Raw genomic sequence first — 128,792 nt, 5'->3', positions numbered from 1 at the left:
GTCACAATGTCAATACCATGATGTAAGTATTTTTAAAATGGTGGAGAGGACAGCTATAGTGTAAAAAGAAGAGAGGAAGTAATGACATCCAGCACATGGTCAAGACTGAAAGGTGAACTACACCCCTGAAGAGGCAGCAACCACAAACAACTGAAATCAGAAGTTTGCATACACTATATGAAAAGACACATATACTTTTTTCTCATCGACTGACATGAAATCAGACTTTTCCCGTTTTAGGTCAATTAGGATTAAGATTTATTTATTTTTTGCTGAATTCCAGACAATTTTTACTTTCTTCAAAGTCCGACATTTACACAGATTTCATTAGTATTTGATACCATTGCTTTTAAACTGTATGACTTGGGTTGTTGTGTATGTCCTTCCACAAGTTTCTCACAATAGCTGGCAAGAATTTTGGCCCATTCCTCCTGACAGAACTTGTGTAACTGATCCAAGATTGTAGGTTGCCTTGGTCGCACATGCCTTTTCAGATCTGCCCATACATCCTCAGTCCTTAAGCACTTTGTAACCGGTTTGGCAAATCACTGTCCATCTGGAAGACCCATTTGTGCCCAAGCTTTAACTTCCTGGCTGATGTCTTGAGATGTTGCTTCAGTATTTTCACATAATGTTCTTTTGTCATGATGCATCTATTTTGTGAAGTGCACCGTCCCTCCTGCAGCAAACAACCCCACAACAGTTGGGATGGCGTCCTCAGACTTACAAGATTCCACTTTTTTCCTCCAAATGTAACAATGCCAAACAGTTCAGTTTTTGTTGTCCGTGTGTGCATTTTCAAACTGTAATCTGGCTTTTGGAGTAATAGCTTCTTCCTGGCAGAGTGACCTTTCGACCCATGTCCAGGCTCGTAATGGTTCTATTTAACTGTGCATATGACTGAAAGTTGTTGTTTTTTTCTGCACTCTTCTCTTTTAATGTTAATTGCATGATTATTTGTGATTATTTATGTTTTGATTTGTTGTATTGTGATTTTAATTTCTTTCTAATTCTAATTTCTTTCTTTCAATTTCAAAGTGTAAAACACTTGAACTGACTTGAATTACTTTGCGTATGAATTTTGCTATACAAATAAACCTGCCTTGCCATGTCGGTACAGTCCTCGTTTCACTGTGGATAATGACACACTCTGACCAGCTTCAGCAGAATCTTCACAAGGACTTTTACTTTTGTTCTTGGGTTGATCTGCACATTTCAGACCAAAGCACGTTCATCTGTGGGACACAGATCACGTCTCCTTCCTGAGCAGTGTGATGGCTGGACATTCCCATGGTCTTTATATTTGTGTATAATTGTTTGAACAGATGAATGTGGCACCTTTAGGGGCCCAGACATTGCACCCAAGGATGAAACAGACTTGTGCACTGTTCATAATGCTCTTCCTGATATTTTGGCTAATTTCTTTTGACTTTCCCATGACATTACATAAAGAAGCAGTGTGTTTCAGGTGTGCCTTCAAATACATCCACAGGTGTGTCTGTAATTAACTCAAATGCTGTCAGTAAACCCGTCTGACGTCTGTATTTTCCAAAATTGGATGTTAACTGCTAACTCTGACGGAAGTAATGACAAATTGTCTAAAAATTGTCCTTCTCTCATTATTCTGGCATTTAGCAAATATAAATAATTTTGGTAACCTTAATTGACCTAAAACTGAAAAGTTTAGTCTGATTTCATGTCAGACAGTGAGAAAAAAGTGTATGTGTCATTTTATGGAGTGTATGTGAACTTCTGGTTTCAACTGTATGTGCACCATTGGTGAGCACACTCTGAGCAACTCCAAGCAAGACATGTTAGTGCCATGAACCATCTCACACTCTGAGGACTTCAGGGACCGGCCTCCTGCTGGTCCCAGAGTCAGGACTAAACATGGAGAATCAGAGTTTCAGTTTTATGCAGATAAAAACTGGAACAGTCCCCTGAAGATGTGAGACAGACCTCTACTTTGACAATGTTTAAACCCAGGCTTTAAACAGTTAATTTGTTCATTTTATGGTGATTATTTATGTTTTGATTTGTGTGGTTTGTGTTTCTCATTCTGTAAAACATGCTGAACTACATTGTGTAACAGTGCTCTTCAAATAAACTTGCCTCGCCTTGTTAAGTCTTGGCTTAGGGGAAAGCCATTTGACAACATGTGTACCATGTCCCAAACCTGCTATTAGTGACACTCAGAGCCAAATCTAACCTTTAGAAGCCCTAAGCAAAATCTGTCATCGAGGACTTTGCTACTTCAGTACTTGAAAAGTTTCAGTTCAAACTGCACAGTATTAGAGAGAAAAAATAGAAAAGACCGCTCTTGAGGTGAGTGATTTGTCCATCTCTGATTACAGATAAGAAACACATAAAAAACAAACAAACTGTGCAACAAACATACAGCTGGTTTTAATCCTATGTCCAGTTTTTACACTGTAATTTAATTGTCACTCGATGTATTTGGAATGCAGTATTCTGATAGGACTGTGTATTGGAATATGTTACAACAAAATACATTTTATTGCAAGTATTCAGTATTCTGTAACTAAATACATTTTCAAAGTATTCTTCCCATCATTGGTCATAAAGTGGACAATTAATCAGATTATTTTTTACAGAAATGGTTGACTTTAATGGCCAATGCTAAGACAAAAATCTGCAAAGTAACCCAAAAGTACAAATGTGAGTAGGGCGTGTGTGTTCACCGTGGCGAACGTGCAAGAATGTAACACAACTATTTGTTTGTTTTGTTACGGTCATCTAAACTTTTATGTAGCCTACTTTCTCTTTTGACATACTCACTCAACAGGACTTGGCTTCACAAACCATCTAATTTGTTTGAGCTAATAATAAGGTTGCCATAGAGATGCTGCTGTACACACTCAACAGTACAGTACGATGCAGCCAATGTGTAAGTGGCACTAACATTTAGCTAATGTCCCGTACCCACTTAAAAATGTATCTAGTTTTTTGTGTAGTTATTGTAATTTTGATCTTTAAAAACTGAACTTTGAAAGACTTTTAATTTCAACATGTACATCAAAGTTAATGCACCTGTCCAATGTTGTTCTTACATCCCAGATTCTATCAAACTACATAACTACATGTAAAATGACAGACAGACATGAATCAGGAACTATTGGGACTCAGGAGGCAGGGCCCTTTGCAGCTTGTGCAGTTTGTGCACAGGACGATGCGGCTCTGCTGACACTGAGCTCAGGAGAGCAGATAACTCCTCTTCTTAAAGATCAGAGCTGTTAGGTGCCAATGACTGTTTGTGTCAAAGTCATCCAACTCAATCAAAATCAAAACAAATCCTTCCCCTTATTGTTTGAACAAGTACTGCCACATTGCAACAAACCCCTTCTGTTGTAGAAAGGATGGTGCAAACTAATTAATTACACAAATTAATGAGTAGAGATGAGTAAAATCTGATAAAATCACATTAATTTACTGTCCTTATGGGTAAAATGTTATTTAGCAGGCCTTGTTAATATCTATGAGCTATGAAAAGCGCTGTAATACATTTTAATAATAATAATAATAATACATTTTATTTATAGGGCGCCTTTCTGGGCACTCAAGGTCACCTTACAATACAATATAATATACAATTTACAGACAGACAGATTTTGTATTGTAAGTGTTTTATGGAGAAAAAAGACATAAGAATTGGTTTTATGAAGGACCCTGCCAAAAAAGGCTCATAATGTTCTGGTCAGTGGGGATTTCCCTTGTTCAGTCACAGCTGACTAACTAAAGTCAAGTTAGTTTAACCTTACAGCAGGGACAGAGGGTGGAGATGTTTATATGTATGAAGGATTAGACTGATTGGAAATGGGACTCTAAACACTTCATGAGCAGTGTTGGGAAATAACTAAATACATGTACAGAAAATATGTATTCAGAGTATCAGAATATGCATTTTGAATAACTGATACGATTGATCATATTGATTTTTACAAAAATTGTTTACATTAATTTCAATGTTAAGACAAACACCTGATTATTAACCCTACAGTAGGAATGTGTGTGGATGACAGTGTGGTGAATGTGCAAGAATGTAACAATTATGTATTTATTTTGGTCATCTAAACTCGTACGACCTTTCATTTTTGACTTACTCACTAAACAGGAGTTGCCGGTCGATAACCATCTAATCTGTTGGAGCAGACAGTATGAGTGAAGTGTCTTGCCAAAGGACACAACACCACTATGAGACAGCATACTGTGATATACACTCAACAGTACAGTATAATGACACAGCCAAAAGTGATGCATTAAAGTGTAAACTCTTTGATGCATCAGTCCAATGTTTTCATGGCTATGACAGAGTATAGGGGTCACTAAACGTGTATTATGTGGGTGCTCCAAGAATAAAGTTGTAATATTTCGACAATAAAGTTATCATTTAATGAGAATAAAGTTGAAGTGAAAAAGTCATAATTTTACCAAAAATAAAGTTGACATTTAATGATTTAGGGCTCAATGGTGACCATTTAAAGCTATAGCTTATGTTAAAACAATATTATACATTTTTTTTCAAATTTACTGTATATGGTTCGACCGTGAATGAAAAATCTAAAAGATCAAAGAGTCTTTTTGCCTGACCACAGCCTGATAAAGTTTATAGGGTCTATAAATCATTTCATACTGTTAATGTCTACAGTTGAATACATAATAATTTGTGATAATTTGCTTTTACAGAGAAACCATAGTTGAATAATTAACTTCTTATAGTTACCCAATCTCCTATTTTATGGTTAGGTTCGGTCAGGAAATATATCATGTTTTAGTGTGAAGGAAGCTGCCACTGCTCTGTGGCACGTTTTATTACTCACACCTGAAAGCCGTAACAACATGGTTGTATAATAGGTAGAGCTAATGAAGCCACATGTATAACTCACTGGGTATTTATATCTTTGAACACCAGAAAAAAGTTGTGTAAAAACATGTGTCCTTACTCTCCTGCTTGTTTCCACAGAAATGTTGCCCATTTAGTGGAATGGTTGCAAGTTTCTTGTGATTCCCTTTACTTAATCCCTCATCCCATGTATATGAGCAAAATTTATCTTGTCAGGGAGCAGATATATTGCATAAGCAGCTCTTGAGCTCAAACCAGGTTTATAACTATTTGGATATAATTATAGTCTCATATTGTTTGAGGATCAGGGAGTGTACAGATAGCATTCATGTTTTTCTTAACTGGGAATTTTAATGTTAAGCAACTTTCACATTTTATAAACCATCTGATATGAAAAGCTTCCTCCATTTATTTTTAGACTTTTTGCCGTGCAAGTCTCATTTAACTAATTCAATTAAGTTCCGGATTGAATATTTCGTAACTTGCTTCCCAAATGTTGAAACGAGAGACTATAACTGGAAGGAACAGTGCTCTTAATGACAGACAGGTACAGTACAACAATAGGCTCTCTAGCGCTGCCCATGACTCATGCATCATTGTTGACATGTACAGTAGATACATTTCATTTAGTTTTTAAATAGTCCTGCACTGGTGTTTCATTCCCAAAATGAAATATTACACTATTTTCTGATATAACTTTTCGTCATTAAAAACATACCTGGAGTTGTGTTTTGTTTCTTTCACACATTTTTATCATTATCAAATTTATCATTTTCTTGTTTTTCTTTCAAACTGAAAACACTCCTTGTGTGTAATACAGAAAGTGCTCCACCTTCACTAGAATCATTTGGGTAATTTCAGCCCTGGATTTTCCAATCTCTACTGAATAAAAGGTAAAATGTTATATGACATCACAAGAAATGAAGCATTTTGAGCTTTGGAGCCAACAACAACTAGCATGATAATGTACACTTCCTGATTATCAGACAATTAAATGCTTTCTCATTAGGTCCAGCCAACATGCAGAGGGTGTATCTTGACCTCAAGAGCTACTTATACAGTATATTTGTGCTGGGGCAAGGCACATTTTGTTCAAATACAAGGGAATAAATTGGGCACAGGTCCTTTAATTGTCACATTATATTCTTGGCAAAGCATTATCTCATAGTGAAGTATCACACATGTTTGGTCACGTAACCAGCTGCTGCGGTTTGAGTAACTACCAGATATAGAGTACTTCCTTGTTAGTCAGTGTTCTTTGTCCAAACTATTATTAAAAGAGTGAGTCAAATTGAAAGGCACCACTTTTGATAAATATGACTGTTTCTTTAAAAACATGATGTAATGTAATGCAAAACTACCACAGCATTTCAAGCCTCTACACACTTATCCTGTTATTTTTAAGGCTACCATGAGATTTTTCCATGAGTGTCATTTAAATTACAGTATACAGTGTTTCGCTTTAGTTATTACTTTAAACAAATCTGCAATTAATTTTATGTGTTCTTAATATAACAAGTGTGTTATTATGTGCTTACAGTTAACTACATGCCACATGACTGTAACTTGATCAACCGCTGCAGCTGCCAAAACTTGGACACAATTAAGTCATGATGGTTTCATTTACCAGAAAGGGTCAAAAGAACAAAGAAATAGAAACAGGCTAAAGATCAGTCACCTGCTGCCTGGTTATATGGCTTTGTTCTTTATGTCATGTCTCGTCTACGGCTATGTCCTAAATAACAATGAACTAACACTTACAAGCACTTTGCCCAAGTTATGATCAATGTAGTGGTTTGAATAGAATGCATTTTTTTACAATGCCTTAGACTTTTTTTTCCTGTAATAACTTAAAACAACAGAAAATACTTTAGCTGGCAACAGAACCTGAAACGCAGCGAAATAGAAATCAGTTTGTAACCAGCTAAAAAACTATCTGCTAACGGTCACTCACTGAGCTGTATGAGCACTGAATTGATCACGTTTACATATCAAATTTGCATAATATATAGGCTCTTTAAAGGTACACTGCGTAACTTTTCTGGTGGAGGCTCTACCATGATCTTCAGGGAAATGTTACTGCTTAGACTAATGTTCCACACTATAGCATTAAAGTGGAACTAAACACTAAATAAACTTCATTTTGATACTAAACTCTACGTGCTGTTTAAAAAGCATTGTCTACTGTTCCTATTCCTTTTTAGGATTAGAGAAGCTGAGAGTCTGATTCTGACGTGTTAAAGATATAAAAAGATGAATACTGGGTAAATGAAATGGTCCAATGTAAATAAAGCTGACGCCATCTGATGTGTGAAGGCGGCGCGGTTTACTTACTGTTTAAATAGCATTGTCTACTGTTCCTAGTCATTTTTAGTCATTTTTGTGCTTTTTTTTTTTTAGTTTTTGTTCAAAAAACTGTCAATAACTGAGTAAGGGCTGCCTCCAGGAGCCATTGGAATTTGAAGTGCTACATGACATCACACAGAACTCCCTTGATTATAGCCAAGAGCTGGAGGACTGGAGAGACTGGAGGACTAAAACTCCCACTTTAGTCCTCCAGGTACTGCCCAAGTGTGCAGCTTTATTTGAAATGCATATTGTTGTTTGCAGAATTTAGGAGCTTAGTCCCAGTTTCAACACATCTATCTCAATAAAGACAATCAGGGACAGCATCAGACTAACTTACAGGTCAGATCTGTGGGGACTCGAGAGGTGCGCCTACTCCCAGTAAAAATGCATATATTTTGAGCATTAAAAAGACATGTATTTGAATGAATGCAAGATAGATGTTTGATACCATACTGTGGAACAATCAAAACAATAACACCTCCAAGGAGACAAGCATGTGGTGGACCTCCCACCAGAAAAGTTGCATAGTGCAGCTTTAATGCCAGATGCCCTCTGTTTTATGCAGACACATTTAAGATATGAAAAACATTGTAATGCTATAAAATAATTTCAATTGAAGTTTAATATTTTTTGTTCACATAAAATTACACTGACTTATATGTAAACATTAGCACCCATCTATGCACATAATCTCTTTTCTCTCTTGTAAACATTAGAAAAGATATCATTTAGTATAATTAGAGTGTAAGAAAACTGCCAGCTAAAAGGCTACAGCGTGTAATGTCCAGACTGCTGGTTCAGACATTGACAGAAGAATAGATTTTCTGCTCATTTCCAGTTGATATGTACTGGCTGCATACACTGGGGTTATCTTGACTGTTTGGGATTGTTTTAAAACTGTGATTGCATTGATAATTAACACAGAGGCACTAGTGGGACTGGTCTCCGCCCATGGGGGTCTTCTGGATGGGCTCTGTGGAGGAGCTGTGAGGCTGCTGCAGGCCACAGTGCATCAGGGGCACACAGATGTCATCCATGTTGGGGAAAACAAACACCTTCTGGAAAATAAAATGAAAGAAATGTTTAAAGTGACAGATAAACCTGGTTATTTCCCACACTTCAAAAAGTTGTGGTCGTTAGATTCAGTGTTCATGTGAGAATATTTTACAGGTTACAAGAAACTGAAATAATAAAATAAATTTGCCAGTTGGGTAAGTAAATAAAACCTAACCTCATTTGAAATATAAAGATGTGTATTGAAACCCGTCAGAAAACATTTTGAAAGAAGTGAATTTATTTTTGGTTCTTCTAGTAAATAAATCTTAAAGGTGGACTATGTAACCTTTCTCATGGTGAATGCAGCAACGGGTTGTCTTCTTCAAGGTATTTTTAGCAATAAAATACCTGTAATTGAATAAATGCAAGATAAAACATTCCAGGCAAAGTAATAACATCTCCTTAGACGCAAGCAGGTGGCATATCCCCCACCACAAAAGTTAATCTAAAATTAAGCATAATTGTGGATAAGTGGATTCAAGTACCGGTAATTGTAGCTGCCTCACACCTCCTATGCAATGAACCTCACATGATGAAAATGGTCTGTTTTGTATTCACCTGAAACTCTTCTTGTAGTTTCTTTTCGATCCACTCTGTCACATGGCAGAAAGTCACCTCACGCTCCCCAAGTTTAGGACGCACATGAAGATCCAACTTGGGCGGAGAGCAGAAGCTGTACCTAAATGACATTCATGAACTCAGTCTGTGTAATATACTCCATGGATACAACATGTTCTTTTGGCAAGTCATTTACCATATCCGGTCAGTAGGGGGCGGCGGTACGTTGACGACTAGTGCCCCCGACAGCTCCTGGACCTCCACAGTGAGCAGCAGAGGCGTGTTGGACATCTCCTCAAACTTCTTCTTAATAAACTCATTTTCCGCCGCCTTCTGGAAATACTTGGACTTGGCGATTTTGTCTACAAATCTCAAAATCTTCCTCCCGGTCTTACCGCCCCCCACACTGTGAAAAAAGATTAGAGAAGCTGAGAGTCTGATTCTGATGTACTAAAGATATAAAAAGATGAATATGGGTATCCAATGTAAATAAAGCTGGCGCCATCTGGAGTGTGAAGGCGGCACTGTTTACTTGTTCTGCTTTGGGAAATGGGTATTGCAGCAGGAGGGAGAAGTCACATTTCTATAATAATGTTAAGCTGATGATGATGACTCAATGTCTGAAATTAACCAAGCAACAAAGTAAGCAGCCCAATCCAAAGAATACACAAGTGCTCCAAACAGCTGATGAGTAACTTTTTTTTTTTAATGATCTTTTCAACAAGTTTCTTTTATACAGCTAGGGAAGCCATAGGAACCAGTATTTTATTTTTTTTTGCCTTTTACTCCTCCTGTCACAATCACCCAAATTTGCATGGTGTATATTATTAGGTCTACTGTAGAGAACAATGTGGGTAAAGTGTCGAACAATGTGGGTAAAGTGTCTTGCTCAAGGACATATTTACAGTACACATACAGGAAAGATGTCAATCTGGGAATGTTCACCCTTTGCTCAATAAAAACTGTTTACAATATTATCTGAAATAGTAACATATACACAGTGCCTTTTAAGTGTATTTTAGCATTTGTTCAGGGACAAATGGATAAATAATAGGTGTTTTGACTAATTCTGGTAGATTTTCAATAATGTTAATGTACCCTGTTAAATAGATAGACAGATAGACATTTATACTTCAAAACTATTACTAGAAACATGATTCAAATATGGATCACTTGTGCCACCACAGCTGCAGTATTCACATGTATATTCATTAATAAATACTTTTAACTCCTAACAAATATACTACTGCTACTTGCAGCGCTATGAATATACTTTATAAACTAAATACAAAATCATACAGAAAGTTGTCCTTAACGTGAGACAGCTTTGGTGCTTACCCTTCGTTGGTTGCTGTGGAAGGTCCCTTGTCTCCCACAGGCCCCTGAGGCTCAGACAGTAGTAGCTCTTCTTCATCAGACGATCCAGCACTGGAGGACTCCTCATCACTGTCTGCTAACACACTGAGGACTGGTCTACACCTGGACACAACAACATTACAGTATAAAATAAACACACAAATGTACACAGCATAAGCCCAAATCCTCTCAAAGCCTGTAGAGATAGTTATGGCATCTTCTTAATGTTTTATAATCAGGGTTTATGCTGGTTTCAACAAACCAAATTTAATGCCTTCCATGAACTTTTTAATTCAGTATTTTAATGCTATTAACAGATGCAGAAAGAAAGACATTTAAACTTTATCTTATCAAAGTTACTGTTTTGTAACCACTCTGTTAAACAGCAGAATGAGAACCCATAGATATGTATTAATGCAAAACATTTATAAAGCTTATTTATTGCAATGCAATGTAATTGAACCTAACGCCACTAAATATAATTTGCATTAGGGATCAATGCATTTGTTGAAAATGTTTCCACCTAAAATGACAGACATCTAATGAAAAGGGAAAATGAAACGCCAAAGCTCTCTGGATAACTCCTTCATTAACAGTTCACATGATCAGAGCCTGATCCAGTGAACTTGGTTTCCGTGATGTGAGAGAGCCAAAGAGGGTTGTGGCTTGCCGGACACGCATCACATCGGAGTGGCAGCTTTTCTGCTCTGAGTCCAAGGTTTCACAAGTGTGTCTCCACATCGGATCTCAAGGCACCAGTTCATCTCGTGCGCTCTGCCTCTCTGGCTCGGAGTGTGCCTCTCCAGCTCGAAGTTAAACCTCTCTAATCCTACTCTCGAATCATGACAGCAAGAACCCCAGGGATAACTTCCCGCCAGTGGGAAATAAACATCTTGGCACAACTGTCTATGTTTTAATGCCACTTGTAATTATATTTAATTGTTTGTAATGGTTTTTAATGTTTTTTTTTATATTGACAAAATCCATTTAATTACTTTTAACTTTTTTAATGCCCCACGGAAACCCAGAAAATAGGGATGTGACAATACCCATGACCCTCTATGATGGACTGCAAATAATATATCAAATTGCAAGGTCCTATTTGCTCTGCTTCAGTACCATCAACATGAACAGAACATCCCAATTTTAGTATATGCTGTGGCATCTTGTGACTCTAGGAAGAGCAAATTCTTCCTTACATTGTCAAATAATTGTAAATTTGAAGTCCTTGCTGTTCCCTAAATCTGAATAACAATGAAGATTTTTACTAGTAAAGGTGCTCTCCTTATTAGATTTGAGTTTTTGGGTTTACAGTCAGAACATGGCTGCTGAAACTGGATGTCTGTAAGTGTAAGTTACCATAGAGATGTTTCCTCTAGTTTTATTTATAGCCTACTGCATCTTTGTTTTCAGTGAGTAGTTTACAATCCATAATATCTTTTACAAAATGACATTACAGTAAGTACGGTACGGTTAGCTGGCAGTTTTCTTACGGTACGGTACGGTAGTTTTGAAAAAGTGTTGATTTGTAGTTATTTTAAATACTAACCGTGAAGTTTTTGTATGCGGTGTGAATTCTGCTTCTTGACTTCCTTCTTTTCCCAGTTTGAAAAGGTTAAACTTGGTCTGAAGGGTCATCTGTAACCCACCATTGTAGACAAGCTGCAACTCCAACCACAGCCCTGCAAATATAAGGCAACACATTACATCAATTTATATAAAAGAAATTACCATTTGACACACAGGCTGATTAAAAACATACTGTGATTAATGCATGTTAAAATGCTGCACGTATGATCAGACCTACACCAAGCACTGAAATGTGGAACAGGATAATCGCTGGAGGAGAGTTGTATAACAGTAAACTAGACGCACATGGAGAGGGATCTACAAAAACAACTGTACAACCATGAGATCAGCCACATGCTAACACGTTAAATCCCCTGGTCATTTGGAGCAGCGGTCAGATCCTGATTTTTAACACTCAGGCCAATATGCTGTGGATATGAGAGGCCAGGGTTAAATAACAGTGTGATGTAGATTACAGCTCTTTAACAGTGTCTGGCCCAGCCTTGGATGTGCATTGCTGTAATAATCACAACAGCAACATGTCTGCACATGGCTGTCTATAAATGTGCAGGGGATTTAGCTGCTTTTCATGTCCTATTTTTAAATGACATGTAATAGGGTTTATTGTTTTTTGCATTAACAACTTTGCACATTGGCACTAGGGCACAAACAATTCTTTGTCTCTAGGCTTTCAACAATATACCAATTCAACTGCTGAATTAGACAACGCTCTTGATTTCCAGCTGTTGGGTTAGGACCGAAAAGACTGAAGGTTCAATATTATTTGTGTCAAATGAAAACGTCTGCTTATTATGGCGAGTTTCCAGAGTGATTTGAATTAATGTGTGCTCTCACATTAGCCTTGAAGCACTGGGTCTGAGGGTCTGCAGAAAGAATTCTCAAGAAGTCTACTTCCTGGACACATGCGTGAAATATGTTCCCTCATTCAGTTGTTGTTGTTGTCATGTGAAAATATTTCAGATTGAATTGGCTTATTTTATATGAAATTACACACTTGTAAGAATGAGTCTTTCCCAGCAGCCAAGAACAGTATGAGCTAAGACAAGATTTCAGGCACCCTCTGGGTGATGGTTACACCCTCAATCTACTTAATGTTTATTGATATTTAGGTAATTGTTGCCAAATTATTACTGTACAAAATACATTAAACAGACCTCGAGGGTTGATCTCAGGTTTAGAAGTTGCTGTGATAAGAGGCATAGACGTGCCCAGATCCATCTCTGTGACAGTCAGTTCATTCATGAAGTAAGGCAACTGTAAAACAGATGTTACACACACAATGTAATGCACAATGTTAAAATGCCATTGTTCATAAGATTCCAGATAATGTACAAAGCTTATATACACACTCTGATAGTGCTGAGCTTCTTCTGGATCTTGGTGGAAACCATGTCAGCGTAGTACTTCTCTCGCAGAAAGTCCCAAAAGATTCGACCAATCAGACCATTTATCCATGCAGTTTGGCCTTTCTCAGGGCGCTCTGCTACATCACAGGTACACTGCACAATGGACAGAGGACAGTCAAATACACTTCATAAATATTGCACTGTGATATTTACAGACAAAATGTATTCATGTGCTCAATTACTTTTTAGCAGAAGTGGGTATAGTAGCCAATTTTTTTTACGAAAGTAAAAGATATTTGATAATTATTACTCTTGTGAAATTAGTGACCAAATAAAAGTAAAAACATATTTTTATAACAGAAAGTCTTTTTTAAGGCATAACATTTCACTATAAAGTAACATGGGGAACACTCCATACTAAATGTATTACGTAAAATTTTTGCAGCTCTCAAAGTGGCACTTGTCATCCTACCATAAGCCCTGGCCTTTAGGTTAAGAAGCGGTACGTTACAAGACCTTAAGGAATATATTAAAACATAAAAATCTGTTGTATTTATTATGTACTTCTGCAGTGCTGCTAGCTCCAGGGCTCCAGAGTGGCGTTAGCTCAGCCGCACACAGGAGCTGGCTCATGTAGCTGTGGTAGTTGAGGGCTGGCTGGGCCCTGATGCTGCTGTGGCTGCTCTGTGGCATCGGTGTTGGGACAGGGACTGGGGGGGTGGAGGGGTCCTCTTCACTGCCGACTCTGCTGGAGCCTCTACTGCTCACAACTGTATGTAGGGGTGCACGGACATCACCTGGACAGATAAATGCAATGTAATTAGGGAAGCTCAGAGACAAGTGACCAATGACAGAAGTTAGAAATGAGTTGTTCTATAGAGGCAACAGTTTGTCAGTTTACATATTAATCACTGCATATACTATACATATTATAACTGAATGCTTACCGTTGGCTACTATTTAACATTGACCTAATACTTTTCCACTGAATTAGTTCCAAAGAATTGACTGATCCAAAGCAAATAATTTAAATAAAGACTACTGACAGAGGCCTCGAGTACTGAAAAATTGTACTTAAGAGTAAAGTTACTTCAAAATAATATTGCTGAAGTAGAAGTACAAGGTAGTGGTGGTAGTGGTGTATTTGGTTCTGTGTAGATACAAGTGTTTGGAGATGACGAGAGCCAAGGTGACGTTTTTCTCAGAACTCACCCACTACTCAGACCAGTGTTTCCACTCAAAAGAGATTGAAATGCCAAGAACTGGAGCATATAATCCATAATCCACACATAAGTATCATGTGTAGGGCGCCTCCTCTAGTAGCCTTCTCTTGACTAACGCATTCACTTGCCACATACCCGATCTGCCCACGCATCTGTCGGCCTCCCTCTCCCCGTGCGCTTCTTCTGACGCCAGCAGAAAATGACGGTACCACTCCTCCTTCTCTCTCCCCGTGCGTCCGAACAGGTACAGAGTGAAGGGATTTGGAGTAAGTGGTTGTTCAATGGTGTCCTCCTCTGACCAGGCCTCGGTCTGTAGGGAGCTGCCGCCCTCGCTCAGCTGCAGACACAGGGGATACTTTGGGTTCCACTGCCTCTTCTGGGCCAGCACAGAAGGCAGCAGGAAAACCTTTAGGGAAGAAAAGCACGGTTTGTATCGCCAAAACTAACAGATGGTATGGCCCATTTGAGAATCATCAAAACAATAATGCTGAAGTTATAATTACCAAATGGGCTATTTATCTGAAAAATATAACGGCATCACCTGCACTGTTTAAAATAACAAACAAAGAGCATCATTTTGTGTTCACGCTTTAACCTAAAATATAAGTCATAACTACTATTTATTTTTATTTGGCCAATATTGAAGAACAACAATTGTCAGAGCTTACAGGCTGTATAAGTGATCAAGACAAAACTCCATGACCTTTTTGTAGCACAGGAATGAACGTTGTGTGATGTGAGTGAAATATTCAAAATAATAATAATAATAAAATAGATCTAATAAATAATAACACTCATGTCTTGATTGAGGTCTGTGCTCTGTGGATAGTTCATTTACATGCATATTTTTTTATTTTCTCACGGGGGGTCCGCCATCTGCTTGTCTCTATGTACTGTAGATGTCATTTCGTTGCTTGGAACGTTCCACAGAATGGGATTAAACTTCTCCACCTCCATTAACACAAGCAAGTGGTTCCACTAGGCTCAGTTACAGATCAGATCTATGGAGAGGCAACCCTGCTCACAGTGAGAATGCATGTATTTCAAGGTACTTTTGACCTTTGAATAAGATAAATTATGTTTAATGCTATACAGTGGAACATTCTAGAAAAAGCAACAACATTTCCATGAAGACAAGAAAGTGGCAGTCCCCCTGCGAGAAAGTTACACAATGCACATTTAAGATATAAATAAACTCTGTGGTGTATAGTGGTTCTTTTTCAGCTTACTCTGACTGTTCCTGTTTGCCTTGGTCAGCTGTGAGACTGGCTGTAGATTGTTTGTTTTGTTCTTACCTTGCTGTTTGTGAGGTGAAAGCAGCGTGTTTTCATAAAGGCTGCGTCAGGCAGCCTCTCTCCGTACGTGGCTCGCCGGCTGATGTTGTTTCGTGGGGAGTGCAGGCACAGACAGGAGCCCTCCAGAGTGGCAAACACAGAGTGAGACTGAGAGGGGTGGTAGGTCTCTGGGTCGTATTCATACACCTCATTCATCCAGCCCTGTAGAGAAACAAGACAGTATGAATTTACACTAGACTGGGAATTCACATGCAAAGACATGTGTCTGATACAGTGCTGGAAATGAGGGACTACGCTACATGCAATCAAGTAATCAGACATTATTTTGTCAGAAAATAGACTTCCATAAAATCATAAAATACCATGATAACTATACTGTACTTAGTCAATACATAGAGGCTAATGGGTTATGGCTATTGGTAGGTTTCCGGTGACATCACAACATTTTACAGGCCAATAATAATTAATACAGATAGGAGACAGGTAAAATGTAAGGTCTTGTACCTAGTCACTAATAGAAATGATCAAAAATTGGTCAAAATTTGTGAATTTACATTTTGGATATTTCATGGCAAAGTACAATGTAATGAATAGGGAAAAAATGTCTCTCACCCTCTGGGAATATGACATCATCACATTTTAAAATCTTAAAACCACATTTTCTTTTGGCTAATTCCTTTATTCAGTTCATGGTTTGGCAATTTATGGGTTCTAAAGCCAGATGCCCTCCCTGGCTACTGTAAACATGGCAGGATAAGGTGGGTGTCTTACCCAGGGATACTGCTATTGCTACACTATTACTGCCATCAGTCAGCCCAGTATAAATTATATATGAAAAATATATCTTGAAGAAATTACCGATGCAAGGATAGCACACCACTTACCATGAGTAAGGCTAATTTCTGAGTTTGAAATGACATAACAGCATTCTACACTATAGGTATATAATATGTAATACAGATAAGGGCAGCTAGATATTGATAAAATGCAAGTGTTCAATGTAATAGACACTAGTCACTAATAGAAATGATCAGGTTCAACATTTGTGCATTTACCCTTTAGATGTTATGAGAAAACCATGTAAACAATAAGAACACCTGTCTCTTGGTCTCATCTGGGACTATACCATCATCACATTCTAAAACCTGAAAAACACCAATAATTAATCTCTGCTATTCTGAGCCTGATGTGAGGTACACGATCTATGCTCTGTGCCATCCAAACTTATTATTATTATTACCTTTTCTGACTTTGTCCAACTCACTTCCAATGAGGAGAGCTGGGACATAAATCCACTCAACCATAAACATATCATAAAAAAGCAATCTACTGAATAAACAAGCCCAATGAATACTGTCTAAAAGCTGTTATTCTTCCATACACACACAGACAGAAACATTCAAAGGAAGATTCCAGGCAAAGCAATAACAGCGTAGCGTTTCTACAATATTATTAGCAGACACTAGAAGGTTAGACGACTGAGGCTACTGGCCAATTACACATTTGCAAACCAACACCAAAAATCCTCACGGCCAAATTAAGATATATCAAATTACAGTATTATATGCAGAATTGTAATAGTTATCCCCAGAATTTCTTTTCACACATTCTGAAAGGTTGTTTATTAGTTATGTATGGAGACAAGGTGATAAATAAAAGGTGACAATTTATTCCCTCTAAGTGTACTTATTTTTACCTTCAGGGTGTCAGACTCAGTCCTTACAGTGGCACCTGTTAGAATAGCCTCTCCGAGCAGGTTGTGTGTTTTCCGACGTTTACGGTCCACACAATTTGACCTGCTTGTACTCAATCTGATTAGCAAGAGTCCAATCAAGAAGCCCAAAGCTACGCCGAATGCCATGCCAGAGAAGTACGGACCCAGCGGCAATATGAAGTATCCATACGAGAGAACGCCAATGCAAAACAAACTCATGTGTGGGAGGGGGGTACTCATAATTGGGGGTTCGTCCGGGATAGGATAAGAATCTGAAACTGATATTTGCACCACATCATCATCAGTAAAGACTTCTAGCTCTTCGTCTTTTTGGTGATCCCGATTGTGGTGAAAGGGACATGTCTTGTGATGTTGCCTAAAAGGTGGCCATTCAAAAACATGTGGAATATCGTCCGATCTTTTTGCACTCTTTCCCGGTGACTCGACAAAACTTGAATCCGTGCTACCGTCCTGTGCCATGCTTCTAGAGAGAACCGGTTGTTTTTTCTGGTTGTGCTTAGGACTACCTCCGCTCTCCTCCCGCATGATCTTCTGAAACATGCTACTGAGGGAATGTTCATGAACTGCTTCCGAAAACTTCCTTTTGGTGTCTTCAAGCTCCATTTTGAAGAAGCTGCCTTTCCCGCCCTCACCACTAGGGGACAGCGCACATGGGGACGGCGGCGCGGTGCGGGAGTCACCATTGCTCCGTTTTTTTGGTTGAGTCAGCTGTTTCCAGAGGTGCAGGTTGAGTCGGGAGTCCGATTTTGATTGCGATATCTCGGGTTCTGATCTGGAGATTTCCGTTGAGATTGATTTGACAAGATTTAGCAGGGGTTTCGGTCGAAGTGTTGCACCTTCTTTTATTTCAAGCTCAGAGGAAAGAGACTTGACCAGGCTGGTCAATGGGCGGTGCGTTGGGGATGAGGGCCCTGGGGACAGAAAGCTAGTACCGGAGCAGTTTCCCAAAGAGCTAGGGGTTGAAGAAGATTGTGGGACGTGGCAAGGTGGAGCGTGGAGCAATAGATCGTCATTTACGGAAAGCTGGCGTTCTTTGGTGAGAGAAATAGTTGGGTAATCCTCATCCAGGGAAAAGATTAGCTCGCTCGAGTCCAAGCTGTCCCACTCCCCTTCTGTCCCCGTCAGCTGGATGACAATGCCCCGAGGGACGTGTCTCTTGGTCCCATTGGTGCTGGCACTCTTGGGAGACAGGGTGGGGGGTATGGCGTGGGACTCCCGGACCTCCCTTTCTCCGGGCCTGTTTGGTCCACTGGCCGCCATTTGGACTTTACATCACAGGCTCAAGCCATTGAAGAAATACTGAAAAGAAAAAAAGACACATAGGTCAGTTACTGTACAAAAAGGCAAACTTACAATTATGTTTTTATCTGTGAGCAACCGTGAACAAACAAATAACACATTCAAAGTGGTTGTACCCATTATTGTCATGCCATAAAAGCAGAAATTGTTTTGACCTAGTACAGAGATATTGGCGCTGATACTGAAAAATTATCTGGGTCGGGTATTGGTATCATGATTGGGGCTTTAATTGGATGCAATAAGACATTTATAAGAGCCTTAAGACAGCTGCAGTACATCCAGAACGCTGCTGCTCGGGTCCTGACTAGAACCAGGAAGTACGAGCACATAAGTGCTGTGCTCAGGTCTCTGCACTGGCTTCCTGGAGCTCAAAGAATAGACTTTAAAGCAGCTCTGCTTGTGTATAAGTCTCTCCATGGCCTGGGTCCAAAGTACATCTCCGACATGTTAGAGCCATATGAACCATCTCACACTTCAGGGACCGGCCTCCTGCTGGTGCCCAGAGTCCGGACTAAACATGGGGAATCAGTGTTTAAGTTTTATGCAGCTAAAACCTGGAACAGTCTCCTGAAGATGTGAGACAGGCCTCTACTTTGACAATGTTTAAATCCAGGCTCAAAACTGTTCTGTTTAGCTGTGCATACGACTGAAAGGTTTTTATTCTGCACTCTTCTCTTTTAATGGTAATTTTATGATGATTATTTGTGATTATTTATGTTTTCATTTGCGTGATTTTAATGTCTTTCTTATTCTGTAAATCACTTTGAATTACCTTGTGTACGAATTGTGCTATACAAATAAACTTGCCTTGCTTTGCCATTTTAAAGACTGGAACGTCTAATAATGTTTCAACTTTTAATCATACAAAGCTGTTCAATTGTTATTTGAAGGATAAATAACAGTCACTTTGATAACTGTGTGTTTTTAGGTGAAAAAAGGATATTCTGGGTCCCTAGATTGGTATTAATATCAGACACTTATAAAAGTATTGATATCGGAACTGAAAAAGCTGGATCAGTGCAGTCCTTATCTAAATGTAGGGATGCTAGTTGTTGTTAGTATAAAAAAAATTTGGATGCTACAATTGAGATAAAAACATGACTGACAATTTTGTATAGTAAAAATCATGTAGAGGAGCTTAAATTTTCAACTGCTTTTTGGGTCAAATAAATTGTTATTTATAAAAGTTATTTATAAGCAGCAATTATGTCACATTTTTGGTCTATCCTATTCAGCTGCATGGCATTCTAACAAACTTTTTGATTATGTTGTATCCGTCAGTGAGCTACATACATTTACATTTAAAAGACTGGAGATCTGAGCCAGTCTCATTACCACCTCTCCTATAGCCGAACCCCTTTAGACGCACGTATAAATAGAAATGCAATATTCCCCCCAAATGAGGCACAAAGTGGGTCAGGTTGTTACGTCAATCTATTTTATGAAACACAACTAAGAAACAGATGGTAAAAGTACTGATACATGCAATTTATCACATGGAAACTTGACTTTAATACTAAGGAATAGACTAGTCCTAGAGATCCATGGGCGTACACTGGTCTATGTGGTCTCATGCTTATTCAGATACAGCTCAAGATCATTCTAAAAGTATTCAGAAAAGCTTCATTTCTGCCCGATGAATGTGACTTTTTTAGTACCGATACCTGCTCAAATAAGTATCTAGTTTCAATATTATTTTTTTGAATCAATTAGTATCTGATTTTCAACCCTACTGGCTAATTTGTGGTATATTAGTCTAATTTACCCGCTTCTTTAATGATCAACAAGCCACAACCTCTCTTTCTGATGTCTTCAAATACTTCTGAAGAAATCCTTATGTAATACTGCAATGAATAGTGAGGGGACTTCAAAGTAACCCCTACAGAGTAAAAAGCACTGCCCTTTTTCAATGCGACCGCCAACCGACTGTCATAACGCTATTAAAGCAGCAAGCATGCACAAAATAAGGTCTGAAAAGAGCATTGTTGCATCAAAACGTGTACAATTTTTGGCTACTCTACCCACCTCTGCGCACACGGCACTGGGATGGGCTTAGGACACAATAGGCACCAGGGTCTCTGTGGGTCAAGTGCCCCGCGACTTAAAGCCTACCTCGCTGACTGGTTTACGTAACTGTATTATGCAGCGTCGTGTGGCACTGTTTCAACCAATTCCACAGCAGCTGGTGGATTCTGACTAATCTGCTCTCGCCCCAAAATGGACGGTGGGGAGATAAAGCTCACAGACACACAAACGGACGGCATTTAGAGCCACGGGAGCTTTGCGCAATATTGGGAGTGAAGCCAGGAGAGCCGCGCTGCCAAAATACATATTAATAAAGGCCCATGACAAAAGGCTAGGTAGGTCGTGTGTGCTATTTTGAAAGATTTTTCTATTTGTGACGGACTTTTAGTTAATAATAATAATAATGAGTCATTTCTAAGTGGTATATTAAAAGTGCACTATGTAACATGGCACCTGCTGGTCTCCATGGAGATTTTTTTTTTTTGCTTTGCCTGGGACATTCTACATATTAGCATTAAATAAACCTATTTATCTCACGTTTATTCAAATACAGATGTTTTAATTGCAAAAATGCCCCTTGAAATATTTGCATTCTACTGTGAGCGGGAACGCCTCTCCACAGATTAGACCAGTAACTTGACCTGGTGGTGCTACCTGTTTGTCTTCATAGATATAGATAAATTTAATGTCATACTGTTTTAGGCAACATCTTCAAAAAGACAGGCAAATGTCATGATACTAAATTTTCAAACTCAATTTCGATACTAAGGAATAGACTTGATACTCAATATCGATTTTGATAATACGTAATATTCAACAATAAATACCGGTAATAGCACATTTTATATTACTATGTGATCTTATATCTGCATAATCCCTTAGTCGTCCAGGTAGGTTCATAGTGGTCCATGGGTGTATACTTGTCTATGTGTCTTATACTTGCTCTGATACAGCTCAAGATCATTCTAAAGCTCATTCTAAAGCTTAACTTCTGTCCTGTGAATGTGACTTTTTTAGTATTGATAGCTGCTAAAATTAGTAGCTAGTTTTTGTATAGATTAGTATCTGATTTTTGATTCTTTTGACAACCCTACCTTAAATTTAATGAATCAATGACAGTGAATCCCAAGGCTTGTGTAAAAATGGTCATTATGACTGACTCAATGTAATGATGTACACCTGTTTTCCCAAATCTGTATAAAATGCAAATAAACTGATCAATATCTGAAGTAAACAAAATGTGAAAGTGACTCACAAGGCCAAGGAATCGACTCCACGTCTCCCAATGACAAATGCCTGGTGGTAAGTGAGGAGTGTATGTTAAAAGGCATGTGCGATAACGTTTAATACTTAATTCAGATTGTATGGAATAAATTATTATTTTTTATCATTTTAAGTATGGATAAAAATGTAGTGTACTTCCTAGCGATACCTGTGCACGGACAAAATTAGTTTGGAGTAGGGCAAGAATAATTGGGAATTTGACAAGCATCTTCTCACCAGAAATATTTTCTTACCTAGGGAAAATGAAATGTCTGTAAGTTTTGTAAGTATTTGCTCTTTCACTTACTCAGCTTACCCAGAAGCACAGAGAAACAAGAGTATCATGGTGGAAATTTGGAAAATGTAACTCCAAAACACATTTAGAGGTGAACTAAGTCATTTTTCTTCATGTCACAATAGAGATGTTATTGGAATGTCTTACAGTAGGGCATTAAACTTCCATATCTCCATGGAGACAAGCAGGTGACATCCAAGGCAAGTTACAATTCAGATCTGTTAAGAGGTGTCCCTGCTCACAGTAAGAACAGCATGATTTTCGAGGTATTTATTCTAGCAATACAAAAATATTTAACTGAATTCATTGATAATGCCATAAGTTTAATGCCTTATTACGAAAACATTCTGGACAAAACAATAATATCTCTATGGAGAAAAAGCAGATAGCTGACCTGCCACTAGAAAGTTACACCTTTAAATAAGTCATAAAATTAGCTGTAAAAACAAGAGCGCTGTGTGACTAGATTTAAAAATGCAGAGCTGGCCTGAATGTGTTAAGTGTTAGTGTGACTGTAGCACTGATGCAGCACACATCTGCTCCTGTGCTACTGCGACTCTCAAAACTATTTAGATTCTTACACAGTCAGCACAGCACATCATACTGTGAGAGACCTTTAGTTTCGATGTTTTGAACCCCCTGATCAAAAACTAACACTAACCAGCCCAGATTAACATAAATGCAGGGTTTTACTGTTAAATCTGACAAATCACTCCCAGTCGGATTAGAGGCTAAACCAACATTTGGAGACTGTGTCCATCCTTGCATGTCTCTCACACTAGTTATTAGCTCAGTAACTTTCAAAGGGGTTTAACTGATGTGTAATGTTATGTTACACAATGAATGAAACGAAAAACACACTCAGTTTAAAACAAAGCTTATTGGACTGTCTAATTGAAAAATCGGGTTTAATTTGTAGAGCAAATCTTGAACTCAGATTGAGCTCAGATTATTGTCTTGACTCGACAGAGCAGATTCAAAGTCATGACTCTTGGAGCACTACAGCCTTATATGTTTGTTTCTTTTGAATTTCACTGATATAATGGAATTAATATGTTTAAGTCATTTTAATGCTCATTTATACTGATTATGTTTATAATTGATACAGTCACATGGTACTTTGGATCCCAGTGTTTAATGGGATTTCTACTTTGTTGGATATCATCACAGCAAATTAAAACATACCAATGAATGAGACACCAACCAGTGTACTTGTGAGAAACAGGGTGTATTACAAACTGCTGTATCAGATGTTATAATAATTAAAGTCTCAACATTTTAAAATATTTTTAGTTTAAATAATACAAACTCAAATACATTGCAGTGATAGAAAAATGAAAAACTTGTCTTAAAGTGTTAAATACAAATCGTACTTTAAATTGGCCATGGGCAAGAATAAAATGGGGGGAAACCTGTCCACAGACCTACATTTCCGAGAATGTGTTGTGATGTCCTTATGTTGTAAAGTCTAAAGTGACACACTCAGAGCAATAACATGCTCCAGCGACAGAGACCTCACAGAGCACTGATTATAGGTCAAGCGCACTTTGAGTGCACTGTGGTGTAATTAATAGACACCCATTCATGAAGAGTACACAGATACGAGGATATAAGTAAAAGAGGCTTTTTACTTACCCATAATAACAGAGGAGGGAGATGTGCGAGCTGCTCCAGAGCTGTCTGCAGTTAAGTGTGTCTCCATTAGCGATGGGAGCCCTGTGCGTGGATGCTCCTCCTCCTCTGTCTCTCTCTGTCTCTCTCTCTCTCTGCCCGTCAGTCAGGACCTTGCCGCTCTCGTCCATTGCCTGTATCCAGATGTGTCATGTGCTATTGAGAATCACAGCTCCCAAAGTGATTATGAAAACTGTGGTTGTCCTGCGCACTAATCCAGATTACAACTCCTGCAACCCCAACACCCCCCGCAGTACATGCAGTATGTACACTAACAGTGACTCTTTAATTGCTGCGGTCACAGATCCACAGCACCTAATAGCAGCTGTACTGAACTGTGTCTATTTCTGTTGACATCTCAATCTCACTTTACTGCAGATTACATCGGATTATACATTGTTAAATTCATCAGCACCAAGTAACAATATGGTGCCTTTAGATTCCCCCCAGAACATCACAAAAATCAACTGCTTACAAGTTATCGTGTACCATGTATAAAAATTCAACAAACCACCACTAAAAAAGAAGTAATACATGTCAAAATGAATTAGGGTTGTCAAAAGTATCAAAAACCTGATTCTAAAACTAGTATCAAAACTAGATAGTAGGGGCTGTAAATGCAGTTCACCATGGAATAGTTTGATTTTTTGTTCATTAAAATAGACTGCAACATATGGTGCGGACAAAGCGTGAAACAACAAAATACAAGATAGATCATTTCTACTAAATATATATCTAGAGGTTTTTCCTTGGCAATGGCTGGAGCGGGAAGTGGTATTTCCAAGTGTTTTTTACACCTATTCTGTTCAAATCTGTCTTCTGTGCCGTTAACCCATCTATGAGCCAGTATGTGGAGCATGAAATACATTTGTGAATTCACTAGCTCTGCCTTGGCCCACATAACGCCCACTGGAAGTCCTAGAAATGACAACATGAGGAAGAGGGCACCGCAGCCGGGCCAGGAGACAAATAAGCCCCATCCATCACTGACTGTTACGACTCTACTTAAGCAACTGATCCTCCCATCTTTGACCTAAAGCCTGGACAAGGAGATTCAGAGCGAGTCTAGCCATTGGTACAACAATACAGTATTATATTAACATAGATGTGATGGAGTAATTTTTGGTGTTCTTAAAATGTTAGTGTCATTCTGTACATGTGTGTTGGAATGAAATGGGGGAGCAAACTAAAACCTGCGTAAATATTAGTTCAATTTTACAAGAATTATTAAAATGCAAGTAATATGAGATGGTAGTTTTATTTGATTTGTGGCAATCTGAAGAATAAATAAAGCCGTATTGATTATATGGTTGAGCTCTGCCAAATTTCAGCAACAAAACAAACTTATTATTTAGTGCTGGGGTTAACTATCTGGTTTCATGTACAAATAATATGCCACAAAATGACACAGTATTGATGTCACATTGGCTTATTTTGTTGGCTTATTATATATAGTACATGATAACCTTTGTTGCTGTATTTCTATGTACATTTCATTGTATTGTGCATTAGTGTAGATGTGTCTAATTTATTGAATTTTCACTCCAGATCGAAATCTGGCCATATCTAATTGCCCATGCTATCATTAAAGAAGACATATTGTGTGTTTTTTTTTTGTGTTACCTAGTATTTGAGCTACAGATGAATAGATCCTTATCATTTTTTTGGTGTAAACTACAATATAGATGTAAAAGAGCTTAATAATAGAAAAAGGCCCATTGATTTCCTGTTCAAAACTGCAGAAATCATGTCAGTGTAAAAATCACTGGCGGCTATGTGATATTTTAAAACCCTGCGCATATGATCTTGAGTCTGAATTTTTCAAATAATCACGAAGGATGTGGGCAGAAATATTGAGTAGGATTACTAGGAAACACTGATATGACAAGGTTAAAATGAATTTAGATAATATCAGTGCCGTGCGAAAAGTATAATTCTAGACTTCTCTAATTTGACTCCAAATGGCTCATTATGGACTTAATATGTAAAATAAATACACTAATTTGCAATTTGTTTGTATAAAAAGTGGCGTTATTAAAATGTTTTTGACAAAATATTGATGTCCACCCAAAGTCTGCTTGCCTACCCATAAAAGTCACTGCACACTATTGGATAATATGTGGAAAAATGTAAATTTAAAAGAAAAATTTAAAAAAATTAAAAGTCTGTATAGTTTATGTTCAGGAAATAGGTATAAAAATGTCATATGTCCCCTATACATCAATGCATTTCTTCTGTTGCACTAAGTAATAGAAAAATCGGCTTTATATCATCAGAAGAAATACGTCATTCTTCTTCCTTAAAATTCTTGCACTTTAACACACTTCCTCGTGAAAATCTCCACACTCTTATCTCTGTAGGTTTAATCACTACTTTACATATAAACTAAACCCACACGGCAATTATATAACCTATAATTAGCACATGGCGACGCATATCCCTATCTATATGTCATGCTAATTACGCCACCATTACTTAATATGAGGGCTAAGGTGGATTTGGGAGAAAGCTCTAAGTGCCTCTAGTACTCCTACTCTATACTTGTACATGTACTGCTAAGGCCAGAACTGATACCCCCCCTATACACACACACACACACACACACACATGCACATACCTTGCCATCTGTTGACACATGCAGCTGTTCAAAAATAGCAGTCTACCAGAATCTTCCCCCCCGAGTGGTCCGCAGATAAAGGCAGGAAAGCTCACTTCTTCTCGGGTCAGGGTGAGCGGTTTGATTCTCTGCAATGACCCCGTGCTGGTTCCCGATTGTTCTGGATAAACTGAAGATCACTGAAATCAACAAGTGAGTTATTATAAAATCATTTGGACTAGCTTGTAGGAGATAGCTGTCACGTCGTTGTTCTACGCGCTTGAGTTGCAGTTTGACCCAATGGAGATACAGAGAAATGGTGCTGTGCTTTAATTTTGAAAAATAAAGTTAAAAAAACTGAGTATAGATAGTAGAAGCAACCTGATTCCTTCTTGTAGTCAGTATAGCGTAAGTTAAAGGGGAACTGGAGGGGAAACAAGCAGGGACAGGGAAGGAAACGAGCAGTTGACACTATAAAACCAAGTTATAGGTCAGATCTGTGGAGAGGTGACCTTACTCTCTATACGAATGCAGGATTTTTGGGGGTTTTTTTAAGCAATGGTAACACATGTAATTAAATAAATGCAAGATAGGTCATTTAAATGTTATATTGTGGAACATTTTAAGCAAAGCAGTAACATTTCCACGGAGATAAGCATGCACACTGACTATCCGCAGTTATATAATTTGTTCGCACATCACTAAACACGTGGCTTTTTCCTGTTGTGGATGCCGTTTTGAGGACTCGGGATTTAAAATATATATAGTTACAGATGCTCTTCAATATTTTGTTTTGATTTGCACCTGCCCTCCTTTTTAACATTTGAAATCCATGGATAATGTTCATTTTTCTAATATGTTGTAAAGACGTTTCTTTATATGTAAACTAAACATACATACTGTCACTAGCACGTGTTTTACTGTTTTCTGTTCATTCTATCTCCAGTTAGACACCTATCGCCACCATGGAGCCTTTTTCTGACCACTTTATGGAATTCCACCCCATCCACGGCACCAACGTCCGGCTGGACTATTCAGGAACCCAGGCCACGCGGGTGGAGAGCTTCGCCAACGGTGTCTGCTTCAGCAAACACCCTCTGAACCCGGGCGAGATCTTCCTGATTGAAATCGAGGACAAAGAACTCGGATGGTGCGGCCACCTCCGGATTGGCCTGACCTCCCAAGACCCCAAAAACTTGGACGTAGTTCCGGAATATTCCATACCGGATTTAACAGACCAGGGTGACAGCTGGGTATTTGCCATAACTCGGAATCACAATAAAATTACAGAAGTGGATCAAGAGGCAGCAGGGGAAGGTGAGGGAGGAGGTCACAGACTTGGACGTGGCGAACCTGAAGAACAAGTAGAAGTAGAAGAAAACTCCAAACCCAAAGCTTTTTTCACTGACTCTCACCTGTTCGTGGACAATGTCCGCATCCCCAAGGACAAATTGGTTGGAAGGAGTAGACCGGGTCGCTTCAGCCACATTTTGGACGACTTGTATAAGACTAATGCTCTACCTCCGACGGCCAGGAGGAGCAGGATTGGGGTGCTGTATGTGCCGAAGGGGCGGGGCCTGGCAGACATGCACATCATCATCAACGGAGAGGACATGGGCGCCTCAGCCAGGGGCATCCCAACCATCCAGCCGCTGTATGCCGTGGTGGATGTGTTTGCTGCAACTAAATGTGTCAGGATAGTACAAGTAGAGTATGGATGTAAGTACAAAAATATACATGAATACTGTATATTTACATTACCGGCACATACATGATTTTTATACATCTATTAAGTTCTATCAGTGTTTATCTACCATTATATAACAAATATAACATAAGTATTTCCAAAAGGATATTGGTCCAGTTAGCGTAAGCAACAGTGGTCAATCTGAAATCAATTAAAGGTGGAGAAGATCTGACATTCTACAGTTTGTCATTAATTTTATCTATTGCCATGGAGACAGCAAGTGACACCACCAAGCCAAGGTCACACGTCTGTGGAGAAGCAATCCCACTCACAGTAAAATGTATTCATGCTAACACTGTGTGAATAAATGAAAGAGAAATAAACTTATGCCCTAGAGTGGAACATTCCAGGCAAAGCAGTAACATCTCCATGAGGATAAGCAGGTCGTGGACTCAACTCTAGAAAAGTTACATGGTGCACCTTTAAGAAATGAAAGAAGCACAGTACTAGGTGTTGGTAATTTTGGTAACCAAATATATCACCTACTATTATTTCTCCTGGCACTGCTATTAATACTGTTCTATGGGAAAATAGTTTTACCTCTACATCACATAAATAAAACAAAACAAACCATTTAATAGTACACAATTAGTTATCTTAATACATGAATTGAACTTGCTTACCTTTAATAATCAGCCTTCATGTGTTATGCCTTCTGCAGTCTCCTCCTTACAGACGCTGTGTAGGAAAGCCATTCAGAAGCACATTGTCCACAGGATGGCCATAGACTGGCTGGAGCTGCCTGAAGCTCTCAAACACTACTGCAAGTATGAGTGAACAACACCGAAAATGACAGACAGCACTGAGATGTATACAATATGTTTTAGTATTTAATGTATTTAAACTTTCTGAATTAAAAAATGCACCATCAATAACATTTGTTCTTGTTTTTGTGGAATGTCCTGTTGGGAACTATGGGAGTTTTCAGGTGGAAGGTCCAAAACTTTTAGAAACTGTTGTTGTTCAGTCTGAAATATTCCACAAAATTATTTTAAATTCAGCAGTCTCCATGGAGACAAGGCAGGAAGGTCACCCCATCCAGCCAAACTTTAGTGCTCTTCCTCAGCTTTCCATGGCTGTATATGATATGGTCCTGGCCCAGTCCCGGTCACCTGGGCCGGCTCAAACCGACAGAGCGAGGTTGATGCGGGAGTGCCAGCCCAGAGGCAGCTGCTGCTGGTACTGAGCCTGAATTGAAATCACGCTGAAATCAAGGCATACTGTGAACAGTAGGAATGTATTCTACACTCTTCAGTCTTCATGCCAGTCTCTATTTGACATGGACAGACCACATATTCATGTTGTTCTGTTGTTTTTAGTTCATTGAAAAAAAATGCTAATTTTCATTTCAGCGTGTTTCTAATGTAATTTTCTTACGTGATTCATTTCCACATGTTTCTTACTTGATTTGCAAAGGAGCAAAAGCTACTATTGTTAAGTGACATATGAGTAAAATATGAGTTCAGATGTCCTGACACAAGTGTGTGAAGCCTGTGGAGTTTAAGGGCCACTGCTGTCCACTGCTCTGTTTAGCTGTGCATATGACTGAAAGTGTTTTTTCTGCACTTTTCTCTTTTAATGTTCATTTTATGATGATTGTTTGTGATTATTTCTGTTTTGAGTAGTTTTATTGTGATTTTAATATCTTTCTTATTCTGTAAAGCCCTTTGAATTACTTTGTGTATGAATTGTGCTATACAAATAAACTTGACCTGCTAAACCTAGACTACTTCTATTTTATATAGTTGTTGATTTAAGTTCTACCGATCGTCATAATAATAATAATAATAAAAAAACATAACATTTGATTACAATTAGACTAATGGCACTGGCTTATTAAAAATGGGTAAAAATGTAGGGTATGTGTGACAAATACAGGTCAATAATAAACAGGCCAGCAATAATAGTAGTATAATATTATTAAGACAATCTAAAAATCAGTTTTGGATCAAATCAGTTATAATCAAATTATACACAAATTTACATTAGTGATCTTAGCTTATAATGTCAACTGACCAGAACAAAAAGTCCAGGGCCCATTTCTTCTCCCAGTCCAGCCCTGACTGTGGAACACTGCAGGAAAACCAATATAATTTCACTAGACAGGAAAGTTACTTAGTGCACCTTTACGAGCAGCAATCGGTCAGCGCGCGGTACTTCAGGAAAGGCCAACGCTGGATCCAAAGTCCATCACCTTTAAATCCTAAAAACAAATAACAAATGTTCCATAATAATAAAAGACAGCGCGCTCTGGTGGCAGGGGACGGTTATTGCAAGAGGCGGGGCGTGCGTAAATCTACTGATCACAGGGCGCATGCGCGGAGAGGAAGACGCCGACCAGTGTGGACACCTGACTCTTTCATAAATACAAAGCTACTATATTGTAAATAAAAAGCTTAATACAGATTACCAGCATGTCTTTTTGTCAGTTTTTTGGCGGTGAGATCTACAAGGACCACTTCAAACCAGGTGAGATTCATAAAGGTGATGTAACCGTGTTTTCTGTGTGGATTAGCTAAGAAACACCAGTCAAGATGTTATGTCATGCACCAGTGTTAAAGGGCCTAATATGTGTCTACTAAAAGCTACGATAGAAGATAAGATCCTATCATCCTAAAGTATTGTGACTACTGTCTTAAATTGAAATATAAAAGATGAGAATATGAAAGAAATCTGCACATTTATGTCGAACTGAAGCAAAGTTAGGCTTCTTGAAAAAAGTTATATCTCACCTGCAGTCGAAAATCACTCCTCATGGTCCTAAGCATATTTTTTAACAATATAAAGTAGAATTTAAGTAAAGTTTCTGCCAGACTGGGGTAAAAGTGGGCTATATTTGTATGTGTTTTTGTTTTTTGCTTCATATTAGTCTTGTATATCAGCTCTAGGGGGTAAACTGGAGAGCATGATTTATTTCTAAGAAAGTAAATTTTAGAGTTATATAGTATAGTATTATTATTAGGCTTATTATAGTATATACAAATTGACCAAGCACCTTCACTGTGTGCCCCTTAATTTTAAGAGCTATACTGTATTTGTATGTGTAATTTCTCCAGGTATCTACGTCTGCTCTCAGTGCAGCCACCCTCTGTTCTCCAGCCGCTCCAAGTTCTCCCACTCGTCCCCATGGCCCGCCTTCACAGAGACCATCAGAGAGGACAGTGTCACTAAACACATGGAGAGCCTGACTGCGTTCAAGGTACGCAACATTTTCAACAATATGCAATGTCTATGAACAATAGCTATGTCTGTTTTTAACTATCCTTTGACAACTTTAGGTTTTGTGTGGAAAATGTGGCAACGGTCTCGGGCATGAGTTTGTAAATGATGGTCCTAAAGAAGGAGCGTCCAGATTTTGAATATTCAGCCACTCACTCAAGTTTGTCCCCAACAAAGGTAATATTATTTATTGTTTAAAGTGCTGTTAAAGTGGTGCTATGTAACTTTTCTGGTGGAGGGTTCACCACCTCTTTTTCTCCATAGAGACATTATTGCTTTGCCTAGAATGTTCCACAGTATGGTCTTCAACTTATCAATCTTCAAGCAGGTGAAGCAACCAGGCCAAGTTATAGATCAGATCTGTGGACTTTGCTCACAGTAAGAATGGATGTTTTTCAAGTTATTTTTGAGAAATAAAAACACCTGCAGTTGAATGAATGCATGACATGTATGTTTAGTGCCATACTGTGGAATGTACGTAGTACGTACTTATTATTGTGCACCTTGAGCACCTAAAAATTCTCTCTAATCTATTGATGATGCTTTCTAAACTGGAAAATGACGAAGTCCTAATAGTGGGTGATATAAATATTAACTGGCTGGGGAAAGAGTCCGAAACTTTGAAAGCCTGATGCAATGGCCTGAATCTGTCACAACTAATTTATTTTATGACTAGACCTGAGCCTTTTAATTTAAACAAAGCCTTTATATTCTATTCTTAACAAATAAACCCCATTGTCTGTGTCTGTGTTTTTATGGAGTCTAGCAGGTACCAATCCCGTCACAAGAAAAGTTACAAAGTGCACCTTTAATATTGACATTTGTAGATGGATGTAGCAATGTTCAAATTTTATAGAAGCTTTAAAGAGTAGAAAACCGAGAAGGAAGTGTTTTACAACAGCCTACTTATTTTTTCACAACGCAAAAGGAGCTTGTGTAGCTTCCTTTTTTTTTTACCACTTCAGCAAAATGGTCTTAGCATATAGTAAATGTAAATCTTTAATTATTTACTTTTCCCTAATTGTCCAAAAAGGAGTAAACAGATCTATCTTTCATAGGGAACAAGCGGTAAGGAGTGAGTTGGAGGTTGCACACTTTGAATTCTGCTGCTCGTTCAGGACCGGAGCACAGGTGGGTCAGGGAGTGATGATGGCAGGATAAAGGCCAGAAGGACATCCTGTCAGCTGAAGAGTCTGACCCACTGTGACCCCAGGAAAGGATCACGATTCAATATTATATTTTGGATAATTTACATTCCATTTTCCATAATTCCATAATTTTTTATTTTGGAAGTAGTAAAATTTCAGCTGGATCTGGGAATAGTGCTATTACATAATCCCTTTTTAACTCTATAGTGTATTAGCGTTCAATTGAATTGCTTCAGAATCACATTGTTATAAGACTTTTTATGTTTTTGTCACTTGGACATGAGTGCCAGTGCCACAATCGACCAGCCTGTGGTACTTATTGGTATCACTCAACATTAGCAGAGGGATGCCGATGCTGTGTGAGTGTGTATTTAGTCTTAGGTGTCTCAGTCGCCCAGGTGTTGTCCATAGTTTTTCTTTTACTATTTATTATTCTTTTTACTTCTTAACCCCTTGTAGAATGAATATAAAACACCCATATTTTTTTTATATGTAAATGCGCTCACTGTCCACAAGGTGATGTCATTGGGTCACTCATGAAGTGATACTGACGCTGGTTCCAGAAAATCCTACAAACACATAGCAAAAATTTACTTTGTAGAAAATGCACACTCAAAAATATGCCGATTTTCATACTGCTTCAACTGAAACAGACCAAATATGTGAGCTTCAGTGGTGCAGTCTGTTAGTGTGTGGTACTTATAAGACAGTAACTTGCAGAGTGATGCAGCGGTTGTGAGTTTGAGCCTCCCCTGGAGCAATAGCTTTAAAGAGTTAAAAATTAAGTAACATATCGTCTTACAACATAAAAACTGCATGTTTCCTCTAGTTTAGTTCATCCCATAAAAGGCAAAAAGACAACAAGAACATCATTAGTGTTAGCCTGCTATCATGAAATGTCACATAAAAGACCATTCACACACTCTAGTGGTGCAATTGGTCAGTGCATTTCTTAAAAGACAGTAACCTGAAGAGTGATGCTGAGGTTGTTAGTTCAAACCTCACCAGGAGCACAGCATGAATAAGTTTTCTATCTATGCAGTGAGTTAATTTTGTGTTTCCATACAAACAAAACCTTCCTTTAAAATGTTTGTTGTTTCATTAATATATTTACAAAAGCTGTTGATACTCACTAAACTGTGTCTAGGCTTCAAATAAACTCTATTTCAATAAGTCAGTGTTGTTCCCCGTTTTGTGTGTAGTATAACTTATGTTGTCCAGTAGAGGGAGCTGTACACCATAGAGTCGAGCTTTGCGCAATAGAAATTTTATCATAGGTTTATATTCTGAAATCTGAGGTAAAATAAATAAAATAGCCTATATTTTGTGTATAGACCGATCGCTAAACTTAGTAACGAGATAAACTGGATGGCACGTTACAGTACATCAGATTACCTTGCCCCAATCAATCTTATTTAACATGATTATCATCAAATATCCAAAGTATAAAGGTAAATGCAATGTGTAACCTACAGAAAAAATCTAAGCATTACAGAGACCCAAGCTATCTCTGTTCAGCCTGTACACAGACAAATAAAATCTGCAGTGACAAATCAGTACTCAGAAAATGTAGATCCCATAGTTTGAATATTGGTTTCATGTGTCTCATTCTTTTGCTGAAATTAACTCCAGTGTGGCTCTGAATACTGTGGCTTGCATGGCCCAGTACATTTCCTCTGGTGGTGTCTTGGCAGGAGAACACTGGTCGATCCTTTCTACTGAGAAAGTGTGTGAGTATAAATACAAGGGTTTATCCCCTTAGTTTGGTGTTCTGCATATAAAGTAGTTTTTTTTCTTTTTACATAATAATAATAATAATAATAATAATAATAATAATAATACATTAAGATGCATAAAAGACCTATCTTACATATTCTTAAATACATTTTAACTCTTTTTGCAATTATTTTATTGAGGCCTCTTATTTTTATTCATACCACAGCTTTTTCATTATAAAAGTGTTTATGGCGTCATACCTAGATATGTTTTATGCCATACTGTGGAAAAATTATAGGAAACAAGCAGGAGGAAGCTCTCCTCCAGGCAAAATAAGAGTCAGGTTTGTGGAGATGCAAGTCCACTCACAGGACACATGGTTTTCTATATTAAGTGCAATAAAATAAATAAATAAATAAATAAATAAAACTAAAAAACTAAAAAACAAAACATGCCTTTAAAGGTACTATCTGTAAGTTTATGTGATTTATTTTTTTCACCAGTAGATGGCAGATATGAAACCTGTTCCCCCCTCCCCTCACCTGGCCTTTGTTCAGGCTCACCTGTGCTCTCAGGTCTTCTCCTGTCAGGCTGAAGCTGACGCACAATCAGACTGCAGTAATGTACACAGCATCTAGCGGTGAGAATACAACAGTGGCGGTTCAGTCAAAAAAAGGTAAAAAAAACCTTTAAGAACCTTGCTTATTTTTCAGAGTACTGTTATGGCCCATGTAAGAGTGTGTGGCTCAGTGATAGTTTTAAAATAGGCCTATTGTTTGATCAAATAACTAGGCACCATTTAAATTACACACTACCTATCCACTCTCCTTTTCTTTAATTCATTTCCTTTGTCTGACAGTTATCAGCCCATCCGCACTGCAAAAATGTGAATCTGCAAAGGAGTGTCTTGGCAACTTCACAAATCTGTCTGGCTAGAACAGTGCGCGCAGTTCACAAGAATCCCTCTAATGGCATTTACGAGACACATCCACATTCATTTATCTGCACATCACTATCTCCTGTACACTTTCAGTTTCAAGGTGAATTTGGTCCAAAAGGGAAGGGTCGCCGTGCCGCCTGCAGTGCATTAACCTGGGCCTAGAGAGGGGGCTGTGGGGGGTATAAAGTGTACGGCGATGAAAGAACGCAGAGAGGTTATCCTGGGGACGGCTGTATCTATAACAGTTCAGTTGAAAACATGCCGGAGTCACGGTTACCTCCGAGGACCCCCGCCTTTTAGAGCAGAGAGGCAGGTGAATGAAAGGAGAGATGAAGGGAGGCAGAGAGGGAGGACTGACTGGATTTGTTAATGATTTTTTTTTTTTTTTTGCTTTGTTGAGTATAGCACTGAATGTTGGGTTGGATAATACAGATAATATTTGATAGATTAGATGAGTTCTCTGGTAACACTGGGGGTATTTGGGCTCCTTCAGGTGGCACTTGGAGAGCTACTTAGTTTCACAGGTTTGCCTAACTTATAAGTCATTTGATCCACTTTTTTGTCCTCTTTTGGATCATTTCTTGGTTTCTATGGTGGAAATTATGCAGTCCATTTTTAAACCTAGTCCTGGTTTAAACCTAGATCAGACCTGGAATAGTCCTGTTACATACTTGAGTTCTTTGGTGGTACTGGTGTGAAAGGTTTGAGAGCCACTGGTCTGTATCATATTCATTAAAATCATTACCCATTTCCATAAACTGCATATGTAAATGGACACCGCTAACCTGTCCGTAAATGCTGCTGTCAGACTCGTCATTTTGGTCTTAAAATGTTCGTATTAATCCGCTCTACATGATCCTGTTATTTTTATTTCCCTATTGTGTCTGTAAATCAAGATGAACATTAATAACAGACAAATCAGGCGTTGTCTTTCCCTGCGGTCACTCCCGCCGCTCCCTGCTCGCTCCAGATTGGCTCTTTGGTTGCTATGATACTCACAGTCACAATTCCAAATATGGAACTTGGCTCCAAATTTGCCCCTATAACCACTAGCCTCGATGAGCTTCATTTGACTGGAGCTGAACGTAAAGGGGCGACATCACAGTCTCTTATTCCACTTCTTTATCCAGTCTATACAAGTTGCAAATAAGTTCTGTTTCGCTGCAGCAAAAATGTGCAGGCTTCCTATTTGGGGACATGGATTTAACCTTTTCTGAAATTCATTAACAAACATACTGTCGCAGATTAGAGCAGGGGGGAGAGGGGGATACCAAACTTTTCAGGTCAGATCATCCAAATTAACCATGCAACCGACTTGGGACCTCCACCTCAAAATGAAGTCGACGGCAGTAATAATTTCAAGAGTGCGAAACATATTAAATCGATTTGCATATTATTTATTTGATTAATTTGCTGTGACGTTTAACCTAATTTCACAACAATTGCTGTTTTAAATGTAAAAAAATAATCAAACACATTTAAAAACATATCTAGAAACCATCTCACGACTCCCTGTGACCCGCTACTTTGGGACCCACTGGCTAAGAAAGTAGTGACACCAAACCCACCCAACCCACCCAACCACCCCACAGCCCAACAACCCAACCCCAACACATCAATTAACATAACCAAACAACCCCCCACCCCAACACATGTTAAAATACCTTTGGTTTCATTAAAATATGTTTAAGTGCCATAGGCTGGATAAAGATGGACCAGATGAGAGAGAGAGAGCGCCACCAGAGGAACCATCTGCACCAGGAGCAGGGTCACCCGCAGCCACAGGACACCAGCCCAGGGCCCAGAGAAGAGATGAGGTCAAGACCAAACCTCCAGGGCCCAGGAGCCAGGGCCCAGGAGCCAGGGCCCAGGAGCCACAGCCAACCACAGCTCCCGGTGCAGAGGGCTCCTCAGAGGAAACACTGGCAAATCTAAAATTATTAAAAGAAATAAAATAAATCAAAGCTAAACAAGTAAATAAAACATAAGTAAAACATGAATATCAACATAAACACACTATCCAGCCTAAATAAGCCTAAATAAATAGAGAAGCAAACTAAAGTGATAAATACTAGTCAAAAGCTCTGCTAAAAAGATGGGTCTTGAGCCTGCTTTTAAAAACCTGAATGTTCTCTGCGGCCCTGAGGTCCTCCCGTCATAACGACCTTCCACGGCCTTTGTCAGTTGCGTATCAATTCAGTGTTTACCTATTTAAAGCACCACGCACTTATTACTATTCCTTTTGCCAAATTGCACATTCAACAGATGGCAGCAATTATCACTGCTATTTAAGAGACTCTTGCAAAACACTATTCATTATTACACATTTAGACTAGAGTGAGTGACTGTGCAACTGGTATTGTGGTATTGGCACAAGACAATAATTTGACTTCAACGTTACACACTTATAATTTTGGCTTCCAGATCAGACAAGATGATGACTTCAAATCACCCAATCACTCAGCCGTACCCTGGAGCCTTACAAACAGGTGTGTGGCAGCCATGTTGGATTACATTTACCAAGCTACTGCCAAAAACTTCTTGTACTCGCTGAACTGCATCCCTTAATATTATAGTTTTGAATGGGTACAATGGCGTCTGTCACTTCACATCCCAGAATGCACCCTGTCTTGTCGGGACTTCTTGTTTTTTAGCACCATAGGAATGAGTGATGTAATGTAATCGTATTCTTCAGTGTTGGTTTGTTAACAGCGAGGGCGTGCCTATGAGATCACAGTTGCTGCGGCGATAACTGCTCTGGGTAACGAATGGGAAGCGGTGACGCACAATGATGACACGTTAGGGACTGGGTCAGAGGGAGAGGTGCCACTGGGAATCTTGGTTTTCTTTTTGGCGTGAGCTAATCGTGCAAAAAAGGGTGTATGCACGATTAAATAAATGATTGAAAAGGAAATATGATCTTATGTTATGGCTACAGCTTAATTTCAAGTTAATAACATTACTGACACTTGAGGGACAAGCATTCATTCTCACATTGATTCAGTATAGATAATTGTGTTTACCGACTCGCCTTTGCATATTATTCCATAGATTATGCTAGTTCATATGTTGCAATGATAATATAAATAGAACCAGAGCTCTCCTGGCTAAAGGGTAAATTCCTTATCCCTTTACCTTCCTATTGCATCAACTAAAACTAAACATTTGAGCATGCTGAACTTTGGCGGCTTGAGTTAATATTTTGTCCCTATTTCACAATCTTGCAGAATCCTCTTAAAGCTGCTTTGATTTATCCAGAATTGTATTATTATGATTTCTTTATTAAACTTACATTAACATTTCTGGCTTCCCATGACAATTAAAGGTGTATTTTGTACCCACGTGCAGGAAGAATGCATATTTTTAATGTACTTCTGAGAAAGAGACCCATAATAAATTACTGCATAGTGAATTAGATGCTACATAGATATATTTAATGCCGTACACAGGGACATTCCAGGTGAAACAACATGTCCGTGGAGACAAGCAGGTAGCGAACCTCCACCAAAAAAAACTACAAATCCTTACTGTGCATTTTGTACTAAGATGCATACTGCGTGAACGACACCATTATAATGTACTTTTACTTCAATTACTTAAACGTTTATCATTATCTCTTGTGTTAAATGATACTCCTCCACCCTAATCCATCTTGATATGACGTCTCCTGTCCCGTGTCCCAGTATATGTCCCTCTTGTCCACGCCACATCTCGTCCTCATCCCATCACTCTGTCTTCTCGTGTCCATTGAGCTAATCTCCCATAAGTCAGCGCACATTCCCAGTTATTGACACCTCTGGTCTCCACTGGGCTGTTGTTAGGGACGACCAGGGATCTGCCTGATGGATGGATGGTGTCTGTAAGTGTCCCTCAATGAGCTGTGGATGAAATGTCATCACTGGAGCGATATGTCAGTGTCATTCAGCAAAGCACTTTTAGCCTTTTAGAGTGCTGCTGGGGAAGAATAGGCTGCTGGGAATGTGACTGCATTTTCAGAGCAGTATTTTATATAGCTATTTCTGGGTTTAAGATGACTGCACAAAATTCTATAGACCAAAACTATTTAATAAAGACAGGGGCAGCAAAAAAATGAAGGTTCAAATCCAGATTTTAGATGTAACATGGCTAGTTGTTGGGTCTAGTCCACAGACTTTATCAAGAAGTGTGATGGCGCTCGACTCCAGTCAAATGAAGCTCATCCAGGCTTGCAGTTACATAGGGGTGAATTTGGAGCCAAGTTCCACATTTGGAATTCCGACCGCGGCCGTATCATAGCCTCCTTGAACTGCCACCTTAATGTGGTGGAGGGGTTTGAGTGCCTGAATGGTCCTGGGAGCTATGTTGTCAGGGGCTTCATGCCCATGGTAGGGTCACACGTGGCAAACAGAGCCTGGGGAACGGGTCAGATTAAGAACTCTTCAGAAGCCCTTTATGATGAGTTCTAAGACCAATTAAATTCGCCGGATTGGCCCATCCTGGATTTAGGCCTGGGTTGGGTGCTCGTTAGCGAGCGTCTGGGCTGGACCTTTCCCCACAGGGCCCGGCTGGGAACAGCCTGAAGGAGCGACATCAGGATCTGAACCCGAGCGCTGTTCTGTTATTGGACTGCTGTGCTAGTCACAGTTTGTCTATAACAAACACCATGTTCGAGCGCATGGTACCCATCAGTGCACATCACATCAGGACACCCTAGGCTTCAGGTCGATGATCCACTTTGTTGTTGTGTCATCTGACCTCCGGCTGTGTGTCTTGGACACTTAGGCGAAGAGAGGGGCGAAGCCAACCAATCACCACCGGGTCTTGAGTTGAATCCACTGGTGGAGAGGAAGAAAAAGAGTGAGCTTCTCCCAGATCCCGGGGGAGGCTGGGGGCATGGATTCCGAGTGTGCCACATTCCTGTTCCCGATGCATGTTCTTTGTCTCCGGTTCTGTTCATTATATTTATGGACAGAATTTCTAGGTGCAGTCAGGGGTTGGAGGGGGTCTGGTTTGGGAACCACAGGATGTCATCTCTTCTGTTTGCAGATGATGTTGTCCTGATGGCTTCATTGAGCCAGGACATGCAACAGGCACTGGAACGGTTTGCAGCTGAGTGTGAAGCCCCTGAGTTGAGAATCAGCAGATATTTGATCTCCTCCTCAAGTGGAGGAGATAAAATAAGGGTGGCTGGATGATCCCTTTGAGATAGGGTGAGGAGCTCAGTCACACAGGAAGAGCTCATCGAGAGGAGCCAGCTAAGGCGGCTCGGGCATCTGTTCCCATATGCCTTCTGGACACCTCCCTAGGGATGCGTTCCAAGTATGTCCCATACTGGAGGGACTAGCCTGGACTAGCTGGCCTGGGAATGCCTTGGGGTCCCACTGGATGAGCGGAAGGAAGTGTCTGAGGTGAGGGAAGTCTGAAAGTCCATGCTTAGACTGCTGCCCCCATGAACTGGCCTCGGAGAAGTAGCTGAAAATGGATGAATGGAGTATCATAGCAACCAAAGACCCAATCCAGGATGAGGCTGTTGAAGGTAACATCCCTTCCCGCCCGCAACGGTGGTTTAGCAGGGAGCGGGCGCTTAGCAACGCTGTCAATCAAATCTGTTACTAGCACCAGTGGGAGCGACCTCAGAGAAAAAAGGTGCTGGATTTGTCTGTTATTAATGTTCATATCTTGATTTACGTACTCAGTGGTGAAACAAAAATACCACAATCATGTAGAGCGGATTAACACAAACAAAACAAAAAATTACGAGTCTGACAGCAGTAGTTACGGGAAGAGGAGCAAGTCGATGGAGCCATCGCGTATGCTCACTTCCTATTTGGAACATCGCTACTCACATGTTAGCTATGTCCATTTATATATACAGTCTATGGTCTAGTCACTAATATGATCAGGTTCAACATTTGCAACATTTTCCTTATAGCTATTTCTGATGAAAATACTATTAACAGGAAAACGGTCTCTTGTCCTCTGTCTGGGGAATATGGCATCGTCACATTTTATAATTTAAAAACCATCCATTTTAATTTGACGTAGGGGAGGTATGTTTAAAGCACATTCACACTTGTCTTCCACTTACTAAACTAAACCTGCACTAGACCAGGACTAAACCAGAACCTGAACAGGACCAAGTCAATATCAGGACTAATCCAGGACCAAACCTTGCCTGTGTGAAGGTACAAACCTGATTGTGTGATTGCTAGTATCTCTTGGGTGTTTCAAAGTATGAGCAAATATAGTACAGACATTATAAATCAGCAGCCAACACTATAACTCAGATCTGTATTTTTAATAGTCAACATGACCCGCCTATACATGCATTTAAAGGTGCACTATGCAACATTTCTTGTGGAAGATTCGCCTCTTTATTGTCTCCATGGAGATGTTATTGCTTTGCCACTTACAGGTCAGATCTGTGGAGTGGCGATCATGTAAAAACTCAGACTTTTTTTTTTAAACTAAGGCACTTTATTGATCCACAAGGGAAATGACTAGTTTTCAATGTATTTTTGATCGTAAATAGCTGTAACTGAATACATGCATGATAGATACATTTAATGCCATACTGTGGAATATTCCAGGCAAAGCAATAACATCTCCATGGTGAAAGACCCCTGCCATAAAAGTTACACAGGCGGTCAAGAATGCATATATCAGGCATACTCAAATCCTATGTTTAAAATGTATATTCCCATTATCTATTTACTTATTCTCTCTTTCCTCTCTCCTCCTTCATGCAGTATTCTTTCTGACAGTCGAGCTGGTGTTTGTAAACACAGACCCCAGTCCTGTCTAACTGTATTATGGTCAGACCTGCACCTATAAACTACACGGGGAAGGCGCCCATGTAAAAGAATACCACTGTAAGCCTCAGAAACCCCTGTGAGGGAGAGAGAGAGTGGTTATGGCCTTGTTTGTTTAGTCTTCCACTGTCACTGAGGTATAATTGTGTGGTCTGAGCCTCCAAATGGCTTCTCCACCTCTTCATCTCTCCATCTTGTTGAACACACTTCACTGATTCCACTGTTTAAATAAAAGAGTTACTTTATCCCAAAATGGGCCAAGTACAAACCAGATGTTTATACAAAAAATAGACAAATACAAATTATAGTTTTAGTTCAATTATGTAAGTTTTGAAAAGTAACAGGCCTTTGATTTTACATGCACGCTTTGCTGTGAGGATTGGGCACCGTCCTGTGGGAATGTATGATGGTTACACTTACTTCAGTATAAAAGCTATGAAAATGATTAATTAGACCATTAAACTAGAATTTATATTTGTTTGCTTCATTCTCCCCGGTTTTGTTGTGATAATTTGCTAATTAAAGGATGAACAATTATAATATGTATGTGGTTATTCAAAGGTTTAAAGCTGCCATTTGTAATTCGACTGGCTGAATCATCCCAGTTGTATATTCACACTTCATCACTCGATGCTATCTACATTACGGCAGTTTGATAGTGTGCCAGCTTTGTCCTGATAGAAGAAGACCAGAGACAGTGAGCTTCCTGAACAAAGGCCAAGTGAGCAAAGGGTTTCACATCTTCCATCTACTGGTGAGAAAAAAATCCAATAAATCTACTAATCAAAAACATGAAATGCTAACAATACACCAGCCTTATTTCCTGGTTCATGGACAATAAAAAAAACAAAAAACTTTTATAATCAGACACAGCCCCTTCCATTTTAAAACTTTGAATGTACATCTGTCTGAAGCTTTATTTTTTCTCTGTGTTGGTCTACATCTGACATATTGTCTTAGCCCCCGCATATCATATTTACATTGTGATAAATTGCTCTGTTGAAATCCCACAGCTCACGTCGTTTTCATTGACCTGGGTGATTATAGGTTACTGCATGAATGAGCTCACGGCTGTAGATCATGGAATTGTACGGTTTTGGGACTCCTCTCTGGTCAAGCACTAAATCGCAATGCAACTGTAGCGTGGACCCCACATTCTTGGATCAAATGAGAAAAGAGAAATACAAAAGGTCATGGCAGTGCAATGCTGGGAATGCTGACCTAAATGAACCGGACTGGCCTGTTACGTATGATAATTTTTTTTTAATTGCTCAAACTGCTCAAACTGTTTTATGACCATGCCTATGTCAACAAATGTCTAATTTCTTTTTTATGATTACGTTGTTAACTTTTATCTTAAAGAGATAAGAAAAATATAGGGTTTAAGAGTAATTACACATTACTCTATGGGGAATAAAGTCCCTCTACAATAAAGGTCCTATTCTATTTTTGTCGTGTAGATAAATGTATTTGAGCTGATAACTACCGATACTGAACATTGTGAGGGCGGAGTGTGAAAATACAACATAGCTACAGTGGGCAAAAGATTCAACTCTATTGCAAAATGGCCTTAGCTTAACAATATGTTGGTAGGATTTTCTGTTTAACTGTCAGATTGCAGATTTGTTGATCTGGTTTATGGTTAAAGCAGAGGCATTATACTTCTGTGGGGTATTAATTGCTCACATGTAATAATTCTATATTGGTCAAAACAACATATTAACATGCTTTATAAGTTTCAATGTGTTTTTTGTTCCCCCATCCCTTTGTTCGGATGCTAAGTCAAGACTCATGGGTGAGTCTTGGACAGGATCATAAAGCTTAAAGGAAGGTTCAAATAGTGCCCGGGAAAGATCGCAAGATTACTCAAACATGCACGGATGACATTAAACCACTTCAGGCATGTTTTTGATGAGGGAACAATGTTATAACGTGGTAGAGAGCTCCAAAAAGGTGATTTTGCGTTATACCTCCAAGGTAAACTCGTGCAAAGTTCAGCATCTCCTTTGTCAGCATAAAAAAATCAAAAAAATCACTGTGGTAACATTATTCAAACATAAATACTAATGATTAATGACTTTAAAACATAAGATTAATATGACAAGATTGTGGAGCCAGTTCCAAATAAACAGTGATAAGGTTCAATTTGTAGATTTTCTGTTTGAATATTTCTTTCAAAGACATTAAATCTACCATAATTATATACCTCCCTGATTTCCATCTTAAATTATAACATTAAATGCATAAAAAATCACAAACCAAGCTGCGTACTTTTTGCCAACATTGTCTAAACAAGACATTTATCTAAACAAGAAAGTGATTGATTTTCTACATCATCTTTACAATCTGCAAGAGAATGGACAAAAATGCACATTCTGAGACACATTCCCTGAAAACAGACGTGTAAGTGCTTGGGTTCATATTTCAGACAGCAGTAACAGGAAGCTGCTGTAACATATTTTCTAGTCCATCTAAGATAAGCTGATTGGGGCTTGTCTTGTTGAGTCTGGATCTCACACACCTGAACTGCTATCTGCCCCTGCCGCGTGCTACTGTACCCTGCACCGCACTGTCAACACGGATTAGCAGCTCATATACCCACAATCCCTTTAGGCCGCCAACTCAACCAGACTCCAAATATTTACTCTAGAGCAAAACCAGATTGTTTGCACAGAGCAGAGCCATCATTTGTGTCTCCATTGTGTGCTTTTTATTTTGTTACCGTCAATCAACTGAAAGTATTGAAAGAATGAGCTTTGAATGAAAAAAAATATAAAAGAGAATAAAACAAATGAAGAGAATAAAGCAAAAATGAGAGAGAAGACAGGACTATAGACTATTGCCATTTAATATTTAATATTAATATAACTAGTCACAGTTTGTCCATAACAAACACCATGTTCGAGCACAAGGGTGTCCATCGGTGCACGTGGCACCAGGACACTCTAGGTCGGAGGTCGATGATCGACTTTGTTGTCGTGTCATCTGACCTCCGGCCGCGTGTCTTGGACACACGGGTGAAGAGAGGGGCTGAGCTGTCAACTGATCACCACCTGATGGTGAGTTGGATCCGCTGGCGGAGGAGGAAGCCGGACAGACCTGGCAGACCCAAGCGTATTGTAAGGGTCTGTTGGGAACGCCTGGCAGAGCCCTCTGTCAGGGGGGTCTTCAACTCATACCTCCGGGAGAGCTTCTCCCTGATCCCGGGGGAGGTTGGAGACATGGACTCCGAGTGGGCCATGTTCTCCACCTCTATTTTCGATGCGGCTGTTCGTAGTTGTGGTCGTAAGGTCTGCGGTGCTTGTCGCGGCGGCAATCCCCGAACCCGGTGGTGGACACCGGAAGTAAGGGATGCCGTCAAGCTGAAGAAGGAGTCCTATCGAGCCTTGTTGGCTCGTGGGACTCCTGAGGCAGCTGATGAGTACCGGCGGGCCAAGCGTGCCGTGGCTCGGACAGTCGCAGAGGCAAAAACTCGGGGTTGGGAGGAGTTCAGGGAGGCCATGGAGGAGGACTATCGGACGGCCTCAAAGAGATTCTGGCAAACCGTCCGACGCATCAGGAGGGGGAAGCAATGCTTCACCAACACTGTTTACAGTGCGGGTGGAGAGCTGCTGTTCCCGGTGCATGTTGGACTCCACCAGGGCTGCCCTTTGTCACCGGTTCTGTTCATTATATTTATGGACAGAATTTCTAGGCGCAGCCAGGGGCCGGAGGGGGCCTGGTTTGGGAACCACAGGATTTCATCTCTGCTGTTTGCAGATGATGTTGTCCTGATGGCTTCTTCGAGCCAGGACCTGCAGCAGGCACTGGGGCAGTTTGCAGCCGAGTGTGAAGCGGCTGGGATGAGAATCAGCTCCTCCAAATCCGAGGCCATGGTTCTTGACCGGAAAAAGGTGGTTTGCTCTCTCCGGGTGGGTGGTGAGTCTCTGCCCCAAATGGAGGAGTTCAAGTATCTCGGGGTCTTGTTCATGAGTGAGGGAAGGATGGAGCGTGAGATTGACAGGCGGATCGGTGCAGCGTCTGCAGTGATGTGGTCGCTGTATCAGTCCGTTGTGGTGAAGAAGGAGCTGAGCCGGAAGGCGAAGCTCTCGATTTACCGGTCAATCTACGTTCCTACCCTCACCTATGGTCATGAGCTCTGGGTAATGACTGAAAGGACAAGGTCGCGGATACAAGCGGCCGAAATGGGCTTCCTCCGCAGGGTGGCCGGGCACACCCTTAGGGATAGGGTGAGGAGCTCGGTCACACGGGAGGAGCTCGGAGTAGAGCCGCTGCTCCTACACGTTGAGAGGAACCAGCTGAGGTGGCTCGGGCATCTGCTCAGGATGCCTCCTGGACGCCTCCCTAGGGAGGTGTTCTGGGCATGTCCCACCGGGAGGAGGCCCCGGGGAAGACCCAGGACACGCTGGAGGGACTATGTCTCTCGGCTGGCCTGGGAACGCCTTGGAGTCCCACCGGAGGAGCTGGAGGATGTGTCCGAGGTGAGGGAAGTCTGGGAGTCCCTGCTTAGACCCGGCCCCGGATAAGCGGAAGAAAATGGATGGATGGATATTAATATAATATTAATATTAATTAATATTAACATTTCCAAAATACATCTATATACTCCCTCCATTTTCTTATGGTTATCCGGAGCTGGGTCTCAGGGGCAGCGGTCTGAGCAGGGACTCCCAGACTTCCTCCACCCCAGACATGTCCTTCAGCTCCTCCGGTGGGACCCGAAGGCATTCCCAGGCCAGAGAGAGACATAGTCCCTCCAGTGTGTCCTGGGTCTTCCCTGGACCTCCTCCTGGTGGGACATGCCCGGAACACCTCCCTATGGAGGCATGCAGGAGGCATCCTGAACAGATGCCCGAGCCTCCTGGCTCTTTTTGATGTAGAGGAGCAGCAGCTCTACTCCGAGCTCCTCCCATGTGACTGAGCTCCTCACCCTACCTCTAAGGGAGCACCCAGCCACCCTGCAAAGGAAGCTTATTTCGGCCGCTTGTATCCGTGATCTTGTCCTTTCAGTCATTACCCAGAGCTCATGACCATAGGTGAGGGTAGGAACGTAGATTGACCGGTAAATCGAGAGCTTTGCCTTTGGGCTCAGCTCCTTCTTTACCACAACGGGCCGATACAGCGACCGCATCACTGCAGACGCTGCACCGATCCAACTGTCAATCTCACGCTCCATCCTTCTCTCACTCATGAACCTGAGTTACTTGAACTCCTCCACTTGAGGCAGAGACTCCCCACCCGGAGAGGTCATCTATGTACTTAGTTCTCTATTTACAAGGTTCAGTTTCATTGAGACATAGTGAGACATAGAAATAAAGACCTCTTTCCAATAGTATTTTACATTTTATAACTTAAAAACCAAAAACCTCTCATTTTAAATCACTGGTCTTGAACAGAGAATGCTTGGATTATGAGTTTTTATCCCACTATTGGCCCCAGTGAGGAGTAAATCATGTTGAAATGGGTAATCATCAAAACAGGGAAAATCTCAAAACATATAATATAGTTTAATATGGCCCTTTGAATTCATAGTTTGCCATCTTCAAAACAGATGCAATTTTAGCCATAACCAGACTATGCATAACAAAAAGCCCGATGATCAACTGAGGGTTCTCAAAGCTGAATATTCTGACTCTTATTATGATTTTTTAAAGAAGACCTGTTGTGCGTGTGACTGCTATATAGCTATCATCTATACACCTATGGATCATTATGTTATAATTCGCTCCTTTTAAAACATATTATTCATCTAAAATTGTTTAATAAAAGGTCAGTTGACTTCTCCTGTAGAAAACTGTGGCGTCCAATGGGAGATGACATCACCGTAAATGTCATCACAACAAAGAGTCTGCACATCCGAACAATAGCTGCAGCTCAGACTAGCAAGCAGCAATTTTTTTTTTTTCATTTGTACCAAAATGACTATGCAGTGCTGCTGAATCCTGCGTGTATTACCGATTAGAACATCAAATTGGAGAATATGGGAACTGATCGGCAACATGGTTTCTTAAAAATAAACTATTAAAGATTGCTCAAACATGCACGAATCGCTCCAAACACAACTTCAGTGAGTAAATGTGGTAGAAACTACAACATGGCTAAAAAGTTATAGCTCTAAAAAGTTGATTTTGCACAATAGTTCTGTTGTCACACTTTATTAACGCAGTCCAAGCGTCCTAATTTTTCTCCGCCACGAGTTAACAAGAGTGTTTCACAAGTTTTAGAGGCTAGATCAGAGTTTTGCCATCACGCTAATGCTAACAGCAACTAGCAGGCTAACAGCACACATCCTGGTTTGGTTGCCTACAATTAGATGAGGATGAAAATGATGCTTTTACTATATATCTCTTTTGGGGCAAGACACATTTTGTTAAACTACATGCACAAAAAGTTCTAGAGCTCTTCTCCATATTGAAATGTAAAAAGTCTAAATACACAACATTCCCCAGCCACTGACGATGTCCCATAGTCCCATACACAGACTGTCCTTACTTCCTGTGGAGGCTTGTCATGTCTTTGCGTGCCTGTGTCCCTGCTACAGCCTGTGCAGCTCGTAGCCACACCCCTGTTGTGCTAATGTGCCCTATACTTACCCAGCTCACCGCACCGCTCTGCTCTGCCCTGCACTTATGGCCCCACCGCCGGGTTTCACACAACACACGCAGGAGGAGAAGCACCATACTCACGCTATAGCGCTGTCTCTGCAGGGCCTCTAGCATTTGTTTGTCAGACTTGAGATTGGGAGTAATTTAAGGCAGCTGGGATGGTTTAGTGCTGAAATGCAAAGTCTAGAGTCCATTGTATATGTAAAGGATAGTAAAAGGAAACAAAATGGTAGCCAAAACTATGTACAAAACAAACGTATTCACAAATCTAACCCATAAATTCACTGCTGTCAGTTTCATAAAAGGCTAAAAGGCAAAAACATACCATATCTTTATCATCTTTTCAATCAGAATAATACCATTACTTCTAGTGGATATCAAACTGCACAAATTGCAACTTTTTGACCAATTTTTGCAGAAGACAAGGGCATCCCTGCTGAAATGAATGAATAATGCAGATTTATAGATACTACTACTGCACTTTAAACTCTATAAAATTAAACCAAAGCTGTTCGTAATACTCAAAAATACCTTGAAAAACATGTATTGTGAACAAGGTTACCACAGACTGTACTTGTAGCTTGCATGTTGGTGCCACCTGCTCGTCTCCATAGATATAAATAAGTTTAATGCCATTCTGCGGAACGTTGCAGGGAAAACCAATAACATCTCCATAGACAAGTAGGATCTCCACCAGAAAGTTCCATAATGCAGCTGTACGCTCAAATTAATGGAAGCCCTAATATTGCGTGAAAAGATGAGGAAAACACTGTGTGCCGCAACCAAAACTGCCTCAGACAATGTAATTTCAATGTGTTATAAAATTTGAACAAAAGCTGTTAAAAATACATATTCCAAACATTATTTTATGACCTGCCAAGTCTGGAGTGTTTCCCCTTGTATAAAAGTGAATGAAAGAATGGCTGTTTTATTTCTGTAAATGAAACTATGCGGTTTTAACACAAAGAGCTGTGATGTCATGTGGCTGGGGAACCCCCCGCTTTACACTCTCCATTGACTGACACACTCTCTGGATCAGACTCTTTAAAAGGCGCCGATCTTAATGTTAATGTTATGGTATAGTTACATAGGTCTAAATGGCCACTGCGCCTGACATTATAGAACTCCAGGGGATTCCACAGGGACACGACTTGGCCCTCTTCCACTTTTCAACTGTACGGTTTTAAACGGAGGTAATTCTAGCTCTAATCCACCGTGGCCTTTAATGAGGATGTCTGGGAGCGATTGGTGGTTGGTGTGGCACATTCCAGGCAGGTGACTTAACAGAGCCTTACAAAGAGCAGCTCTCTGGGACTGACTCTCAAGTGGAGTGTCCCGTGTGATCAGGGACAATGCGAGACAAAGATAAGTATTATACAAGAGGACAAAGAGTACAACGCCCTCGTGGACACAAGTGGAGATGTGTGCCGGCTTGGCTTTGACCTGAGACAGAGCAGGGATTGCCAGTTGTGACACAGTGAGCAGTAGTAAAGCCTTCACAACAGCATCAATGGAGCAAAGGTATTTAAACCTGACTTTTTGGCTGAAAAGGAAGTATCGCATTACTTAGGTTAAAATACAAAGAGGAACACACACAGTTTATTGCTTGTAGGCGGCATTTATTTGTTACACGGAGTCGTAGTTAACCAACATTTTTATGAATTGACAAATTATTTTATTGGGATTATAAGGATTTATATGGGTGAGTATGGAAGAGTACAGAAGATTTGGAGAGACTTAGTGAGATTTGGGAACTGGAATCTTGATTTGGCTTTCTACAAAAAAAAGTAGTTGTAGTAGTATTAGTAGTTTTCTGTATAAATATTTGCAATTGTGTCAACTCTTGTGATTTGGAGTCTGATCATAGAAATACTTTATAGTTTTGAGAGCGTTTGCCTAGAGCTTAAATTTAGTCAAACAACAAATTCTTTAGTCGACTACAGCCTTAATTGCTTGACTATTCAGAAAAATAAAACTTTACTTTATGGCTCCCTTAATATGTCTGGAAGCTATTTTGAAAAAAATTAGGGCCTTAGGCATGAAACACCCAAGACACAATGAAGCACAACATAAAAGCCTGTACCCGATTTTTCCCCATGTATTTGAGCAAAATTTCTCTTGCCCCAATACATATATTTATATTGTATAATCAGCTCTTGAGGTCAAAATAAGCCTGCTGTGTCCTGTCAACATCAATGTCTAAAGCGTTTTATTGTCTGGGTATCAGGAATGACAAAACTGCAGTCCAGTCTCTGAAATTTGCACACAAAAAAAACAAAAAAACAAAAAAACATAACATACCGCTGAGCTACTTATAAACAACAACAACAAAGCAATGCAAATAGTAGCTTTCTGGAAGAATAAAATGGAACCGAATGTAGTCTTTCATTCATTGTTTTGTAGTCAAGAAACCAGTTGCTAATGTGTTCTACCCCGGTACAGACATTACGAACATTAAAGGATTGAGTCCTGAGCTGTAAAGTGTAATGTAAAGAGCAGAGCAGTGTTTAAGACAGACTTGTTAGGATTACAAAGCTCTCTCCTCTTTTCTTGTACAGCTGCGGGCTTCAAACACACACAGGTGCAAGGGAATTCAACCCACAACCACACGCTCATTCATTTATGCAGGTGTGTGTGTGTGTGTGTGTATGTGTGTGTGTGTGTGAGAACAGTCACTACAGGTGTCCCCTCTCTTAACCACTGGACCTGTTCCCAGAGTGTACTGTTCCAAAAAGCACCTTTATAATCCGACAGCTTTTAAAATACTGGCACCCAAACAGCGAGCGATTCTTTAACATGTTTTAAAGTTGGAGCTAGTCATGCAGACATATGAGCCGCTAGCATATAAAACGCTAATGGCATATATGACGTGAGCTGGCACTGAAAACTGTAGACATTTATATCTGGAAATGTATAGGGACACTTAGTAGGTTTTTAGCAAAATTTTGGGGATCCAGCCAATGTGAAAAAAACATCTATAGCAATTACAGAAATATTCAATAATACAATTTCACCTTCAGATACTTTTATTTTTAAAGATGTACTATGCAACTTACTGATGGGGGTCCGCCACTTGTCTCCATAGAGATGTTATTGCTTTGCCTGGAATATTATTAACTTATCTATCTTGCTAGTACGAGTGAACAAAAAATAATAATATATATGGCAGCAAGCTCACCTCTCCACAGATCTTAAGTGTAACTCAGCCTGGTGGCGTCACAAGCTGCATAAAGACAGACAAGTTTATTGCCATACTGTGAAATATTCCAGTATTCAACTTCACAGAAACATTTACGTAGAGGACGCTCCAGAAATGTTACATAGTGCAACTTTAGCACATAATGAACTTAGGAATCCCTCGGTATTTATAAACCGGCGGAAGTGGCTGGGGATGTTGAAATTTACATAATATGTTATAGTTATTCCAGATTGTATATTGGTATAAATGAGTAGTAAAATAAATCCCCCATTTTTATGTAAAACCCTAAAAAAAATCATAAAAAATTCTACAACCAAACAAACAACACCCTGCATTCACTTCAGCTACAACAATGCAATTACCCAGCGATAAATACCAGTTAAATCCCAATAAGAATCAATGAGCAACATCAAGCTTGATATTGCGCGTCATAAACAAAACAAAGGCAACCTACATTATTGATCGCTTAGACTACAGAGTGGCACGTCTCCAATTGTTTTTCAACACGGGTTTGAATCAATATGGATGAGCACGGGGAGAGCACGTGGGTCTAAACGAAGCCTTTTCCGTTTAGACACTGGCCCAAATTGACATACTGCCAGGTTGGAGTAGGGCTTGGTCGATGGGTACTGTCATCCCCTTCAGATTTATCATGTGCATGGACGCGCCGCCATGTTGGATTCCACCTAGATTTCAACATGTAAGGAGAACATGCCAATAATATTTGATTTATACGGTTTCATATGAGATGGTGAGAGCTATTTTTGGAACGCATGGAGCAAAACATGAGTGGGGTCCATATGCACAAGACAGAAGTATTGGAGAGTAGAAACCTTTTACTGTTACGATATTGTTCCATTTATTAACTTTTATTGTTTTGGGTAAGAAGTTCAGCACCTGCCTGTTACCATGGAGTAGTTATATACTTATCTATCTTGCATTTATTCAGGTACAGGTGTTTTTAAAGCTCAAACATACTATTGTGAGCAGGGTCCCCTCTAGAAAAGCATCATAGTGCACATTTAAACACAATTAGCTTATATTACGTTGTGCAACCATATAATGCATTGTAAATCGAACTGCTCCATTATGCATTACACATGAAAATACCATAAATGACCATTGCTTTAGTTAGCACTGCTATTAATAACCTACTTAGCAGTTTTATGGGGGGAAAAACAGGCAACTTGGTGGTGGTCCAAATAATTACCCATGCACACTCACATAGGAAGTCATAAAACAGCATTCTATGGGCACCTGTCTGTCCTAGTGCACAGAAAGTGTACAAAGGTTAAAGTGTGTGAGCGCTGGCTCCATAGGGCTGTGTCAGAGGGACTATCAGACAGCAGGTGGCTTCAGGACAACTATCAGTCTAGGTATAGACAGACAACCAGAGCCCGATCAATCACATACACTGGAACAGAAGAAAGTGCAGAGGAAATTAGAGTGCATTACATTCTAGGGGTTATCAAATATTTATATGATTTCTCCATTATAGTACTGGAGAAATCTCAATGAATCAAATGTATCATAATTATGGTCTCGCTAAGTGAAAATGTTCATCATGCTTAACCCATTTGCCTTTTCCGGTGGAGTGGTATTGTTGTTTGTAGAATTCATTTGAGGGAATGAATAAGAAGATTCTGTTATAAAAAGTAACTTAAAGGTACTCTGTGTGAGTTTTCTTGTGAGGGATTTGCCACCTGCTGGTCTCTGAGGAGATGTTATTGAGCTGGCGGGAATGTTACACAAACATGTCATCAATTATAAGTGTTTTATTGTTTAAAAAAAAAAAAAAAACTTGGAAAAGCATGCATTCATACTGATGTGACCCGTAATTTGTCCTTGTGGCATCATCTGCTCATCATAGAGACAAGTTTAATGCAAAGCAATAACCATGGAGACAAGCAGGTGGTGGACCCTTCACTAAAAAGTTCTAGTGCAGCTTTAATGGTAAATAATAGCCTGTTGTTGTTTGGCATGGGAGGTGTATGTGGATTTTTAAAATATAGCCTCTAAATCAACATTCAGGGCTACTAATAATGGACGGCTATTCTACAGGTTAATGGCATTTTAAAATAGATTATTCTCAAATTAATAAACTATGAGAAATATAGACAAGCTTTGTAAAGGACGAATTGGATTAATGCATTCCAAGTTAGCTAAACAGACTAGAAATAAAAACCTCCTCTCCACTGGTCTGTTTCCAATGCGCATGAAATTTCACCAATATTATGAAACCACGTAGGAGAAAGAAACAACTGGTCACTTTTCCGTTTAGGGAAGGAAAGCCTCATTCATTGCCTCTTCTGGACTTTGAAAGCGCTTGTTAATTATTTTTCGGTGTTTTGGGTGTCACGCGGGGTTAGGATGTAGGGGGCGTGTGTTTTGGTAAACAGGGCGTGGATTTGTCTGTGAGAGTATAGTAGTAGGCAAGAAACGTACCAGTGGGGTTTCCTATGGCACCGTGGAGAGCGCACACAGACGCACTGACATCCAATATTCCTCTCAGGGACATCCTCCACATTTTAAAACGGGAATTCTGCGCTGAGGCAAAGAGGAAGACGAAGAAACGCGGGATGGAGAGCATTCTGACGCACGCCACCTCGCCACCTGCCTTATTACACCCCTGGAAACTTTGAAATATCACTTTTGCCGGACTTTTTCTGATTATGGCACGTTTCTTGCGTTGTGTTTTTACGCCGAGGATTGCCGCTCATGGGATGTAGCGCGTGGACATGTGGGTTCAACTTTGGACACCTGAAGGCGCAGTCCAAGCTGTCCGTCTTCTTTACGATGATCATTCTTTTCATGTACCTTTTTTACTGTTTAAATGGATATTGTGATTCCCTACCCAGACCCGTGTACGACCAAAGTAATCACCTTCAGAATAGACTACCAGAGGGACATGAAACGGAGACTGCGCTCGGTGCGTACAATGCGTCCTCGCTTGTCAGAGGAAGACTATCGCGCTTGGACGATAACATTCAAGCAAATAACATCTCTATAGCTAATAATTATGGGAGTAAAAAGTTTCCCCAAGCCATTATCATAGGAGTGAAGAAGGGAGGAACGCGGGCATTGCTGGAGTTTTTGCGCATCCATCCAGACGTGAGAGCGGTGGGAGCAGAGCCACATTTCTTCGACCGCTTCTACGACAAGGGACTCGAGTGGTACAGGTACGTTTACGCCATAAATTAACACGTCTTGGGGGAAAAAAGTGAAAGCTGAAGATGTTTAGTCCGTAGCTGTAAGAATAGACACGGGCAGAGGAGGAGGTTGCAAGTTCATGTCATAGGTCACGACTCCAAAAGTAGAAGAAGTTGAACTCTAGCTTGACAGTTGTGAGGTTCTCTTACAAAATACTAATAATAACTACAATGTAAGGAGGGGGAAAGCTGTATTTAACAATGCTTTAGGCTGTAACGTCACTTTTACGCACGGTACCCACGCTTTCTTTCGCTTTTAAGTTGCATAAACGTCTAAATATCAACTTCATTCTGGTGCAAATGAATTCAAAACGCATCCAAGGATACTAGAATAACTTCATTAGCTAAATCTAGAATAATACTTCCTTTTTTTTAATAGAAAAATCAGGTTGGTGCTTACAAGCGCTCACAAGTTCATGTTTACTTCAAAATTGTGACAGTTCAGGCAGAAATTAGTTGAGGCATGCCCTGCTGTATTTGCGCACACATTTTTCGCTTCAAGACATTTTCATTCCTTGGTCATATTTTCTGAGAATATAATACTGTGCGTGCGCTGCTGTCCTGTCCCGTGGTCCTTGCGTGTGCTGACCAATCATAGGTCGCTCAGGGCAATGACACAGAGGGCTCTGAACCACAGGGGACCAATGGGATTTATGCTTTGTGTACACTTTTGTTGTGCCCTTTGAGCCTCTGTGTGTTGTCATGAGAATCTGCAAAATGAGCAGTTTTTTTTTTTTGTTTTTTTTTAAAGCTTGGCACCTGTACACTCCTGAGACAGATTTTGAGTTTTTATTAAAGGTGTTTGTGAAAATGAATGTTGATATATAACATTTAAATGCAATATTAAGTTAAATTCCTTTGGCCATCACACTAATTAGCTTTTGTATTCGTTGCAATTAGAAAGTGAATATAGGTCAAAGGAATGGTGTTTTTCTCTAAAAGTAATGCAATAACAACTGCCCCAGACAAAACATGATAAACGTGGACTAATTTATGACCTTGGTGCAAAAAACTTCTTTATCTACATGGAAGTACAGAGGGGAAACATCCTGTTAATAGGTGAAAAACATTTTGGAGGGACACTATTACTATTAAGATACACACAACACTCTATTCTCCATCCAAAAAGTACATTAAATACTATTTGTAAAGTCAAAAGACATTTAAAATATAAAATACTGATTGAGGTAGTTGTATTTAAACAGCTGATGTTAAGTGTCCGATGGAAATTCTGACACTATTGACACAAGTGACATTAACCACAGGAAAAATGCACACCTTACATAGCATATTGCAGCGTTCCTTTTCTAATTTCATAAGATTTTTTAAAAGTGTCTTATGTATCAAAAGAGAACTATTTGTTCACATCAAAAAGTAATGCAGCAATATTAGCACAACTATCATACTGCAATACGTAAATACTTACTCTCACAATAGATCAGCTTCTATTATTTGTATCTACTATTTACACATTGTCTTTTGAAATATGACAATAATAACTGCACTAAAAGGTTGGAAAAACATTCTCCAAAATAGTAGCAAACAAATCTTTGAATCTGCCTTAATATGACGATAACAATACTGTATTTATTGTTACGTTACATTCTCATCGTAATATCAAGAATGGAATGAAGTTCTACAACACTACCACCACAAAAAGGCCCCAACAGCGACTACTACTAAGTAAGTTCTGGCACTACTTCAAAATGCTACCCGGTTTATCGTAGCTAGATGTAAAATGCAGTTATTTGCCAGTCCGTATATGTTTTTCCACGTCACCTGTAGTTGTGATCAGTCGCTCCTGCTCGCCGCCCCCTCTCCCTTCATTATCCCTCCAGACCAATAAGACGTAGCGTTGATAGCTTCCAGTGGAGCTAGTGTATTCAGTCCCCTGCCAATAAATCGCTGTTTATTGAGCTGACACGCTGCCTCCCTAAGTGTCTCCGTGTAGGTCCCTTGGGTGCTCCATGTCACTGGTAAGTTGATCACAGTGGGAGGATGGGGCGTTTTGATGGGTGGGGTCCAACAAGAGGGCGCATTATTAGATGGGGTTTGACGTTTGGCATTTTTTGGGGGGGAATAGTGCCTAGAAGAAAATGAAAGAAAAGTTTATGGGGGGATTTGTAAAAAAATATTGGGGTTGGTAAGGGAATTATAGGAGAAAGTATTAGGATTGTAGTCTTTTAATGGCTGATTATGCTGCGATAGCACTCTGAAGGGGGACAAAAGGTAACATGGTGATCTAAATATGCTATGTGCTCGCAGTTAATACCCCACAGAAGTAAAATACCCCCTCTTTAATAGCAGAGTGAGAGCTTCCCCTTCCTAGTTGACTAATCGATCTTCAGCACATGTCTTTAGTCGACTGAGAATTTCTTTAATTGACTGCAGTCCTAGGTAGCATAGACAGTGAGATCAATGCAGCAGGGTAATAACTGGTTCTCAAGGAGGCACAGGTGGGGCACAGCTAAGTGAAACTAGACATCAAAGCACCATGCTAGTCTGATTTTCAGTCGTGTTGTTCCAAAACGCTAACAGGAAAACGAAAATTCTGAGGTTTTCCTGTTTTCTTAAGAGGTATGGTAAGCCTTTTTACTAAGAAGGGTCAAATTAGACAGTGGCTTTATTCGGATCACCTGAAAACTTCCTGTTGCCACCAATACAGACTTTCAAAATGTAGTTTCACAAAACTGCAAAATATGTGCAGAAAAAATATTCTGCACATATTTGAAATCCGATTGATACAAACAAAAGCCAGAGCCTCATAACTATGAAATCTGTGCATGAATTATATCATTATTGTAACCGGGCTACAATTGCAATATATCAATCAAGCCATTTTTGCTCACACTTGAAAACATAAACCAAAACAAATTTGTGTGGAATTAATTTTGGAATCCATTTTTCACATTCGAGTTCATTAAGATTAAACACCAAAAGTGAAACACCAATTATTAAAGCTTTCCATAATCTAAGAACTAATATTTTTTGTCAATTAATACACGATTCTTTTGTCACTTTCCCTCACATACACACACACACACACACATTGATTTTACATCCTATTTTGGGACATTACATTGACATATTAGTTGACTGACCCTAACCTTAACTATAGTTACTACTTGCTTAACTGTAACCTATACCCTAACCAAAAATAAACATGAAACAACAAAGAGCTGTGCGTCGTAGAATGTCACAACAGTGTAGTGTAGTGGTGATCTCCACAGAGCAGTGATGTAGAATGTGATTTAACTGTTGCCGGTCTACTTGTGTGTTATACTGCACAAAAATTACACGGCAATTAGACATTAGAATTGTCACTGACCATGGTATAACTTATTTTAACCCTTATCTTAACTTTAAATCATGTTGATCTAATAATAAAGGCTTTACATCATAGGGAGCTCATTTTGGTGTCCAGGTCTTCATAATGTGAGTGCAGATATATATTTTAGCCCCCAAAAAGTGATAAATACCAGTCCTCTCTCTCTCTCTCACACACACACGCACGCTTCTCCTCACAACGTCTTATGAACTGTGTGTTTTGGTTAGCCCCTAATGTGCCGACAGGTCATGTCAACACCCTCTGAATTGGAGCAGTCTAATGACAGGTCAGGCATTAGCACGGACAGCTAAGGGACCCTCTGGACGGCCTGCCAGGGATTAGACCCCTCCACTGGTTGCACTTAAACAAGGCTTTATGAAGCATTAGCCTCCCCGCGCCATCACCTCATAGCGTTCGGAAAGTTTACAGGGCCCAGGGGCTGTGTACGACTAAAAAGACAAGCAAAACGACTTACAGGGACACTTATTTTATGTGAGACCCGGGAATACTTTCTTTTCATGTTATTCTGCACTATGTATGGCCATTAGCTTATGAGGTATAGGAATATTGACGTCATCAGCTGTCTAGTTTGAAGTCCAATAGGTTACTAGAAGTGCAATGAAATGGTATTCTGGGGTTTGTTACAGTTATAGCAATTTCAGCTGGTACCAAGCCCAGGTAATGGTAGAGACTGATTCAGAGAGGACACACAATACTACACAAGACTTACTGCGGAAACATGAAAGGAAAAATATTTGGCAAACTAATTCACTTGTTACTTCTTTATTGTTTATGTATTTTTCTGTTTTTTGAGAAAATATAATTACTTATTTTCTTATATTGATCAGGAATTTGATCAAGAATTGAATCCAGACTTTCATTCGCTGCCATTTCACCCAAAAATAGTCAAATTTCTTCTTCCAAACTTTGAACACTGCTCCAGACCACATGCTTTTACTGACAGATGACTGGCTGCAGACCTCTCCATTAAAAAGATCCAGCATATCACGGTTAGACTGAATCTTGATCTTGATTAAATTCACATTAATTGCACAGCCCGAGTTGTCACATTTAGATAGAAAGCACAGAACAACTGTCATTTCAAAAACATAGAAGATAGAATAACGTGATCAGATTGTTTTGATTGGTCCAAGGACAAAATTCTTAATCCTGTTTATGGTTGTCAAAACTATCAAATCTATATAATCATTTGAGCTGGTGTCAATACTAAAAAAGACACATTCATGAAACTTTCCTTAATAGCTTTAGAATAATCTTGAGCTGTATCAGATCAAGACACATAGACTAGTATACACACATGGACCACTATGGAACCACCTGGACCACTGAGGGATTACACAGATATAACACCTGTCATAGTCCTATAAAAAAGTATGATTATTTAATGCTGAAAATCACATTCTGTTGCCTAAATAAAGAGTTTTATTAATGTTCTTGTATCAGAATTGGTATTGAGTATCAAGTCTATTCCTTAGTATCGAAATCAAGTTTGAAATTTTAGTACTGCGACACTTCACTAATTTCACAGATCCTGTAGTAGCCATTATACTTAAAGGCGTATTTGTCACATAAAAGTTGGTTTGTGATTACAAAGCACACACCGCTCCAGTGGGCACTAATAATGTGGAATAATGTGTTAAGTATTGACTGACACATCTCATTTGGCTTCCTCTTCTCATTAGCTCCTGGTCCTTTTCTCACATCCACATGTATCTAGTGTTATTAGGATAATGACATACTAAGTGTGCGTTTTAAACTTAAACCAGAGCAGTCCCATGTGTGGCCAATGAGACCATCTGAATCCCATCACTTTCACTTATTCCTTTTTGACAGACCTCTTCATTTCAAAGTGCTTGTGTCTTTGAGCGCTGGAGCGAGGCCTGGCCCTTGTCTTCTGCTGGAAACCGACTAAAACACATGGACATCCTTATAGGAAGGATTTGGCAAATTGTTGTTGGAGAAATGCTTACATGTGGAAAAGTCTTGGCCCTGGCGTGGACTGGAAGCCTTTGTGCGGTTTTGATGGTGGAGAATGAGGCTTTCAACAGCCGCGGTGGTCAGTGCGTGTGAGCTCCGGAGTGGCGGCATTCCCACCAACGGCTTGCGGCTCCCATGAATTACCTGTAGAAATAAACATCATTTTACAATATCGATCACTTAAAATAGATTCTATGCATTGATCCGCAGCTCCTATGTTTTATCATGATGGCCCTTGCCCATAAAATATTAAATGATCTATGTTGTAATGTTATTTCCTCATCACAAACAGACCTGGAGTTGTGTTTTGTTTCATTCACACATGTTTAACATACAAACTCAGACTGAAAACACTTGTGATGTCATGTGGTAATACAGGAAATGCTCCACTGTGTTTTTAAACTCCATACACTTCACAACTCCAGGTATGTTGTTAATGAAGTAACAACATTATAACATGGCTTAAAGCTCACAAGAGTCAATTTTGCATAATAAGGACCTTTAAATATCTACTTCCTCATTTTGCATTTTAAAAATTGAATAATGACCCTTTAAATCATTTGAAATTATTTAGACAAAATGCTTAGTGATAATGATAATGAAATAATAGTGGACATTTAGATCAACCCTATACTAACTTTCATTGAGTGAAGTAAACAAAGTGTTCTGTCCCGGTCCGAAGACTTAAATCAGCTAACGTCAAAGCATTTAGCAATATGGATCACTTAAAATAGGTTCTTTCCATTGATCCGTGTGTCCTATATTTTATCACATGGCTGTAGTGGAAATGAACAAACTTGTGAATATTCAATCTCGTTGACAAGGCACTGTTATTCCTTCCTGGGGCTGACATTTATGCCCCGTGGTGTGAGGGCGGCTGGGCAGGATTTATTGGCTTGTTCTGGTCACTCAAACTGTGTAACGTGAAGGCGCGCTCTTGTTAGACGGCGCCTCTTTCCTGATTTGTATTGACTGCATCTGCGTCTGTGTTCTTCACCTGTTTACAGTCCTCCTTGTTTATGACCAGCTTTGATTTTCCTTTTGGACTTCAAGGCAATTACTGGAAACCTTCTCCATTTTGAGTTTTTGCAAGAGAAACAAAGAACAGTTTTAATCTGTTCGGTACCAACTCAAGTACGAGGAAAAATGGCAGCCACAAACACACTTCAATTAAAACAAAACCCCTCTAGTAGTTCAACCAAAGCCCTGATTTCTATAGACTGTCGCTTAAACATAAACCTTACAAAAGTTACAGGTTTTGTTCCACTAACTGCGATGAAATTCTATCTTGTTCCACTTTAGGGCCTTGATCCACAAATTGAGAATGCAGGTCGAGTTATCAAGCAATAACGTTAAACATACTTTTTTTTTTTACTGCATCTGAGCAAAAAATGACACGACTGCAAACCGTTTAAAATGAACTACTTCTGTTTTTTCCATTTTTAAGACAGTAAAAATCAGGTACAGCGCCATTAACAGGGCATAAAAATAATATTATAGCATGGATTGGAAGATTGAACTGTCTATTTACCAGCAAAAAAATGATTTTTGTCACACTTTGTTACCAATGCAAATGAATCTACGATACCACACGTCTATAATCAAACATGACTTGATGAAATGGCTGGTAATAGCTATAGATTGTGACTTTAGGGAGGAAAAAAACCCCGTGATCCAGATTGGCCATCAATATTTTGACAGTTCGACCTTTACCCCTCCACACCATGCATGCCCTGTCGCGTTCAGTCGCAAATAATGGACTCAAGATTGTAGACGGGAGACGGAGGTTGCCACATATTGCAATTACAGCGCGGGCGAAAGTTGACGTCAAAACAAAGTCTAGATGAGTTTTAATTTTACCTTTGTTTTGACGGGGCTTAATCCTGTATTGACAGAATTTGAAATAAAAAAAAAAGGGGGAAGAAATGGTTGCCGCGGAGTCATCAACATCATCTGAACATGGCGTTTCATTTGAGGGAGACGGAGAGAGCAGGGTGCTATAGGGAGTGCTTCAGAGGGATCAGGTTGAGTGATGGGCAGCCAACTCTAATGGACCAAAACCTAATCCGCTTTCAATTTCCTTCTTCATGATCAGGCTTTGTTCTGCTGTAGGCCCTGGTCAGGTTTTAAACGCATCTGTGAAAGATAGGCAAGAAGAGACAAGGGGAAATTATATTATGGAATGATGTGGTAAAAATGCATTAGAGATACATATTAGCGTTCACTTTCAGGCGTCAAAAGAACTGAAAATCTGATACTGATCGATAGTAAAACCAGTATTGAAACTAGATAGTCATTTGAGTAGGTATCGATACTAAAAAGTCACATTTACAGGACAGAAATGAAGCTTTCCTGAAGAGCTTTAGCATAATAACAAGTATAAGACCAAATAGACTAGTATACGCCCATGGACCACTATGGAACCTACCTGGGCTGCTGACGGATTACACAGAGTACACAGTTTGAAGTATCTAGTCTATTCCTTAGCATCGAAATTGTAAATCTGTACATTTAGTTTTTTTCTTCTCGTAGGTTATATTGTAAAAAATCAAACTGCATTTAATTATTTTGTATTTTATCCATTACAAACCAGGAAGGAAGACTCGATATTATTCCGTCAAAAAGCATTTCCTCAACAAATATGAATTAACGTGATAGGTTTGTAATGGTATTTGCTATTAAGGCTTCCAATTAACACATAAAACCATTAGCATATGATAGAACTAAAATATAATAAATACTAAGGCTAAATTGTTGGTACACACCCACTTCTCCTTATCTTCTAGGTCTGGTGTTGATGGCTGACATTTAACTACTGACCATATCTGTGTATTCTTTTGATTATGCAACGAGCCACAGTTTGCATTCTGGTTTGTGCAAATACGTAGCTCTTACATTTGCTTGCACCTTGTGTCAACACAGATGGTGAGAATGGCTCATGCTGTCTTTCATTTCAGCACAACTGTGTAATCACATTTCAAAAGCGTCATTTGAAATCCTGTATTATATCTTTTGGAAAACAATCTACCGTAATAGCTTTTTTTTGTCAGGGGTTGCCATGGTGAACTAGTTGTATGGTGACAGGTTTTCAAGCTGGTATGTGCTTCCGGCTATTACAAGCGAATCCCATGCTGTGTCTTGCTCGGTGACACAACGACATCATCTGCTAAAGCGAGGTTTTAACCTGCTGGCCTCAAGTTGGTGGGTGAATGTTTAGCTGCATAGTAACATGATGCCTAGTAGGGTTTATATTTGAATAAATACGCTGTCAAAAAGGTTTAACTCAAAATTTCTACCTCCAAAATCTGAACTCCGCTCCAAACCGCATGCTTTTACTGACAGACAACTGGCTTTACAGCTCTCAAATAAAAGGATCCAAGCTAATTATTGACAATCTCAATTAACATTTGATTAAAATTCAACAGCACTACTTGAAATCTCAGTTGGATGTACTGTATTTTCTAGAGTATAAGTTGCACCAGCCAAAAAATGCATAATAATGAAGAAAAAAAAAACATATATTTCACAAATAAATCGCACCTCCGGCCAAACTATGAAAACAAGTGCGACTTATAATCCGGAAAATACGGTAATTTATATCAAAGGTGTAAATAGTAGGTAGCCTGACACTGGAGCTTAGTTTTGACAGATCTTGTTCAGTCCAAACGCAGTGCCCTATAGCAATCCTCTGTTTAGAGAGACAAGCAATTATTGACCCTGGTGTCCATCTCTGTAATCTCTGACCGGGTGGGAGTTATGAGAAGCTGCACTCTGGAAAACCAACACGTCTCCTCCTAAAAACTTATATTAAATTCTGTTGTTTTGACTTCCATGGATTACCTAATTGTCAGCGGTGTCTGGACATATTTTGATAGGAAATTAGATAAATTAAAACCACTCTAAGGAGAAAAGCAAAACATGAAACATGACGTGAGTGACAGGAAAACGACCCAGCCAGTAAGTCAACTTTGAATAGTCTGAGAGCTAGCACAATACTGGACTACTTAAATGTCGAAAACGAGCCAACACTTGACTTCCTTTTCTAGATTAAAATGCTGCTAACAATGAGCTGACAAACCGCGAGGAGTGGCAGGGTTAAATGCTCGGAAGTGGCTTTTTGTGATGGGACGACATCAAGCACTCTGATTGGCTGGGACTTGGGGAGTTGGCAGTCGAAGCACAAGTCCATACTGAGTCTATTACAGAGTGCGAGGTGTGTGCGAGTGCGTTCATTCAGAAAAGCTGTTATTTAATAAGTTTTTGTCACCTGCAGGGGAAAGGCCAAGTTAAACGCTACAGTCTGGGCAAATGGCATGTTTAATGTTTAACAGGTATGGGTGGGGTAACAAGGTAGACAGAGATTTCATTTAGCTTTGTGAAAAAATAATTACTGTATATTGTTATCATGGCAGAGAATTCCAGAACAATTCAATGTACTGTATTAACCTGTTGTATAACTTTGCTTGAATAACTACGACTCTTGACTTGACCATGGTAAAGGATCATTCAGATGTAGACAGAACAAACAATTATTGTCGTTTACAAATTTGTAATGGAAACTACAACATGCCTTTAATACTGAGAGCTTTGCCATATGTTTCGTGGGGTTAGCTGTAGATGAAGTGTTGTCATGTGGATGTTTCATGATATAACATGATCGAAATATGTAATTTGGGCTTGAGTGTGGCAGGATGAAATAAACAACAAAAGAGTAAGCCCATCTGCTGATGAAGGCCACAGAATGTGGTAAAGCTTTTTGGAAAATTCAAGTCAGCCCAATTTTATGGTTGACCTGTTTCCATTTTGCTCATTAAATCATAGCCGACTCTAAACATGTAGTTTAGTTATGTAGTAAAAATTCTATTTTGTGTTTTAAATAAACATGTGGAACATAGTAAAACATAATCCCAGAACATTCCCACCCTAACACCCAGTATTTGGTAAGTGCTGATGACATCCCAATCTAAGGATACAGGAAGTGCACGTCTGAGATCTGTCTGGCCTCCACCCGTTTGTCTGTCTGTGTTCAGGAGATTGGGTGAAGGTAGGGTGGAGCTCTGGGCCCCTAACAGCTCACAGATAAAGCCACACAAGTAGGCCACTGTGGGCTCGCAGGAACACAAGTGCAGATTTTCCCATTTGATAAGTGTTGAGTGCACTCCAGACTTATGGACCCATACACTACTGTTACTGAAAGTCTGCTGTGGCTTATTTATGTCATTACAGACTACTGCGCTATCACACTTCCTCTCTTCATTAAGGCTTCCTCTTTGTGACTGGGCTCACAAAGCACACCTGTTTGAGTGACTGATGTGATATGAATAGAGATCACATATATTCAGAGTGTGTCCCTCTGTACTGTGCTGTTGTTAAACACTGTGTGCGGTGCTGGTATGTGTTAAAGTGCCTGCTCACAGTGCATGGCTCTCACATTAACTCAATGACACAGTGCAGGACACAGAGATGGCCCTCTGTCATTAGGCCTGAATCTTCTTCTCTGGGGAAACTCGGACTGACCACTTCTCACTCAGCTCCATCCTGTGTGATGTCTTTATTAACTGTTACGCCTCTGCTTTTTCCCTGCACTAGACACATTCTTCTGCTCTTTCCTACCGACCTACCCCAGTGATGCAAGCCTCTTCAGTAAAAATATGCCTCACCACCAGGAGCAGGGCCAGGCAGCAACCTTCAGAGCGCACGCTGTACCACTCATCAGGACAAGTGAGAATTATAGGAACCGATCTTATAAGAGAAACAGCAGAAAGTATCAAGTTTAAGATGGCTACACTCACAAGTATCACGTCATTCAGCATTCTCCAGCCTAAAATGCACGCTACTCTGTGGCATATTTAATCACAAATCACCAATATCATGTTAAAAATGTTAGCACCAGCACCAAAATACAATGAATGTGTAATTTTACATTTTTGCACTTCTTTTAAACGCTACCAGGATCATTAAGAATTTTGAGTATTTTGGTTTTAGCTGCGTATCCTTATCACAATATTGTTAATCTTATTGTTTTGCACAGCCAAACTATTGAATAACTGCAATAATAAGGAATATATCCAAATAGGAAATTACTAAAAGAAAAAACGTTAATAAAAGACCAAATACTGTCTTGTGAAATTTTAGTGTGATATTCATGTGTTCAGAAAATGTAATGAATAGTTCTAGAAATAGCTTGATCCTTTTCAGAACTAATATTGTACCACTCAATAATGAATATAACATAAATTGCTATAATTTTGTATTGACAATTAGATTCTGTTGTCAAAATTGGTATCGAGTATCAAGCTTTTTCCTTAATATCGAATATCTTTAGTAAAATACAGACACCAGAGCAAAAAATACCCAAATAAAAGTAAAAATATCACATGCATAAAAACTACTTAAGTAAAAGCATTCAAGTACGTGTTTAAAAAAGTACTTAAAGCGTAAAAAGTAAAAGTATTTTGCGCAGAGTTTGAGATCTAATAAAGCTTCAAATGTAATGATTTTGACAAAGATTTGTGCTGAATTTAGTTTTTTCGTAGCTGTTTTTATTAGTTTAGTTAGTCTTAGTTTATTTGTTCATTTATCAGGGACAATGCACATGAAAAAACATTGACCTACATAACGAGGTACTATGTTTGTGCCAAGTTATAGCATGATTGCTAATTTCCACCTTCAGTCCCTGGACAGATTGATGTCATAACTGGCGTACATAAAATATGATTACTATTTTTTTGTATACTTTTGTTTGCTCAAACTACAAACTTGTTAAAAATGAACACTTCAGGCTTTTTTATCAGGTCTCATACAATAATATAAGTACTTTTACATTTCACCCCTGTTCAAAAACATAGTGGAGTAGAAAGAACAGATACCTGCTCTCAAATGTACAGCACATTGCTACTTTTACTGTTACGTTCCACCTCTGAGTTGCCAGGGACTTCTAATCAGCTCCTAGCAGCTCCCAGCTCTGTACTTCAGACAGTAATGACAAACCTCTACTTCTTTGCACTTTACATCCAGAGCCTTTGAACGCTCTAGAAGTCTATCCCACGTCTCTATCCTCACTTCTGTTGTGGTCGCGGACGTCACTGCACGTTAAAATTCCTTCACACTTGTCATACGTATTCATAACAATTGCGCTTTGAAGGATACAGCCCAGGCCAAGTGAGGGTTTTGAAGTTAAGACGCAATAGGGAGTCAGTTCAAAAAGCGAAGAAAGGAGAGTAGGTAAGATGAGGAATAGAAACGAAAAAACAAAACATAAGAGAAACGCACTCAAGATGACAAGTTGTATTACATGATATGCCATGATCCCTGGTGGTCCCGGCCCCTCAATCACTACCATCTGCCTCTGACCTTCAGGGTGCGGGAGTCTAATTTCCGAGAGCTCCGGGCAGCTAGGGATTAAGCAAGTCTGGGGTCTGGACCTGAGCCAAAGGGAAGACATTGAAAAGGATCACAGATATAAGAGAGAGAGAGAGAGTACCTTTAACCAGGAGCCGAAGGAAGCACCCAAGCCCCAAAACAGTTCCCTCCTCTGGGCCGTACGGCGTCCACACACAGGCGCTGGCACTGGGCGAGATCATTGCTCCCAGATGTGGCCCATCCTGTGCGCAGGCATGTTCCGACAGTTGTTCTCTGCGGGTCCTTAGAGTGGAAAGCTGAGAAGAGAACGGAGAGCACATAAAAGCAGAGAGCTGATATTGCCTTTAGTGTGAAGCAGTTTATTTTAGGTCATGGTAGTGTATTTTATATTAGGTCAGTTTATGCTATTTAAAATGCACTGCACAAAGCAAATTTTAACCAGACTTTAAATAGCTTTACACAAAATAGCCGTAGTAACTTTCACATTGCATTGTTTTATTTTGTACAGTAGCGGGTAACAATAGAAGTCACACAGACACACACAACGACTGCTATTTCTGTAGTCGATTAGCCATGATTAGCTGTTAAGCCCTAAAGTCAAGTATTATATTTATGAGCAGGATAATATTAACACAACATGTCCGTCAGATATAGTAAAAGAAAAATGTTTAGCTGATCAATAAGTAAAGGGAAAAGATGACATGAATTGACAAAAACAATAAAGGACCGTCTGTTTGTATGTAGATAAAATACACATCAAACAAAATAGCTTTTAAATAGATGTTTATATAATGATGTATCAGTTATCAGTGATATCGGAGGATTTCCCCAGATATTGGTATTAGTCCGATACAGAAATTAGTCAAATATTTTTTCTGCACTCCCCTAATCTGTGTGTGCCCATGTGTCTTCTCCAGTTTGTCCTCAGTGTTTCAGATTTGTGTTTTTGAAGAAGACTAAATGAGTGAAAATATGAATTTATATCCCAAATAAATACATTTTGTCATTATTTTTACAGTGAAGTGATAAGTTAATTTGTAAACTTCTGTATAACTTAACATAAATTTGGTCTATACTATCTTAATGTGGGGTGACCGGATTTTCAAAATAAAAAATTGGGACATTGGGTCTGTATGAATAAAACTGTGAAAAGAGTGTGTAACATTGTCCACTCTCGACTTTTGGGTCAGTATATAATCTGAGGGACTTCTGTCGGTGCATTTTTTTGTCTTATGTTTATTTTCAAGCAGCATTTTCTGTATTTGGGCTAAACAAATGAAAATATTTTTCCGTTCACTGTTGGCGAGTATCAAATCGGTCAAAAATAGGGACACCTGGAGCACGTTTCGTATATAAAACTGGGACAAATCAGTGGTTTTGGATAAATCTGCTGGGACAGAGAACACAGGGCTCAAAACTGGAACAGTCCTGGGTAAATAGGGACGTCTGGGCACCGTAGCTTAATATCAGTATCTGCAAATATCAGTTATTGGCCACAACAGTAAGACAAATATCAGATATTGATATTGGCTCAAAAATCCATATTGGACCATTTCTGCTTTTTGGCTTTGTACTTTTACAGCCATGGTTGTCATAGTAGTAGTATTTATGTCCTGGTACTGGAGTCATAACAGTAGCCTATTAGCACTTCGCCCCTTTTAACAGACCCTAGTAAACCCTAGCCCACCCAGTCCGTCATATGCAGTCTACGAGCACATACACGTACATCTGTGAGCATTCCTGTGCCACATGCTAACTGTAAAGATGTGAGGAAAACAAATACCTGATCCGTAGCACAGGTAACTCTGGTAGCCATTTTTTGAGTTTGACATAGTGTAACCCTATATCCTTAATTCCACAGATGTTTTATTGTTTTTTTCTTATAATTTATGTATTTAATTAAAAAAAAAAAAAAGATCAAGTTTTAGAAGTTTAAGAAAGTAACACAGAACACTGCAACTTCCATTTAAATTAGCAACATTTGTACATAGCTAACATTAGTCAGACGTAAATTTATAATAATATTCCTTAATAGAATATATTATAGGCCTACGATTATTTTGCCCATATGAATGGTGTTAGCCACTGTTTCGCCTCAGTGTTTTGAAGTCAGCCAGGGAAACGTCATTGCTAATGGAGCAGGCTTCACCAACAGCAATATTAATGGGCCATAATGCTCCCCTGCCAAAAATATGCAGATTAAAGGATGTAACTTTTTATTCTTTCTCCCTTGGAAATACTCACTCTAACGCCAAGACATTTTTGCAGCGTGGGTTGTTCAAAAGTCATTCTGCAAAATTTCGGAAAAAATTGTAACACAGAGAAGAAACGGATACGCCAAAACTTGCAATTTGGCATGAAACACCTATGAAATTATCGTCTATTGGTGATGCAGTTACTTCAAAAACTTTCAAACTTCAAATAGACTGTTTCGGGACACTTTATTGCCAATCACGTCATGTTGCGGCCACACATTTTGTATCTTGGCTCAACAGTAATCACTCGTAACTTGTTCACTGACCTCAACTGCTCATTGTAACATGTCCCAAAGCTAATACAAGACATAGAAGCTGTATTGTTTTTCGGAACATTCTCTCTCCCAGGGGGATTGAAGCTGTAATTCTTTCAATTTTGCTTTGTCCCTTCCCGCGTAATACAGCGGAGAGGTTTCTTATGAATACCAGGAGTTTTGTTAGCCCCGTAACTTGGTGCCAGGGGACAGGATGAACTATGTGTATGTTGGATCGCACGTTGAGAAGTAGTCGGCTACACGCAAAGCTCCCTACTATGCAAGCCCTGCACTTAGGGACCAACCACGAAGATCTAGTAAACATAATAAGCCCTTATAACTTCCTTCAATACTTTCCCTTAACAAAACTTAGCCACTCGCTTTTCCAATTGTCTTGTTAAATCTGAACGTTAACATCACAGTTGTATTTTGTATGAATAATCGGTACAAAATTTGACAAAAAAGACAAATTGGTTTTCCTTTCTTTCAGTCTGACCACTTTACATATACAATCCACTTCTGGCAGCGCTTAAGGATTTCCATTCAAAATCCTACGCTTTGATCAAATCCGGTTGAACTTTTTCTACTATGTCTTCACCGCTGCCTAGACTGAGTCATCTAAGTATGGGTAAAGATCAGGCGGAAGACAGCAGCGAGTCCTTTAAGTGTAGTGAAATTACTGATGATAATAACATGCAGATGGCCAAAGGCAACAAGTGGGATTGTGGAGCAACTCTGGGCTCATGCTTCTACTGCTTCTGCTGCTATTTGTCATTTGTAATAAGACTTAAACTGTCAAATCTGTAGATATGTTTTATAGTCCTTGAACTAGTAATTTATATTTGCAATGAGTCGTTTGATATGTGCAATCTAAAATGGGCTTTATCCATTTGTATTTTACTTTCTAATACGTATTATAGTTTTGCATGTGGTGATCAACTCAAATAAGTGTGTTTTTTATGTCCTTTGTTAACATTTTAACATGTAATAACATTGTTCCCTCGTCAAAAACATGCGTGAAGAGGTTTTATATACCATCCCTGCATATTTGAGTAATCTAGGGACCTCTCCTTGGCACTATACCAGGTGATGTTTCATACAGTTAGCAGTACGATTCTGTCCAATGCTCCGCCCACAAGCCTGCGTCACCTGTGCTTCTGTAAACATACAAAAACATGATACAAAACTATACACTACAACTTCACAAACCTGGTGTGATATGCAGTAGTTTCATTAGCGGGGTGCACGCTGTGTGTGCTGTGATAGTGCTCTGATAGATAGACGGACGGATAGATAGATAGATAGATAAACAAATAGATAGATTGATAGATAGATAAACAAATAGACAGATAGATAAACAAATAGATAGATAGATAGATAAACAAATAGATAGATAGATAGACAGATATAGATAGATAAACAAATAAACAGATAGATAGACAAATAGATAGATAGATAGATAAACAAATAGACAGATAGATAGATAGATAAACAAATAGACAGATAGATAGATAAACAAATAGATAGATAGATAGATAAATAGACAGATATAGATAGATAGACAGATATAGATAGATAGATAGATAAACAAATAGACAGATAGATAGACAGATAGATAGATAGAAAGATAGATAGACAGATAGATAGATAGATGGATAGATAGATAAACAAATAGATAGATGATAGATAGATAGATAGATAGATAGACAGATAGATAGATAGATAAACAAATAGACAGATAGATAGAAAAATAGATAGATAGATGGATAGATAGATAGATATAGATAGATAGATAAACAAATAGACAGATCGATAGATAGATAGATAATTTGTAGACCAATTTGTTCCCTCACAAACTTGTTTTCAGTGCTTTCATGTTTGTACAGTTTTAAGACTCTGAGATTGGAGCAAAAGTATTTGTTGCAGCAGTTTTGCAGTTTTGAAGAAATATCCAAAGACATTTAAACTTGGCTTGACAATAATTCCCTGAGATCTTTGAGGTTTTCACAGCTCAAAATGGAAAACAAAAAAGCTGACCAAAAATGCGAGTGGCGACAGTAACTTTTCCAGGCCTGCAGCAGTAGCCCTCGCACGGAGGTATGACAGTTATGTGGCTGAGGTTTGGGTCCGGTGGGTCTCCTGAGCATTGTGCACTGGGGAGGAAGAGTCTGCTCCTGTACCAGAGACAGAGATGAGAGGAAATGAATTTGGTTGATGCAGAGCTGTGGTTTTCCTACAGTCGAAGCAAACACATCCATCCCAGCCAGCGGCCTACGTCAGGTTTATCTCCCCCTAATCACAGATCTTACCCGCTAATTACAAAGCCAAATCGAAAAGCTCCAGGCATTGAGGAGTCATCAAAGGAATGGTCTGAAAGTTAAAGTTCAGAATGCATCAAGAGGTTTTTATTTTATTATACACCGTGGATGTTGTGAAACTTTTTACACCACTAGTAGCATTTCCGAAGATCTGGTTTCTAACTATCAACAGACTCTAGGGATGGGTGATACTGACATCGGAGATTTATTCACCAATAACTATTAGTATTATAAATGACAATACCCACACATTACAATGTTGTAGTTAAAAGTTATTAACTTTTCCCTTTTGTATAAAAAGTATTCATCTGGGTTTGAATTGGACTATATATTCGTTGGTTATATCAGGCTGATATATTTTTTGGTGAATCTGCTGCATAAAGAATATAACTAAAGCCTTATTTGCACATTTTACTACAAAGATACTGCACAAAACTATACTGTTCTCTTATCCTATTTGGAGCAAAACAGCTGTGGATGAGTTTTAATATATTGAAATGATATTATTTGGAGAAAATAATGAAATTGTCCCGTCATATTGGCCAAAAAATATCGGTAGAGATTCTCCGCCATCAGTTTCTTTGGATTCCCTGGTATCAACAAACCGATATTCGTCAATCTCTAGTCTGAATATAATTGTTTTTTAGTTTGTTTTTGTTATGATGATCACGTACTCATAAAGCTACAACTAGACTGAGAGTTAAGAAAACAATAACCCATATTTTAAGCAACCCAGAAAAGGAATATTGACCAATATTGGACTAAATCCTATCTACAGCGACACTAAATTCAAGACTATACATGGTTAATTTATTCCTAATTTGAGTAGGACAAAATTAGAAAAACAGCCGTCTCAAAATTAACAGAAGGCCAAGAAAACGCCTACATACAACCACCAATAGATAATTTTTAAAGAACATTTGGCTTACATATTAAAAGATTTTTCTTTCTGTCTTTCTCATTCAGAAACCTGATGCCCCGTACGCTGGAGGGCCAGATCACTATGGAGAAGACCCCCAGCTACTTCATCACCAAAGAAGCCCCTCGCCGCGTCTTCTCCATGGACCGCCAAACCAAGCTCATCATTGTGGTCCGGGACCCCGTGACGCGCGCCGTGTCCGATTACACTCAGACCCTCACCAAATCCCCCGGGCTGCCTTCTTTCCAAAACCTGGCCTTCCGCAACTCCACCACGGGCCTCATCGACACGTCATGGAGCGCCGTCCGGATCGGGATATACGCCAAGCACCTCGAGAACTGGCTGCGCTACTTCCCGCCTTCGAGGTTCCTGTTCGTGAGCGGGGAGAGGCTGGTGACGGATCCGGCGGGGGAAATGGGGCGCGTTCAGGATTTTCTGGGACTCAAGCGCGTGGTGACGGACAAGCACTTCTATTTCAACCAGACCAAAGGATTCCCCTGCCTGAAGAAGCCGGAGGGGAGCAGCCGACCGCGGTGCCTGGGGAAGTCTAAGGGCAGGCCCCACCCCCAGATCCCGGCGGAGGTTCTGCTGAGGCTCAGGGAGTTTTACAGGCCCTTCAATCTCAAGTTCTACCAAATGACGGGACAGGACTTTGGCTGGGACTAAGAGGTGCTCACTATAAGCTGTTCAAATATAGACTGTGATGTTCTTCGAAACCAAATAGCAGAAAAGTGAAATTACCAAAGCCTAAAAATAGTTATGCGTGGCGGTAACCAGAACTCAGATGACATTAGAACCTTGGCTGTTAAAGATGCATTATGTAACTTTTCTGGTGTGCTTGTCCCCATAAAAAATGTTATGAAATATTCCGCAATATGACATTAAACTTAACTTAGCAATTACAGGTGTTTTTACTCCTCAAAAAACTAGAAAAACATGCCTTCTTTCTGTGAGCGGGCTTGCTTCTCCGCAGTTCTGACATGTAACTTGGCCTGGTGGTGTCAGCTAGTTGTCGTCCATGGTTTTATATGTTTAATAATGCAATACTGTGGGACATTCTAGGCGAAGCAAAAACATCTCCCAGGAGACAAGCAGGCAGCGGACCGTCAAACAGAAAAGTTACACAGTGCACCTTTAGTTGAGTTAACAGTCCAGAGACCCAAGAGAATGTAAAATGTAAAATAGACCAGTAAAACATATACTTTTTCCTCACGTTAATGTTCTAAACCACACACAACTATTAAAAAACATGAACCTTTACATTTAAGTCCTACACGTTCAGTCACCTTGTTTACGTCAAAATGAGGATTTTACTTTTTTTTTTTTTGTTCGTTTGTTTGTTTTTTGTAAGGGATACCAAAGATTACGCAAATATTAAAAGCTATAGACCGTCATTATTTTTGATACATATTTCTTTGACTTGTTGAAGCGTGAAAAAACTGGTTCACGTTCTGTTATGACTGTTGTTGTTAATATCAAACTATTTTTTCAGACCACTTTATCTGTGATGATTGCCTTCGTAGCGCCAAACAGCCGACTGTAAATGCATATGTACATTTCTAAAAGTTTAATTTATAAGAAAAGACAAGCTATTGTTGAGACATTTGTATATGAGACTTGGAGATTCTAAGTAAAAAAAAAAAGAATTGTTATTGTTCGTGCGTGTCTTGTGTTGATTTGAGCTCGGCATGAGACTTTCACCGGACCATCCATTTTGTATTAAAAGACAAATGTTTTAGCTTATTCTTGTTAAGAGAATATAAAGACCATCTGGGGGACCCTTTTGTTTTCATTTCGAGGGGAACTACTGGAGACTCAATTTAAATCAAATACGATTAGTCATTATTTTGGCTGAGTTCGTCGAGATTTTGATTATAAGCACATAATGACAGAATTGCAGTCAAATAGAAGAAAGGCTCATTAGTATTGCAGGATAAAGCCAAAGATATCCATTTGTGTAACAAGGACAAACAGAAAGAATAAGGGAACAGTAGTACAATTGTTTTATTATAGGCGAGGCTAAATCTTTAAATGGCTAAAATCCCCAAAAACTATATTTACATTGATTTTCTTTACAATGACAGTATCACAAATAGATAGTTTAAAGTACACGTTTGAGCAAGTATTGGCTAAAATAGCTTAAGAATGATCTTGCACTGTATTAGAACAAGTATAAGACACATAGACTAGTAGACAGTTCGCGCATGGACCACTATGGAACATACCTGGATGACTGAGGGAATACACAGATATAAGACCACATAATATAAAAGAAAGTACTATGATTTAATAGTGAAAATACTATTATCTAAAGAAAGAGTTGTTTTTTTTTATTATAACATGGTATTGGATCAGTATTAAGCATCGAGTCTATTCCTTAGTACCAAAATAGAGGTTGAAATTTCAGTATCGTGACAAAACTACAAGAACATTCCAGGTCATAGGTCTCTCCAACACATGTACTCGCTGAATTTGAAGTTAACACAGCGCCCTGCCTTTTTCCTGATGTGTAAGCAATCAATTGTGCCGGCTGATTGGAGACCTTTAGAGGACGGTGAGCTTTGACCCCTCCCCTGCCCCTTGACCTGTGAGCCTGGACACCACATAAACTGCTGACCAGTCCTACTACTGCACACTTAATAGACTCTCCCTCACAGGGCCTTGTATAGCCCCCAGATACACACATGCTGGGGTTTTTTTATGCTTCCTGGGGACATTACATTGCCTCGAATTCATTTCCTGGAGAATGATCCAAACCTTCACAGTTACAGTTATTACTTGCACAAGCTAAATCTTAACCAATATCTTAAAGAGGCTCTAACTTTTTTTTTTTTCTATGTAAATTAGCAAAATTTCTTTCCCCTTTGCACAAATATATAGGTATCTCTTAAGGTAGGAATCTGTCTATACTTAATTATAAAGCATTTTCGTCCTCTGGGAATCAGGAAGTGCACTGTTGTTGTTAGCATTACTGAGATGGAAATATAAAACTCAGATCTGGCCCCTGAAAGTTATAAAATGTGTTTATTAACTCATTGTTGTGAATAATCAGGATGCTCGGAATGGATACGGTAAGTGAGGAATAACTTCTAAAATGAACTACTGTATAAGTCGCACCAGTCAAAAAAATGCATAATAATGAAGAAAAAAACATATTTCACATATAAATTGCATCTGAGTATAAGTCTGTTACAGCGCATTTAACTTTATATCATGTTTTTGATCTGATAATACAGGATTTACGTCAGGGGGATCTGATTTTTCTCATGAGGGACGCAGGTCATGACGCGAGTGTGTGTAGATTTTAGTCCGCACAGTGTGACGAATACCTGCTGACACACACATGCGCACACACATAGCGAAAACAACAACCCCCACCTCCTATGTATTAATATTACATCTGCACCTCTCTAGGACCAGGCCTGGAGGGAGCAGCCTGGATCAATAACTGCCTGTTTAGTTTATAGGCTTTGGGGATACGTGCTTATGTGTACCATGTCCTGCCGTCACTTTGATTTAGCCCAAAGGGTCGGGCGTGACTCGCTATCATACATTTGTAAAATATTATTTAACTCTTTATATATTTTCGGTACTTTTGTGATCAATTCATGGTACCGGCTCAAATACACAGGGTGTGTATAAGGGCTGGTTTTAATCTTGCCAAGGTTGGTGCCGTCAGCGTGGAGACGTGGTTCCAATCTTTATGTTGTTTATAGTGTTATGCAAGAGAGGCATTGTGGTAGTTACTTTTTATTTAAGCCAGAAATGCCCTTGGCGTTCTGTATTTATGACCAATATAGCCGACATAGACGTTTGTTAGCATAAAAGCGCAGACACTATAATGGTATACTATGGTTACATGCAAAAAAAAATATATACCGTAGTGGGAAATTATGCCACAGAATTAGAATCCATTTTAGATTACTTTAACAACCTTTTTAAATGTGAAACTAATTACCACCCTCTAGTGTTCGCAAGCACCAAAAACTTAAAAAGGGGGTATTTTACTTCTACGGGGTAATAACTGCAAACACATAACATATTTACACGACCATGTTATCTTTTACTGTTTTGAAAATGCTAAATGAGCTGAAAACCTGTTAACATGTTTCATAAGTTTCACCTTAATTTTTGACACGCCGAGTCTCCAGTCCCTTTGCTCTCCACGCTAAGGCACTCCCCCTTCAGAGCACAATCACAACACAATCAACATATATATAACCTAACAACTGCACATCGCATCAGGTTTGTCAAGTTGCTGTGTACAGTTTTGTATCATGTTTTTGTATATTTTTATGGAGAGCTGTCGTGTGGGAGCACGGATGACGTCGGCTTGTGGGCGGAGCAATGTACAGAATCTTACAGCTAACCACAAGTAGAGTTGGAATAAGACGCGGGAGAGATTGCTAAAATAGTCAAGCATGCATGGATGACATCTAAAACCTCTTCAGACACGTTTTTGATGATTATAACATGGTGGAACGCTACAAAAAATCAATTTTCCATAATATCTATTCTTCAAAATTGTAGAATATAGCAATAGTCTATCCCACATAAGACAACCAATTGTGTCTGAGTGTATTTTTGTAGGATGTATTGGCTGACTTAATCCATGCTTATTTCATCATTGTAAATACATATCTTCCATAGGACTAATTATAGCCATTTCCCTATTTAATCAAACGTACCAATCATCTAATCTAGTCTACTCTTGTTTTTCTATTATACCTTGGATAGCGTATCATACAGTCCCTCAGGTCACACTAGCCCATTCACGGTTGAGGAGTGCGTAGGGGTGAGCAGCCAGCTATGTGGTCGGGTTTCCCTCTGTTGCGGACCTTTCTTTATGTTTGGTTATGCACTGGAGAGCTCCTCAGATAGCGGCCCCGCGTTCATTCACCGTCTGACTAGAGGCATTCAGGCCTAAACAGTATTGATATGCAAAGGAGCTGGCCTATTCTCACATAAGAATCGTGCTGTCAGAGTAGTGGAGGGTAAATCCAAAAACACTGGGATTAGCCTAAAACCCGGATATCAGGATGGATGGACTGTGCCACCCCTCCAGATCCTTACACCCGAATGAAAGTGAGCGGTGACCCTTTCTCTGAGGTCAAGTGTGTCCAGTGAGATGGTTCCCTGATTGCACTAGGACTGGGCCGCAGCATATCTCTGGTGATTTATTGTGATATATGTGGGGATCATATAACATTTTAATATTGTGATTTAAGTGTGGCTAATTGCTGCTGCTAAAGCCAAGAGCAACTTAAGCGCTGACTGTGGAGGCTCTGCATAGGCTAAAAACGAAATAATAAGAGATAAGACATGAGGAGTGGAAGCAGAAATTGTAACTACAACTTAAATAGCCCCAAACAAGTAAGTACAAATGTTATAAAGGCCACAGATTAACCTATTTATTTAGTTAAAATGCACAAAATGAATAACATTGTGCAGGCTTTTCGATTGCACATGCCAAACATTCATGACTAAACATAGCAAAGGGTGTGTTCAAACTTGCACACACACCGCTTGAAAATTTGGGATTAAACCCGGACTGAAACAAGACCGGGACTAAACTAGAACTAGAACAGGATTAAAGCAAGCCTAGTGTCTGTCAACCTTACACATTACTTGTAAAAAATATTCTAAAACATATTGTCAATTTGGTTTTATTTTAGTCCTATTTTTGGTTTGCTATCATAAAAGAGCTTGAAAATACAGAATACGCTGATGAAATATGTTCTCACACTGCTGCGTGCCTTCTCTGTCCCTAATACCATCAGAAAAGGTCACGCAGCCTCATTTGACCCTGAGGTGCACTGCGTTATTCTCAAAGGGGCGGGACCAGGGCTTGATTAATACATAAGCGACTTCGTGTAATGGGCTCATTTGCTGTGAATGATAGAATCTAATGGGTCGTTATTGGGGACTGGTGAAACCTTTATGTCGCTCTATAACGTGTGATCACTAATGTTTTGGCAGATTATAGCTCATTGGGGTTTTAATCTGTCTGGAAAAATGCATAAATCTGAAATATGTTAAGAGGAGACTGTTGTGTAATATGAACTGCAGAGAGGTGTTGACTTGGCAAAACAACTGCTTAAGACTGATAACACTTAAGTTTAAAAGTGGTCATTTGATAGAGGAGTCATCTGTTGACCTTTGACCTCCAGACAGAAAAGTGTTAGGGGTAAGGAGAGTCTGCTGACAGCCAGACATACCCAGGTCTGACACTCTGTCAGTACTCAAAAGCAGAAGTACATTTTAATAGTATATTATAAAGCATTACATTTGCCTTGCTTGGTTATATAAATATTGCTCGCGTACTGTATTTTGCAGCAAACATTGCAATTTATACTTAACCGTAGTGTCATGAATAATGCCAAAACATCCTAACTTCAATACACTTAACACTTGTATGAAAGCATTGAGATTTTTTGTTATAATTGTGTTTAAGTTGATTCAGGCATGTTTGAGTTATCTTGTATTGTTCTGCATCAGACACTTGAGTGTTCAGGAAATTTCTGTTTTCACCTAAACTCTATACCTGCCCACTTTCCAATACTAACTTGTATTTATTCCAAAATACTACACTCAAAAAATTAGTGACTTAGGGTTCAAAAATGCTGTTTAGCCATTTTTCAAAAACAAGCAAAAAATTATAAAATTAAATTGCAATCAAAATCTATTATTTGCTACAGAAAACTATGAAGAGGCGGGGTAGGAAATCAATAGTCCCATTTCTATGTCTTGTTTTAAAGGTCAAATCAGGTATACAGTCTATAGCTAGTCTAACCATTCATGTTTTCTTTTAGTTTTTATATGCACAAATGAAGGAATTTACCAATGCTGAAAAAAAAGATTGAAAAAAGTTAGTAGTTCATTTTACTGCATTCTACTGTTTTGTTTTTCAGATGGATGACAAAAAATGATCTGTTTAAATTGTTGCCAGAATCCCTCAAAAAAAAAAAACATCTATATTTTACAAAACGCTCAACTAACCAAACAACACACTATACTTTCTATCCTATCCTCTTTCATATCCCAAATCTCAAATCAACGTTAGCTTGTGGCCACGTAACAACATCTTGGCCACTTCAAATTAGACTCCAATTAAAGCTTTGCACATCAAAAGTCGTCCTTGAAGCGCTGAGCCAGGACGCTGTTGGTTTATCATACAAGCCGGTACGCACGCCAAATCATACATGCCGTGATAGGTTTAATGTGTGGCCTGCTCTACTTTGATGGGCGAGCTTCAAATTAGGTGCAAACACTTCTGGTTCTGGTTTTGCACTTTACGTTTGCTCTGTCATTAGCAGCTCATGAGAGGGAACAAGACGCGGACTGTGCATTAATTGGAAATGTGAAATTCCCCAAGCCTGTGCTGCAGACTTGTATATGCTAGTTGCCAGTGAAGTTTTGAATCGTGCTGACAGTTTGGTTAATGAATGAAGCTGCTTATTGATTCCACCATATGTTTGACAGAAGCTGGCTCAATGGGCTTTTGTGCAGTTTTCAATTGAGCATTTTTAGCAGTTTGGTCATTCTGGAGAATAGGAAGCAGAGGGTAAGAGGGTAATACGCTGCAGGTTGAGATTTTATGTTACACAAAATGGATTGTTGTGCGCTTTTAGCCGTGTTATAATATTGTTACCTCATCAAAAACACACCCGAAGTTGTGTTTTGTTTCATTCAACCCTTTATTATAAGTCTGTCTACACCTCCAAAGCTGAAAATGCTCTGTCCCACCTTGTGATGTCATGAGGTGGTAGTTTTCAGGTTAACAGCTACCTTTTTGCACTTTTCTTCAAATCATTTTAGTGTTGAAACTGTCAATCTCGCACTTCCTGTATTATCACATCACAGGTTGCTACGAAGAACAGAGCTTAAATGTGCAGGATTTGTGTGTTAAACATGTGTGAATGAAACAAAACACAACGCCAGGTCGGTTTTTGATGAGGAAACAACATTATGACATAAGAAAATAGCACAATATCGGCTCTTTAATAGGTTTCATTAAATGTAAAGAAGCAGGTTGTCTTGAAAAAATGTAAAGAAACAGGTTGTCTTGAAAGTGCTGAGGTGAGAAAAGAAAACTACAAGGGAGCTGTATAAATGCTTGTCCTTAGGGAGCGTCATTAACATTTAATGAAGCTGGTCTACAGTGGATACCTATGCTCGACCTTTGACCCCAAACGACATGTCATCCTCCTAAACCTGCTAAATTATTTGAAACAGACTATCAATTGTGTCTATCAATATTAATGATTTTTGATGATTATTCAAATGAGGCAGAAAATCAGAAATGCACGATTTTGGAAAAAAAGTCTAAGTGCAGTTATTGTGATTACGTTTGGATTTTTTGATATATGTTTTTAAAAGAAGTGAACTTTGTAAACAACTCCAAAAGCCCTCACATTTGAGAGAAGACTGAAATATAACCTAATAAACTGATACAAGAATCACATGTATTTCTGGACATGTTTGTAGATGTCTAAACTACACATACAACACCTTTCTAAAATAAAATGACTATATTTTGTTCTTTGCTAAGGGCATTCTATTGTTAAAAAAATTGCAGCTATTGCGATTTGATAATTGTGCCAACTCCAGTTGCAATTGCGATTATTTTGCCATGAATTGTGCAGCTTTTCAGGATATTTAAATGGAATCTTTAAAGGTATTGGGAGAATCGTTGGAGAATATCAAGCAAGTGTGTGAAGTGTGTGTTTACTAACCATTTTGTTTCTGTCTTGGGAGTTTTGTTTATGCCACAGCGCCCAAAGCCAAATGAGACGGCGGTCCACAGAGCAGATGTCGGAGAGGTCAGGTCTCCTCTTTGCTCACAGGGGACTGGAGGTGGTCAGATGGAGTTACGTCTGGGTCCCACTGTGGGTCTGTAGGGAGCTGATTGCCTTTCAGCTGCCCAGTCTAAAAAGGGAAAAAAGAGGATCTCAACTCAACAATTCCTGGTTCATTCAGAGGTTTAGACAAATAGTGCTCACAATGTTGTAAATGGTGTATATGGCCTCCGCAAAGGCACTGAGTAAATGTTGCCATGGTGACAGTGTATCTAGATCTAAATGGGTTGAGGCATAAAAAATGGGTTGAATATGTTTTTCATTTCACAATCGATAAATATTCCAGTGCCAAGGCATTTTAAAATATGTAACAAAGTGTAGAAAAAAATACATACTTTAAATATTAGGCTGTTTACAGGACATGCATGAAAAGTTAAAACATATCTCCTTCATCTGGGTTGGATTTCATCGACTTTTGGCAGTGGCGTGCAATGGCACAATATCCTTAGATAATCCTAGATTTTAAAAGAAGTATTTTGTAGACCGTAGACCTTTAAACAAAACCTCCATATAAACTTTTTAAAAACAATTATCTAATCTTAATGGTAATTTGTTAAACATAAGAGTAAGATGCTCCACCAAATCAAATGCATAAATGTTGATCTGTGGAAAAAAAGTATTGTGGAGTTAAATAGTCCCATCCCCTTTGAAGTCTGCTGAGGTTCCAGAAGAAAAATGTTCATTCATTTACTATTTTATTTAATACGTAACTATTTAAGTTTCATGAATGGGAAAAATATTTAGAAGAAGATGGTAACTGTTGAGTTTGATAGTCCACCCAATGGAAATCATGTAAAAATCATCAAAAATCATCTTAACAAATACAAATAGAACAAATAACAAATAGAAGCACATTGATGCTGACTGTTTTCCTCCTGTGCGGTAAATTTTATCAGTCATGATAACACATAACCAAGACACATTAAGCTGAGAGAATACACAAACAGATCGGAGGCAGAGCACCGCTGGGAGCCTATCATCGCCTAATTCCCAGTTTGGATGTGGAGATGGGAACGATTTCATATCTTATCTCTCTAGGGGGGTCTGACCGAGGACCGGATCATCTCCCTGGGTCTCATCATTTAATATTGGAGCGCTTAACTCCGGAGCTGCGAAAAGGCCAGAGATTTACGACCAGCGCTCAATAAAATACATGTCGCACTAGAAAACAGGAACACAAGACTTACTGTACAAATCACCCTAGACTGGCTGGCTGCTGGGAGGGATAAGAGATAGAAGAGGAGATAGAGAGAAAGAATGATGGATAGATACGTGTTGGGGCAGTAGAAGGATGGGAAGAGCGTGATTAGATGGAGGACAAATGTGCAATAAGTGGAGTGTACAGGTCATGCCTTTGACACTGTTAAGACAAATGAGATACAAGTTCCCAAGAAAAATACAACTCGAAATCCTGGCTAAGTCTTATTTTCCATATTTGACTTCCTCTCCATAGAAAATACAAAATGGGATCCAATGTAACTGCAAACAGATGTTACTATCATTGGGTTTAAATGAAGGGATTCACAGTGCGGACACTACTACCAACCACAATGGCCGTGTGTTCTTATTTGATCATTTGTCACTCGATAGTAAAGCAAAGCCAGGCGATTGACAAGCTGCGGTTTGAAGAATCACTCAGGCCTGAAATGTATAGACAAAAATTACAGATTGGTTCTTCGAGGCATTAATCTCCATCTGATGAAGTACTGCTCTGTAGGCGGAAAGCAAGTATTACCATAGAGGGTTATATCGACTTAATCCAGAACTACTTTAGTCTACTTATGGGGCTATTGGTTGTACTATGTTACTGTGTAGCTTAATACATTTTGAACCACAAGACAATTTTTATGTTAACTGTAACAAAATACAGGCTTTCAAAGGCACTCAGTGTTGTAGAATAAACTGAAGAAGTCTGAGAGTTGTCAGAAGAGACAGAGTTCATTTAATATCAGCCATGAACCCTCAAGACATTGTGATAGTATTGTCCATTCCAGTCTAGCTCAGTTTGGCTATGCTTCTGTTGGAAGGAGTATTATACCATGACATAGACCAAAATAAGACGGACTGAGCAGGCAGTGTGAGTCACTCAGTCAAAAATAAATAAACATAGTAAATATCTTTTCATAATATTCTTGATACATGAATACTATAAGACCTAGTGCCCACTGTTGTGGAAACAAGCGTTTGAATTAACAAAGTGATCTGATGCTGGCTCTGTTGACCAGAGTTTAAGTGGCAACTGTGGTCTGACGGATAAACACACAGAATACACTGACAAACAATTGTGGTCCACCATATCTGAGTCATAAACTAAAAAATGTGGTCATTTGTAAAACACCTCATTTAGTTTACATTTGATACAATTTGTGATTTATTATGTGTTGAAATTATATGTTCTTGCTTGCTTTTTGTTAAAAAGCTATACAAAGCCAATACTAAAGTTATTATGTCACTGTAGGTAAAATTATTGTTATATTATTGTGAAAGCCAAAAATTACTTTGGCAAAAACATAATGTTAGGGTTAGGATTTGATTTTAGAATTTTAATTGAGATTGAGATTTTAACATTTGAAATAGTCAGTGTATCAGCTTGAGTCTTTTAAAGAGAGAGGTCCACAGCCAATCCTCTGTCAGTAAAAGCATGTGGTTTGGGGCATGGTTCAGACTTTGGAAGAAGAAATTTGTTCTTTTTTTTTTTTTTTTGGCATGGATTAAAAGTGTTCAGAAAATGTATTTGTTTTTAATAAGACAAAATAATTGATAAATGATCATTTTTGTCATATTGCCCAGTCTTCGAAGTAGGCATGCACATACAAATATCCTTCTTATATTTTGAACAGTATGCCCAACTAACATGCAATGCATTTACAAAAAAAAACACATCAAATTATCAAAGCATGGATTTATCCCTACATTATCCAACCATGTGTGTTTATCTGGCAACACAATCAATTCAATATCTCTCATACTGCGACATAAAACACTTTCATTCACGATAAGTCAAAATCTAATCCATAAATCACAGGAGGACCACTATAACATTGTAGTGTAGCTTAGACACTTCACATCTCCGAAGATCAATGCTTCAGCGGGATAACTATAATCTGCTGACCTCCCACGGCCCTTGAACGCACCGTGGGTTACTCCCACTGCACCGCGGCAGAGACAGCACTAACTCCTAGGTAATGGAGCACATTGCAGGCAGCGCATGGACAGTGGCCGGGGTGGGATCAATAGGCAGCTAAAGGCAAAGGTAATATGATATTGATGGAGCTGCAATTACAAGCCGCGTGTGACTTTATGTCCAATGTATCCATGTTCGGATTTCTGCGAGCGCTCATGCATGCTAAGACTTAATATATCTTTTTAACTTCCAATACTAGGATCATATCATCTCCAGTTCAGTGGCCGGCAAAAGGAAATCACATATTTGACATTAGTGTAATATAATCCAAACTGGACAAATTATTTTCAAAGATAAATTAGGTATCATGTCGTTTAAGAAAAAATAAACCGCAGGCAGTGATCATTTTATCTTCGAAATGCTTACTTTGAACAGGGTGATTAATCTGACGTTCTGAGGTGAAAATCTGTCTAGATCGAATGATTCCTAGGTATATATGCTCTTATAGCCAAAGTGAAATAGCAGAAGTCTGACTGCTGGTGGTCCAGACTCTGTGTAATGACAGTAAGGGGGAAAAACAGTAGGTATGCCATCAAATAAATGTCCCAGAGAATTTTATGGAGGAATAGAGAGAAGGTAGGATCATGGTCCAAATATAGCTAATATCTAGTTAATACATTAGAAATAGTATAGGGTCAGATGGAGACATTTACATTCATGATGACCAAGCACAAGATTGAGTTGAGATAGCGTATTGCTAAATGTATCAAAATATCCATCCATCCATCGTCTTCTGGTTATCCGGGGTCAGAATCTGGGGGTAGTATTCCAAGCAGGGACACATAGACTTCCCTCACGCCCGACATTTCCTTCAGCTCCTCCAGAAAGACCTCAAGACTTTCCAAGGCCAGCCGAGAGACGCATGGTCCCAACAGGGTGTTCTGGGTCTTTCCTGGGGTCTCCTTCCAGTGGGACATGCCCAGAACACCTCTTCAGGAAGTGCCCCCATGACAGACACAACAGACCTTACAACCACAGGCACAAGCAGCCACATCGACAGTGGAAGTGGAGAACATGGTCTACTCTGACTCCAGTGCACCCAACTCCCCACCAGGTGGTAATCGGTTGACAGCTCTCCCCCTCTCTTCACCCGAGTGTACAAGACTTTGTTAGTGACCATCATAATGGAAGCTAATGGGGGCAAATAAAGTATGTGAAAAGTACGTATTTTTGCAAGTTTCTTATCAAATACATTGTCTATCTCCTGCCAAACATAGAATAATGATCAAATCAAGTCAAAGCGGTAAACGAAAACCACACCAATAGCCATTATACTTCCCTCTATGTTGCATGTATCCCAAACACTTCTTCTACCCATAATCCATTGCAACGTAATCTAGTTTGGCATGCTATAAATTTAATCCAATGTATGTTTTAGACTTCTTATAAAGCATCTTGGTATTTTGAGGTTACCACTTTAAGTACATGTTCTATTTTATTAAATCTCTCAGTCACTATAAAAGACACTTACGTCTTATCCAAAATATCTACAACTTAATAAAAAAATAAAAAAAATCACTGCTCACTCCCTCAAGTAAAAGCAAGGCGTTACCTTCCAGGAAGTCTAAAAATATCATGCAGACTTTGTAAAGATAAGGTCAGAAGAATACCTTCAGCAGAAAGAGCACTAATGGAGCCATTAGGATTCTCTGCATGCTGGAGGTCTCCTAACCTGTGGACCTCCTTTGCAGCAGCTGATCTAAAGACACCCAGACACATTAACACACGGTTACACCAGATGCCCACCCAGGAAGAAGCCACAACTTTCACCCACACAATGCCCGTATGTCTGTTTCTCTTAATAAAGCTTGACTTGTGTTTCGCTTTGACATAAGTAGACAACAATGTACATGTCAGTAAGTGGGGCTGTGAGCTGTGGTGGTCTGAGCAAAGTGGAGAGACCCCCTAAGAGCTGAAACGTGAGTGGCGTGTCAAATTCAATGCAGTCAAATGAAATGCATGGAAAGATTCGGTGTTTACACAAGGCAGTAGCCAAAAGGTCACCACCACGGGGACATTTGAACGGGGGTTTGGTTTAGAGACATTATAAAGGAATGACACACTTTAGTTTTAATGTGGTGCTGGTTAATACTATGTCAGAACAAGTTTTCACAGATGTCAACCGCGGCAATAATAAAAAAGATCTAATAAGAGTTATGTTGTTGTTGTTTTTTTCCAAAGTAAGTAAACTACTGTAGTTTATGATGCTATAACATTATTTATAATACTGTCTACAACAAGATACTATTGAAAGTGTTTTGAACGTGTGCAGAATTAAAATTGATTCTATCATCTAGAAAAGGAAAAAGTATCAAAAAGCTGCAAAAATACTTAATTAAAAAAATATATGTGGAGTGTAATCTTAGAAATATACACTTCATGCATTTTTATGGGTTACGAACATTTTATTTTATGGGATTATTGGGGAAAATCACAAAATCCTGATATTGTTTTGTGTCAATATTCCCCACCGCACAAGATAACATAGAACATCTGTGACCAGAACATAATCAATGACCCTTTACTGGCTTCTTTAGACGTTTAATGTTCTTTGAATGGGTTTCAGTATGATAAAAGAAATGGACTGTTGCCATAGTAATTAGCAATTAAAATATTCTTTCTTTTGAATGGGAAAAAATGTTGCATATAACAGGAAGCCCTACTAAGCCAAAATCATAAGGTCAAACCACACCAAACATCCTGGGTTTTATAGCCATTATAATTCCCTCCATGTTGTATATTTCCCAAACCCTTCTTCTACCCATAATCCATTGCAACACATTCTCCTCATATATGATCTAGTTTGGCATGCTATAAATTTAATACAATGTTCAAGACTTCATAAAATATTTTGGCGTTTTGAGGTTACCCCTTTAAGGACATGTTTTATTCTATTAAACCTCTCAGTCACTATAAATTACACTTTTGCCTTATCCAAAATATCTACAATCTTTTTCCAAAAACCACTCATTTACAAATTAAAGCTAGCACGGTACTTCACTGCTAATCTGGGCTCAATGTAACATGATTTGACGGCAGTGGTTGGCTGTGGCTCCATCTCCATATCTCACTGTGTGTTCCCTGGCGGCCATATTGGTTTGTGTGCCCTGCCCAATCACATCGCAGCCATCCTCTTCTTTTCTCTGTCATGTCTTCTTCGCACGCCTTGGCCCTGGCTACAGTGGCTAATCTGGTGCTCCGAGATGCGACCATAATTCGTTCCATTCCTTTTTATTAAAGGCGAGCCATGCTGTTATTAGTGAATGCCGGTCTGAAGCAGGCTGATGTCTTCCATATGTGATGTTCCTGCAGGAGGGGCACTGGAGGGCAGATGAGACAGAGCCTGTTCCCCATAATGGCAGTGTATGGGTTTGAAGGAGGCCGTAGTGACATCCAATAGGACATAAGATCAGAGCGCGGTGGTTCAGCTCTAACCAACAGCGGACAATTTTAAAAAAAACACAGCAAAACCAGAGAACAGCAACAATACAGAAAGAAAATAGGAATTATAGTCATGGCTGATGGGCGTAAATTGGTGAAATTCAACTGGAGGTTTAATCCCTGCAACCAGCAATTCAGCCTGTCATTGTGTCCTTTGGCAAGACACTTTACTCACTTTGCCTTTACCAAATTGTAAAGGAATGCTTAGTATCTAGAAAAGCACTATACAAATTGGGATCATACTCAACATAAATAATCATAAATAGAACTTTTTGTTTGGAGTCTGCCGTGTTTATAAGTAGGAAAGGTCCATAGAAATAGAAAAAGAAAAAAACAAAATACTTTAGAGAGAAGAAGTTTCCATTGGTTTACCATTAGGTCAACTGGGAATCCCAATCCCAAGACAAGACAGGACAATGGAATTATTATTAAAACTTACTTAAAGATACACTATGTAACTTCTATCAGTCTCGCATTTATTCAATCACAGGTGTTCACATGTATTCTGCTGACTCATCTCCCCACAGATCTGACCTGTAACATGGCCTGGTTACATCACCTAATGCCTCCAAGGGGATATGCAAGTTTAATGCCATAAATCATCGTAGATCATTCCAGGTAAAGAAAAAACATCTCCACGGAGACAAGCAGTTGCTGTACTTTCCTTCAGAATAGTTACATAGTGCACCTTTAAGCAATAACAGAAAATACTGGTAATTCTTTGTATTTGCCCCTCCCACAAGTGCTAAGTAAATGCAATAATGTGTACTTTGTAACTGTGGCCATGTTATTTTTGTTACTTACGCCGCATGTATCTGCCTCTTGATAACATCACCGTGCACGAGGAACCATCTTCAAATATTACAGTACTTAATGCCACGGAACTTTTGAGACCCTCATTACAAACGCATTAACAAATGAACCAAGGTACGTGGAAAAATGAAGAGACAGCATCACTTTTTACGGTTAGTGAAACTCCCAAGACTAAGTTTAATCCAGGAAAACCCAAAAACCTAATAAAACAAGTCAATTAATTTAAGCCGAAGCCAAACCACAACCTTTTCCTAACATTAGCGTGCGCTGTTCTGAAACATTAAATAACCGGAGAGCTTCTGGTTGTCTGCACAAGCTCATAATACCATCACTGCATATTTCTCTAAGCCATGACGTGGACTGTTTTACATATGACTAATATAACTGCTGTAATTTCAGAACAACACATTTCCATACTGGAATAATTATCACAGATCTTCCGTGTATTGCAATGCCAAATAAAATCCTTTAATTTGTCTGATTTAAAAAAAATATAAATAAATAAATAAATAATAATAATAATAATAATAATAATAATAATAATAAAAAGACAAGCTATTTTGTATTACCTGTGTGTTTGTATTCATTTTAATTATTTGAGGTGACTTGAATAAAAATATATATATATATAGTTTCCCATTGCTCAAAGGAAGGATGTAATTTTGGTTTAAAAAAATAACTGTTAAGTGGTGCCAACCTTAACTGCTTGGAGGCCACTTTATCATCATTTATCATTTCAATGTGTTTTATTTCAGAAAACAGCTATTTCCAATAAACATGGACAAGTAAAATTGAGACGATATTATGTCAATTCAAAACGAATGTGTTAAAATATGTGGAACGAATCTGAGGAGGTTATGTAAGTTATCAGGCAAATGTGAAATTACGTGATATTTCTTCCCTGTTTTGAAGGCAATTTTACAATTCATATTCTTATTTGGAAGTCTACTCCATATGTTCATTTATAACCAACATACTAGTCATGATACTTCAATTTTAAATACCGGTATCTTCAAAATTACTATAACAATTTGCATTATAATATTCTGCCCGCTTCTGTTGCAAACGAACTAAAACTAAACTCCATTATAAACAATCTACAGTGCGTGTATTGTAAGGACGAGGCTTCACACACCACTGCATCTCTACCACGTCTCATAAAATCAGCAACACTAAGATCAATAACCATCAGCTCATAAATATTTCCACATAGCATGACACTGGGCCCTGCATCGTACCACGTTTTGGACACAGCACTCAAACAAAATATAATCACTCCTTTGTCTGACCAAAACACATGCAGCAAAGGCCTCGTGCGGGCTGCTGATTCATGTATCTCTCTGCCGTAATTGAAGAAATGTGTTCCCTCCGTCATTTAGGGGAAAAAGCGACACGTCCAATATTGTTCTAATTAAATCTAAGACTTTTGAGGTCAAAGTTGTGGGAGCGTGATATTTCTGTCAAACATGGACTAGTCTCTGTGAGGACATGAGTGGTATAGACCAGGGCAACATGGCTTTTGATGTCGCAGAAATATAGCGCTGGCTCTTTCCACAGTTAAAATGATGAATGGCTGAAAGCTCTGGCTAACATTAAATTGACATTGGTAGATTTGTGGATAAAGATTTTTGAGGACAACGCAACGTAAATTCTTGGAGGGAAGAAATCAAAGCACGGATCAGTGAAACTACACTCTACATAAAAATATGATTTGTACGATAAGGGCTGAGACTGACTTTCCACCCTTCCCCCGTGAGAACAGTTCTGTATGTAGCTTTTGTCTGAGCAAGCTACTAACTTGGAATAAGGCCATGGGAATATAAAAAACATGCCTAAGCGGGGAGTGTAGGTGGTGGTACCTGTTTTGACTAAGAAACCACAGCATTGTCGAGTAGGGCCGCTCATTAGCAAATTCGAAAGCCTGAAAAACATACATTGAAATGACTTTACTATAACCTAAGAGGAAGGTTTCATTTTTAAGTTATGTTGGTGAAAAGTAAGCAGAAATGTGTTTATGTTTCTGTCCAGGGAGTAGAACTGTGGAACAATCTGAAAGGGTAACTTAAAGGGCCCATATTACGCTATTTCTGATCTATGTTATCATGTTGTTTCCTCATCAAAAACAGACCTGTGGCTAAGTTTTGTTTCATTCACACACCCTGGATGTTTAGGCTGAAACAGAAAACACTCCGTTCCACCCTGTGATGTCACGTGGTAATACAGGAAGTGCTCCACCATGTTTTTAAACTCCATACACCTTCATTAGAATCATTTGGATAATTTCAGCCCTGGAATTGTCAGTCTCTACTGAACTAGGGCTGTAGCAGTAAGCACATAAACCAAGTCAAGTTTGGCTCAGTGCTCTCTGACCTGAGCTCTCCCCGCAGAGCCGACAAGTGTCCATGAGCTCTCCATCCCACATGAGTTTAGTGCAGGACAGGGTTAAAACATAACATAACATAATAATATATCCTCGTTACTCTTCTCTAAAACTACATTTAGTGGCTTTTTCTGACACATGCCAACACGCATGTCTGTCGCTCATGTCTGTCGCTCATGCCTGTCGCTCATGCCTGTCTGTTGTTTTGTATCACTATTTTTCAAGTACAACCCCAATTTACGTGTATTATTATGGGCCTATGTGCTATACTGCATACACCACACACTATTACTGCAAGAAAAATTCTTTAACCGCGATAGATCTATACTGAACAAGGTAAAATGTAGCTCTTAACTTGAAAATTACTGCTTCATGACATCACAAGGTGGAACAGAGCATTTTGAGCTTTGGGGATGTGGACAAACTAATAATGCAGGATTACTTATTCATGTGTGAATGAAACAAAACACTCCACAACTCCAGGTGATAAGGTAATAAGGTAAGGTTGATAAGGTAACAACATTATAATATGGCTTAAGAGTCAGTTTTGTATAATACAGGACCTTTAAAGAATCTCCTAATGTAAAATAACTCTTATAAAGCGTTTACTACTACTACTTTTGAAAATCAACTCTGATTGTTTGTGCAAAAAGACAATACATGTATTGCGTATCTGCTGTACAATGAACATAAAAACAGAAGAAGTATAATTTTGTTTTAAAGGAAGTGATGACGGGCGGGAGATTATAAATTACACTTCACCCCACTCCTTTTCAAGATAAATAAATCTGAAGAATGACCGATCACTGTTGAATATTGTAAATGTACAATTTCTGTTTATGCTCAAAATAAACTTAACTAACATATGTTGCTTTTGTCATATACCTTGCAAAACAGGCTACTATGCACACTTACAGTCCACCAAAATGGCCGACGCAGCGGTTACATGGCACTGTGTTCCTCTCATTATCTCTAAAACAGTGCCAGCATGGTTGACTGACATCAATTTCTCTATGCTAGCTACTTTTCACCAGCACGTTATTAAGCCTATTTAAAGTTTGGTCCGCAGTCCATTTGCGTGTCTTGTGGACTCCGGGATGAGGAGACAGAGCGTATTGTTGGGGCAGGCTCTATACTACAGGGATTGTGGGAGTTCAAGTCAGTCACACAGGTGGCAGGGAAATTACAGTGTACACATAGGCTTGTAGTTTGGATGTCGTCCACTTCTGGGAGCCAATAAAGACTAACCAGACCGCTGCCAGCAACTGCAAAAGCTATACTTGGATGTAAACGCCATGTCAAAGCCAAGAGGAACACAGCTCATAGAACAATATGTTTCCAGATTAGTGCTGTAGGAAATTATCTCATATATTTTGAGTCTGGGCGCACAGAAGTGACTGTTTTATTCTAGCCAATTAGCTTTTTGTAGGGTTGGGTGTTGGTCAGCCAGACCTATTAATCTTATTATAGAAGTGGGTCTAAACGTCTCCCTTACTTGTTTCTTTCAAGCAGTTGCTATATTATAGAGGGTTTTCCCAAGTGAGTTTATTTCTAGTCACTCCACTCCATGTACTGTAGTAGGACTATTATGTGGCTGATACCTCTACTCGCAGTACCTTTTCTTTGATTTATCCTTAAAGTGTAATACTTACGTAAACGTTTCCTATTACTCCAGTACATGCAATAGATTGGTGTAAATCCAATGGCATTTAGTCGAATCTACACATGTTTGTTCCACTCCTAATCAAACGAGAGAAACATCTATCATTCTATCTTGTCTTTATAAAGAAATTTAAAAAAAAAACATATTAAAAAGAAGACATAATGGACTCATAAATTGCTAATAATTTTATGTTGTTCTATTATCGTAAGTCTCAGCTAAATGATTCAGAAATATTTAGTCATATTATGCAAATATCACCTGAATGCAATGTACCTTTTCTTGTCTCTTCTTTCAAACTACAAAGCGAAGGCTCCAGCTACAGATGTTTAATCCATGCACTACATGGGCTTGGCCGGTGTTGTCTTTGTGTTGCCATGCCTTCAGGCGTACACTGGTGCCTCTGCTTCCTTTCGTCTTCTCGTGTTTTATAAAGAAAGGGTGGACATCTCAACCACAAATCTCCTGTCTGGTGCCATCGCAGAGGTCCGGGACAGCTGCTAAAACAAGAGACTAAACGGAAAGCATCTTCATTTCTACTGTAAAAATATCAACATTGCATAACAAATTATATTATTATTACAATTTTTTTTTACACTGTTCAGTTTTGTCTAGACAAAACATGTTCTGGAAAACATTTTTTTCTTCTGTTTTTCCGTATAGTTCTATCCAAATTTATCGCGAACAGGAAAATCTCAATCATTCTAGTAGTCATCACATAGGTAGACAAATAATAATATGACTAAATATAACTAAAATGATATAGAAAGTACATAGCATACACTTATGTTTTTCTTATCTTAATCTTTCTTATCTTAATTAAAAACTGTACTGTACCATAAGTGTAATATGCCTTCAAATTAAAATGATAAGGTTTATATTTTGCATCTATTTCACCCTTCACCCCGTCCAATAATAATCCCTACTGACCTCCATGATGAATTGGCACAAAAGAATACAGACTTACGATACATACGTTACATATGATGGATTCATAGCCCATGAGTGGTCGAACACAGAGGTCTCCAAGGAGATGACCTGTGACACAGAGGGCAGCCAATCGCAGCATTCCTCCAGTGGATCACTCAGGTCCTGGACACATTTACAGATTATCGAGGAGAAAACATACTCTTACAAGTGACAGTAAGGCCTGCTTATCATAAAAAACAAACAAATATTGAAATAACCTGACAAAACGCTGGATCGAAGCAGGATTGATGACTGACTTTCAGGAGCACTGGGTACATTATGTATACATCATTGCAAAACTAAGTTCCTCTTGATTTATCTGATACTTTGATTAATGGACTCACAAACTGTACTGAGAAAAACCTAATGAAATTAGAATTTAAAATGGAGTTTCATTTGAATAGCTTTTCCAAAGGTGCAAATCACAAATTGATTCTTCAGCATTAAGTGAATGGATTTAATCATGCCTTTTTTACATTATGCTCCTCAATCAATACTCCATAATGCATCACATATGACTTTTACTGCAATATCTCATGCTGTATTTGTGCATTGTATCATCAGTAGAGCGACTCTATGGCTGTTAGCCAGTAGAAACACTAGAACAAACATTATTATTGTTTGAAAATCATTATTAGTCACTGGGCTGAGATCCTAATCCAACATCAATCACAGGCATTAGTCACTGTAGAAGAACAAGACATTGACACCCGATAAAGGCTTATGATTACATATTGTATGTGATCCCTGCAAAGGTGCTTACAAAAATATCAAGTGTCAGATTTGTTTTATCCAAATAAATCACAATATTGCCAACATATAGCAACATAAAATGCCTCATCACTGAGCTATATGAGAGGGCACAATCCCATTCACATTCATTTCTCTCAAATCTTCTCGAGGTAATCTAGGGATAAGGCACATAGACCTCACATAGCCCTACAGTTGCCTAGGCTACATGATAAATGAATAATAATGATCACAATGTTAATGGCCTGTGTTTTTATTAATTTGGAACATAGACTGTACAGTCTATTATTATTAATTAACGAAAATCAAAACGAAATCAATCAAAATATACATCTTTTGGATAGAAAAACTCAATGAACTCAGTCCAGTATTCTGTCATAACAGCCATTATAACCCTCAACATTTACTTTAAAACAAACAGAAAAACAACAAAGCAAAAAATTATTTTTCAAGTGACGCAAACGCGCGCGTGCGGTGATGCGCGCGTGCGGTGATGCGCGCGTGCGGTGATGCGCGCGTGCGGTGATGCGCGCGTGCGGTGATGCGCGCGTGCGGTGATGCGCGCGTGTGATGAGGGGCGCGTGGCGCGAAACTGATCCTATTTGAAAACAAAAGCAACAGGTAAGAACGTGTCAATTAAACACAGAAAAAGCTATTTTTAGTTTCATTTGGTGTTTACCTATTAAATATATCGATGCTATTATCACATTCACCAATACATTATTTTAAATTAAACATTTGGCTGACGTGTAAACCTTTAGTTCACTTCAGCAATGATTAGCTTATTCTGCTATTGTTTATCACAGTATTAACATTGTTTTGTTTTTTCTACTAAATTATCCCAATATTTTACAGGCTCTTCATTATCACTTAAATGGCAGCTCAAAGCTACGCAGCTATCGCTCAACTCCACCCCAACTTCAGCCATGCCGTGAGTATCGTTTATTTTCTCCAAACCCCACATTTGAGTCAGTTTGCTATACTCACACTTTGGCATCTCTTATTCTTTTGACAGAAGCTTGCAGGTGTTGTCATTTGGAAAAATGACAGCAGAGGATTTCCTGACAGAAAAAGTAAGTATAATGTTTATGATCATTACTTCTACTGCGCACCTGTCTCGTGTTTCTTGCAGTGTAGCGGCCTCTGGTGGTTGATGACATGTTAGAACTAAGCATTACTGAGTCTTTTTCAGATATTGGTGAAGAAAGACACACTTTTGGATTCACAATCAGAGACTCTCCTGACTTCTTCATCAATGTGGCCGCCTGGGGAAGTGAGGTATACATTAACGGCCTTACAAACAGCTTTTCTGTAGGAGACTGTGGTAAGAAAATATAACATTGACATTCACTTTCATTTACTTAAGCTAAGTATTATTTTTATTTCTTGTAGTCACAATAGATAATCCCTTAATCACTTATAAAGACCCAGAGAAAGATGACAAATACTGCCCCACAACTCCAAGGTACTGAGAAAAAAATTAATTTGAAGGACTCATAAGTTGCTTTCTTAAAATTCAGTAAATACTTTGTCATTTTCTTCCAGTATCTTTAGACTGACTGTGACAGAGGCCCACTCCCGGGTTTTGAATTGTGCAGACATGGTTGTCATTGAGAGGATGCTGCCTCTCTCCCACCTGCCAGTCAAAGACCCCCAGGATTTCTACTCCCTCGGGGACATCGTGGCCAATGGACAGACACTGGATGGCACAGTCATCAATGTGTTGGCAGCTGTAAGATCGGTATGATAATTACTACACCTTTACTAGCCTTAATAAAGTATGTACAAAGACTTAATTCAGTCAATAAGATAATATATTCTGCAGTTGGGGGTACCAGAAAGAACATATATTTTCCAGTAAGTGTTTGTACTTCATGTAATATTCAAACAGTATTTCAAAACATTTCAACAAACTATATACATCAATATAGAGTAACTTTAATAAAAGCTCCTTATCAAAATAATGAATTTTCAAAGCCCACTGGAGCAGTCCTAACTGATTTAAAACTGTATAATTACTGAATGAAACACTTCTCCATAGTTGTAGTAGTTCATGTTTAACTTTTACTACTACTTAACCAACTACTGCATTGCCTTTTCAAATTATGGCTTGTGGTTCTATAGTGCCCAGGGCAAACCAACAAACCAAAATGAAGCTGAACGCCATAAAGTTCAGTCAGAGGCCAGGCCCTGCTCTTAAAGTTCTGATTAAGAAATGAGCCAACTTTGAGATGATTGTGTTTATGTTTTCAGATTGGAGAGTTGAAGCAGTTCACCACTTCAGACGGACGTAGAGGGCAGAGAATGGAAGCCAAGCTCTTTGACGACTCTGTGTCTTCATTTCCTCTCGTCCTGTGCGTCACACTAATCTATACATTTGCATAACTTATTTTCTTTATAGATACACTTCACCATATTCCGCTCCGTTAGTCTTTAGACCACCAATGTGTATCACTGCTTCACCACAAATTGACTGTGCTGATATGAAGCCTGTGAAATGCGTATGTTTGATTTTCACCCCACTGTCCCCTGAGTTACTTTTTGACCCCTGTTTCACTCACAGCTGGGACAGAGAGGCCATTCAGCTCGTACAAACGCTGTCGCCCAAAGAGACGGGTAGGTTAACAGCTGCTACTCGTTCTACACCACAAAACCAATCTTTATTCAACTGTTATTCCGGCCTGTCGTATCACATTAACACAGGGAGCCAATGAGAAGCATGAAAAGGATACTTGAGATGTGACTGAATGTTGTTTTAACTTTATCTTTCACTCAAAAGTGCTCTTCATAGCTGATGTGAAGATTAGCTTTGACAGTTTTCGAAAAGCTATGGTAGCCACTGTTAACTGCAAGACCATTATCACCGTCAATCCAGGTAAGGAAATACCCATAACATTTACTAAGTTTTGATAGGTGTGTTTGCTGTAAATAGTTTCTTCCTGCAGAGTGGTTGGCATATTTCCAGTGTGCTAAGCTTTTGTTACTTCTGTTTAGATACCAGAGAGGCCAGCCTGCTGTTCAGCTATGCTCAAGAGCTCTCAGAGACTGGAGGACTGGATGAGGAGGAGAAGCCTGAAGATGTGCCTGGTGTGTGGCTGGAAAATAAATACAGCTTTATTACAGTAAAAGAACTTCATACCAGCATTTTGCATTAGGTATCACACTAGGCTATTACCTCTACCCTATACTCACTATACTCCTTAGTCCTGGGTCCCTGGACCATGCATTGGGGGTCCTTCCCAAAAATGTGAGAACACTGATTATTACTAAAAGCTGTCTCCAGCCTCAAACAGTTTGCCTTAGTCCACATCTAAAACTACTTCAAAACATTTGACAAAAGCTGACTCTGATATACTCATACCAAATATATATGTGTGTGTGTGCGTGTGTCTGTGTGTGTGTGTGTTGTCATTGTAGTTGAGTCCATCACTGACGTGTACACAGTGAACCAGCTCAAGCAAAAGTCACTGGAAGAATCCGAGCCTTTCTTTGGCGTCACATACAGCTTCATCTCCAAACTGGATGTCGATTCTTCTGTTTCCAAAGTCATTCGGACACGATGGTAATATCCTATGCAGTTTGCATTAGAATTTAACTTATCTGATTTATACAAGGAATAATCCAACTTAATGAATAAAATGAATGAACAGTTGACTTGTCTTATGCAGCACCAGATGTAAATTCCAGGCGTCTGAAGATGGGCAGAGCTGCACCAATGAGATGTGTCCAGGAAGAGAGCAGGGCTTTTCTGCTGCTGCCGTCTTTGACCTGCTCGTCGATGTCTCAGACCACTCCGGTACTCTGCACGGGTGCATCTTCAGAAGTCCAATGGTAGAGAAGATATTAGACTGCACGGTAGGTATCATTGTCACTAAGGGAAACAAATGACAAATAGGATCACAAACAAGAGAAAACAGGAACATATTAATAATGAAACTTTATCTGTGTAGCACTTAAAAACTGGACCAAAGTGCTTTCCATAAATACATTAAATATCCAATAAGAAGTCCTATACAAGACAATAAAAAATACAACAACAACAATACTATCATCATGATACACCATAAAAGTAAAAGAAAGAACAAAACATTATTAAGCACTTTATTCTCTAGCTCCTCTTCCCGTTGCTCATAATTGTTTATGGACACATTTACATTTGATTATGGCACAAAATTGTGGGTATAGAGGTCATTATGTAAAATAATGAAATAAATACGATCTTTGCAAAACAAGTACTTTCAATATACAGCCAGAAGAGTTTAAAAATCTGACTGACGATGAACGGACAGCTTTGAAGTGGAGGTTTCTTTTGGAAAGATGCAAAATATATATAAAGGTAGGTGGTACTCCTGTATTGTGGCACAAAAAGAGGGAGAGAGATCAACCCATAGATTTTTACAGATGCTTCCACCCAATAAAATGAGACCTGCGACCAAAGGCGTGATCCTGGGGTTCTCATTGGCTGATCCAGGAGAGGTGAAGCAGCGCATGTCTGCCCTGTTGTAAAGAATGTGACTAAACTATATGGAAGAGCTCTGAAGATTGTACCTGTCTAAATTATATGTGTTAGCTCGGCTGTATTTATTATCAATTTTTATTTATTTTTTCTAGAATGCTTCCAATCTTCTTTCCAGATTGATTGTTAAAGATTTACTTAATTTAATGTACTAAATGTCACTATTGGTTATTGTGTGATTTGTACTGTAAACATTGTATTTATTTATTCTGCAATTTATTTAAACCGTACTAAAGGATGCTCATTGGCATGTCTTTGTCTGCTGATTTAAAGCGGGATTGCGGATTAATCAGAGTTCCAGTGGCGCAATCGGTCAGCGCGCGGTACTTATAAGACAGTGGCCTGCGGAGTGATGCCGAGGTTGTGAGTTCGAGCCTCACCTGGAACACAAATGTTTTTAAAGCGCACACTCAATTCAACTGAGTCATTCATCCTGTTGGAACTTCGCCATGGGGCTACAGATCATGTTTCTGATTATGTATGTCGTCCAGGTTTGACAGATTTTTACTATGTCTTGGATGATTCGTTCTTCGGCTCTGGCAGAAGTTAATAGTGCAAAAATGCGCGTAATTGTTTTAAGCCCTTTGGTAATGCACAAATTATATTACAACCCCAGGCTCGTTTGAGAATACCTGCTATTACTGAAGGTAATCACAAGGGGTCGGTATTGGCCAAAATTTATTTTTGCGGAACCTTCAGATTATTGTCAATAGGTTCACGGGACACATTTTAGCGACGTACCAATTTGGACAACATCGAAACCTTTCAAGGTAAGATCAACATTACCGATTGTATTTGGTAAACAGGAGGGATATTGTTCTGTTTTGCACGTTTAATGTTTAATGTTAGAAATGTGCATTTTTTGGTTGTTATATAGCTTTATCATTTCGTGGCACTATGAATAAAACTTACATGGAGTTAGCTTAGGAGTTAGCTATGAACTCTTTAGCATAAAATTGCAGAAATGGTGGGAACAGTTCAGTCTTGTTTGTTAAATCCAAATGTCCAAAACCATAAAACTTGACAGATATTTTTTTTTTTAATATATTTGATTTCAGCTTGGTCCATGCGAGTACCGTAACAACAAAGGGTCAGTCATGAATGTGAACCAGGGGACAGTAGGCAGTGACCCTGTCATCTTGGCTACGGCTGGATACGATCATACCGTCCGGTTCTGGCAGGCTCACAGTGGGATATGCACCAGAACAGTACAGCATCAGGACTCTGTATCCTTAAACAACAGCTAAGAGTTAACGTTAAATACTGAGTAATGTGTGAAGTCATGTGAATCGCCCATAACAAAGTGCTCCAACAGTTGACATACATTGTTTGCTTGTATGCTTTAACACTTGTCCTCAGCAAGTGAACTCACTTGAAGTCACACCAGACAGGAGTATGATAGCAGCTGCAGGTTGGTTATACCTGGTATCTTATGGATAACATTGTGCGCAATAAGTGCATTAACATGTTCTGTCTATATTTAGGTTATCAACATATACGCATGTACGATCTGAACTCAAACAACCCCAATCCTGTAATTAACTATGATGGAGTTAGCAAAAACATCACCTCAGTGGGTTTTCATGAAGATGGCCGTTGGATGTACACAGGAGGAGAAGATTGCATGGCCCGTATCTGGGATTTGAGGTGCCATAACATTTCATCCCATTTGTCATCATACTTTTGACTTTTGTATTTGTAATCAAAAATTCTCTTCTGATAGGTCCAGAAATTTGCAGTGCCAAAGAATATTCCAGGTCAACGCTCCTATTAACTGTGTGCGCCTACACCCAAACCAGGTACATGGATAAACATATTTTATCTTAATTATTGTAGTTACAGTCATTATATGCATTTTCCAAACCTTGGTATTATATTGTTTTAGGCAGAACTAATTGTTGGAGACCAGAGTGGTGTGATCCACATATGGGATCTGAAAACTGACCACAATGAACAACTTATTCCTGAGCCAGAAGTCTCAATAAACTCTGTACACATTGACCCAGATGCAAGTTACATGGCAGCTGTTAACAGCTCGGTCAGTAAACGCACAGACATTTTATTATTTGTATTTATGTGTTTTTTTTATATACACATGTTGTTTGTGATGTTTTTTTATACATCCCACAGGGAAACTGTTTTGTGTGGAACCTTGCTGGAGGCATGGGTGATGAGGTGACTCAACTTATTCCAAAAACAAAGATTCCTGCACATAAACGCTACTCACTTCGCTGCAAGTTTAGTCCTGATTCCACGTAAGTCCAGCGCACAATATAGTAAAAAGTAAAGTAAAAGGTTAACAGTACTAACTATTTAACTTTTTAGTAGGTTATGCCTTCATGCATGCACATAAGCAAGCTTTTTTTTTTTTCTTCTAGTCTACTGGCTACCTGTTCAGCTGATCAGACCTGTAAAATCTGGAGGACTTCTAATTTCTCCCTTATGACTGAGTTGAGTATCAAGAGCAACAACCCTGGAGAGACATCTAGAGGCTGGATGTGGGATTGTGCCTTCTCTGGGGACTCCCAGTATATAGTTACAGGTCAGTAAGCTAAAGCCAGTCAATTCTAACAATACTGAAGTCAATACAATATATTAATTTGTAATTACCTTTTAATTGTAAATAGCTTCTTCAGACAATCTTGCTCGCCTGTGGTGTGTGGAGACTGGAGAGATCAAGAGGGAATATAGTGGACACCAGAAGGCAGTGGTCTGTCTTGCTTTCAACGACAGTGTGCTTGGCTGAACAGGCAGGTTCAGTAACTGCGGCGTGGACTTAAAGGCAAAAGTAATGCCGGACCAGTGTTTTTCCAGGGAGAGGTGGCACAAAAAACTCTTAAAATCCCTGACAAGATTTGTCAAGGTGTAAGGATAGAAAACAATGTTTTGAAGGTCTGTATCAAGAAAACTGGGCTATATCTAGTACAGTGATACTAGTGCTAGTACAGTATTTTGAAATGCTTTTAATGTGATGCGTAAAAACAGCCACATGAAACCAAATGTTATTTGACGTGCCATTGTAAAATGTATGAATTTTAATTAAATCACTAAGTGACTTGTGTTAGTTGGATTTATGACATGGCATACTATAAATACAGATTAATGTAAATACAAATGTGCAGAAGTCATACAAAAATCTTGCCACCTGATAAACCACAACCTTTTATTAGGAAGATCAAAAGTCACACAGTAAAAATTACTACACATAATGACTTGCAGAAAATACAGTTAGTGGCATGTAGAAAAGGGATGTTCTCCCATGTAATCGTGCAGCATGCCACCAGAGTGGGTAAAACCCATGAAGAGAGTGATGAAGGCTTTGGCGATAATGGTGACAGCCTGTCTCCAGCTCTTCTCTCTCAGAAGCATTGAAATGCACTGCCTTGCCTGTTTACAGGCTTCCTTCTTTTTGATAAAGTACCTGAAAAGGTAACTTTGTTTCCCTGCATTTCTGAGATTTGATGAGAAGGGAACGTCACTCTGGCAGATAATAGAAACACACAGACACACAGATGTTGCTGGGGAAACAGATGTCAATACAGAAGTAAACCAGCCTCTGTTTGCCTGGGCCTAGGAAGGAGAATGACCATCATTAAAGAGCCCGTGCAATAGACAATATGTAAGCATTGCATGTTCTTTGTTCAATATTAATGTAATATTGTAATTGATCTTAAATTAGTTCCACTACAATCTTTTTGTCTGTGTAATTCCTCAGTCATCCAGGTTTGATCCATAGCAAAAGACAAAGTTTAAATCTGTCAGGCTAATTTCTTGGTAATATTTTCCAGCTCTCTTACCAGTTTGACGATGGATTGACAGATTTAAACTTTGTCTTTTGCCACTACTATTTTTGAAAAAATATTGTTCAACCAGTGCAAAAACTGTTTCTATATAATGAAGAGGGTTTTTTTTGTGTTTTTTGTAATTTTCTTTTTTGTGTTTTTTTTTTTTTTTTTGAGGCATCGGTACTTGAACAATAACTTTTCATGTATTAATAACAATCTATAGTGATCTCCCAGCACCCACTGGACATCAAAAAGTGTCATCTATAGAAACAGTTTTCTTCAGTTTGTCTATGGTACACCTTAACTTTCAAAAGTTCAAAAGAGCTATGAGAACTACTCATTTGAGGAATTGGCCTGGTTCTGACACTATAAAATATAATATTGTCATTATAGTAGACTTTGTCCATATTGTGTTTGATTTTGTTTTCACACATTTTAGTTCTCACCATCAGTTTTCTGGGTCCAGTGAACGGTTCTGTCATGGCACAGTTGTTGCAGTGATTCGTTCAGTGTGGACATGTCCACCAGACTTGATCCCACTACACTTAGAAACTCTGTCTGTCTCAGAGTTTCATTCACATCTAGATGGTACTGAGCCTGCACAGACAAACCCCAGTGTTATGCCACAACCACATGCAGCCCTTGTTTGAAAAAAGATGAAGACAGTAAGTGTTTGAACTGAAATGTGAGGAGCTATTAGACTGAGTCTGTGGACGAGGTCAATAAGGCCTCACATTTGTGCTCTTATTCATCACAAAGCCTTGGTGTAATTGCACCACTTACGCTTGTGATTGGCTCAGATAGTGAAACACTTCAACTGCTGTTATGCTTGAGTGGCTCACATAACATCATTAAACAGATTTCTTTATTTATTTTTTATCTGGAACATAATCTGTCAACATTAAATGAGCTTAGTGCTGATGATAATTTGGCTAGAAATATTATTAAGTTGTTAAGAATCTTTTAATATTGAAATACACAATAACAAGTAATTTGAGAATACAGAATGCTGATTACAGATTTAAACTAGCCATTTTCTAAAAAAAATATTGATTGAACAATTATTTGAGATTTGTTTGATCGTTGAAATATGCACTGCCCCATTAAAATAAACAAACAAATGTCTTACTCTTATGGCCATCAAATCAATGTTTCCTCCCTGACCAAAGACTTTTAATTCAACAGTAGTAGTGGCTATAAAGCCCTCACACAGAGCGACTATTGTGCCCAATCCAAAGCTCCAGTCCTGTGAGCTGCGTCCTGTAAGAAGATCCTGTGCAGAGGGGCTGCAAGGATCAGATGTGCCAAGGAATTTATCTGTAGAGACCAAGTTAAGGGAGCCAAGGAGCCGGCTACACAGACGAAAAGGCTTCTTAAGGCCTCGTATGCTTCACCTCTCTCTTTGTAATAAGTGACCAACAAGTCATGCAAAACCTATGAAACTTAGAAGGATCAGTGGGGCACCACTTTGGGGGATAAGGGTATGACTCGCCATTAAAAAGGCCAGGTTGAACACGACAGACTTTGGCCAAGCTAAAAGGGCAACCCTGGCCCTTACTCTATTATGTAGTATCATATTTCTGAAATGAGTAAGACTGTCCATTAAACTATATATCAGTGTTGAAATGTCAGCCTCTGTTACCTTTTCTTTTGGCTCATGGAGGAAGGAGCGTACATTTTCATAGTCGGACTCCTCCATCTTTTGCAGGAAGCATGTCTTTTGGTTTACTGGCTTGTAACATATCAAACCCTAAAAGGGAAAAGTGTCATAGTTTATTTGGAAATAAATCCAATTATATTATACAATTTTTTTTTCAGTAACAAAGACATTGTTTCCAGATTCAAATCTAAATCAAGATTATTAAAAAAAAAAAAAAGAAAAGATTAATCCATGGACATATGGAATATAAAATACATTAAAACCAATATTTTTTCTGAACTCATGTGGCTGGAGCTGATAGACTTACTTGTCTGATATCAAAAACCACAGTGGATCTCTGGTTAGCTGGTGATGCTAGATAAAAGGTCACTACATCATTTTCCTGGTCCACAACTGCTGACTGGTTGACAACTTTGCCAGTTGGATCTGGAGATGAGAATCTTACAATCTGTAGAGACTAAAGTCATTATGAGTTACCTAAAGCTTTTCACATTCCCGATAGTGTTGAATGATTTGGCACACCTGGGTGGATGACTGTGACGTCCTGAAATGTCCAGTTAAACCAAAGACAAGGATAAACAAGAGCAGAACTGCAGTGAGACTGGGCCAAAATGCCTTGTGGGGGAAGTGGAACGGAGAAGAAGCAATTGGGTCCCCATCCTGAAAAAGTAGTATTAACACTAATCAGTATATGTTTAGATTTTTCTTTGAATTTACAACTAATTCTGAACTCTTATTGTACAGTGTACCTCAAGGGGCAGACTGCAATACATCTTCCGTAACTAATAATCACTCCCATTGATCACATCACAATATTTACATAAATTCTAAAATGTTGACATTTCCTGGTTGATTGAAAACTTACCCAAAATTGAAACAACTTCTTACCGTGCACTGTGCCTCATCCAAGTGATGTTCTGAATGTTTCCAGCACCTCACCATCCTGTGTCCCGTCTCTGCTCCTCACTCGGTTATCTCCCTTCTCGCAGCTAACGGCATAGGGCAGTGATCATGTCTGCCGCACACTGAGATCCAGTACACCTGGCCAGCCTATCTTTTGTCCCCTCAGACCTCCCCCACCTGCTTGTGTCTCGTCGCATCCCCCCTCCTTCTCTGTCTCCAACCAGTCTTTTCACTTCTCTCCAAATCCATCACCTGCTTTACACTTATCTATGACATCTTGCCAAGTTTAGTCTGCTTGCAGCTTCCCTCTCTCTTCCTCACTCACTGTCATGGCAACTCCTTCAGCATCACCTGTCTTTCTATGGACCCCGTTTCTCCACCTCTCAAACATGCCCAAACATGAGAGCAATTGGCCTCATGTCCAAGCAAGGACAATAGACAAAGGGCTGGGGCAGGCGCAGATCGGAAATATTCTTTCATCAGAGGAAATAATATACGGACTTTTGGGCACCCTGGTGATGACAGTCCAAGGTGACTTGCAGCAGCAAAATTTTATTTTCAAGGGCCTCCTTGCATGTAGTGATATGCATGTTGAGTTAAAACAAGGTGTTGTGGGTAATCTTATTATTTTAAGAAAAAGGGAATAAATTTTTTTTTTTCTGGATTGGTGAAATCTTGGTATTAATCTGCTTTATATATATATATATATATATATATATATATATATATATATATATATATATATAATATGTGTATATATATATTATATGTGTATATATGTGTGTGTATGTGTATATATATATATAAATAAAATGAACTTACAATTATTTAAATATTCAAAATCAGGGTGAAATAAGTTACAGCACCACATTAATTTCTTCAGCCTACATTTCAGTTCATCAAGTGTTAGCTGGGGGTAATGCTACATAATAAATAGCACATACTGTTAAGAACTTTTAATTCCTGTGTAGAGCATAAATCTGCACATAACATAACTTTAAAAGAACTTAAACAGTAGAAAACCATCTCAAATGAATGACTCACACAAAGACAGCTCATGTATTCAAGTTCAGTTCCTTTTGCTCAGCTGTTAAATCCTTTTGTTATTTGTAGCTCTGTTGCAAACGGTCACCCCATTTCCTATTTCAGTTCGACTTTGAGTTACTTCAGAATATTACGTCATAAAAAGAAAGGTTAATTGCTATTTACAAACAACAATAATCTCTTTGGCCGAATATATGTCCATGAAATAAAATTATTTATAATACTGGAATTAACAGTTAAAATTCTGATTTCGGGAGTATTTTAAAATAGGCCTGTACAGTCTTTTCTCCTGACACTTGCAGCAGATACTTCTCGTTGGCAGTGACTAGTTCACTTGTTTTTCTCTTTGTCCCTGACCAAGGCTTTATTCCCTCAAAGCAGGCAACAGGTCTGCAATGCTGTCCACATAGTAATCAGGGACCATGCCCTGCCTCTCTGGACGGCCACTCTTCAGATGCTCCTGTGCGTCTGCCACAGTGTTGACCCCGGTGAGGGTGAGCAGAGTCTTCAGACCACAGTTGGAGCCTAGGAGGATGTCTGTGTCCAGGCGGTCCCCAACCATCAGGCACCGCTCCCTCTCTACACCAAACTGAGAGGCCACGCAGTCAAACATAAACTGGTTTGGTTTGCCCACGGTCTGGGCCTGGCGCTGGGCAGCTGCCTCCACAGCTTGTAACAGACATCCAGTACCTAAAAAGAACACAGTCACATTTCTTTAACATGCAATTCAGTGATTAGTTTTTATCTTAGGTATTTTTTATTCAAGTTTTACCAACCTGGAACAGCCTTGCCACCTTCAAGGGGCAGCCTGGTGTCCCTGTTGGTCCCCACAAATAGACAGCCCTGGTTCAGGTATTGCATGGCTCGGTTCAGCTTCATGTAGCTGAAATGCTCATCAAAGCCAACCACCACCGCCTTCACCTCCGGGTCCAAGGAGACGTTGGCCCAGTCTGCAGGTTTCCCGGTGATGGGGTCGGGTCCAACCCCTGTCTGCTGGATCCCAACTGCCTCCAGCTCCTGCTTCATGGCGTTGCTACCCAGGAGGTACACTTTACCCTGCAATTTGCACACCGTCCTGAGGTACATGGCACAGCAATAAGCGGTTCCGAACACGTCGTCCTCGGTCACGTTAAACCCCAACAGGGACATTTTGTCCGCATACAGCTTCCTTGTTTTACTGCTGTTATTGGTGACGAAAAATACTTTCTTGCCATTTTTCTTGAGGAGGTTTATGACTTCCGCAGCTCCGGGAATAGCTTGGTCCCCTCTCCAGATCACCCCGTCGCAGTCAAACAACACGCTGTCCACAGATTCCAGCACTTGTCTCATGAGCGCCCCGGTCAGGCGCGTGCATTTGGTCCCAGACATGTTCAAGTTTGATCAAGTTTATTCTGCCTTTCAGGCCGACGGGGCTTAAGTCTACGCGTCGGACTCCCGACTTGATTTAATTCATTCGCTGTCAAAATCCACTTTAAAAGGACTGACCTTCTCCCTACAGCGTTACTTCCGCACCGGCTTAAAGGCACAGAGTCAGCAAATGAAGCCCCGCCCTCTTTCCTACTATCAGGGCACAGATTGTTACAGAGCACATTACTACGCACTCTAAACTCTATATCATAGTCAATGGTCCTAACAAATTGGCAAAGGGTATCATAAAATAGTTTTAAAGGGTATTTTAAAATTAATCTCCAAAGCATTACCTTTTATAACTGCATTGAAAAGCAGGAAAAACACTGGTGCTTATGAACATAGATAACTATATATATATATATATATATATATATATATATATATATATATATATATATATATATATATATATATATATATATATATATATATATATATATATATATATATATATATATAGGTTCTTACAACAGCCTAATCAGTGGCACAAATTCAGACTCAGTGTGCTTTTATTGTAAAAAAAAAAACAACAACCAAAAAAACAAGAAAAGAAAAAAAGACATTTACAGGTGCTAAAATGTACAATATTTGTCTTGGATTGAGAAATCATCAAGCCCATTTCAGATTACAACATTCATACAGATTTCTACACAAGTAGCAGCTTTGGCTTTTGTTGACAGAAAATTGTATAAATGTTATATCACATTCATTTTAGTCTTTTTTGTGTACGGGCTGTGGAGGGAAGAAAATCTCTCCTATGTTTTGTAGAAGGCCTTTGCTGTAGAAATGTCTCTTGTAGTGGTCTGATGACATGCTGCACAGGCGGTCAGCAGTTGCTGGGTGACAGTGCTGACAAACATATCCTCGACTTTTGTACCATTCATTAGAAGTCTGGTTAATAAGAGCAAGGTAAGTATGAAACAAGGCATAGCCGGCCAGCAGGAAAAATATGAAGACCAGGAAGCCCAGCATGAAAATAATTCGAGGAAATGTCAGGAAAAGATGCTGTAAGAAAAAAACAAAACAGGAGTACCATATTTTATTATAAAGCATGAACATATTACACAAGCTACTTTAATTGTATCACAACTTTACTTCCAATGGTTGCACAGCAACATCATCAGCAATCAGAAGTACATCTCACCTGCACAACAAACAGAGGCCCTGCTGGCTGCTGCAGGCCATTCTCATCTAAGTAACTGGCATGCAGGAGTCCTGACCTCAGCACTGCATGTAACAGCATGTCTCCTGTTAGCAGGGCAATGTCACCAGCCATAGCACTCAGGCTGAAGAGGTATAGCAGGAAGTAGCGGGTGTTCTGAGAGCCAATGCAGTTGTTCACCCAGACACAGTGGTGGTCAAAACGTTGGACACACCTATTACACACTCCTAGAAAAGTGGACAACATTTGTACAATAATAATATGGAAATCAAACTAGTAGTAATTGAAATAATTATGCTGTATCAACCCCGTAATCTATTTGAGTAACAAATATATTTACTGCAGTGTTTTGAGCGAGCAGGTTTGACAAGTTGACATGTTGGACAGGAGACTCCAGGGTGAAACAGACGACTGTCATATTTGTAGATATGAAGCTGACCGGCAACTTTCTTTTTTGTCACTGTGCCTGTTGGGAAGAAAAAAACTGTCAGAAATAATACAAAGGAGTTCAAAAGTATTGGCACACACACAGTCTTACCTGGATCCTTTTTAATGCAGAGACAGAAGAATAGTGTCTTTAAGGCTAAAAGGATGTACGGCACAGACAGACTGGCCAGTGTAGTGTCCATCTCTCGACAGTATCCAAACACCTCATACGTAAACTCTGCATAAACTGCTAACTCCAGTAGGATATGAATATAGATGAACATGTTGCTTCTACAATTGCAAAACAAATAGACCTTTAACAATATATAGGCTTATAATAAACAGTCATAATAGATGAAACAAACCTTTGGTGAAACAGCTTGTGCATAGCCCTCTGAGAAAACCTTTGAAGCCATTTGGGAGTAATTGGTCCAAATATCTATCATAAATAATGAAACAGGACTTGAGATTTAATTTTTGTATTGTTTTCAGGAGATGATAGCTACATAGCCCTCATCTGTTGAATTGTCATGATCATTCATTTATTGAATTGTATTACCTTTGCAAGATTGTCCAGGAGGATGGTGACAGGAGACTGCTGCTGTCCTGAATATTTGCAGACAAGGACTATACATGTTAGAACCACAACCACATAAATGACAAATAAGGTGAGGAAGTCCATGACGTGAACCTGTGCCAGGGATAAAAAACGAATAAACAAAATTAAAATACCTATGAATTTATTTATATCTGTAAGTATTCTCTTTTAGTTTATTGTGCAGTTTTCAACGTTTCTACATCAGATCTCCACTGAAGCCCATCACTGTTACTTCCTAACAGGTTAGCTAATCACATATCGCTCTTTGGAAATATATTTATCTGCTTACCTTTTAAAAGAAGTCACACATAGCGCCTTTCTAAAGTCATATCTCACGCTGACATTGTTAGTTTTCTCTGTCGAAAGCACAGCATATCAGCTCCACTTGCTCCATGCCCAGGTTGTGTCAACAAAGTCACTTCCTTAGCATCATTTGTGCTATTTGTGCTATTTGTGCTATTTGTGCTAACTGTGCTAACTGTGCTAACTGTGCTAACTGTGCTAACTGTGCTAACTGTGCTAACTGTGCTAACTGTGCTAACTGTGCTAACTGTGCTAACTGTGCTAACTGTGCTAACTGTGCTAACTGTGCTAACTGTGCTAACTGTGCTAACTGTGCTAACTGTGCTAACTAGCGCCACAGCCGGACACGCAGCCCTAGCGTCCCCAGGAGGATGTACACATATCAGAAGTTTCAGAAGTTTGACTATTTCCATGACTTGAGCTGCAGAATAAAGGTTATAAACGTTTGTATATTTTATAGATCGTCCAATTAAATTTTTACAATATAATATAATTTGGCATCTGTTCCACACGAAGTGCACGTGTCTTATTATAATGAAGTTAACTCTGTTGCTGCTATTGAGGTAAATTATTAAAAGTTTGGAATTAATTCAGTATAGAACTCCAAACAATGTATTTATTATATCTTTCAGACATTAGCAAAAATAAAATACCTCACTTAATCAGTATTGGAGAGAAGGATACTCACCATTGAGGAATAGCCATTAAAGGTTTCCCTCAAATGTTATGCCCTAAATATATAAATATTACACCTGCCATTAACTTTGTAAGCAATCTGCTACAGTTCTGCTAGTGTGTTGGCAGTTAAATAGGCTTTTAAGGGGTGAAACACTTATTATCTCCCAAATTATCATTGTGACAAAGCACTGGTCAATAACATTGTTTCTTTTGCCTTTCTTTAGTTTATAGGTTTTTGCCAGGCTCCACAGGACTCCTGCTGGATCCGGTTGCAGACTCAATGGGCCAACACTCATATTACAGATCACAGTGCTGCAGAGGGGAACAGTACTCTACCTGCATACCTCTGGATGTGTCTCCAAAAGGTAAAGGATGGGTGCTTAGACAAGTGTTTTCGATTGTTTTGGATGGTTCAAGATTTATCAGTATAATGTTTACATGTACTGTTCATATGCTTTATTTTTTAAATGTCCATTAGAGGTTGTAGATGAAAACTGTTTTGATTGCAGCAGTTGTTTGTAAAATAACTCTTCTCCATTTGGTTTTCTTTTCACCTGAGTAATTCTTTAAGTAGCTTGTCTTTAATTATGTAGTCAGAGGTCAAAACCTGTTGCAAAATGTAATTCAGTTTAGAACAGACATTTTTGTACATTTACATTCCTTTTCCCTTTTTTCTCTCTTGTAAACCAATTTCAGTTATCATGGGCCCTGCTTTTAAAATGCAGTGTCCTCATGGTGTGGCTCCTAATTTTCATGCTAATTAATCTATATTTCTATTGGAGGGAGGCCATGCATTAAACCAGTTAGTGAGTCAACCAGTTGTACACATTCACTGAAATGCACATGTTGTTTATTTACTGGAGCAACAATTTATTTTAATATGCTTTCAGACCATATCTTGGAACTAATTCTCAGATGACAGGTTTGTTTACCTGATTTAACTTTATGGTTTACATTTATGTCGTCATTAGCACTATCCATATGAAACAAAACCTACACAAAGTTCAAAGTCTTCTTTGTCAGCATAAATAAACGGAAGTGAAATTATTTTTTCACATTGTCTGTAGAAAGTGGTGCCATTATTTAGTCCCCAAAACGTGACTTGTCAGTTGAAAGGACTTCAAACCAGAGACAGATAGATATATCGGTTGGCCATTATACCGGACAGAGGCCAATATTTTGTTTGGCCTAACCAGCTTCCTAAATAAGCATAATGCTTAAAGCTTTATTTGAATACTTTAGTACATAGAACCCTAACCCTTGCACAGCAAGATGGATTCTCACAATATTTGTGAGTTTTCAAACTCTAGAGAATCTATCTTGAGACACTCCAGCTGTAAGGCTCAAATTCGCCCAGCAGTTGGCAGATCAATGGCAGGGCAGCATTGAGGTTTGTGCGAAAGCTGAAGATGAAGTGCCCAAGCAAAGCAAAACAAAATGGCAATAATGACAGATGTACTTCAACCTATTTTAGCAAAAATGCAAACTATTTTGTTTATGAAAAATGTGCAGAAGATACGCACAAGCATATCTTCAAAATGGTGACTACACAGCTCTCTAACCCAGTTTCTAATAAAACAAGGTTGTGGATTAGTCAAATTAGATAATTTGGGGAAAATCACCAAAAGTGGCCGCACATATAAGCCATCTGTTTATCTGGATTTTAAGCAATTGGTATCAGCATCCTGCATGAAGAAAATCATATCAGTCGATCGTTAATGAAGTTAGTGGCGTCATCCCCAAACAAATAATAACAACATTTGTGGATCATAGGATTGGATATTTCTTCCAAGAACAATAAATCTTTCATAGAGATATACAGGCCTCAGCCCTCCTTCTGAAATTATGACATCATCAAACTAGACCATGAACCTTTTGCTGCACATGCACATCGATAGTGCCTGACAGTTGCATGACCACACACTACCTGCTTGTCCAGGGGCACATGTGTTGTTCAAGTATTAATAACACAGAGTGCTGTAGATTGAGCCCTTAATCCTACTAATCCCACAGGATGAGTCTTAGATTGCCCCCTCTCCTTCTCAATGGGCTCAACACTCGAGTAGTAACTGCAGTGGGGTTGACAGCTTCCCAGACACACAGGCGCTCCAATTAGTCCTCATCGCTCCGTACTGGCGTGGAGCAATTCTGGGCCAGGAGCGGTCCCTGGGAGAGCCACCTCACCAGCGGAGGAGGAAGGGAGGGGAGAGAGACGCATCGGTGTATTTATAGAAAAATGAGGCCTCACAATACCCTTTTTGGAGAGAGAAGTATTAAGGAACGGAGGTGCGCGGGTGCACGTGTCCCAGTTTTTCTGATTAACACTGTGCAGCTCAATCTGGCCCCAACGATGATTCAGGGATGAGATGCAACTTCCTTGACACACTCACAGAGGCTGCACCGGCTTTTTTTGCACACGCCCCGCTCTTGCTCATGAGGACTGCTGTGGCTTCTGAGTGGTGCGAGAATGGGACAGTGCTCAGAGTGTTGACCGTGGGGTGCGGGTGGGCGGTTCAGGGGGGGCATCTTTTTCCTTGTGTTGCATTTGACAGAGAGGATTGCTAATAGGGCCGTCTACTATCTGACATTGAAGATGAAGAAGTTTTTGCAAAACCGAAAAGGCCGGTATTCTTTACGGCAGAGCAAACGGGGCTTTCGGTATCCATCTAAAGATTTATGTAAGTCTTTTATCAGCTTTGTCCACTCTTCATAAATCCTACTGTGAAGCGGCACTGTGGGGAAGGTGTAGCCCATCATTCGCTTCCATCTCACAAATTACATTTAACAAATCTTATTTCTGAATTAGGTCAACATTTTGTCCCAATCTGGGCTCCATAAATGACTGAAGCTTTCCATGATCTGTGCTACTTCTATGTTTTACCATCAGCTGTGCCGTGTGCTCTGGTTTTGCTTGCATAATTACAAAGTCATTTAGCACCCTAAAGTCTGCTGTGGGAACATTTGTCTTCTAAGCTAATTAAGGTCACAATTTTTTTGCGATGCTTTGATTTGATTGGCTGCTTCGGAGCTTGTGAACCAGGCCATGAGTGCTGAGTGTGTCACGGTTGAGGGTAGAGGGGTTACAGAGCCTCACTGGGTAGAGCCTCCAGTGCAGGCGCTGGTGGCAGGGAGCTGTGACAGGAACGTTTCCTTTAAGGCATGCACAGATGAGCACAACCCTTATCTGTTTCAAATGGACTTGAATTTGGTTGTAAAGGCAGGTAGGTTTTCTAATCCCAATGTCTTGTAAAGTCATAGATGTGGCACTTTTAATTAGGTAAATATTTAGGAGATTATTTCTAAGATGCATGCATTTACATCTATAAACTAACTAAGCACTTAAACCATTCATGAGATCAAAACAATAAACACAATGATGGCAATGAGAAAATTTTTGATTATGTAAATGCCAGCAGTTGTAACTGGAGTAATGGCTGTGGCAGTAGTTAGGGGGAGCAATGTTATTATTACTACTAAATGTAATGGATGAGTGTTATAGGTAAGTTGTAGTTAAAGCTACCATCTGTAAGTTTATTTGATTTGAAACCCAAGCCCCTCACCTGGCTTGGGTTTAGGCTCACCTCTGCTCTCTGGTCTTCTTCTGTCAGATCAAAGGTGGCATACTATCAGACAGAAGTATTGTAGATAGCATCTAGTGGGGAATTGTGAGAATACAACAGGGGTGAGTTGGCCATCTAATTACAGATGGTAGCTTTAAGATACTAGGTCCAGTTGTAGTGGTGGTGTCTGTTGATAGTATTAATATAGTATCAATACCAGTTTTTAAACTACTAATAGTGCTAGTGTTCTGCATTTTTCTATAAACCTTTTATTCCACCTTTAAAAGTGAAAACTCGCTTTGAAATTTCCCCAATGTTTTTTTTATTGGGCTGATCTTGCTGTGCTTGAAGTTCTCAGCATGCCAACGTCCAATCAGGGCTGGCCTGAAGAGTTTGGCTTCCAGCTGGGAGGGGGCGGACCCAGCTACATCCTGTCCGTGGAGGAGGGCAGCAGTGCCCACCTGGCTGGGCTGCAGCCGGGGGACCAGGTGCTGGAGATCGAAGGCCACAATGTGTCCACACTGCCCCCACAGGCTGTCATTGCCATCGCACAGACGCAGAAGAACATACCACCCAGTATTGGAGTGGTGTCGCGCATACATCAGGTAACTTAAGCACTTTCAAAGGGTGTTTCTGTCACTCTATATATCCTATACACTATAAACAATGGTCCAGTCCAGTCTTACCATCTTATTCTATATATGAATAGTTGCGAGCCAACTCGAACACTCAATCAACAATTCTGGGTTCAATTCTATTCATTATCCCTGAACTGGACAGCAATTTGAGTTAGGTATTGCTACATATTTTTAAAATGAGACCAAGCTTGTATTATTGTTGCTAGATTATTAATAATATTATGATTTTACATAGTCAAGGTTAAGCATTTGTAAGAACCAGAATCAGAAATGCTGATTCTGATTACAGAGTCCTCACTTTTTTTCTCACTTCAAAGATGGACATCATCCCGGGTCCAGATGGTCGTTTTGGCTTCACCATCGTGGGAGACTGCCCCCTGCTGGTGGAGGACTGCTCTCCATGCTCCCCCGCAGGCAGAGCAGGGCTTAGGGCTGGGGACTACGTCATGGAGGTCAATGGCATCCCGGTGCGACAACACGAGACGGCCGCAGCGCTCATCAAGTCCTCTCAGGGCAGGACTCTCCGCCTGGGGGTCCTCTGTCTGGGACCAAGGCAGAAACGCAGCATCAGCATCGAGGACAGTCAGATGGGAGGAGATGGGATGAGGATGGACAGAAAGCACAAGGCTCTAGAGTTCAATAAAAAGGTCTGAGTAAACACGTATATAAGGATGCAACAATATTAGCACCACCTTAACTAAAATACCCAAAGTCTCACGCAACAGCCTAAAAATGATCAAATTGTAAACCTTTTTTTTTTTTTTACAATCTATAATGATTCATTACTCTGTTTTGCACTTCACTTACAATATAGTAATCATGATAATAAGTATTAAATGTATTTTGCAGCGCTATTTCTATATTATTACAAAGAAAATAATAATTTAACAAATGTTTAATAATTGTTTAATAATTGGAGTAGCCTGAGCATTGTAAAGAGAGGCAGGATACTCTAATATCTAACACAGAGAAGTTTATTTATCAGCATGAGACCCGGAGACATGAACACTCAACACACTGTTATTGTCAGTTAAAGACTAGGTCTGCTTCCATTATAGGGAGTATTATATCTCAGATGATGTAGGTCAGATAAAACGATCAACAAGGACCATGCTGAAGGTTTCCTTAGTTGTGCAATTTCTCAATCAACAATTTTAATTTTGCGTAAACGTTAGGAAATAATCATACAGTTACCATCCTTTTCCGTGCTATTGCTATGATTTCTACCAAATCAGCAATAATATATTGTGCAGAACAGTCCATTCCTTGATTATAAGTAATGAACAATGAGATTTGAAATTTGTTGCACTCCTTCAATTTTACAAAAAAATCTCAAATTTATTTCTGAATCATACATGAGTTGACCATAACTGTTCTCCACCAGGTTGACCAGATTTTAGCTGACGAGCCCGAGGTTAAAGACAGATTGTTTGCTGTGTTAAAGCAGTACGCCGCGGAGAAGAGAGTGGATTGGTTGGCATCAGTCCTGCCTGATATACTCACCACGGATGAGCACCGACAGCTCCTCTCCAGTATCAGGTGAGAGCCACTAGAAGACACTGCAGATCACATTACACCTGATTACACACTGGGGTTAGATGCAGTAACCTCTATAGAAAGTTAGAAGAGTGGGAAAGGGAGTTTGTAAAGGCTTATATGTTTTATTTAGTAAGCAGTAATGCTTCTTTATGCTTGTCTGTTGAGCCATGAGACAATATGTCTGACCATCAGGGTAAGTTGAACATGGATAAATAAGGCCTTTTCTTTTAGGTAAATTATTTTAAAATAAACAACTGTTGAACTGAGTTGGAACTGTTCAAAATCTGTTTGGTTATTGTTTCAAAATCAAGTTTCAAATCCCTAATGAAGATTCTCTCTCTAGCTCTTTTGCTTCCCTTAGTGAGTTTAATCACTTTTGTTACCAAAAAGCAGGGAGGTTGGGGTCCCCTCAGGTATTTTTTGAACAAAACTGAAGTGATTTCTTGTAATCCGAGGTAAATTAGATGAATAAATCCATTTTTCACTGTAGTTAAATTCTGTCTATTCATTATGATTTTAGGCTGCTTCTCTCCAAGATTCAAAGGGGGGCATTAGTTATTATAGGAACACTTGTGGCACAGTTGAGGCTGACCTGTATTTTTCACTTGCTGCATGTCACTTGTGTCCAAATATTGTGTCGGTGGTTCCTAGTGGAGTCACAGCCCTCTACTGCCTCCCTGTGCTCCGCCTCTACTCTGCAGTGAGTGCAGCCACTGTGTGTGACCTGCAGCCTCACACTGGACTGTGGATAGAGCTCCAGGCAGACACAAGAATTCAACTGAAATGTGGAGTGAAATGTGATGTGAAATAAGTCGCGCTTTGTGGCAGTTTTCGCGCTATTGAATCTATAGATGTATCAGTTCATCAGCTGTTCGTGCTCGTAACTCTGAGAATAAAATCAAGACTGCCTAGAAGCTTAGAAAATTGTTTTGAACTCCAAACTGTTCCCAGAGTCTTTGATTTCATGTTGTATGAGCTTAATGATAGGTTCATTTGGATGCATAGTGTCTGGTGCCCCTTGCCAAGCCGAAGCAGATTATTATTTTGCTTATTTTTCAATGCTTTTGAGAGAAAAACTATCGTTAAGGAAATTAATCATGTGTTTGATATTATTATATATCATGTTATATTTCAACTTTTTATTGTCTTAAATTTAGTTTAATTTTTTATGACTGCAATTTGGTGCCATCTCCACCAGATGGCGCCCCAGGCGACCGCCTGGTTCACCTATGCTCAAAGCGACTCTTTTCTCAAATATATATATAAACTGTGCCTATTTATTTATGCAACGTTGTTATTTCACTATACAGCAGTTTTAATCTCACAGGCTGTTTGGTTGTGTTATTATGGCAATGCACAATGTTTAGCCTTTTTAATTAAGTGTTTGACATTTTCCCATTTTATTACTTCATAAATGGGCTTGAGGCATTATGTTCAATCTGTAATTTTTCATCAGAACCACCTGGTGTCATCCAAGACATAGTTGATTGAGGCTTGTTACACATAAAAAGAGGACAATTTAAGCTAACTTTTCATATATCCTTTTCCATGCAGTATTTGTTCAGGGAATTAGGTGACAAGTATCACAAATGTGTAGTCTTGTGCTGTGAATCCTCAATCACTTTTTTAGTAAGATTGTTACAATGGAGAGATCAAGACAGTATGAAAGAGAGAGACAGAGAGAGTGAGAGAGAGTGTGTGAAAATGACAAAAACACAGTCATTTTTACAGAAATACACACAACACCTGTTTGTGACTCACTCCTCTCTGTCTGCCAGTTCATGTTTATGGCCTATATGTCCAAGCCTGGAAACTGACTAAACTATATGGCTAGAGTAAATATATTGGTGTTACTTTGACTCTATTTACAGCTATATACTAACTTAACATCAAGGTTATATTTCACTTCTGATTCACTAAAGTAACAATTTTGAAAAAGCAGGTGTCACAGTAGAATTAAAGCAGCTATTTTACACTCTGTTAGTTCCAATCTGGGATAATGGTTGTAACTAGTTGATGGTGTGGGGTAACACATTGCACTTTCACGCTGAAGGGTTTGACTCCTGCTTGGAACGTGCTTTGAATGTTACCCTTTTTTACCCAGCATGCCCTGTCCTTCACGGCTGACATTAGTTTAGTTGATTGTGTGAGTAACCAATCTTAAACTAACAGCCCCAACAGTCCATCGGTGTCAGTGATAATGTAGTGGTTGCTTATTTTTGTCATAAGCTGTTATTGAGGGAGCTGAAAAGAGCTGGGTTTTGTTTCATTGTCTGTTGTTTCAGTAAACTGAGTTTATTAATGTAGATGTAAACCTTCAAAAGCTTAGAATGCTCTCTTCCACCTTGTGATGTCATGTAGTGGTAGTTAACGGCTTCCTTTTACCTTTAGTTCAGTCGAGAATGAATCAGAGTGTTTTCCATTTGAGAGAAGAACTAAACAGAATGCTTAGATATACAAGGTTTGTGTTTTAAACATGTATGAATGAAACAAAACTCCAGACATGTTTTTTGATGAGGAAACAACATTATAACATAGATCATAAAATAGTATATTATATGCCATTTAAATTATGTTAAAATATGCTATTTAGTTCAGATCCACATTGTGTAAATAGATTGTCATGTTGCTGAGTAGATTAGGACTCTCTTCTCTCCCCCTACCTCCTTTTCCCTATCTCCTCTACCATCTGCCACCCTTGCACAAATCCACATTGACCCTCTGAGACGCTTAAAGTGTCAGAAAACCACAACTTTTGGCAAATCCGCCCAATTACACATTTAGTAGCGTCCATTAATTGGATGTTGCTGATTGGACGCAATCCAGTATCCAGCATATTGAAGGTTTCTGGGCAGGCAAGAGGCTGTGTGCGCCAGTTGAGCAGTATTCACTTGATTGAGTAAATCCCTGGACATTTTAGCCACAGATTGCTTTCTTTACCTAAGCCAATAATAGTCTTTGTTCTCTTACTACACTGTTTTTAAATGAGTTATTAATACAGGCTTTGTGTTTCTTTCCAGCAGCTAGCGTATAGGTATTTTTGCTCTTCCTTTTCATAATGAGATGAGTTTTGACCCAAGTTGCTCATAAATTATTCAAAAGTTCAAATTGGCCAGTCATATTTACATGCATGCCCAGTACAATACAAATGTCACCTTTTATCTTAAGTCGGAACCCATAATTGCGTATTCAGAGCCTATTTTTTTTTCTTTTTTCCTTTGACTTTTAAATGAAGCCAGCCTCCTCCGTGCTTCAATGTCCCCCCTGAGCTTTTATCCCTCTCTAAGAAGCAGCAGTAGCAGTAGTAGGTGTGTCTTGTATACGAGATGGTGCCACTATCTGCTCTAGCGCTTTCACTTCAGTTTTCAGCTATGGGTCACAGCTGAAATCATGAATTGCCTTGGGTAAGTACAACATTGAATTTTTATCAAAACAAATATTGAGCTGGATGCTAATGCAATATTTGTGGCATGTAAATAAATGTTGGATTTGGGAAAAATGGGTAAAAATGAAAAATGGGTGGAGAAAAAAACAGGTGGAAAAAAGGATATATTAGAACTGCATTATGTGACTATAAAAGTATGTCAAATTAAAGGTTAAAGATGTAAAGGTGCACTATGCAACTTAGCCGGTTTGATGCATGCTTGTCTTAAGAGAAATCGTATTGCTTTCACTAAAATGATGCACAATAAGGCATTAAACTTGGCTATCTCCAGGAAGACAAATAGGTGAAATCGTTATGCCAAATTACTGGTCAGATCAATGGAGGGGCAGGCTGGTTACAGTAAGAAGGTGATTTTGAGCATTGAAAGCATTTGTAATTGAGCATACATAGACACGTTTAATGCTATCTTGTGAAACTTGATCATCAAAAAAATGTATAAGTAAATTAAAGTAGATACAGGTTTTATTGCTCTAATGCCTCTGTTCGCTGTGGATAATGATGGTCTATTTTCACAAAAGGAGACAGTGACTGAAGCTCTTTTGCCGTCACTAATATTTCAGATTCAGAACACTTTATTTATCCCCAGGGGTAGTTTATTTGTAGCTCCACAGCTGTGTATTAAATCTTAAAAAAAAGTCCCTGTGTAGAAAAGAACTTGTTCATAAAAAAACCTGGAAATATTCAAATATGTACATTTGTGGTCATGTATTGTTGTTATGTACATTTTCGATCAGTTGGAGAAAAAATTTGTACTGAAACTGTCAAAGTTGAGCGATTAACTTGCAATTAAGTGGTTACTTGGACTGTAAGCATTACTCTGTGTAGCAGGAGAGAGTGCAGCCCAGGCTTGTGGTATGTGTAGTATTACATAACTGGGACCTGCATATCTTTACCTGTGTTTTCAGTATGCAGACATTACTGCCACCTACTGCCCACATGGCTACAGCAAAATGAGCGTCACTGAATACATTAGTGTCAGTCATCGTTTGTTTTGTGTTAGGAAGGAAGTGATGCAAAATATGTTACTAATACACTAATCTGGCATTTTGATTATAATGAACATACTTTTGATATGGAATAAGCTCAAATGTCCTTCGATCTTTAACAGTTTTTACATTTAAATTTTACATTTTCTGTGCCCCTTTTCTATTTTGTTAGATTTTGATGAGAAGCATTTCAACACAAAAATCATACTTAGGCTGAGTTCTTCTCTCAAATGGAAAACACTCCACCTTGTGATGTCATGTGGTAATACAGGACATGATCAGCTGAGTTTTTAAACTCCACACACCTTCACTGGAATCATTTGGATCATTTCGTCCATTGATTTGCAAATTTCTACTGAACTAAAGCTGAAAGTCGTTGTGAACTTGAAAATTACCACTACATGACATCACAAGGTGGAACAGAGCATTTAAACTTTGGAGATGTAGACATATTCAAGGGGGACATAAAGGATTACTCAGACATGTTTGAATGAAATAAAACAGAACTTCAGGTATGTTTTTGATGAGGTAACAGCTATGTAACATGGCTTAAAGCTCACAAGAGTCCATTTTGTGTTTATATGATTAAAACAAAAGACTGAAATAAGGCAACCCCATACAAGACTTCAACCCAAATCTGCCTGAGTAAAATTTTATTAGGCAGAATTAGACCATATAACTTCACTTATAAAATGACTTGTTAAGTTAGTAGATAAATGTGTTATTGTCTTGGGCGCATATAGCAGCCTCCTACATTTTCACACTCTCAAGTTTTCTCACTATCTCTGTCCCCAAATCACCCATTGCTAACCTTGTGCAGTTTAAGCTAGTACTGAAACATATTTATTGAGATTTTGCAGTGAGTTTTCCTCTCATTCCGTGCAGAGAGGCAAGTATGATTTCGTCTTGTCATCCCTCCCTTTAAAGAAATCTGTCCCCTTCTCAGTGGCTTCCTTTTCCTTCAGATAATTATAGATCTGAGCTCTTCAGAAAACGGGTCAGATCGAAGCTTGGTGAGTTTGAATTGAGTTTACGTGGAAAAGTTTTAGTGATAAGATGGCTGAGAAGGTTGCAGAGAGCAGTGGATAACCATCTGTCCTGCTTGGCACATTCAAATCAAAATTATTTTTATTAAGTGTTTGTATGACAGACAAATATTGAGGTGCAGATGAGAAGAGATGGTTAGTAGCACTAAGCAGAGAGGTGCTGATGGCAAACAGAAGAGGAGTTGTGTGGGTGCTACTGCCACATCCCCAAAGAATGTTTATTTATATCACAGAAGCAACTTCTTCTACACGGTGCAGTGATTTTAGACAGTTTTGTCGAGCCAGGGCCACCTCAAAATCAGCTGAGACTGTGACAGAGAGCTAATAATACTCGGCCTACATTGGAAAATGAAAGACTTTAGTCAGACTTTCTACCCTATGTGACAGCGCATTCTTGATCAAGGGAGTGTGTACAAACAGTGTACAAGAAAGGCAGTTGAAACAATGCAAATGTAATTATGTATTGTAATTATTGCATAAACATTTGTAGAACATTGAAAGTACAAATGCACTTTTTTTCATCGAAGACCCTGCTACTTGTACCAAAGTCTTGCCAGACCGCCCTCAGTCCTACACTGCAGCTCCCACAAAACATCACATGTCATAATTACTCCTAACAATGTATTTATTTCACATGAGTACACTGGGGTGTTTTTGTTCTTAAATTACTTTAAAGGGCCCATATTATGTCATTGTCCAATCTATGTTATCATGTTGTTTCCTCATCACAAACAGACCTGCAGTTGTGTTTTGTTTCATTCACACATGTTTAACACACAAACCCTGTATATTTAAGCTGAGTTCTTCTTCTTCTTCTCTCAAACTGTTTCACCGTGGGGTAATACAGGAAGTGCTCCACTGTCTTTTTAAACTCCATACACCTTCACTAGAATCATTTGGACAATCCAGGGTTACTCAAACATGTGTCAGTGAAGCAAAACACAACTCCAGGTATGTTTTTGATGAGGTAACAACCTTATAACATGGCTTAAAGCTCACAAGAATCCATTTTGCGTAATATAGGACCATGCATGTTTGAGATAATCTAACAATCTCTCTAGAGCCCTTACAGTTAGTAGTACAATCCTATCCCAAGCTCGGCCGCACGTCATTGTTCCACAGTAGTAGTATTAGGAGTAGTAGGATACAAAACAATACACTATAACTTCACAAACCAGATGCAATGTGCAGTAGTTTAGTAGTTAAATGCAAGCCCCATATAAGTGTAATACCCCCCTTTAAGCTAACCCTTGCATTATCACCCACGACTACTGTAACTACTGTAAACCTTTATGTAATATTCTTGTAAGTGTTGACCCAGTTAAAGCAGCCAGGTGATGCTACGCTACTTTGCCGAGTGACTGTAAATGCTCCCAAGTGCAGTTTAGCATCAGAGAAAAGAGCTGTGATAACAAATGAGCTATGTTAAGTGGTGACCAGTGTATCGTCTTCACCTGTCAAAACAAGCGTCCCAGTTGCTGCATTTAGGTTCTGTGCTTCCTTATCTGGCCCTTTAATGAGCTTGTGTTGACGTCTCCAGTAGCATGTCCCCTTGTGCAGCATGTTTTGAGCTAATTGCTAGAGTGTTGTTGTTTTGTTAATCAGAGCTCACGTCCCTCTCTGTCTGCTCTGAGCTGATTCATCTGATCAACAGCGTTTGAGACACCCAGGATCCAACAGACTGGTGTAGGTGGCAAGCGAAATGGTTGTTTGTACAAAATGCAGCCGGACCATGTTTCGACTGGTTCTCACTCAGCGCCGTTGTGCGTCACCAAACGTGGAGCTTTCTTTCTGCTACTGTCATTAGGGAGTTTTATAGAAAGCTCCTATTTGTTGTTGCCTTCTGTGTTTAGTATATATTATGATGGACTATGTAACCTTTCAGATGGAGGGTCTGCGACTTGCTTATCTACATTAAGATGGTATTGCTTTGCCTGGAAGGTTCCACAGTATGGCATTAAACTGACATTTATTTAGTTACAAGTGATTTTAATGCTAATGACATTCTTGGCCCTGTGTCGTCAACTACTTCTGTCCATACAAATAGATGCGTTTAATGCCATACTATCTAACCAGGCAAAGCAATAACATTTCCATGGAGATAAGCAGGTGGCTGACCCTCCTCCGGAAAAGTTACTTAGTGCTTCTTTAAGACCAAGTTGGCTTGGTTTGAAATGGTGTTAAAATATGTTCGTTCTTGGGACCTACTTCTTATTAAGACGTTTACAATAACGTGTAATATACTAAACACATTCGCAACAATGAATATGACCTTTCTATAAAATTCCAAGGCAAGGCAAGTGTATTTGTATAGCACAATTCGTACACAAAGTAATTGAAAGTGTTTTAGAGTATAAGAAAGACATTAAAATCACACAAATCAAAATATAAATAATCATAAATAATCATCATAAAATTAACATTAAAACAGAAAAGAGCAGAATAAAAACCTTTCAGTCACATATACAGCTAAACAGAACAGTTTTGAGTCTGGATTTAAACATTGTCAAAGTAGAGGCCTGTCTCACATTTTCAGGAGACTGTTCCAGGTTTTAGTTGCAGAAAACTAAAACTCTGATTCTCCATGTTTAGCCCTGACTCTGGGACCAGCAGAGTGTGAGATGGTTCATGTGGCTCTAACATGTGGGAGATGTTCTTTGGTGCTGGTCCATGGAGAGACTTGTTCACACAGAGCTGCTTTAAAGTCTATTCTCTGAGCCACAGGAGGCGGAGACCTGAGCACAGGACATATGTGTGAAGTCAGGACCCGAGCAGCAGTGTTCTGGAGAGGCCAGTGTTCAGGACGTTACAGTCGTCTAACCTACTGGAGACAAATTCATGGATAAGTCTCTCCAAGTCTGGTTTTGACGGTTTACCTTTGATTTTTGCATTGTTTTTTAGGTGGTAAAAAGCTGCAGATTTTTCTGATTTGATGTGGCTGTTAAAGTTCAGTGCAGTGGTAGAGTGAATCCACTCATCCATATTCACTTATTAAAGATTGCGTTTTGTAGAATTATCCTTAAAAGTTGTTGTTGTTGTGTTAATATCTCCTCAGAAGTGTACAAGTGCGTGTGGGTGGTTGTCTTGTTTACTTGGCAGTGAATCTTAGTTAAATGAATAGTCCGTAGCAGCTGTGTACTATGGGGGCTTGACAACTCAATATTATTTTTGTGTACAAGCATAAGCGGTACACATACATGTTCCCATACAGCACAGCATGTCCAAGGCTCACATGTGACACACACAAGGGGCACTGCTGAACAATCTGCCAGGGATGAGTAAGATACCTTTTTTATTCTATATGTTTGTTCACAAGCTTGATAAAACTAGTTTATTTTATACTTTCCTGACACCTGTTGGCATCCATGGTGATGTTCTTGCTTTGTCTGGAATGTTCCAACGTAGGGGGGGGGTCCCTTCTCCCCAGACTTGTAACTGCCCATGACTTGTAATTTTGTTTCGTCAACTGCTTGTCTCAAGGGAGTTAGATACGTTTAATGCTATACTGCGTAACATTCCAGGCAAAGCAGCATCTCCATGAGAGATAAGCAGGCAGCGGACACTTTACCAGAAAAATTACATAGTTGACCAAATTTCAGTGCTCTAATCTGGCCTATTGCTTTACCAAGATAAATGACAGTGGTCTAGATCTTTCTGTATAAAAAAAATAAATACATAATTTTTGCTGAGTGCTTTTGTCAAAAATGGGCAGTTACAAAACGTCTGGGGTCAACAGTGTAATGATGACAGCTTCCCGCCTGTGTTCAGACTGGTAAAGCAGCACGGAAGATGACGCATCGACGGAAGTGTAGGAGCGAGCAGAGAGAGTGAGAATAGAACGCTCTAGATGGAGATACAGAGAGAGAGAGAGAAAGAGAGAGGAGAAATCCCATGCACACTCACTCCCACACCTTCTCTCTTGCTGTATTCTGGCTCTGATGCTCTACACTGCAGCAGAAACCACACACTAACTGCAACATCTACTCACTGTTGTTTCTTCTGTCTATTTGCAACTGGCTTCATATTCCTTTTTTTTTCTCTTGGACAGCACTAACCTAACTATACTTTTTTATTGCGAAGCCAGTTGAATGTTAATGACATGCGCTCTAACGCTGGATGTGTAGCTTGTTGCTTTGCCGCTATGGGGATCTGTAAAGTCTGTCCCCTCACTTCTCCTCTCTTCATCTAATGGGACTGCGACTAACTGCCACTTTACATAAATACATTTTCTTTACTTTCTTCAATAATGCTCGCCAGAATCTTCGTACCCAAGAAGCACCGGCAGCGCTTCGATGAGGCGGTCAACCAGAATGTGATCAACAAGCTGTGCCGCAGTAAGAGCATCAGCGAGCCACAAGGACGACTCCGCCGCAGCAGGAGCGAAGACCACTCGGACCGCCACCATGGCTCCAAGCGGGCCAGCTCCCTGCCTCGTGAGGGAGGGGAGGCCGGGGAGAGGATCTCGGACAGGGACCGGGACCGGGACAGAGACAGGAGGCACCGGAAGTCTGTGCCAGGGATATCCACACATCCTCCAGTGGGACCTAATCAGAGGTGAGTTTATATAGTGGTGAAAGGTAAGAAACAAGTGGGGTTGTGCTTCAGTACCTGTAAGGAAGCATTAAGGTTAAAGGTGCATTATGTAACTTTTCCACTGGGGGGTCAACAACCATAGTGATGTTATTACTTTGCTTGGAATGTTCCACAATATGGTATTAAACTGTATCTAACATGTATTTCAAAAATACCTTAAAAAACTTACATACCTACTCTGTGAGAGGGGTCGCCTCTCCATAGATCTATAACTTGGTCTGGTGGCATGGAAATAGCTACGTTCATTGCTATACTGTGGAACATTCCACACAAAGGAATGGATACACACAGCTGCCCCCCCCTCACACACACAGACCGGAAAGGTCACATAGCCAACCTTTAAGTGACTATTATTGTTGCAGACACACTCTTCTATCAAAATACAAGGATTTTTTTTTCTACAGAATGTTCGGTTAATGGTTAAACAACCTTGGCGAAGCTTTATATGCTGGCAACATCTGAGATATTTGGTGTTATTTTATGTCTTTTTGAGATCAAAATAAATGACAAGCAATTTAAAAAAAAAAAAAAACAATAGATAAATTAATTAGGAATACCTTTGAAATGGATCATTCTGTACTAAAAACAGCATAGAACACTTGTGACTGGTCAGACGTGCAAACACACTAGCCCATTATTTGTCTGTACACAGCCCTTATCCTCCTACATGCTGCCCAATTAATGACACGTCACTAGGGCTTATTCTGGGATCACTCTGGTGGTACAGCACTCCCACACAGCGACTTCAAATGATCAGTCTCTTTTGGTACAACAAGTCTATAAATCCCAGGTTCAGATTGAATGGCTGTAACATAGAAAACAAAAAAAGAGATAATCGTGTTAGCAAAAAATTGTAAAGCTTCCAAAAGACATATAGGTCTGGTTATGTTTGAGTAAATCTATATATAAGGCATTAAAT

The 128,792-nt window shown here is 39.2% G+C and overlaps 10 protein-coding genes, 1 long non-coding RNA gene and 1 other non-coding gene across 15 annotated transcripts in view; 7 read left to right on the top strand and 5 right to left on the bottom strand.

Moving 5' to 3' along the window:
• Window positions 1-7,736: 7,736 nt before the first annotated feature.
• Window positions 7,737-24,042, bottom strand: tex2l (testis expressed 2, like). 3 transcript variants are annotated; one of them, XM_055229634.1, is made up of 13 exons: window positions 23,887-24,042; window positions 21,949-21,989; window positions 17,331-18,668; window positions 15,635-15,835; window positions 14,475-14,745; window positions 13,681-13,913; window positions 13,120-13,269; window positions 12,925-13,024; window positions 11,730-11,862; window positions 10,163-10,303; window positions 9,021-9,230; window positions 8,825-8,945; window positions 7,737-8,268 (listed from the first exon to the last, which is right to left on the bottom strand). In XM_055229634.1, the coding sequence occupies exons 3-13, from the start codon at window positions 18,627-18,629 to the stop codon at window positions 8,140-8,142; spliced, it is 2,988 nt and encodes a 995-aa protein (XP_055085609.1). In that variant the 5' UTR covers window positions 18,630-18,668; window positions 21,949-21,989; window positions 23,887-24,042; the 3' UTR covers window positions 7,737-8,139. The 3 variants fall into 3 exon arrangements, with proteins under 3 accessions (XP_055085609.1, XP_033840316.1, XP_055085610.1); XM_033984425.2 differs by lacking the exon at window positions 21,949-21,989; XM_055229635.1 differs by lacking the exon at window positions 21,949-21,989 and having other exon boundaries at window positions 7,737-8,265.
• A 2,507-nt stretch (window positions 24,043-26,549) lies between these two features.
• On the top strand, window positions 26,550-29,988 carry neurl2 (neuralized E3 ubiquitin protein ligase 2). The gene is made up of 3 exons (XM_033984943.2): window positions 26,550-26,731; window positions 27,465-28,237; window positions 28,927-29,988. Exons 2-3 carry the CDS (start codon window positions 27,484-27,486, stop codon window positions 29,040-29,042), a joined length of 870 nt encoding a protein of 289 aa, XP_033840834.1. The 5' UTR covers window positions 26,550-26,731; window positions 27,465-27,483; the 3' UTR covers window positions 29,043-29,988.
• LOC117387436 (uncharacterized) lies at window positions 28,124-30,410 on the bottom strand. Its single transcript, XR_004542769.2, has 3 exons — window positions 30,282-30,410; window positions 28,889-29,026; window positions 28,124-28,201 (listed from the first exon to the last, which is right to left on the bottom strand). It is a non-coding gene; the product is annotated as an uncharacterized LOC117387436 (long non-coding RNA).
• Window positions 30,411-30,566: 156 nt separating this feature from the next.
• Window positions 30,567-33,808, top strand: msrb1b (methionine sulfoxide reductase B1b). Its single transcript, XM_033984755.2, has 4 exons — window positions 30,567-30,734; window positions 31,322-31,464; window positions 31,544-31,661; window positions 32,543-33,808. Exons 1-4 carry the CDS (start codon window positions 30,680-30,682, stop codon window positions 32,554-32,556), a joined length of 330 nt encoding a protein of 109 aa, XP_033840646.1. The 5' UTR covers window positions 30,567-30,679; the 3' UTR covers window positions 32,557-33,808.
• Window positions 33,809-54,335: 20,527 nt separating this feature from the next.
• Window positions 54,336-75,164, top strand: LOC117387474 (heparan sulfate glucosamine 3-O-sulfotransferase 6). The gene is made up of 2 exons (XM_033984986.2): window positions 54,336-55,062; window positions 73,574-75,164. Exons 1-2 carry the CDS (start codon window positions 54,602-54,604, stop codon window positions 74,190-74,192), a joined length of 1,080 nt encoding a protein of 359 aa, XP_033840877.1. The 5' UTR covers window positions 54,336-54,601; the 3' UTR covers window positions 74,193-75,164.
• Window positions 75,165-96,455: 21,291 nt separating this feature from the next.
• Window positions 96,456-100,091, top strand: meiob (meiosis specific with OB-fold). The gene is made up of 13 exons (XM_033985028.2): window positions 96,456-96,512; window positions 96,597-96,654; window positions 96,774-96,905; window positions 96,974-97,046; window positions 97,127-97,322; window positions 97,835-97,935; window positions 98,145-98,197; window positions 98,361-98,456; window positions 98,576-98,668; window positions 98,999-99,143; window positions 99,250-99,440; window positions 99,835-99,917; window positions 99,983-100,091. The coding sequence occupies exons 1-13, from the start codon at window positions 96,456-96,458 to the stop codon at window positions 100,085-100,087; spliced, it is 1,383 nt and encodes a 460-aa protein (XP_033840919.1). The 3' UTR covers window positions 100,088-100,091.
• Window positions 100,092-100,391: 300 nt separating this feature from the next.
• Window positions 100,392-100,485, top strand: trnai-uau (transfer RNA isoleucine (anticodon UAU)). The gene is made up of 2 exons: window positions 100,392-100,429; window positions 100,450-100,485. It is a non-coding gene; the product is annotated as a tRNA-Ile (tRNA).
• A 352-nt stretch (window positions 100,486-100,837) lies between these two features.
• On the top strand, window positions 100,838-103,785 carry mlst8 (MTOR associated protein, LST8 homolog (S. cerevisiae)). Its single transcript, XM_033985013.2, has 9 exons — window positions 100,838-100,867; window positions 101,156-101,323; window positions 101,457-101,508; window positions 101,582-101,744; window positions 101,821-101,896; window positions 101,983-102,135; window positions 102,228-102,352; window positions 102,476-102,639; window positions 102,725-103,785. Exons 2-9 carry the CDS (start codon window positions 101,195-101,197, stop codon window positions 102,841-102,843), a joined length of 981 nt encoding a protein of 326 aa, XP_033840904.1. The 5' UTR covers window positions 100,838-100,867; window positions 101,156-101,194; the 3' UTR covers window positions 102,844-103,785.
• On the bottom strand, window positions 103,573-106,945 carry bricd5 (BRICHOS domain containing 5). 2 transcript variants are annotated; one of them, XM_055229647.1, is made up of 6 exons: window positions 106,431-106,945; window positions 106,065-106,202; window positions 105,850-105,999; window positions 105,525-105,632; window positions 104,329-104,479; window positions 103,573-103,667 (listed from the first exon to the last, which is right to left on the bottom strand). In XM_055229647.1, the coding sequence occupies exons 1-6, from the start codon at window positions 106,482-106,484 to the stop codon at window positions 103,573-103,575; spliced, it is 696 nt and encodes a 231-aa protein (XP_055085622.1). In that variant the 5' UTR covers window positions 106,485-106,945. The 2 variants fall into 2 exon arrangements, with proteins under 2 accessions (XP_055085622.1, XP_055085623.1); XM_055229648.1 differs by having other exon boundaries at window positions 105,850-105,990.
• Window positions 106,946-107,386: 441 nt separating this feature from the next.
• pgp (phosphoglycolate phosphatase) lies at window positions 107,387-108,950 on the bottom strand. Its single transcript, XM_033985334.2, has 2 exons — window positions 108,266-108,950; window positions 107,387-108,179 (listed from the first exon to the last, which is right to left on the bottom strand). The coding sequence occupies exons 1-2, from the start codon at window positions 108,855-108,857 to the stop codon at window positions 107,854-107,856; spliced, it is 918 nt and encodes a 305-aa protein (XP_033841225.1). The 5' UTR covers window positions 108,858-108,950; the 3' UTR covers window positions 107,387-107,853.
• A 442-nt stretch (window positions 108,951-109,392) lies between these two features.
• On the bottom strand, window positions 109,393-111,516 carry zdhhc4 (zinc finger DHHC-type palmitoyltransferase 4). The gene is made up of 7 exons (XM_033985071.2): window positions 111,375-111,516; window positions 111,047-111,178; window positions 110,853-110,926; window positions 110,600-110,778; window positions 110,402-110,527; window positions 110,044-110,288; window positions 109,393-109,904 (listed from the first exon to the last, which is right to left on the bottom strand). Exons 2-7 carry the CDS (start codon window positions 111,167-111,169, stop codon window positions 109,611-109,613), a joined length of 1,041 nt encoding a protein of 346 aa, XP_033840962.1. The 5' UTR covers window positions 111,170-111,178; window positions 111,375-111,516; the 3' UTR covers window positions 109,393-109,610.
• Window positions 111,517-112,313: 797 nt separating this feature from the next.
• The window catches only part of grid2ipb (glutamate receptor, ionotropic, delta 2 (Grid2) interacting protein, b), a 43,925-nt gene continuing 27,446 nt past the window's right edge, over window positions 112,314-128,792 (top strand). Inside the window, exons 1-5 of the mRNA XM_055229472.1 lie at window positions 112,314-112,431; window positions 115,978-116,231; window positions 116,582-116,911; window positions 117,649-117,803; window positions 127,538-127,834. Of these exons, the coding sequence (XP_055085447.1) occupies window positions 112,347-112,431; window positions 115,978-116,231; window positions 116,582-116,911; window positions 117,649-117,803; window positions 127,538-127,834 (1,121 nt within the window). The 5' untranslated portion in view covers window positions 112,314-112,346. The remainder of the gene's footprint in view (window positions 112,432-115,977; window positions 116,232-116,581; window positions 116,912-117,648; window positions 117,804-127,537; window positions 127,835-128,792) is intronic.

Source organism: Periophthalmus magnuspinnatus, chromosome 19 (genome assembly GCF_009829125.3).
Source record: "Periophthalmus magnuspinnatus isolate fPerMag1 chromosome 19, fPerMag1.2.pri, whole genome shotgun sequence".
Lineage (NCBI taxonomy): Eukaryota > Metazoa > Chordata > Actinopteri > Gobiiformes > Gobiidae > Periophthalmus > Periophthalmus magnuspinnatus.
Note: the sequence above shows the minus strand (reverse complement) of the source record. Positions and strands in the feature narration are given on the sequence as shown.

Excerpts from the sequence above, each read along its gene's own strand:
- pgp (XM_033985334.2), bottom strand. The coding sequence starts at position 108,857 with ATGTCTGGGACCAAATGCACGCGCCTGACCGGGGCGCTCATGAGACAA. Across the intron at positions 108,180-108,265 it reads AGGTGGCAAGGCTGTTCCAG|GTACTGGATGTCTGTTACAA; the intron begins GTTGGTAAAACT and ends TGTTCTTTTTAG.
- tex2l (XM_055229634.1), bottom strand. The coding sequence starts at position 18,629 with ATGGCGGCCAGTGGACCAAACAGGCCCGGAGAAAGGGAGGTCCGGGAG. Across the intron at positions 15,836-17,330 it reads CTGAGTCTGACACCCTGAAG|GGCTGGATGAATGAGGTGTA; the intron begins GTAAAAATAAGT and ends GTTTCTCTACAG. Across the intron at positions 8,946-9,020 it reads CCCCCTACTGACCGGATATG|GTACAGCTTCTGCTCTCCGC; the intron begins GTAAATGACTTG and ends AATGTCATTTAG.
- bricd5 (XM_055229647.1), bottom strand. The coding sequence starts at position 106,484 with ATGGTGAGGTGCTGGAAACATTCAGAACATCACTTGGATGAGGCACAG. Across the intron at positions 105,633-105,849 it reads TGGTTTTTGATATCAGACAA|GGTTTGATATGTTACAAGCC; the intron begins GTAAGTCTATCA and ends TTTCCCTTTTAG. Across the intron at positions 104,480-105,524 it reads TCCATGAGCCAAAAGAAAAG|GCTCAGTACCATCTAGATGT; the intron begins GTAACAGAGGCT and ends TTGTCTGTGCAG.
- meiob (XM_033985028.2), top strand. The coding sequence starts at position 96,456 with ATGGCAGCTCAAAGCTACGCAGCTATCGCTCAACTCCACCCCAACTTC. Across the intron at positions 98,457-98,575 it reads CATTATCACCGTCAATCCAG|ATACCAGAGAGGCCAGCCTG; the intron begins GTAAGGAAATAC and ends ACTTCTGTTTAG. Across the intron at positions 99,918-99,982 it reads GATGCAAAATATATATAAAG|ATGCTTCCACCCAATAAAAT; the intron begins GTAGGTGGTACT and ends AGATTTTTACAG.
- neurl2 (XM_033984943.2), top strand. The coding sequence starts at position 27,484 with ATGGAGCCTTTTTCTGACCACTTTATGGAATTCCACCCCATCCACGGC. Across the intron at positions 28,238-28,926 it reads AGTACAAGTAGAGTATGGAT|TCTCCTCCTTACAGACGCTG; the intron begins GTAAGTACAAAA and ends TGCCTTCTGCAG.
- LOC117387474 (XM_033984986.2), top strand. The coding sequence starts at position 54,602 with ATGGGATGTAGCGCGTGGACATGTGGGTTCAACTTTGGACACCTGAAG. Across the intron at positions 55,063-73,573 it reads AAGGGACTCGAGTGGTACAG|AAACCTGATGCCCCGTACGC; the intron begins GTACGTTTACGC and ends TTTCTCATTCAG.
- zdhhc4 (XM_033985071.2), bottom strand. The coding sequence starts at position 111,169 with ATGGACTTCCTCACCTTATTTGTCATTTATGTGGTTGTGGTTCTAACA. Across the intron at positions 110,927-111,046 it reads TCCTGGACAATCTTGCAAAG|ATATTTGGACCAATTACTCC; the intron begins GTAATACAATTC and ends TATTTATGATAG. Across the intron at positions 110,528-110,599 it reads CTGCATTAAAAAGGATCCAG|GCACAGTGACAAAAAAGAAA; the intron begins GTAAGACTGTGT and ends TCTTCCCAACAG.
- mlst8 (XM_033985013.2), top strand. The coding sequence starts at position 101,195 with ATGAATGTGAACCAGGGGACAGTAGGCAGTGACCCTGTCATCTTGGCT. Across the intron at positions 101,509-101,581 it reads GAGTATGATAGCAGCTGCAG|GTTATCAACATATACGCATG; the intron begins GTTGGTTATACC and ends GTCTATATTTAG. Across the intron at positions 102,353-102,475 it reads AAGTTTAGTCCTGATTCCAC|TCTACTGGCTACCTGTTCAG; the intron begins GTAAGTCCAGCG and ends TTTTTCTTCTAG.